Source organism: Corticium candelabrum, chromosome 4 (genome assembly GCF_963422355.1).
Source record: "Corticium candelabrum chromosome 4, ooCorCand1.1, whole genome shotgun sequence".
In the NCBI taxonomy this organism is placed as follows: domain Eukaryota; kingdom Metazoa; phylum Porifera; class Homoscleromorpha; order Homosclerophorida; family Plakinidae; genus Corticium; species Corticium candelabrum.
In genome coordinates, this window is record NC_085088.1 from 4,642,062 (window position 1) to 4,782,324 (window position 140,263).

General features: G+C 40.8%; 14 protein-coding genes and 4 long non-coding RNA genes across 20 annotated transcripts; 10 read left to right on the top strand and 8 right to left on the bottom strand.

Moving 5' to 3' along the window:
* The first annotated feature begins 5,221 nt into the window (after nt 1-5,221).
* LOC134178766 (uncharacterized) lies at nt 5,222-8,048 on the top strand. Its single transcript, XM_062645658.1, has one exon. It carries the CDS (start codon nt 6,445-6,447, stop codon nt 7,012-7,014), a length of 570 nt encoding a protein of 189 aa, XP_062501642.1. The 5' UTR covers nt 5,222-6,444; the 3' UTR covers nt 7,015-8,048.
* A 3,463-nt stretch (nt 8,049-11,511) lies between these two features.
* On the top strand, nt 11,512-14,146 carry LOC134178354 (uncharacterized). The gene is made up of 2 exons (XM_062645220.1): nt 11,512-12,081; nt 12,381-14,146. Exon 2 carries the CDS (start codon nt 12,392-12,394, stop codon nt 13,895-13,897), a length of 1,506 nt encoding a protein of 501 aa, XP_062501204.1. The 5' UTR covers nt 11,512-12,081; nt 12,381-12,391; the 3' UTR covers nt 13,898-14,146.
* Nucleotides 14,147-17,148: 3,002 nt separating this feature from the next.
* LOC134179075 (uncharacterized) lies at nt 17,149-19,175 on the bottom strand. The gene has a single exon (XM_062645978.1). It carries the CDS (start codon nt 19,156-19,158, stop codon nt 17,689-17,691), a length of 1,470 nt encoding a protein of 489 aa, XP_062501962.1. The 5' UTR covers nt 19,159-19,175; the 3' UTR covers nt 17,149-17,688.
* A 1,922-nt stretch (nt 19,176-21,097) lies between these two features.
* On the top strand, nt 21,098-29,973 carry LOC134178722 (multidrug and toxin extrusion protein 2-like). The gene is made up of 21 exons (XM_062645609.1): nt 21,098-21,323; nt 21,433-21,533; nt 22,308-22,409; nt 22,469-22,537; nt 22,592-22,640; nt 22,695-22,794; nt 23,921-23,963; nt 24,025-24,069; nt 24,568-24,665; nt 24,744-24,841; nt 24,910-25,023; nt 26,868-26,935; nt 27,013-27,121; nt 27,188-27,263; nt 27,325-27,394; nt 27,985-28,117; nt 28,190-28,227; nt 28,826-28,882; nt 28,953-29,037; nt 29,243-29,721; nt 29,783-29,973. Exons 1-21 carry the CDS (start codon nt 21,302-21,304, stop codon nt 29,894-29,896), a joined length of 2,070 nt encoding a protein of 689 aa, XP_062501593.1. The 5' UTR covers nt 21,098-21,301; the 3' UTR covers nt 29,897-29,973.
* Nucleotides 29,974-30,093: 120 nt separating this feature from the next.
* Nucleotides 30,094-31,977, bottom strand: LOC134178723 (uncharacterized). 2 transcript variants are annotated; one of them, XR_009969688.1, is made up of 3 exons: nt 31,644-31,977; nt 31,405-31,594; nt 30,094-31,339 (listed from the first exon to the last, which is right to left on the bottom strand). It is a non-coding gene; the product is annotated as an uncharacterized LOC134178723 (long non-coding RNA). The 2 variants fall into 2 exon arrangements; XR_009969687.1 differs by having other exon boundaries at nt 30,094-30,871; nt 31,079-31,339; nt 31,405-31,977.
* A 10,379-nt stretch (nt 31,978-42,356) lies between these two features.
* LOC134179032 (multidrug and toxin extrusion protein 2-like) lies at nt 42,357-55,318 on the top strand. Of its 2 annotated transcripts, none has more exons than XM_062645936.1 (21): nt 42,357-42,451; nt 44,061-44,161; nt 44,996-45,097; nt 45,157-45,225; nt 45,280-45,328; nt 45,386-45,485; nt 46,516-46,558; nt 46,620-46,664; nt 47,146-47,243; nt 47,322-47,419; nt 47,488-47,601; nt 52,052-52,119; nt 52,197-52,305; nt 52,375-52,450; nt 52,512-52,581; nt 53,407-53,539; nt 53,612-53,649; nt 54,251-54,307; nt 54,374-54,458; nt 54,637-55,118; nt 55,180-55,318. In XM_062645936.1, the coding sequence occupies exons 1-21, from the start codon at nt 42,430-42,432 to the stop codon at nt 55,279-55,281; spliced, it is 2,061 nt and encodes a 686-aa protein (XP_062501920.1). In that variant the 5' UTR covers nt 42,357-42,429; the 3' UTR covers nt 55,282-55,318. The 2 variants fall into 2 exon arrangements, with proteins under 2 accessions (XP_062501920.1, XP_062501921.1); XM_062645937.1 differs by lacking the exon at nt 42,357-42,451 and adding an exon at nt 43,961-43,995.
* Nucleotides 55,319-55,550: 232 nt separating this feature from the next.
* Nucleotides 55,551-56,545, bottom strand: LOC134178454 (bifunctional 3'-5' exonuclease/ATP-dependent helicase WRN-like). Its single transcript, XM_062645332.1, has one exon. The coding sequence runs from the start codon at nt 56,543-56,545 to the stop codon at nt 55,664-55,666; it is 882 nt and encodes a 293-aa protein (XP_062501316.1). The 3' UTR covers nt 55,551-55,663.
* A 2,907-nt stretch (nt 56,546-59,452) lies between these two features.
* Nucleotides 59,453-62,321, top strand: LOC134178110 (E-selectin-like). The gene is made up of 6 exons (XM_062644902.1): nt 59,453-59,570; nt 59,627-59,809; nt 59,878-60,045; nt 60,400-60,573; nt 61,118-62,017; nt 62,077-62,321. Exons 1-6 carry the CDS (start codon nt 59,498-59,500, stop codon nt 62,097-62,099), a joined length of 1,521 nt encoding a protein of 506 aa, XP_062500886.1. The 5' UTR covers nt 59,453-59,497; the 3' UTR covers nt 62,100-62,321.
* Nucleotides 62,322-63,646: 1,325 nt separating this feature from the next.
* LOC134178109 (short transient receptor potential channel 1-like) lies at nt 63,647-68,857 on the top strand. Its single transcript, XM_062644901.1, has 9 exons — nt 63,647-64,187; nt 64,252-64,424; nt 64,520-64,762; nt 64,843-65,373; nt 65,447-66,303; nt 66,363-66,564; nt 66,629-66,742; nt 68,142-68,318; nt 68,459-68,857. Exons 1-9 carry the CDS (start codon nt 63,842-63,844, stop codon nt 68,654-68,656), a joined length of 2,841 nt encoding a protein of 946 aa, XP_062500885.1. The 5' UTR covers nt 63,647-63,841; the 3' UTR covers nt 68,657-68,857.
* Nucleotides 68,858-68,893: 36 nt separating this feature from the next.
* Nucleotides 68,894-70,423, top strand: LOC134178111 (heparan-sulfate 6-O-sulfotransferase 1-B-like). The gene has a single exon (XM_062644903.1). The coding sequence runs from the start codon at nt 68,993-68,995 to the stop codon at nt 70,172-70,174; it is 1,182 nt and encodes a 393-aa protein (XP_062500887.1). The 5' UTR covers nt 68,894-68,992; the 3' UTR covers nt 70,175-70,423.
* Nucleotides 70,424-71,677: 1,254 nt separating this feature from the next.
* LOC134178455 (DNA-dependent protein kinase catalytic subunit-like) lies at nt 71,678-104,922 on the top strand. Its single transcript, XM_062645333.1, is given in 103 exon segments — nt 71,678-71,819; nt 71,897-71,970; nt 74,116-74,208; nt 74,279-74,353; nt 74,417-74,481; nt 75,556-75,599; nt 75,660-75,772; nt 77,089-77,199; nt 77,254-77,301; nt 77,361-77,391; nt 78,009-78,073; nt 78,135-78,227; nt 79,115-79,174; nt 79,231-79,326; nt 79,387-79,469; nt 79,701-79,785; nt 79,869-80,037; nt 80,095-80,141; nt 80,672-80,773; nt 80,833-80,964; nt 81,024-81,157; nt 81,212-81,295; nt 81,355-81,523; nt 81,602-81,619; nt 81,703-81,801; nt 81,875-81,994; nt 82,052-82,211; nt 82,276-82,394; nt 82,452-82,644; nt 82,721-82,779; nt 82,840-82,923; nt 82,990-83,058; nt 83,116-83,223; nt 83,283-83,381; nt 83,443-83,570; nt 84,321-84,518; nt 84,578-84,702; nt 84,765-84,834; nt 84,899-85,074; nt 85,136-85,295; nt 86,184-86,277; nt 86,336-86,473; nt 86,526-86,623; nt 86,910-87,000; nt 87,095-87,253; nt 87,313-87,370; nt 87,430-87,443; nt 87,626-87,772; nt 88,257-88,312; nt 88,377-88,512; nt 88,573-88,665; nt 88,723-88,787; nt 88,849-88,951; nt 89,018-89,145; nt 89,203-89,410; nt 91,018-91,020; nt 91,186-91,370; nt 92,388-92,556; nt 92,614-92,679; nt 92,736-92,823; nt 92,892-92,977; nt 93,041-93,100; nt 93,163-93,288; nt 93,342-93,461; nt 93,524-93,664; nt 93,724-93,863; nt 93,939-94,070; nt 94,135-94,243; nt 94,300-94,436; nt 94,502-94,651; nt 94,741-96,355; nt 96,410-96,487; nt 96,546-96,662; nt 96,767-96,892; nt 96,944-97,042; nt 97,104-97,212; nt 97,277-97,388; nt 97,441-97,500; nt 97,564-97,666; nt 97,725-97,787; nt 97,848-97,977; nt 98,042-98,152; nt 98,652-98,740; nt 98,804-98,963; nt 99,310-99,350; nt 99,423-99,557; nt 99,626-99,748; nt 99,809-99,897; nt 99,958-100,042; nt 100,096-100,284; nt 100,341-100,409; nt 100,472-100,610; nt 100,671-100,738; nt 101,079-101,201; nt 101,269-101,366; nt 101,441-101,530; nt 101,603-101,686; nt 102,085-102,156; nt 102,225-102,426; nt 102,491-102,679; nt 104,342-104,387; nt 104,452-104,539; nt 104,595-104,922. Coding segments are annotated over 103 exon segments (12,507 nt in total). The 3' UTR covers nt 104,800-104,922.
* Nucleotides 104,923-107,809: 2,887 nt separating this feature from the next.
* On the top strand, nt 107,810-109,048 carry LOC134179103 (uncharacterized). Its single transcript, XR_009969786.1, has 3 exons — nt 107,810-107,899; nt 108,558-108,631; nt 108,713-109,048. It is a non-coding gene; the product is annotated as an uncharacterized LOC134179103 (long non-coding RNA).
* An 8,583-nt stretch (nt 109,049-117,631) lies between these two features.
* Nucleotides 117,632-119,153, bottom strand: LOC134178395 (uncharacterized). The gene has a single exon (XM_062645273.1). It carries the CDS (start codon nt 118,778-118,780, stop codon nt 117,764-117,766), a length of 1,017 nt encoding a protein of 338 aa, XP_062501257.1. The 5' UTR covers nt 118,781-119,153; the 3' UTR covers nt 117,632-117,763.
* Nucleotides 119,154-122,234: 3,081 nt separating this feature from the next.
* LOC134178456 (zinc finger MYM-type protein 1-like) lies at nt 122,235-125,280 on the bottom strand. The gene is made up of 3 exons (XM_062645334.1): nt 125,222-125,280; nt 125,073-125,155; nt 122,235-124,900 (listed from the first exon to the last, which is right to left on the bottom strand). The coding sequence occupies exons 1-3, from the start codon at nt 125,278-125,280 to the stop codon at nt 122,568-122,570; spliced, it is 2,475 nt and encodes an 824-aa protein (XP_062501318.1). The 3' UTR covers nt 122,235-122,567.
* Nucleotides 125,281-125,664: 384 nt separating this feature from the next.
* Nucleotides 125,665-132,538, top strand: LOC134178906 (uncharacterized). The gene is made up of 3 exons (XM_062645821.1): nt 125,665-125,760; nt 131,629-132,172; nt 132,232-132,538. The coding sequence occupies exons 1-3, from the start codon at nt 125,726-125,728 to the stop codon at nt 132,451-132,453; spliced, it is 801 nt and encodes a 266-aa protein (XP_062501805.1). The 5' UTR covers nt 125,665-125,725; the 3' UTR covers nt 132,454-132,538.
* On the bottom strand, nt 127,432-127,767 carry LOC134177914 (uncharacterized). The gene is made up of 3 exons (XR_009969574.1): nt 127,717-127,767; nt 127,601-127,636; nt 127,432-127,528 (listed from the first exon to the last, which is right to left on the bottom strand). It is a non-coding gene; the product is annotated as an uncharacterized LOC134177914 (long non-coding RNA).
* Nucleotides 127,794-129,453, bottom strand: LOC134177923 (uncharacterized). The gene is made up of 7 exons (XM_062644700.1): nt 128,785-129,453; nt 128,610-128,716; nt 128,417-128,524; nt 128,221-128,338; nt 128,056-128,118; nt 127,938-128,003; nt 127,794-127,874 (listed from the first exon to the last, which is right to left on the bottom strand). The coding sequence occupies exons 1-7, from the start codon at nt 129,451-129,453 to the stop codon at nt 127,794-127,796; spliced, it is 1,212 nt and encodes a 403-aa protein (XP_062500684.1).
* Nucleotides 132,539-133,307: 769 nt separating the features above from the next.
* On the bottom strand, nt 133,308-135,036 carry LOC134178735 (uncharacterized). The gene is made up of 2 exons (XR_009969691.1): nt 133,859-135,036; nt 133,308-133,792 (listed from the first exon to the last, which is right to left on the bottom strand). It is a non-coding gene; the product is annotated as an uncharacterized LOC134178735 (long non-coding RNA).
* Between the last annotated feature and the right edge of the window lie 5,227 nt (nt 135,037-140,263).

A 140,263-nucleotide genomic window follows, 5' to 3' on the forward strand; every position in this document is an offset into this window, starting at 1 on the left:
AATAAATTTGGTGAAAATTACCCCTTTTCTATTGTACGACTGTGTACAGCGTTTCTACTGATTTGAAATGCACTAGTACTTTATGTACAGTGTATAGCTGCGTAGACGCAACTACATATTGTGCATAGGTGTATGAATGTTTGTATTATATATTATATATAAGTATATTATAATATATATTATATATAATATATATTACATACATAATATGTATATATATTATGTCAAGGAAGTTCTGAACCAGAGGTTTTTCCAAAATCGTCAAAAAATTGTGAAATGCACAATTATTGAAAGCATTAGAGGACCTAGTGGATCCTCTTGCTGGACACGAGCAGTTGTCAAAAGGCAAAAATTTCCAAAACAAAGCTCTCCAGCTGTGTGGTACGACCACTGTACCCATGAAAATAATTCAAGAAATGTTTTTTCAGACGAGATAAAAAGGGCAGACGACGACATTCATTAAAGCATTCTTGAAGACTACTTTCACACAACACATGCAAGTTTTCTCTGTCATGATTAACAGATATGGGGCTATAAGACCTTAGTGTATGAATTGTAGCTTCCATCCCGCAACGTATGCCAACTCCAACTTGACCATACGAAAGGAAAGTGCCTGGAAGATGAGACGGCACTTTTGTTGAAACACGGGAATCAGTCTCCGAACTACTACAGCCTCTTGTTGTAAACGGTCATACGTTTGGCCTTCATCTCAACTTGGATAAATGTGGCCAACAGGTGATCATTCTTTCCCAGAGTTACCAACGCAAATCAAGCGTGTCACAAGAGGGATTGAGCTATTAGGTTTTCCTGTTTAGGGTGAGGACGATTTTATAAAAAGCAACGGTGGCCAAACGCATCGAGAAGGCACTGGAGGCTCAATCACATCTTGGCGATTTAGACCACTCTCAGGATAAACTTCAACTGTTACGCAGCTGTTTAAATGTGTGCAAAATATACAATCTATTACGCACAGTTGTTCCTGGTTTGGTTCATAATGAACTCACAAAAATTTGATGCATCCCTTAGCCATTCACTTGAATTGATCACGTGCTCTTTCTTCTATCCAAGATTCTTCTTGGATTCAGTCGACTCTTCCAGTTCAAGATGGAGGTCTTGGTTTATATGAAGCGTTGAGCTCATCTGCAGCAGCTTTTGTAGGTAGCTGCAACTATAGTAGACATCTGCATGATGCCGTCATTTTTAAGTCAGTCTACCACGTCAACATCTACAATGAATCAAGTCCAGTTGGAGTCAGAGTCCAAGATTTTTGAGAAGATGAAGCACACTCTCGTCTCAAACAACTCGACGATCGCCCTCCGTAATTTAATCTCAGAACATCATCACAACGCGACATTAGATTTATTATCAACTCCATTTTAGCCTCATCCTTGAAAGAAGTTATTAGTCTTGGGGAAAGAGCAAGACCTTTGCCATTACTCATGCTGGTGCTTGGTTGCGGACATTACCAAACCCAAACCTAGGCCTCGCCATGTCACTACACAAATTCGTGATTGCAATACGGATTTGGCTAGGAATCTCTCTATTCCCGTTTTCACCATCGTCATTGAAATGTGTCTGTGGTCAAGTTCGTGACTCTTTTGGCGATCATATCGTTAGCTGCGGTCACCGTCCTCTCCGGATCAAACGCCACGACGCCCTTTGTGAAGTGATTTACCACGCTCTTTTAACGGACAATGAGCATGCGAAAAAGGAACAACGTTGTTCTGGCTGTGACAACAGTCGTCCTGGTGATATATTTCATCCTGGGTCACGCTTGCTTCTTCGATGTAACAGAGACCAACGGCCTGCAGCCTTCATTCATTATTAAATTAAAGCTGCCTGCACTGCAGAAGCTGCTGCAGAAGCTGCGGAAGCTTGCAAGACTTTCTTCACGCTGACAGAGTTACAGCAGCTGGTGGTATCTGTTATCCAGTTGCTGTACAAACCCTCGGTTTCTGGACACCATACATGCAGTCTCAAGATCCTACGCCCTACAGCTTCGAGAATTTCTGCAATGACTCACATGACGTTTCCAAAGTCTATAAACAATTATCTGTGAAATTATGGTTATATAACGCTACATTGGTTTTACAACGTTTGAGTTTAGAGATAGAGGATGTACGTAGTTGAAACATGCATACTTGAGTTGTTGGAGATGTTGGTGTGGGAAACGTTCATGTATTTGATGTGTGTGTGTGTGTGTGTGTGTGTGTGTGTGTGTGTGTGTGTGTGTGTGTGTGTGTGTGTGTGTGTGTGTGTGTGTGTGTGTGTGTGTGTGTGTGTACGTTGTGCTTTGGAGAACCGCTCACCCTACTATTATACTATGTGTGTAACAGAGTTACACATGGAGAGTAGCTTCAGTCTCGCTACTAATGTGTGATGTACTGTAAATGGTATGCATGAAGTGTATTGTGTAAAGTGAATAGATGGTAAAGCATTGCACCGTTGTAGTATCACCTAAATGATGAATCGCCATTTGTTCTTGAAGTCGATTTTATTTGGTTTCCTTCATCATCTCTTGCATTCTTTGCCAGCTTGTTCTAATACTTAACTGCTTGTTCCCCCAACTGCCAAAATGTTTAAAAACAAGAGGAATGACCATGGGCAGGACCCTTCTGGAAGCAGCTCAGAATTATGCTTTGCCTCTTTCTTCTACTCCCGTTTTATTGCTGCTACTTCTTCTTTTTTTGAGGCTGCCTTCACTAGCTGAGTCCAAACACTATGTACGAGCCAACGACACATCTAATTTAACGTCTGCACCTGAATCTGGGTTAAAATACAAGGATGTCCGACCTCTTGCCACTGTTGACATACCTGTATTGTGCATGGTCCTAGTTTGTGCAGCAATTTGAGTTGAAACAGGCAGTTAGAACACGCTAACAAAATTTAGTTGTGAGTGTGCACTGGAACCCCCAGTCTTACAAGTGATTAGATGGTATAATAATCGTAGGATATCTAGTTCTTTGCCACAATCACAACAACTGCTCGATGCAGAAATTTCACATCCCGACCTCATCATGCTTGCCAAACGAAAATCATTTGGTGAAAGTGCAACATGTGACGAAGACGAAATTGCTGACACTCAAGCTCCATATACATCCTCTACCAGACAATGAATGCAAACGAGCTCTGTCTCTGATTGTATTTGAGTTGTTGTTCAAAAGATAGTCAGCATCAGCCTTGAGATGTTGTTGAGTAAGCCTTTGCTGCAATTTTACATTATCTTTGATTAAGTCTGACAGTGACCGCCCCTCCGGCACCGCTTCATGAAGATCATGGCCTATAGATCTCATAAAATCAAGATCCAAAGCAGGTTGTTTACATGCAGATCTTTCAAGATCATGAAAACGCTCTGAGAGAGCATGCAGAGAGTGTGCCTAGCTAGAGACAAATGCTATAGGTGAAATTCTGGTTAATGGTGATAGAACAAACTTCTATGCACAACGGATTGGTAAGGTGGCTTGATACCATTGTTTGTCTGTTTGTCTGTCTGTCCGTCTGTTTGTCTGTCTGTGTGTCTGTCCGTCTGTTCTTCTGTCTGTCTGTCTGTCTGTCTGTCTGTCTGTCTGTCTGTCTGTCTGTCTGTCTGTCTGTCTGCCTGTCTGCCTGTCTGTCTGTTTGTCTGTCTGTCAATTACTTATATTTAAACTTTTATCTATGATACATTTTGCAATGCAGGGGATTATGTACTGTACAACTATTAGTAGTGTTCATCAACTAACCTAAGCTAAAAATTGAAACTCGTGTAAACGAAAGAGAACTACACTTAAAAGCAACAGTGTACAGGCAAAGCCTCCAGTACCAGCTAGTGGCTGAAGCTCTGTGTGGCAAAGATGTCACATCTATTGCCTTCAGACAGCGAAGATAGCTTTTTAGAGACGACTCTAGCATTACACTTCTGGAACTGAACAGAAAAGTGTTTGGACCAGAAGTCGATAAACCCCGCAGCGTTCTGTCGTCCCACTTTGTCTGATAACATTTTTGATAATTTGCACAGGAGTTTTCACTCATCGATCCCCAAGCTCCAAAATGCATTACCATCACCGGTGCGGTTACAACGGCTATTATGCCACCTGGTAATTGCTGTTTGCTGTATTTCTCTTTTTTTTCTGTCTGCTCTCCTCTCTGCAGCGGCACCACTAACACCAGCAGATGATGGAAAGATATGTCACTATACTCATGGGTGGGCGAGGGATATATTTAGGTTGACGTTGTTTCCAAGGTCCGAGTCAAGAAATACGATGTCCGGTTTGTTGTCTGTAGTTGTATAACGACTACTCGACTCCCTTCGGTGGTAGATATGCGACACACGAAACCAATCAGACCAGACGGACAAAATCGATTCGTGAACCATACCGGCCCGCCACCAGTCTGACAGGTCAGAAAATGGTATTTACTGTCATCTATAAGAGCTCCACAATTGCATGTCGTTGTCCAGCTGGAGAAGACTGTGGGCAAACCCAAACGAAGAAAGAAACCCAAGCAAAATTTGTAAGAATTGAGTGCAAACACTTCCGATGTAGGGATAGCGTTAAGCCAAGCCCCAGCGCCCTTACTTGTTGTTGAGTATAGGCGGGCTACACCTCTGGCAGTGGGGGCATTTTCGAGTAGATTCTGAGCGTTGGAAGAAGCAGTGACAGAATATAGCCTTTGTTGAACTTTTCCAGTACATTTCAGGTAGTCAGAGATATGTTTTTTTTTGTGTGGGACAGACCGTACTATAGTCTCACTGATTGAAGTGGTTGAAGAGCTCAAGAGACTGTCGATGATAGGTCGCAAAACAGGGAATCGGAATGGCAGCTTTGTAAAAGCATTGACCCAGGATGCAAGAAAGACTGGTTGTCTCAGTGACAGTATAGGAATCATTCCGAAACCGCCAATTCTGATGGGTAAAAAAGCCTGATGCCAAATCCTGTCATTAACCATGTCATAGCCTAAGAGGTAAGAGTAGGCTTCTTTGTTCTAAAGCCATGGATTTTAGAAGCATAAACTAGCAAATCAAAATGGACTGTCCGCGCCAAATGGTTAATTAAGGTTGGGAACGTAACAGCATCGTGATAACAGCATTGCACTCTGAACATCATCCAATTTGGTAAGCTGATCGCACAGTAAGAGCTTTGATTGGGCTATGGTCGCACACAGAGGACGTAACGAATGACATCAAACCAGTTGGAGAACTAAGGAAGAGTGCACCCTCACAAGACACAGGAATTCCATCAAACCCTTCAACAGCAGTCGAGAACGATGGAGAGAATATCTCCCACTTTTATCTGCTATAACCAGATTGATGGCTGAAAAGGTGTCCGTCAAGTCATGAAACGCAGCCAAACAGCTTTTTCCCCTCCCAGCAAAAATACATCATCCAGGTAGGCCAGTACGCGTACTTGAGAGTGGGAGTTTTGAATCTTAATTATTTATGACTGGATTAATAGCAGTGGCAAAGAAGAACAGGACTCAGAGTTAAAGTGCTAAAGTTAATATTAACAAGCTGAGAGGTCGCCAGAGCGGAGACGTGTGTTGCAGTAGAGTTTTAATAGATCGTTTGAGAATTGCAACGTCTCGTGACATATCTATAGTTGAAGTTGCGCAGTAGACTAGACCCACAAATTCGGTGAGTGTATTGTGCCTAGGTCGAGTTTTGCGTGTCGAGGAAGTCTACGAGGCTTTAGGAACGGCAGTTACAGCGATCACAGAGTATGTCTGAGCTGGGAGATGCCATAGCGACGTCGGGAAGCGACAGCGTTGCAGAGCAGGCGGCGTGACTGAACTATTGCGAGGAAACGTGGAAAGGGATGAGTTGGCAAGGAGATAGTGAGGAACGAGATCGGCGGCAAGACATCCAGTTTTCTCAGTTGATACAAGTTCTTTCTTTGTCAGAAAGAAGTTCCTAGTCAGTGGAGCAGCCACAGGGCGGAGGAAATCTACACGCGGAAGTGCATGAATTTCTCACGGAACCTGTCGAAGCGTCAAGAATGTCGGCACGCGAGGATGAACAAGTGGGAATGCCTCATGAACAAAGTCTAGTGGAAGAAGGATCTGAAGGACAAAAGCGTGAGTTCAGTGTTGGTGGTGAGTGGACAAGCCAGGTAGAGGAGGACAGAAAAAGCATTTCTCGAGACGGTCCGTGAGAATTGCTGGAGTTCAGTGAGTGGGATACAAGTTGTGCAGACGCCAGCTGCTGTCGTTAGGCGTGATCCCAAATACCGCAAATTGCAAGATGCTGATGATGTAGAACATAATCTGGCCGCGCTTGAGCGGTTTGCAACTACCTATCATGTATCTAACGAAGCTTGGGGAAAGCGGGTGGCACCCTGCCCTGCTGACTGAAAAAACACAGGCTGCTTACGCGTGTATGAATTTGGAGAAGATTGGTAATTACGACGAATTGAAGAAGGCCATTCTTCGTCGTTATGACATTACGAAGAGACATACAGGCAACGTTTCATGAGCTACCAAAAACTGCCAGAAGAGAGTTATGTCGAATCGGGCATCAAATTGAAAGATTTGTTCACCAAATGGATTCAACCTGGAGCAAAGGCAAAGAAAGAGGTGTGTGAGGTTATAATACTGGAGCAGTTGCTGGACGACATTCCTCCCGAGTTAAAGGTTTGGATGAAAAAAAAAGATCAGAAGACATTGAAAAAAGCATCTGAGATGGCAGACAACTACGTAGCTGCCGAAAAGGGCAACAAGGCTAGGAGAGTTTGCACTAACTGTGGCAAAGCAGGGCATATAGCTAGATTCTCTCGTGTATCGAAAGCAAAGACGGATCAGGAAACAGGTGGTGAGAAAGAAGAAGTGACAGAGGCAAAGACTGTGTCTGGAAAGAGCAAGAAAATCACGTGTTTCTCTTGTGGAGAGATAGGTCATTATGCTTCTAAGTACCCTCAGAAATTGAAGACAGACAAAAGTTCTAAGATTGAAAAGAAAGACTCTCTTTTTGCTCACTCAAGGAAGGCAAGCTACCGACTTTGCGAAAACCCAAGAAAATGGGCGGAGCCAATTCTTTCGTAGTTCGAGGTGATGTAGCCGGTTGGCCTGTTTCTATTTTATTTAATACGGGTTGCACACATACTACCTTGGTGAGGAGTGACTTTGTAAGTAGCAGCAAAATCAACCGCCGATCCCAAGTTCAAGTTAGCTGTTGTCATGGTGACGTGGGATTATATCCTACAGCCAACGTACGAGTGACCATTGATGGAAAGATTCATCATGTAAAGACGGGGGTTATGGCACATCTGCCACAGCCAGTACTACTAGGCCAGAATGTGTCAATATTACATAAGTTGGTTCAAGATAAAGTTAGACTCTGACGAGAACAAGAAGAAAAGGCCAAGCAAGAGAACAAACGAATGGTCAACAGTCAGGAAGAAGTGCTAGTCGTATAGTGTCAGATGACGAGTTTCAGAGACTAGTTATCGGTTTGGATGATAAAGTATTCCAAGCCGGCGGAAAGGTCAGAAAGAATCGTAAACAGAGGCAGTTAGCCAAGAGAAGGTTTACTTTGTTTGCGGATCAAGCCGATAGTGATACCCAAGCAGTCGAGCTTGAGTCGAGTGTGGGAGCATGGAAGACCAGCTCAGGGAAAGCTCAAGTCTCCATTGACGATTTAGTACAAGAATCGGAATCTGGTAAAGGAGATGCAAGTGATGATGGTGAGGGTCGTCCTAGTATTGTAGACACCAAGAAGCTCAAGCATCTACAGGCTAACGATCCAGCTCTCTCAAGGATCAGAGAGCAGGCTGAGAGTGACAAGGGAGATTGTGTCTGGCAGGATGGCGTACTGTATCGCCGGTGAAATCTTATGGGAAGCAAGGGAGTAGACGATATGGTGGTAAATAAATTAGTTCTTCCATTTCAGTGTCGGAAGTTACTGATGACGTTAGCATGTATTATTCCAGCCTCGGGTAACCTGGGACGCAGGAAAACTTTGAGTCGCATTCAACAACGGTTCTTCTGGCCAGCAATATCTCATGATGTTACAGAGTACTGCTGGTGCTGTCCAGCATGTCAGAAGTCGGTGAGTCGAAAAGCCAGGGACAAGGCACTAATGGTCTCAGTGCCTGTGGTTGACGAGCCTTTTAAACGAGTGGCTATGGATATAGTGGGTCCACTCAATCGCAGTCGCAGTGGGAATCGGTATATCCTGGTGCTGTGTGATTATGCAACCCAGTACTCAGAGGCAGTAGCGCTAAAAAGTATGGAAACAGTCCATGTGGCAGAGCAACTGTGGAAAATTTCCCCTAGAGTGGGAGTACCACAGGAGATAATGACAGATCAAGAATCTAACTTTACTTCTCAATTATTAAAGGAGGTCTACAGAATGGTAAGAGTAAAGCCCCTTTGCACAAGTACTTATCATTCGCTTACGTAAAGATGAACTTGTAGAGCGTTATAATGGTACATTGAAAAGGATGTTTAGGCGGTCAAAGAAAGAGCTAGGGAACTGGGACAAGATGTTGCCCTATCTTTTGATTGCATATCGGAAGGTGCCTCAAGCGAGTACCAGATTTTCGTCCTTTGAGTTGCTTTATGGTCGCAGAGTGAAAGTACCACTAGATATACTTAAGGAATCCTGGGAGGGAGACAAGAGATGCAGTGACAGTGTTGTTGAGTTTTTTTAAAGATGCGAGAGCGCATCGCAGCCATGAGGATCATAGTCATGAAAATCAGGTGGATTTACGGAGGAAGCATAAGTCATACTATGATCGTAGATCCAGAAACAGATCATTCAAAGAAGGGACAAGGTTTTGGTATTATTGCCATCATCTAGTAAAAAGCTTGCAGCAGAGTGCCAAGAACCGTATGCCATCAGTAGAAGAACGGATCCAGTAAACTATGAAGTAGACATGAAAGGTAAATGGAAGCGGTATCGAGTGCTTCACGTGAACATGTTAATGGCATGGCATAGCCCTGCGGGAAAAAACACAATGGACGTCTTGGAAGCCATTGTTCAAGATGAGGAAGATCTACCCGAAATCCCTACTAGTGACAGAGGACCAACTCACATAATAGCAGACGAATACCTCTCTGCTAAGCAACGTAGCAAGTTGAAGAATATTCTGGACAGATATTCAGCGGTCTTCAGCAATCTACCTGGTCATACAAGTGTTGTAGAACACCGACCTGACACTGGGTCCGCTAGACAAGTGAAGCAGAAACCCTATCGCACGCCCGGTCTCATAAGGGAGTGATCGAGAAGGAAATCCAAGGATGGTCTACCTGGATATTATTCAAGAATCTCAGAGTGACTGGTCTTTGCCTGTAATTTTTGTGCCAAAACGGGATGGCTCTATGCTATTCTGCGTAGACTCTATAGAATTGAACAAAGTGTCCAAATTTAACGCCTATCCTTTGCCTAGGATTGAGGATGTCATTGACCATCTAGAACCAGCAAGATACATATCCACACTGGATTTGACAAGAGGATACTTGCAGGTGCCTGTGAGTAAAGATTCGCTAGAGAAGACAGCGTTTGTCACCTCCAGTGGACTGTACGAATTCAAGAGGATGTCGTTCTAACTGCTTGGTGCCCCGGCAACGTTTCAAAGGCTGGTAAACAAGGTGTTGAGAAGCTGTCAGAGTTTTGCACTAGCGTATCTGGATGACATTGTCATATTTAGTGCTACATGGGAAGAACACTTGTTGCACCTGAAACAGATCCTCACACGCTTGTCAGGAGCGGGTATGACTGTCAAACGAGAAAAGTGCCAACTCGGGACACAACATGTTGTTTACCTGGGTTATGTGGTAGGAGGGGGTCAGGTTAGACCAACTGAAGACAAGGTGTGGCAATTAAAGATAGTACAAGGCCCTTCACTAAGAAGGATGTGCAGAGCTTTTGAAGTTTCACAGGATACTACCAAAGATTCATACCTAATTATGCTGTCATTGCAGCTCCTCTATCAGATTTGACGAAGAAGAGGCAACCAACATTGAAGGTCATGTGGTATGATGAAAGTGAGAAGGCATTCCCGAAACTAAAAGTAGCCCTATGCACTTATCCTGTTCTGACAAACCCAGTCTATGACTAATGCATTTTACGCAGAGATGCTTCAGAAAGAGGAATTGGAGCCGAATAACTGCAATATGTAGATGGGCAACGACGGACTATAGCATTTTTAAGCAGAAAGCTACAGCCAAGAGAACGCAACAATCTACCATCGAAAAAAGCGTTTGGCAATAGTCTGGGCGATCAAGAGTACCCATATTTGTGTCTATGGGAGAGAGTTTGACCTAAAGACGGACCATGCACCCTTGACGTAGCTGCACTGCATGAGGGACAGAAACCAAAAGTTGGCAATGTGGAATTTAGTGTTGCAGCAGTACCAGTTTCGGGTTACTCACTTTCCTGGGAAAGAGAATTTAGTGTGCAGATTGGCTGGCCAGAAGAGACTAAACTATTGTTTCATTTGCTTAGTTTAAACTCCTCGATAACGCGCAGTTTCTTAAGAAAGAAGGTATGTAAGGACAGATAGTGTTAGAGGTTAATATTAACGAGTTGAGAGATCGCAAGCGCGGGAGACGTATGTTGCAGTAGAATTTCAATAGATCGTTTGAGAATTGCAACGTCTCGTGACACCCTGCATGGAGACAATTAAGCTGGGTTTGCCATACATTTGAATTACATGGTTGTACAAGTAAGGAAAAGCAGGAGAAACTTGTTCCATGATCTGGTCACTGCTGACAGAATTGAACGGGTTTTTAACATTCGACTTCAAACTATCCAGTTGGGATTAGATTTCAAAGTGAGACTTATATGATGCACTGTCATCTCTGTACCACATTTCGTAGAACCACCATGCTGAATGGGACAGAAACTTTAGTAAACTCTTCCTTTTTGTGAACAAATAGTCCTGGCTGTAAGTCGGCGAATATATTCTCCGATGACAATGGGTCTCAAATCACAGTTTGGCTTGGGCAGAGCGATTAGTCTTGAAGAAGACAGAGGGTGGCAGCCACATCGGGCAATATTCCTTTAACAAAAGCCGAACAGGCAGAAAAAGACAATCCGAAGTATCCTCATTTTCCAGTAGCATTTTAAAATGCTCGAAACGCTAACTACTAGGATCAGCACCAGATCCACGTGAGCTTGTCTAATCGAATCGCAAAGTAACGATCTAGACAAAGTGATCGACTCACAACTAACATTGGGTAGGAGGGAAAGCGCTGGAGATAAGGGACGGTGTTTGGAGATCAACTTCCTTGCCGTATCCTCAGTGGACGGAGCCAGACCATTACTGGTTAGAATTCTAGACACACGTTACAACTGTCCACATCTCACTAGCCTCAGAGCATCTGCTTTTCTTGCGTTATCCCCAGTAGTGGATGACCTGCCAGGAGAGAGGCGCGCAGGCAAATAAGATCCGACCAATTCAAGCTGAGAAACTGGTGGTAAGCAGCGTTTACGTCACGTAAACCACGTTTTCCTCCCCTTGCCAGAGGAGTGAGAAGCATGCGAGGCAGTACTAGTAGAAACAGGAGTTTCCATGCTAACTCATCAGACGGATCATCACGAATCTTTCCAAGTGCTACGATACAGCAATCTTGGAAACGTGCTTTGACTGTAGGATGGATAGTTTGGACAACTCTGGAGGCGCAGCTTTCACAATGTCATCTACTGTAAGATCTCGGCTGTTCTTCCACGCAGTAGTTTCCGGATCCAGATTCACGTTCTGAGAAAGTGCGGAGTCCAGGAACGTCGTTGATGAAACGGGTGTGGGTGGAGTACCAGCGGAAGAAGCTTGAGAAGAGATGTTATCTTTCATATTCCCGGAGTAAGGTGTGAAAGAAACACGCTTCCTCTGTTCTTGATTAGACCGTTTATGCTGAGATCTGCATCGAGCCAGTTTCAAAAACCAGTTCCTGCAGAAAGAACATTGATGAAGACGCAAGTAAGCGATAAAATCAGCCGGAAGGAGATTAGGATTGTGAACTAGCAGAATATAGCAAAAAACGCGCTAGCTGAGCGGTGCCAGACACTCTGCAGGACTAGATTCAGAACGAAACATCGAGCGACAGAGGGAGAAACAGCAAAAGGAGCAGACGCAAAATTTGAATCTCACGCGGTCATTATCCGGGGTCTGTCTGCCGGTCTGTCTGTCTGTCTGTTTACATGGCTGTCTGTTTGTCTTTCTATTTGTCTGTCTGTCTGTCTTCTGTTCGTGGTCTGTCTGCCCGTTTGTCCGTCTGTCTGTCGGTACAGGTCTGATTTATTGTAAATAGTTAAATTTAATTATATAATTATTACTTACCAAAAGAAAACACTTAGAAACAAGCATTAGTATACACTACACGTATAAGATTAGACTTAAATCAACCTTATTTGTGCACTTTGTGGTAAACTCTTTGCTGTACTATTAACTATTTTTTCTAAACAGGCGCTTTTATTATGAGTGAGGTAGTTGTCACTAAATACTTTGGAAGCAAAAAGAGCAAAAGTTACAAATACGTCTTCATCTGTATCAGTGGGTACAACTTCGTCATGTGGGGACACAGCATTGCCGATGCGGCGTGTCGTTCCGACATCGATAACGCAGCCATTGTTGGTTATCAGGTTTGGGAATTCTTCGATCCTGTATTTGGATCAGCAATCGTATTTTTTAGGATCTTGTCAGGTTGTTTATTTATTTCTCTTGCTTTTCATTCAAATGATTCTCCAGAAGATGAGAACGCTGAACCACAATACGATCGTTTTCACACTCCCATTAATAGAAACGATGAAGAAAACATTGTGGGAATAATTAAGTTTATGACAAGCAATCGAAACGTCCGAAAACAAACTCTAACAATTTTCAATGATCCTGAAGCCACTACTACTGACCTTTATTTCTCTGCACAAACTGAACGCTTTCATCGCAACACTATTCGAAGCTATTACGGGTCTGTTTTCGTCGTCCTGTTTGCTGTCGTTCCTTTTGTTACTTACGACACACTCGCTCGTCATGTCGGAAAGCCACAAGATAGTAAACCGAAATATGCCGTGGAGCTTACCATAAACATATTGTTGATTGTTTTGAACGGATGGTATATCATTTCATGTGGATGGTGTCCGAAAAAAAAGAAAAATGGTGATAATACAATGAAGTCGAACACTGCTAACTACGCATGCAACTTTTGCAAAAATATTAAAGAGACATGGAAAAAGAAGTTCCACTTTAATGCAGAATTCTGGATATTTCTCGTTTTCACTGTTTCGGCTATTATCTTTAACATATTATTGGCTAAAGTTGAAGGCGGACAAGATCTTGCAACAGACATTACTGCCATTATCGCTGTTATTTTGCAGTCTGTGTTTGTCTTCTGGACAGCTCTCGTTCCTAGTACGTTGGAGTTAACGTTATTACGACGAGGACACCGCCATCATAGCTTCAGTTGTCTGTTATTATCCCTACTGTTTGCAATCACTGTGGGTGCACTAGCCGTTGACATAGAGAGAGAGCATTTCGGTTCTACTGTTCACCATTACTCGTTTCTTAGAGCTTTAGCACCCCTGATGGTTGACTTTCGAGTTCACGCTGCTATTCTAACGTACAGTGTGCTGTCAGAATTTTTTCAGCAACGATTTACGAAACGTGAAATTAAAGACAAGGGAATATTCGAACAAGTAAGTGGCTCGTTGACAGAAGAACCTGAATGTTTCAGGACTGGATGCAAACGAGACGACTGCAAAGTGTTCTGGAAATGCACAAACAACAAGTGTAATTCTGGGGCTTACTGCAACAAGTGCTTTACAAACTTTATCGTAAAACTCGGCTTTTGTCCCACTTGCTCTCTCAAAGTGGATTCGGACTCGTGTCAAACACCTCCGCCATTACGACCACCTTCGTCATCATCGCAAACATCTTTGCTGGATGATGTAGGTGAAGTGCCCCATTATGGAAGCGGCGTGATTTGACTCATACATGTATGACGTTGCTTTGCCGGTTTGAATTCGGACTGGACTGCTTTCTAGCCTAGATAAGCAACACGTTTTAATTACAAGCTGTTTATTTAGTTCGTGTTTTAGCTTGCTACGTGATGTTTATGCGCTGCTTTTAGTAAATGGTTATCAAACATTATTCGTCTGTAAATGTATGTATCATATACATGGCAAATACTAGCGTTTCTGTTCAGTTCGCGCGAAAAAGAGGACAATAAATCATAAGCGGACTAGCCTCGCCTCAGACATAGTGTGGATTGCAGCCCCGGATGCAATCCACACTGCGTAGGGGTTCTGGGTGTCAGGATCCTCCTATTCAACGACACACCCACCACAGCCGCATGTTGTATTTTGTGCTATATGCTAGGAATTTTACCCTAATAAAGATTGAAGGTTGATTGAAGTGAGTTTGCTAATTCCATAGTTCCTGGTTGCATTTAGCTCATATGGGGCGTGGCTAATTACACTTGGACTCTTCTTTAAAAATTCGGTATCCGTGCCTGATAAATTCAAAATCCAAGCAACATAACTCAATGGCATTGGCTGTGTTTCTACTGTAGCGCTTAATTGATCAAATAATTCAACCGGTTGAACAAGTGATGTAAGCTAAACTGGTTTACCTAAACGATTGACCTGTTTCCACCTGCGTCGTTAAGTCTTAAAATTAATACCCAATAGAATGTAAGAGTCGAGACCTCAAAGGAAACTTTCCAGACCCTCTTTCTGCCAAAAGGGAGGGGCTGGCTGCGCGAGATTGGCTAATCTAAATTGCGTAGTTTATCGTGGAGTTAGTGGAAAGACAGGCTAGCCTTTGTTATTTCATTAGCTACAATTTAAATTATTGTAGCTGCCGAAACAAATCGTGTCTAGAGATTGTTAAAAAATTGTAATTAAGTTGACACACAGTGTACTAGCATACTATAATTGCCGAGCGTAGGGAGACGCCTAATCCGGGTCCTATATGGCTATTTAAAAACAAAGTAGGGAAGGCTCCGTACTTTAAGCTAGTGCTTGAAGAAATAGGGGTCGAAACTTTTGCAAACAAGTACTCATACTTTACATCTGAAACTAGCCTAGCACAATTAGATCGCTACTATCCAAGCAGCCACCTTGAAGGCAAACAGAGTGAAGTAGGGATTTAATTGTGGAAGATTGGTTTCAGATGTATGAGTACTTGCCTGCGAAAGTTTTGACCCCTATTTCTTCAAGCACTAACTTAATGAAGGTGTCTGCTCACGATTCACCGCGCACGCGCAGACACACCCACGCAAATTTGAAATCGTGTCTTCAAGCACACATTTATTCATTTACCAGTTTGATATAACTTGCTGTTGAACGACAAAGCTATTCTCGATCTTTTTCCTTGTTGCACGTGAACCAAAAATGAGTGGCGCACAGAGCGAGCACTAGCGCGATGGCATCCTGACAGATATCTACCATATGAAGCTGTAGATTAGCTGATCAGTGTACCGACTCATACATCTGACTTGTAGGTGTGGCATAGGCTATTCCTCAATTCTAGCCAGCTGTTGCAGCTACCATGTAAAGATAGATGCACAATATGTGTTGCAGGCGGCGTCCAGCACCTCTCCATGGCTTAATTCAAGCTCGAAAAGCTCTGTGCTCCACCCATTTCCGGGTCCCGTGCAACTAGAAAACCGAGAAAGCGCTTTGTCGTTCAACAGCAAGCTATTTCAAGATGGTAAATGGTAAATGTGAACGTAACACACTTGTCGTTAGCTTTCCCGAAATGTCAAGTACGAGGAGCAAAACTGCGCCATGGCGGACAAGAACGCGATTCGCCTTTCTTTTTATACAAGGAATAAGGACTGTATATATGTCATAGAACGTAGTTCACCCTAAGATCTTCCCTTGTTTTGATTCGTTATGACACAACTTGAAATTGTGGTACGTTCAAGTTTGAGTAGGTGTATTTGCGCGTGCGCTGTGAATCGTGAGCGGGCACCTCAGCCATCCCTACGTAGACATTTTTTATTCTTGTGCATGCCTGCCTTTTTTTTATAGAAACATTGTTACAAATCCGAGAATTAATTGCCTAGACCGCTACGTTAATGCTGCTACTCTAATACTATCTAGAGAAGGTTCATTAGTACACATACACAGGCAATGTAAGTCTCGCGCAGCCAGCCCCTCCCCTTTTCGGCTTTCTCTAGAGTCACTTGATTATGATTTAGGGTAATCGCGTGTGTGTTTCAGTCCCAGGACTCGTACTTTCTCTTCTATGTACTGCATCAATTAGAAAGAACCCGGTCTCTATCACACGCACAATTACACGTATTCTTCGAATATCTTGTAAGGAATGCAGAGATCCTGTTTGCGGGCCCACGCAGGAAACGGAGAATATTCCGTGTTCTGGAAATGCAACGCTAGAGACGAATGTGATTGCGGTTACTGCGACAATTGCTCTAGAGAGTTTAGCGTTAAAGTCAACTTTTGTCCACTTCGGCTCCAAAGGAGTTTACGACGGAAAAACACAGACAAAACGAGACTACACCCTAGTGACGGTATGAGCGGACGCTAGCGAGTAAAATTTCTAATCTGTTTAATCTAGAGCTGCGACAATTAGCTCTTATGTAGATGACGTCACTTTGCCAGTTTGAATTTAGACTGCTTTTTAGCCTATATCTTTAAGCATCACGTTATAATTAATTATACAAACTTTAGTTTATATGATGTTTGGTAAATGCATGGTTAGCAAACATTTATCCGTCTGCGAATTGTCTAGGTAATACACGGCAAGTGCTCATGCACGTTTCAGTTTTGTTCCCGCGGCAGGTTACCGAGGTCATATGAGAACAATGACTTCGTTATTTTATTAGAAATCTGAATCTATAACAGTTGCAGTTGCCGAATTACGCACTAGTCTCGCGCAGCCAGCCTCTCCCCTTTTTGGCTTCCGATGGCAACAGAAGCCAAAAAGGGGGAGGGGCTGGCTGCACGAGACTAATTAGCACCTTCTATACACTCTACGTCGACTCTAGTACGTACAATTTTCTACAACGTTAATTTACGCGTGTCAGAGGCTTTCAGTTAATTATATGTCTGTCTCCTCTTGCATAACAAAAGAAAAACATACTTTGTTCGCAATTAATTTCGCACGTGAGATCGCGCAGTGCACGTGAGCACAGAGGAAGGCTTGGCTCGCGAGGCTAGCGTGGGAGTCAGAGCCATATATAGAGAGAGTTGCGACAACCCGTATCAGAGGCGCCATTTTGTTTCCATGCGCGCTACGTAAAAAATCTGTCTAAAATCATACTAAGCTACTACTATTTCTACATTAAAGTGAGTTTTATGTTGCTACTTGTTGCAACTATTGGACTATGATTTACTTCTTCAGAAGCTCGATTTGTGTCGTTTCCTGATCATCGTGGTTTCGAGTGAGAGCGCTACCGAAATACAGAGATTCCAAATGAGCCGTTTGCAAGATTTCAGTTGTTTCTGTCAATGTTTGCACTGCAGGAGAGACGTTGTATTGTTCAAACAACCGATCTGAACAGTTCTGACGCTTTTCAAGGAAAACCTCGCGCTTTGGCCTCGAAATTCCAACATTTATAACCGTGTTGTTCTGTACACGTTTCTTTCTGCAATGAAATGGTATAAATAAAACGATGGCTCATCATCAGAAGCTCAAGTTACAAAAGGTATAAATGCGATGCTTAATCACATGTTACACAAGCACACATGTATACTCATGCACACATTTGTTGACTGGCTAGAGTTGTGTTTCCATACAAGGGCATTCATTTTCATTTCAATTTTTTGACTAATTTTCTCATTGTCATGCTCTTGCTTCCTAGTTCACCTTGACTCTGATTCTTTACTTTCTCTAACTCCTGTTTTCTTTTACGTTTCATCTGTTTGCATAGAATGTGTAAGCGAACAGTCAAGTACTTTGATAGTAGCTTCTGCTTGATATTATGACAATTGAGGAACAAATCATGTACTGTTATTTCTTCAGCCTTGTCCAACAATAATCTTTTCACATTTTTTGATGTCATCAACACTGATTCATCGAAGTTTCTTAGCATGACTTCTACTTTGAGCATCATAGAGAATGCTTTCTCTGATACCTGAGTAAGGCATCCTTGCTTATACTCTTTTAGAATAGTGAACGTTGCTGAGTCTTGATCACTTAGATCACAGCTGGTCACTTCCACAAAACAACCTGTGCAGATTTCTTCATTTTTCTTTATGCTGTGTAGGCAGTATCCTACAAGGTAATATAAGCTGTTCAACTCAGCCTTCTGAATGTCATCTATGCAATTTGCTTCTGATATTTCCACTTCTAAATCTTTCAGATCCAGTTCAGTGCTTGGTAGCTTCAATGGCTGGTCAAGAAAGTCAATTGCTATGTCTCTATCATCTTCTTGGTAGTTTCCTTGATATGCATGAGGTTGTTTCAGGAACTGTGCAATGCAAATGACTTTTAATGCGTATTTAAATGCCAGTGGTGAAGGAATACGATTTTTTAGCCTGACCAAACTAAAAAGATTTTCAAGGCAATCTTGAGTAAGACGACTTGTCAAAAGGAACTTGTATCCCATTGAAAGCAACTCCTCTTGGATACCAAGAACACTGTTTGTAGACATTACAATCCCTGCTTGCACGGGTTTCCAGTCATTTTTATCTCCAATTTTCATGCTTTGTACTAAGTTGATAATAGACGTAAGAAATATTAGAGCTTCTTCATATTTATCACAATTCAATCTGCTTAGTGCAACTGCAGGGTACCTGCTTGTCATGAAATCAAACCACCGGTTAAACACATCCAGAAACCAAGCAGTAGAAAGATATTTGTTTCCTCGGCCTTCTTCTTTCACAAGGTATTGAAGTCCAGAGCTCACTGACTTACTAAACAGATGCAGTGCATGTGATACTTTCATTTTCTCAAAATGTGATGGAGAAATAGTGGCGTTAGTTAGCTTTGGTGCTAATTTTAAATCATGATGGTTTTCAAACTCTACTAGATCTTTTACAGGTGTAATGGACACAAAACTACAGTTCAAGTTGTTTGCTTTAACAACATCATCAGGTAGAGTGATGACTTTGCCACTAACCAAATCTGCCTTAAGATTCTTTATTAGGTGAGGAACATCAGCGAGAAAATATAACCATTTGGTTGGACTTTGAGGATGTACTACTTTGCTAACAGTATTGCAGTGTCTTCCAGTAATGAGGCCAGAGCTTCTCCACAGTGCTCGGTTTGCAGATCCCATGTCACTAGTCACAGCTATGACATGTAAGCCTATCTTTGCAGCACATTCAATAATTTCCAGCACAATTGGTTTCATTAGAGTTCTGTCAGTGGAGTTTCCTGTGAAATGGTATGCTACTGTCTGTTTCCACCGTGATGACAGTCCTTCCAACATAAACACAAGAGCATGCATGAGTGGCAGTACCACAATGACCAGGCAAAGTCACATTCCCAAGCAATTGTCCACTACTTGCATCATACTCAATACTAGGTGTAATGGACATTTCATCTAATGTGAGACAGCAGACTCTTTCCTCTTCACACAAATCATTTACCTTCACTGCTAAGTATTCAAAAACTTGGTTGAGTATGCCGGGCTCAAATAGAACTGTTTCCATTCGTCGTTGAAGAGTTCGAAGAGATGGTAAAGGAAACTGCTGTTTTAAAAGTAAGTTATATCCTGTGGCTCCACATGCAAATCGAAGTTGTAAGGCTTTTTTCACTGTGACAGATGACCACCGAATTCCTCGCATTCCTCGGGACAATGCTAGCAGCTGATCTTCAGCAAAAAGTTTTTTAATCTTTGATTCTTGACTTGCCATTTGCTTAGTAAGTGCATTATTTCTTCTTGTAATTTTATGCAGTTTGGCTCTTGAAATTTGTAATTTGGCTTTCAATTTTACGACTTCTCTAGCTGTTGTAGAGGAATCAATTGAAAGGGTATTAGATTCATCCACATCTATATCTAGATCTGCCACACTGGTTTCATATGCTACAGAGTCATGTCGAGTTGCCTCATCATCATTGGAATTATGTTCAGCTGTACATTAATCAATTGAGATAGATTAGTTAACTTGCATTAATTGTACTTGGTTCTTCATAGTAGTAATTTAAACAATTGAAAAATGAAAAACAATCCCAAGATTGAAGAAACTTCTACTAAACTTTGAAATTATGTCTACATGTGTGCCTGTTGTCATTATTGCGTGTGTGTGTTCTATCATGTGTAATTTGCAGTTTTCTTTGTAGTTTTATAAATATAGTACAGTTGATTGAGATGTTATTAATTAAGTGAAGAACAATTCATGCACTGATATAAACGTGCGAACTGTTGCATAGTGACTTACATTTTGAAAATGGTTCTGGTGAAACACCACTGATTGAGTACATGTGGTCTCTCAAGACCAGATTCACTTGCTTGGAAATGTCCACTGGATGTCTTGCTAATGGTGATTTTCTAATACGTTGATGTCGTTCCTTGTGAGGAAATGTGGTTGGAACAGCGTTCCACTTAAGTTTTCTTTTTCCATCAGCCCTTCTGCACTCAAATTGTGATTCATCAAAGTTTGCCTTCAAAATGATGAAAATTCCATGTACTTATGGAGGAGACTATCATCATTATTTAAAAAAATGTGCACAAGTGGACCAACTTAGCATGTAGCTGCCAGACATACCATCTAGGCAGTTCAAGATCTGAGTCTACTAGAACCAAATCCGCTTTGGCCGACATCACAACGCGTATCTACTGTACCTTAGTGTGTGAGAAACACGATAAACGTTACGGTATTTATGTACCTCGCACAGGAGCGCATATGGCGATGCTATCCAGTTCTTGCGACTTACTCTAGCCTCCCAAACATTTCTTCTGGCACGATCCTTAGGGAACCGAAACATTTTGAATCCATTTTCTGATCTATTACTACAGTTCCAAGCGCAGCAGTTAACCATAGTCTCGCTAGTGGGTCGAAACGCGCCTAATGCCGGATACTGTCTACACACGACTGGAACAAAACGGCGCCCATGCAATCACGTGATCACAAATTCCATAACGCCCATGTCGCAACTCTCTCTATATATGGCTCTGGTGGGAGTAACACCGTCACGTAACTAGTCATGTCAGCTGGCGAGAGTGATGACACGACGTTAGCAGATGACGCATTGCTAGACGTGGACATTCCAAACTGTTTTTTTCTGCTTCGTGACTGCCAGGGAAGTCAGTAGCTTTACATGTTATTGCGCATGCACCATTGACACGTGACTGCCGTACGCCTTCTCGTGACCAGACTTTGTAGCAGTGCAGAGCCATAACTGAAGAGCTTTGTAGCAGTGTCTCAAGATCGTTCGAAGTGAAAGTGATGGAAATCTAATCAGATTCTAAGTTAGAAATGAGTAGCTCTACATGTTCAGGTAACGAGCCTAGCTTGCACTTCTAAATGTAGTGAAGTCTTTTCCTAGATTGATCTCAGATCAAATAGCTAATTGTGCCATTTAAGTGATCCTATCAATTTTCTTCTAGGCTGTGACGTTGGAGGGGCTTTGATGAAATGCTGTGGTCATTGTATTTCAAAGTCTGTCAGAGATGAAGTTAAAGGTCTTCTGTGTCTAGCTTGGCCTGTGGTAATTGAACACAGTCTACGATCCAACAATATTTTGCACTGTTTATATTTACCAGGGTGGCTTTTCGTGTAACAATGATTAGAGTAGAAAAGTTGTAGCTACTAAGCTTACAAATGCTGGAATCCCAAGTAATCAATTAACTGCACCCTATAAATATAAATATGTGTTTTTCTAACATAATAGACATAAATTTTTTAAATGATGTCTGTACTTCATCAATTTGTTTGTACAGCAACTTCAACTTTTAATAAAACATGTGTTTGGTACTTTACTCGTTAGTTGTAGGGAAGGTTTATTGGAAATTGATTGTTTGAGACTCATTTTCTTCGGTTCTGTTTATTGTTACTAGTATATGTGGTTTACTGCAATGTTTAGTTCATGGCTGATGGCAAATCTTTTATTCTTGGCTTCTGTTGATACATAGGTGGCTTATATCTGTCAGTCTGTTAGTTAGTCTGTTTGTCTGTCCATCCGTTTGTTTGTTTGTCTGTATGTATGTCTGTCTGTCTGTCTGTCTGCATGCTTGCCTGTTTGTCTATATGTCTGTTTCTGCTTGTTTGTCAGTATTTTTTGTTTGTTTGTTTGTTTGTCAATTTGTTTGTTACCTACCACCTGTAACTTGATCATGTGGTGGTACAGAAGAACACTCTACTGCATCGTTAATTTGTTGACTAGCTAGCATACCTTCACTGCTAGTGCAAACTTTGTTAGTTAATTTCATGCCTGCATTTTCATGTATATAGGCAAGATGTGACAATGTGGGTATTTTTGCAGACTGTAACTGTATTTTTGCAATTTTTTCTTCCTGAAATGAATCTGTTGTTTTGTGGCCACATCGGAAAACTAGAACTAGATGCAGCAGGTTTAGCCCTCTCGGTATGTCTTTCTTGTGTCATCATTTTAATCACCAGTCTCACATTACTTATTTGCTACAGTTTACTAATGTTACCGGCCTTTCAGTAGGCATCGGCATGTCGGCTGCTTGTGACACTCTGATATCACAGGTAGCAATACGGATTGTAATGTTTGGTATTGTCAATGGTATTTTCTTATTTTAGGCGTGTGGTGCTAGAAAGTTTTACAAAGTTGGAATTATAATTCAGAAAGGTCTTGTTTGTGACTTTTGTTTAAGTATTTTGATAAATTTTTTTGAATTTTTAGGCATATTGATCTTGTCTTTGGTTATGCTTCCAATATCGGCTGTTTGGCTGAATGCTGGATCTCTTTTGCAAGTTTTGAATCAAGATCCTGAAATTGTCAAGTTAGTTGACGTTACTGAATAACATAAAACATTTGTAATTTGTTCGACAATTACAGCCAGGCATACAGAATGTATGGCTAGATGGACAAACTGAAAGACATGCAATAGGTTGGCAGACAGGTAGGGGTTGGCAGACAGGTAGGTATAGAGTGATGGTCATGTGACATGCATACTGGCAGTACTTGGTTTTGTAATATTATTTATGCTGCAACTGTGTTCTGTTTCGTGCAGACTGCAAGAGTAACTAGACAAATTGTGTTATGTAATCAGTTATCACTTTATGTTTTTACGATTATTTGTTTTTGTTTGTGACATCAGGGTTGTCCCCAGCATACAAAAGGCAGGGTGCTCCGCCCTGCCTTGGCTTCCACTTTGTACAGGCCCGCCATGCTTTGTTGCATGAGTAGGCAGTGATTAGCTATGAAGACAAAGGAATTGTGTTTGTATTTTAAAAGTGATAAGGTGTCTTGAGACTAACAAGTAGTTCCTGGGATGCTTGGTTTGAAGACAAGACCAATTAGGACTAAGACTGCCATATGTTATGAACTTAATTGTAATACACGTACACAAAGATCAACAGTGGTTGTCAGCACCGCCCACTATTTAGGTCAATATGTCTGGTAACAAACAAGATATCTGGCTCTTGCTATTATATTTTACTGTATGTACTCCTAGTAGGTTCTTGAGAACTGGAAATTTTCAATGGGCTATAAAGCTTAATATAACATTCCATTATAACGGTTTGGGGCATCTCAGTGTAAGCAAACCTGCATCAATGCACTAGTGGGGGAGGCACCATAAAAATTGGAATTGTGTGGCCAAAATTTAGGGTGGGCGTGTGTCAATTTTTGCTGCATGTTACAAAATCTTGGGGACACTCCTGTGTGTGCACAACTAATGCACTTGTTGATGATTTTATTAATTTCATTAATGATGCATGGTATCCGAATTTATTTAATACCATTCTGATAATAGTGCTTGACTGAAATCGGCAATCTTCTAACTTTGTTTGCACACACACACACACACACACACACACACACACACACACACACACGCGCTTATGTTAATAGTTTAGTTTTGAAGCATTTCTTATTAATTGTTGATTAATTCTTGTTTATATTAGACAAGCAGCTGTGGTTTGCAAGATACTTATTATCGGCTTGCCAGTATGTACACTTGCAAGCTGTCATTACAGACATCTTGTAACTGTCCTGTTTGTTGCTACAGGGCAATTTTTTGTACACAATATTACGCAAGTATCTCCAAAATCAAGTGAGTATCTCTCTGTATTAGCGTATTCATATTGTCAACTACGGATGCTTTACTTGCTTGATTATTACCCACCCCAATGGTTGGCCAGATTCAAAGGTCAAGTATGGGACGAGGTCTTTCTCAAACATTGACACCTAAATTTGTTAATTAACGGAAGAGACTTAAACAGCATGCTTCTACACTGTAGTCGAGCTTCAAACCACTGCCACTACCTAAATCTGATTCACCGATTCCTTCATGGTTGACAGGCTAGTGGAACAAAAAAAGCACAAGGAGTGAGTGCCAGGAGAAGATTGGGTAGAAGTCTAGTCAACAGGCATATAAGAGTTGAAGAATGTCAGCATTTCTTCAGGCACAAATATAGCACCAATTAGCATTAGTTAAATAATTAACAGGTGTGAAAATCTTAGAGCCTTGGCAAAAGTAGTGGCTGGGGGCTTACTTGAGGCCTGGGGTAATAATCAAGCGAGTATACGGTAATTACTTTTTTGTGTTTAGGGAGTTGTGAAACCTGTTGCTGTAGTTGGATTCATCATCATACTCATTTCAGCTTTAACTCATTTTATCACTGTTATTTTATTGGATTTGGGATTATTGTTAGTCTTACAGTTTGTTGACTGAGAGGCTTGAATGCAAGTGCAATATGTTTTTTGTTTTTGAATGTCGATCATTAGGGGTGCTGCTGGATCACTGGTATTTTGTCAGTTACTACAACCAGTGATTTGCCTTGCTATAATACGATACAAGAAATTAGGCAGGAACACATGGAATGGTAGATAGTCATGAATTGATAGCCATTTGGTTTGTTGACATGATGTGTTGTGTTGTGTATTAATGTAGGTTGGTCGTGGGAATGTGTGGTTGATTGGTGGATGTTCTTACGATTAGGACTTCCCAGTGTTGTCATGGTGTGTATGGACTGGTGGACCTTTGAAATAGTTGTACTAGTTGCAGGTACTTTTATAGACTCTTGTTTGTAGTGTGCAGACTGACAGACAAACAGACAGACAGACAGACCTACAGAGTATGCACCAGCAACAGCCTCTTTGGCATTTGAATATTATGTTATATGGAGTGATGAGGCTCAACAGTTTTTAAAGACTCTTTTCTCTTATGTCTTATGATGAGGACGGTTTTCAGAATGCATGAAATTTTATAACATATTGAGAAATGCTTATCAGTCCAGTTAGAATGATGTAATATATGCTAGTGTGATTTCCAGGAAGACATCACTTACAAGGAAGTCAAGAGACTAAACAGCTAGTATACATAATTATCAATAATGTGCTTTACTGTACAGCCTTATATCGGGCATAGGGCTGGTTTCTGTAGGTTTTTAGTTTGATAGAGGTTTACCTTTTTGTACGATTGGGACAGTAGACTTGCTTAGTTGTGTTGTATGTAGATTTCAATGTTGAAAATATATGTATTGAACAGACAGAGTAACAGACAGACAGACTGCCTGTAGTTTGAAGATTTCAGGAGCTTGTAATTGTTGTGTAGACAGACAGACAGACAGACAGACAGACAGACAGACAGACAGACAGACAGACAGGTAGACAGCTAAGACATTTTAAAGCAGGCAGCTTTAGAGGAAGGTTTTGCCGCAGCAAGAAGGGAGGAAAGGAAGATGATCAAATACGAAAAACAACAACTGGCTGGCAATACATCAAGCCTCAATTTCACTCCTCTGGTATTTGAACATTTTGGAACTCGGATATCAGAAGCTACCAACTATTTAAACAAACTAGCCAGAAGATCAAGAGACATTGAAGGCTATACAAATGAAGCTGACTTTAGAGGTTTTTGAAGGAAAAATTCTTAATAATATTACAACGATGTAACACTAAAGTCATCCTCCACAAGCTGACACGTGTCTTCCTTGGATAAGTAGATGAGAACATACACAATAGAGACTATTAAAGTAGTTTGCATCAAACTAAAGCTGAACTCAGTAGATTGCTTGTATTTAGTGTTAGAAATGTAACGTAGAGTTTGTGTTTCAATAGATGAGACAGACAGACAGACAGACAGACAGACAGACAGACAGACAGACAGACAGACAGACAGACAGACAGTAAACCATGACTTTTTGCCGTGGCGCATTTTATATAGGTGCATTGTAGTTTAACCAGTTTTCATGTATGTACTAGATGTAATGGACACGTAGATTAGCTATTGCTTTGGTGCTACAGTTTATTTATGAAAATATATGTATTGACAGACAGACAGACAGACAGACAGACAGACAGACAGACAGACAGACAGTAAACCATGACTTTTTGCCGTGGCGCATTTTATATAGGTGCATTGTAGTTTAACCAGTTTTCATGTATGTACTAGATGTAATGGACACGTAGATTAGCTATTGCTTTGGTGCTACAGTTTATTTATGAAAATATATGTATTGACAGACAGACAGACAGACAGACAGACAGACAGACAGACAGACAGACAGACAGACAGAGACATTCAGAACATTATTCATTAGAGTTTTAGTAGTATTCGATCTGTATGTCTCAGTAGATGGACATTTAGGTAGCAGTTTTTACCTATAGTGTTCTTGTAAAATTTGATTTTTTTTTGAGTTCAATAGTGAAATAAGACAGACAGACAGACAGACAGACAGACAGACAGACAGACAGACAGACAATAGCCTGTAATAATAGCATTGATTTATTCAATACATGTATGGACAGACAGACAAACTGACAGACTGAGGGACAGACAGACAGGCAGAGTTAATAATAAAGGTACTCCAAGGTTTAATTAATAAACGTTTCCTGTTTGTGATTTAGGAATGGTGAGCAAAGTAGATCTGGGTGCTAGTGTTGTAACATTTCAAGTTATCGCTACAGTCTTCATGGTTTGTTTCCAGCACTCAGTATATTGACACTGGTGTAGTGTTTCTCAAAGTGTTGCATTGTGGTTTATGTTGGAAAGGTTCCGTTTGGTATAGTACTAGCAGCAGCAGTCAGAGTTGGTACATTCCTTGGAGCCAATCAGCCAACAAAAGCAAAGAGAACGGCATGGGTGTCAATATCTTTAGTTGGTACAACTAAGATTATATGTGAAGACCAAGTTTTACGTCTAAATTATTAGTGGTTATGTTTTGTAGGGTCGTTCGCTGTTCTTGTTTCGATGCTGTTGCTATCTCTACGTTCAAGCATCAGCTACATCTTTACTTCAGACAAGTATATCTCGGAAAGTAGACATAACTAATATCAACTAACTTTGACTTTTGAAATCTTTTAGAGATGTTGTCACTTTAGCGGCAAAGGCTATGCTGGTAGTTGCACCAATAGTAATTGTGGATGGCTTGCAGGTACTGTATAAACGTTCTTGCAAGAATTTGGTGTGGCTTTTTCTTTATCTAAATTAAGATAACACTTAATATTTCTAAGTACTGTACTTTACGTGCAGAAGGTGTTGATAGAATTGAAGTAACTTGGATACTTCACACAAACTCTCGGAAGTTTTGTACACCAAATCTGTGCCTCAATCATCTTACCAAAATTAGATTACACCGCAAGGTATTTTCTTCTGAAATACTGAAATTTAAAACACCAAATCTAACATGTTATGCAGTAGATATCTGGTCATACCAAATGTTGATAATAATGTGGTTAAATTGTCAGATTTATTGGTGGAGAGACTGCACACAGGATGTAGACTCATGTATGACTTAATTGTTATCACTACTAATTAACTTATTTATTAAAAATATTTAACACACAATGCATCCACAACTAAAAGTATGACTAAAGCATGTCTCATCAATCATGATACTTATGTTAATGGTTTTACATTATACTAATGATTTCTATATACTGTCTGTATATTTCTTATTGATGCTAAGAATGAAGATCTAAGTACATCTTTGTAAACCTGATGGTTGATTAACTTGATGTGTAGGGATCAATCCAAGGCGTCTACCGTGGTGCTGGTCGTCAGAAAACAGGAGCAGCGTTAAACTTGATTGGCAACTATTTTGTCGGCTTGCCAATTGGTGTTCCTCTTGCATTGATCGGAAAGAAGGGTGTAGTAGGTATGGAAACTATCTATTGAAAGTATAATATAACTGCTGCTTACAAGCTGTATGGTGATTGCGTTTGTTTAGGATTGTGGATTGGAGTGTTGTGTGGCTTGGTAGTGATGGTATGTGGAACTAACTGTAATTTGCTTTGTATCATAGACTGGGTTTAATACAGTAAGGCTTGAAGAAATTACTGCTAACAGTAAATATTGTATGATTTAAGTTAAGTTTGCCAACAACTCAGTTACTGTGAGTTTGTATACTGCCATTTATGGGTGTCCTCAGTCTCATTCCTTTTGTCAGTTTGGTTCTTTATTGATCCCTTTTTGCCTCTATTCTTTGCTGATGGAATCACAGTTTATTGATTGTGACAGTAGGATTCATTTTGTATAATGTTGTTTAGAAACTATTCAAGATGAGAAACATTTATAGCGTTTTATGCATTTTTACTCAATATTATCAGCTGATTAATTGATCAATTAAGTTAACTAATTAATTAATACTGTGTGTGATGCGATTGAAATAAATATTAGTATTATTATTATTATTATATTTATATATGTACAGCTGTATGTATTGATTATTATTGATTTGATAACTTTGAGTAGGGTTACACAATGTAAAATATTTAATGTTGTGAGAGTCTTGAAATAGAATTAGCAATTTGCAATGTCAATAGCTTTGTAACATTTTAATATTAATATCTATTTGTTTATATAGGCTTTAGGAGGTTTAATTGTTGTTCTCAGACTGGACTGGATAGATGAAGCAATGAAGGTGTTCTTGTTATGTAGCAATTCTGGTCATTATCTTGAGGTTGTATATGTTTTTGCTTTAATTAATTAAGGCTCAGAAACGAATGGGAGTCGTATCTGATTCGTTGGAAAATTTGTCTGAAGACAACTGTGAACAAACAGAGACCTGCCTGCAAGGTATGATTATGAATACACACAAATGTGTGTGTGTGTGTGTGTGTGTGTGTGTGTGTGTGTGTGTGTGTGTGTGTTTGTGTTTGGGTTAGTGTGAAGAAGATTTTAGTAATATGCTCCAACTGCTCTTGTAGTCACAACGTTTTGTATAGCAGCTACATGTACTTGTTTTATTCTGTTGTGCATGTACTCTTGTTGTCTGTTTCAGTTAAAGATATTGTTGACCAGAACGAAGACGATGAGAATTCATGTCGTGATTCATTGGCTTTACTGGTTGATGAACCATCTGACGTGAACAAGGACCAACGTTGTCTTAATATAACAACAATTGAAGATGCCAGCTTCAAATGTGCAACACAGAATTTCGAATTTGAAATGGAACCTAAGTCGATGATGTCACCATCACAGAAGAGGACAGCACTCTGTCAAAAACTGTTACTCTTCTTGGCTGGTGCGATGATCGTCATTGGAGCTGGAATTACCAGCAATTTCTTTTCGTATCAAGATCCCAATCTTTATAATTCCACCTGCAATGCTTCCTCGTTTTATATCAATTCCACTGGCACTGAGTTTCCCTTTGTAACCACCGCAGTGGCACTAAACGTTACAAGCGCAGCTGGAGCTTTGCCTGTGACATCACCGAAATACTCTTGTACAGCATCACCTGCATGTAGTGCAAATATTCCGGTGAGTACTCTTCCTTCCTTTCCATCTATTACCCTAGAATAGTTCGTGTTGATTTATGCAGGCACTATCAGTGTATCGAGGCACTGTTCATCCTCGACCTTCAAAAGTGTTGAAATTGCATTCGTCAAGCTATGCGATTTCTTTGTTTTCAAAACCGCCACGAACAGCTGAATAGTTGATAGTGATAGTTTGACAATGAAAGATTGTTGACATTTTTTCTATTTTGAAATTGTTCTACACACACAAGTCAAACTAGTAAAGTGTATTGTGTTCACAGCGCTGCATGCAACTAGCTATAAGGGGGTAACGACAGATCTTGTTGAATAGGCTGCAATTACCAGTTGATTGTGATATTTTACAATATGGAAGAAAATGCATGTACACCTGACTACTTCATATCTGGTTTACATCATAGTAGACAAATAAATCATTAAAAAGTATGAAGAATTGCCTATTACAATAAGCTATCAAGCATTCAAGCAATAAAACTCTTTGAAAAAATACATTTGGCAATCAAAGACAATCTCCGTAATCACATCAAACCAGACGAATCAGTTTGAATGTATTTCGTTCTCTATCTTAATAGATTGCAGTTTTTGATAAATTAATAAACCAGCATACGCATCCGTGGCAGCATAAACTTGCTGATCAGGACAGAGTGCCACCTCCCAGTTACTCAACCAAACACGATTTTCCTTCGAAAGCTCCAAGTGAAACAGATGCAAACAAGATCTTTCAGACTCCACGTTTCAAATGACCGTAAAATTTTAGTTGCCACACAAGAGAGATCAATCACTCCTTGACAATGAATGTCATAGTCTTGACAAGCTTCAAGCTGTCGCCACCAATACCAACGCCCAGTTTCAATATATCTGGGCTTTCGAGTATTTCCTTGAGCTTGCAAGAAAACGCTTTCATTCGTCTCACTTGAAACAGACAGCATCATGTCGACGAGAGACACAACTGCACGAGAGCAGTCGGACATTGCAATGGCGCTTGTCCACGAGTAAACGTTACTTTCCATTCAATGTCAAATCCCAGCTGTGCGGGTTGTCGCCCAAGAATAGTCTCACATACGAAATCAGCTTCTGCAGCATTGTGTATATATTCAATGGCTCCATTGAACGTCAGTGGCGATCTTGATTGTGACCTACATGCGGGACACACAGGGCTACCACCACAGTGACTGCTATCGTATGTTTTAGGTTTCTTTTTAGACTAGATATATATGGACTACCATATATGTATATCTATGAATTAATACATGATGATCATGCAGTATACGCATGCAGTGTTGATCGTTACGTAAAGGTTACTCAGGGCCAGGCAGACATCATATAATGTAAGTAGTAGAGACTTGCGTGTTCCACAGATTGACATGCAGTGTCAGAAGTGAAGTCTGCAACCATGCTGCTTCCGTTCATATTACTCCAATCACAACGTGGTCTCTTCCTGGTTGCTACTGTATGTGTTCACCAAAGCAAAGCACAAAACACATGAAACGATTACCCAAACACAGAAAGACGACTCATCTTGTTTCGATGACGTCATGCAGCTCCAAGCCCTTCCAGATATCGCTCACTCTGGACTGTCTGCAGTCGCTTTAGACGTCAAAAAACTGCAAACAACAAACAGCACCTAGTACGTTCGCATCCGTCCATTACGTTCGCATCCGTCCATTACGTTCGCATTCAGTCTCCGTTGACAACTTGTGACACGAGCGCGCACAACGTTAAATCGTACGACATCGATCATGTCTGCATGAAATCGAAGCCTGTCGACGTCAACGTTCCCGCGGCCGCGTTTAATCGCTGCCGAGACAAGCAGATTTCACAAACAGCAATGACTCTAGCTGTAGTCTTCGAGTTGTTCTCTACGAAACAAGAGAAGGTAATTGAGATAGGATTGCACTGCGTGCATACCAGTCTGGTCTTTAGTGAATCGTTTTAAGAAACAAAATCCGGTCTCTAGATAGCCGATTTCCTGCTACGTGCCACACAGCGACATCAAAGGCCGTTCACCAGACCCCATTTCGTTGGGGAGAACGTGGCCGAAAGGGGTCTGGCTACGCGAGACTACGCTAGGCTATACTCTAACTGTTCTGCTTTCGCCGTTACCAAACCTTGCGTGTGTAACGAGAAACCGGAAGTGTGGTGACGACATGTCACGCTACATACGGGACACCTGATTCAAGATGGTAACGACGACCGTGCCTTTGGAAAGATCGCTAGCACTTTTGTTGTGTGTTTTTTATTGTTTACACTTGCAGTTGTCATTGACTGCAACAGATACCGGGGCTACTGTGCTAAGCGAGAGTTCAATGATTCGATTGGGCCGCTATCACAACATGGTGATCGCAACTGTTGCAAAGTGGACAACATAAGCGCGAGACCCATCACACCAGGAAGACTCTCTGGACGTATCTTCAAATGCCTAGAGCGGAGCCCACCTGCTTGGGTTTTTTATGTCATCTTGAATGTTATCGTGTCTGTCATCAATTTGGTGTTTATCTATTGTCAGCCCAAGGAAACAAGCAACGAGAACACGGAAAGAAAGTTTAGTCATCATCAAAGCGAGTACAGTCGAATCAGCAGGATCATTTCCGTCTGCATGGCAATCAGCCTAGTTCACCAAGGTATCAACGTGATCAAGATAGCACACTGCCGGAGCGATTACGAGCGAGTCCTAGAGATGTTCCACACAGTCATGCTAGCAGTGGAAGTACTAATACAAGGCAAGTGCTACGTCGTACATCATAGACAGTCGATTGCAATTTTGGAATTGTTATAAGTTACATAATTGTTAGCAGCGGCTAGGCTAGACGGCCAGTAACAGCATGCGGTCTGGCCCTACGCATGCAATCTCCTAGTGACCTTTGCCCACTGTAATACGCCCACAATCTTTCCCATCAGACATCGTCTATAACTAATCTATATTACCGCATCGTCCACGAATGTGCAGTACTTCTGATGCGTTAGTGAACTTCTCAGAGCACGGAACAACCCCGTAGCTTATCTTTCAAAAGTACCCGGATAATCCTAAAGCGCAATACATCAGCCAAAACGATCGGTTGTCTTGACTTTATAGCTGTTAGCGAATGTGAATGCTCACGGTGGGTTACTTGCATTGCCATGGCAAGATTTCACGACAAGGACCCCTTTAGGTATTCGACGTTCTCTTCCCGACGTAAGAACGTTTAGCTACAGGTACTATACAGTAAATGTGCTTGTACAACGTTGTAAAACTTGTCAGAGTGCTTGTACAACGTTTACTGACTGAAATACACGGAGCCATGAGTACAGGTAATAGTTACCGTATGCATCTGGCAAAGGTCAAAGGCCTAAGTCCCGCCTACTACCGTCAGCCACGCCTGCTGTGTCACAAGAGCTGACCCGAGTCGACGAAACTCGTATTTCATGCAACCGATAGACACCCTCACGAGCAACGGTTTGGTGCTGCTCTTGCAAAGTGAAAAGAAACACATCAATGCAATAGCATGAGGGAAACAAATTGCCTTCTAGCGATGGAGCTAAATGTACAGGAGGTTCAAAAGATGGCGCCGGACCAGCAAGGCGCAAAACCATTTAGACAAAAATCGTCTTGCCTGTATCCAAAACGACAATAAACGGCCTCCAAAAGAATCAACGAACACCCGAAAGCCTGAATATTCGTACAAAAGCGTCCGTACTTCGTACTGAATGTACTTATTGCACACCGTGCATTTCAAGATCAGCCATTTCCGCCCGTTTCATCTTCCTCTCCTGTGCAAAGAAATCACGAGACCAACGCAGACTGCTGTTAGCAGTCGACTAGGATACACAGCATCGTATGCTGATCGAAACAGGGTAGCTGGTCGTCTCGTTTTCTGGGACGAAATTCACGAAGTGAGGCGCCATGGCGGTGGCAGCATCAAAGCGCGTCCACTTCCGTCCGTCTCCTACGAAAACTCGTACTCTGTTGCATCCTACTTATCATCGAATTTATGCTCCAAACCTTCTTTTTACTACACGTTGCGACAATGGAGAAGAAAAAGCTCTGGTGGCTACACAGATTATCAGTAAAGTAGTTGACATAGCAAGCACCCGAATACGGGACATTGTAACACAACGTGATGCAGATAATCCGGGTCTTGTTTTGAAAGATAACGCGCGGGCTGTTTCCGTCTGAAACGTTTCTACGTAGACTTAGGTCAAAGGTCAACGATACGCCTGCTTGCTTCAAGAAGTCACTTCCACGCGTCAGCCTTGAAATCTTGGGTTCAGGAGCCTCACTGTCAGTGTCCTGCTAATTATCAGTTCATCTTTCGGTTCTATTGATTGTATTGGAACGTCACCACTAGCCTCACATCCGAACAGGCGCGTTGGCGTCGTTGGCACATTTTGCAGACACGTGTCTAGCGAAACACGTGATAGCCTCGGTGTACGGTGAGCATCATGCAGTACGGCAATGTACTAGTTAACCTGCTAACGAACTAACGACCTAGAAGTACATATTTGAACATCCACTGTTTGGGTCTCGATCTACAGTTATATAGTACGATGAACATGTTGAAAGGGCAACGCCCAGAAAACAAGAGGTTTCCGGGCAACGCGGAAACATGCCTGGCTACGCCACTGCATCGTTACAAGTAAGGAAAACGCACGGGAGCGATTTTGCAATCTCGTTGTTGAAGCAGAGTTCGGGTCGCGCGTAAACGAACTTGTCAGGTCGAAGGCACCAAATAGGTTATGTTACACAAAACCAGGTTTAGACATGCGAGCACTACATATTAGCGTGAAAACAGAGCGCATACGATGATCACGTGGTAAGCAATAGTTAGATCACGTGATAAGTGCAAGCGCACAAATGCAATGCAGTTGGTCTCTTCAGCCTTGTATGCGCATCCATGTCCGTTTCATAACCCACGGGCACATTTTCTCGACGTCTCGCAAGTGTCTTGCATTGTCTAAGGTAGCGAGGCTCCAAGCGTTAACGCGCGTTGAAGAAATGTTTCTCACGTGACTATCGTATGCTCTCTGCTTTCAGGCTATTTGCTGCTAATATCTAGCGCTCTCATATCCAGCTTTGCCTGTAGTTCAGACCAACCTTCTATCTTGATTGCGTAGCTATGCAATCAAGTTTGCGTGTGCGTAACGCTAGACGACGACGGAGTGTATCTTTTAATTTGATTTGACTTTGTTGTTTGCATTCCTAACATAGGTGTACGTGTATGTACTGAGACTAGATATGAGAATATAGTATCTATCTGCCTATCCGTCCGTCCGCCTGCCTGCGTGCTTGCTTCACACATTGAAGTAATTGAACTTAATTCACGAAGTAGTTCTCTATTAATGAAAACCTGTGTGTGTGTGTGTGTGTGTGTGTGTGTGTGTGTGTGTGTGTGTGTGTGCGTGCGCGCGCGCGCGCGTGTGTGTGTGTGTGTGTGTGTGTGTGTGTGTGTGTGTGTGTGTGTGTGTATTTAGACAGGCAGGCAGGTCTAGTAGAATACAACATCTCTACATGTGTGTGTGTGTGTGTGTGTGTGTGTGTGTGTGTGTGTGTGTGTGTGTGTGTGTGTGTGTGTGTGTGTGTGTGTATGTGTGTGTGTATTTAGACAGGCAGGCAGGTCTAGTAGAATACAACATCTCTACATGTGTGTGTGTGTGTGTGTGTGTGTGTGTGTGTGTGTGTGTGTGTGTGTGTGTGTGTGTGTGTGTGTGTGTGTGTGTATAATCTCTTAATATATAATCACTTAATACTTTCTAAAAAGAAGATTTACAAACAAGCTTTAGTATAAACTAGAAGATTAATTTCTTCTAAATTAACATTTAATAGTTGTGCACTTTTTGATAAATTCTTGCTATATTACTAACTACATATATTTTCTAACCAGGTACTTTCGTTCTGAGTGAGGTAGTTGTCACTAAACACTTTGGAAGCTCAAACAGCAAATTTCGCGCAAGCTTCCTGTTTGTTGTCGGTGTGTACAACTTCGTCATGTGGGGACACAGTATTGCCGATACGGTTTGTCGTTCCGAAGTCGATAACGCAGCCATTGTTGGTAACCAGGTTTGGGAATTGTTTGATCCCATATTTGGATCAGCAATCGTATTCTTTAGGATCTTGTCAGGTTGTTTATATATTTCCCTGGCTCTCCTTTCGATTTTAAAGAACCATACAGAAGACGACAGTTCTAGGAACGTTGATGAGAGAAACGGTGATGAGGGAAACGGTGATGAGAGAAACGGTGATGAGAGAAACGGTGATGAGAGAAACGGTGATGAGAGAAACGGTGATGAGGGAAACGGTGATGAGAGAAACGGTGATGAGAGAAACGGTGATGAGGGAAACGGTGATGAGAGCAGCGATGAAGCAAACTTTATGGGTGTAGCTAAGTTTATGTACAGCAATCGAAACAAAGTCTGGAAGCAAACTTTAACAATTTCGAATACGCCTGGAGCCAATACTATTACAATCTCTTACTCTGCACGAGATACCCGTTTTTATCGCAACACTGTTCGAAGCTATTATGGGACGATCGTAGCCGTTGTGTTTGCTGTTGCTCCTGTTGTTGCTTACGACACACTCGCTCGTCAGGTCGGAAAGACACAGAAAAGCGAACGGAAACATTTCGTGGAGCTTGTTCTAAATGGTTTACTGATTTTTCTCAGCGGATTATTTATTATTTGTCGTGGAAGGTGTTGTATTTGCGAGTGGAAAAAAGAATTATTTGATTGTCTAAGAAATCGTCAACAGATATCAAGATGTTGTAGCAGTGACCACGAGTGTCACGTCTGCAAATGTGACGTCTCCGAATGCATTAAACAGTTTTTGCGTAACATAGAAATTCCGGTCTTTTTTATTTTTACTATTTTTTCTGGTATCTTTTACATAGCGTTGGCTGGATCTGAACAAGGAGTAGATCTAGCAACAGACATTGTTGGCCTTTTCGCAGTCATTTTGCAGTCTGTGTTTGTCTTTTGGACAGCTCTTATTCCTAATCCTTTGAACTTATTACTACGAGGACACACGCATCACAGCTGGAATTCCTTCTTCTTATCTCTATTGATGGCCACTACTTTGGGATCTCTAGCTGTTGACATAGAGAGAGAGCATTGGGGTCCAACTGTTCACGATAAACCTTATCTTAGAGCGTTGGCACCTCTGCTGGTTGACTTCCGAGTTCATGCTGCTATTCTAACGTATAGCGTGCGGTCAGAATTTAATGAGCAACGATTTACGACACGTGAAATTGAAGAGAAGGGAATATTCAAACGAGTGCCTAGAGAACCCGAATGTTTCAGGCCTGGATGCAAACAGGTTTGCGGAAACGACAGCGACGGGTTCTGGAAATGCACAAAACCCGAGTGTACTTCTAGGGCTTACTGCAACAGCTGCTTTACAGACTTGATGGTAAAAGTCGGCTTTTGTCCCACTTGCGCTCCCGAAGTGGTTTCGAACGCGTGTCAGACAGCTCCGCCACCACAAACACCTCCGTCGTTACAAACAGGTCAGTCATCACAAACACTTTCGCCATCAGAAACTCCTCCGTCATCACCGTCGTCACGATTGCCGCGTGGTGAAATGCCTAATTATCATAGCTGCGACCAAATTCGACTCATACATGTATGACGTTGCTTTGCTGGTTTGAATTCGGACTGGACTGCTTTCTAGCCTAGATAAGCAACACGTTTTAATTACAAGCTGTTTATATAATTAGATGTTTTAGCTTGCTACGTAGTGTTTATGCGCTAGTTTTTAGTAATTGGCTATCAAACATTGTTCTTCTGTGAATGTACGTATCATATAACATGGCAGATGCTATAGCGTTTCTGTTCAGTTCGCGCGAACAAGAGGACAGGAGACGGATAGAGGGGAGGGCCCTGGGCGGACAAGACCCTTCCTCTTCAACAACACGTCCACCACAGCCGCAATGTCGTTTTATTGTGTTATTATTTAATTAAGCTTTTGATGGATGGTTAACTCGTTCAATTCTAAACTTACATATGCCTATAATTATCTAGTAATTAAGCTAGGAAATTAACCCTAATAGAGATTGAGGTTTGATTGAAGTGAGTTTGCTGGTTTCATAGTTCCGGGGGGATTTAGCTCCTATGGGGCGTGGCTAATTACACTTGAACCCCTCTTTTAAAAATTCTGTATCCGCGCCTGGTGAATTCAAAACCCAAACAACATAACTCAATGGATTTGGCTGTGTTTCTACTGTAGCATTTTAATTAATTAAATAATTCAACCGGTTAAACAAGTGGTGTAAGCTAAACTGGTTTAACTTAAGGATTGACCTGTTTTTACCTGCGTCGTTAAGTCTTAATTAACACCCAATGCAATGTAGAAGTCGAGACATCAAAGGAACCTTTTCAGACCCTCTCCCTGCCAACGTAAGTTGAAAGGGGGAGGGGCTGGCTGCGCGAGATTAGCTGATCTAAATTGCGTAGTTTATCGTGAAGCTAATGGAAAACAGCCTAGCCTTTGTTATTTCATTAGCTACAATTTAAATTGTTGCAGCTGCCGAAACAAGTCGTGTCTAGAGGTTGTTGAAAAAATTGTATTAAAGTTGACATACAGAGTACTAACACTATAGTAATTGCCGAGCGTAGCGAGACGTCTAATCCGGGTCCTATATGGCTATCTACAAAACAAAGTAGGGAAGGCTGTGTACTTTAAGCTAGTGCTTGAAGAAATAGGGGTCAAAACTTTCGCAAACAAGTACTCATACTTTACATCTGAAACCAACCTAGCACAATTAGATCGCTACTATCCAAGCAGCCACCTTGAAAGCAAACAGAGTGAAGTAGGGATTTGATTGTGGGAGATTGGTTTGAGATGTAAAGTATGAGTACTTGTCTGCGAAAGTTTCAATCTCTATTTCTTCAAGCACTAACTCAATTAAGGTGTCCGCTCACGATTCACCGCGCACGCGCAGACACACCCACGCAAATTTGAAATCGTGTCTTCAAGCACACATTTATCCATTTACCAGTTTGAGATAATTTGCTGTTAAAGCTATTCTCGATCTTTTCCTTGTTGCACGTGACCCAAGAATGGGTGGAGCACAGATCGAGCACTAACGCGATGGCATCCTGACAGATGTCTACCCTATGAAGTTTTAGACTAACTGATCAGTGTACCTAGTCATACATCTGACTTGTAGCTGTGGTATAGGCTATTCCTCAATTCTAGCCAGCTGTTGCAGCTACCATGTAAAGATAGATGCACAATCTATGTTGCCGGCGGCGTCCAGGACCTCTCCATGGCTTAGTTCGCTCTCCGAGAAGCTCTGTGCTCCACCCATTTTCGGGTCACGTGCAACTAGAAAACGACCGAGAAAGCGCTTTGTCGTTCAACAGCAAGATATTTCAAGATGTAAATGTGAACGTAACACACTTGTCGTTAGCTTTCCCGAAATGTCAAGTACGAGGAGCGAAACTGCGCCTTGGCGGACAAGAACGCGATTCGCCTTTCTCTAGACCAGAAATAAAGACTGTATGTCATAGAACGTTGTTCACCCTAAGATGTTCCCTTGTTTTGCTTCGTTAAGACACAACTTGAAATCTTGGCACATTCCAGTTTGAGTAGGTGTATTTGCGCGTGCACTGTGAATCGTGAGCGCGCACCCTAGAGTACGCAGCCATCCCTACGTAAATATTTTTTTATTCTTGTGCATGCCTATTCCTTTTTTATGAAAACATTGTTACAAATCCGAGAATTAATTGCCTAGACCGCTACACGCACACAGGCAATGTAAGTTTCGTGCAAGCAGCCCCTCCCCCTTTTCGACTTTCCTACATAGAATCACAAGATAATTTGATTATGATATAAGGTAATCGCGTGTGTGTGTTTCAGTCCCCAGACTCGTACTTTCTCTTCTATATACTGTACCAGTTAGAAAGTACCCGGTCTCTATCACACGCACAATTACACATATTCTTCGAATATCTTGTGAGGAATGCGGAGATCCTGTTTGTGGGCCCACGCAGAGAACGGAGAAATTCTGTGTTTTGAAAATGCAACACTAGAGGCGAATGTGATTGCGGTTACTGCGACAATTGCTCTATAGAGTTTAGGGTAAAAGTCGGCTTTAGTCCACTTCTGCTCCAAAGGAGTTTACGGCGGAAAGAATGCAGACAAAACGAGACAACACTTTAGTGAGGGTATGAGCGAACGCTAGCGAGTTAATTTCTAATCTGTTAATCTAGTGCTGCGACAATTAACTCATACATAGATGACGTCGCTTTGCCAGTTTGAATTTAGACTGCTGTTTAGCCTATATCTATAAGCATCACGTTATAATTAATTATACAAACTTTTAGTCTACGTGATGTTTGGTAAATACATGGTTAGCAAACATTTATCCGTCTGTGAATTGTATACGTAATACATGGCAAGTGCTCAAGAACACTTCAGTTTTGTTCCCGCGGCAGGTTAACGAGGTCATATGAGGACAATGAATTTGTTATTTTATTAGAAATCTGAATCTATAACAGTTGAGGGCAGTTGCCAAATTACGCATGTTATAAACACTGTATGTCGACTTGATTACGTACAGTTTTTTACAACGTTGATTTACGCGTGTCAAACAATCAAGAGGCTTTTAGTTAATTATATGTCTGTCTTCTCTTGCATAACAATAGAAAAAGCATACTTTTTTACAATTAATTTCTATCTACAGCAGGCGAACAACACGTGAGCTCGCGCAGTGCACGTGGGCACGGAGCAGGGCTTGGCTCGCGAGGCTAGCGTGGGTAGAGCCATATATATATATATATATATATATATATATATATGTGTGTGTGTGTGTGTGTGTATATATATATATATATATATATATATATATATATATATATATATACATACATATATGGCTCTGAGCGTGGGAGTAGCCTCTTACCCAGGCCCTCTTGCGCGTCCGGAGAAAACGGCCTTTAGCATCATACTTTCGTTACATAGAGCTTTTCTAGGGCCTTAAAACACAAGATCCTTCTATAGTTATCATTCCCGTCTAATTAGTTGTCGTGTAGTGTATTGGCAAGCTAACTGAGCTACGGAGACAATTTGTTTAGTGTAGGCGGAGCTTAGTGCCAAAGATGTAACAGCTTGGCGCATGCTCCGTACATAACCCGCGTTTTCTCCTCTACCAAAGCGATGGCTGGGCTGAAAGTAGCCCAGCACGAAGTTCACAATAAAGCATACATTTTGGAGTTTCTCTTTAATTAACCAATAGGTAAATTTGTTATAATATCTGTTTTAAATCTCTACGCTTTTGTACATCCTTCGATTGACTTTTAATTAACAAACATTTAAAAAATTTTAGTTGTTTACATGATTTTATTTTTTCAAATGTCCATGTCTACAATGAATTAAAAATTATAAGTAGACAGCGGTACAGTGACCAAGAAAGAGTGCTATTAAAATTGACTTTAAGTTTATCAAAAGGCTGGCATGTGCAAAGAAGCTAGAATGCCTATAGTCCTTGAAGTTTATAAGTTGCAAAAATTTGCGGTAACCATAATTGTAAACCTATGTTTGATACCGTACTCACAGTTAATTATTAATAGCTAAATATCGTTTGTTTATGACGAACTTTTGAGCTGTAGAGCTGAAGAAATTAAACTAAGCAACGCAGTCTAGACTAACCCTACGTACCTAAAACTCAAACGAAACAATATAACGCAATGGCTTTGTTATTTCACTAGCAATCGAAGCTGTGTTTACGCCGTCGCTTCTACAGCTATGAGCCTTCAAAGTCCCGAACACCACGTACGCTAGCTAGCTAGGAGGAATAATTTTCGCGAAGAATTACGAATATACACGCTATTATGTTTCTAGATGTGCTACCTGTAAAATTTATTAATCATTTAAAATCCTACATAGCGACTGTCGTTTCGCGTGACCGCGAAGTCCGTAAATAGTCTGTAGTCGTCAAAGTAGAGTCACCGCATACGGGACATAAAATCGCTCATGGCTCCGTAATGTTAAATTCCCGTATAAATATCGCAAAACCAAGAAAGCGATCGATTTCGGGTCAGCTGTTGCAGACAGGTAAGTTCTGTAGTTTAGTTTTGACAGATCCTAGCAATCGTAAACATGAATTACACTGTTCTGGTAGTAGAACTCTCTCAAGGAAGTTTCGCATATACGATTGGCTGTTCGTCAATTGCCTTTTTGGTGCAACATAAAGAAATTAATGTTTCGTGATTGGGCCACACAAAGAAGGCGTGGCACATTCCTGCAGCGTGCCGCCAGTAGCATAGTTCGCAGACCGGAAGTCGGTTCAGCCCTAAACTACTCGCCAAGTCTCGTGACTTTTACAGAGTCCCTTTCCTTATAGGCTCATAGCTGAATTAGAATATAGACAGTTGCAACCGCCGACTTTACAATTGTTTTAAACCTAAAAACTTGTCATTGAAACAAACCTAGACTCTAAAAAAACAAATCTTACACTCTAGAAGAAACAAATCTAAAATAGACTGTAATAACAATTGCTTGTCAATGACAAAACGCGTCTTTTTGTCCTCGCGGTCATTTGAAACGCGAAAGGTCAGAGGTCGCCAATTGATCAATAAAGGGGAGGAGTTTGGCTAACGTGCCAGCAGTCGACTGTGCAGGAGCCAGCCAGTCGTCTAGACAGAGCTCTGTAGCAGTGTCTCAAGATTGTTCGAAGTGAAAGTGGTGGAAACCTAACCAGATTCTCACCTATCTACGTCAGAAATGAGTAGCACTACACGTTCAGGTAACAAGCCTACCACGTAGAGTCCCGTATCTAGTTTTGGATAACGGTTAGTTTCGGACGCGAGATCTTGGTCCAACGCAATTGTCTAGGTATGAAATATAGGGCAACGTAGAAGCGTTAGGTAACTGATCTTGATCCATGACAATCAATGGATTTGGCTCGTTCTAGCGAGAACGAGACTCGACTAAACGTTTACCACGCCCTACATCTAGACCCAGACAAATACCTCTAGTTTCAGATGGCCTCTCGCGTAGAGCTACCAAAGCACAGACACAAACCAAATTTATTTGTTGCAGTAGCCTAACATCTCATCTTCCAAACAATCGTATGGGCAGCGTCGTCGTACGCGTGTTTTGTGCGTAGCCGTGTTAGTCGTCAGAGTTGAGTGAAGTCACGCCCTCTAAGTTTCGGATGCCATCTCCAAACAAATTGAAGCACTGTAAAGATTTTGAGCATAGAATCTCGACGTGTAGTGCCAAAATCAACTTTTAAGACGTGTTTCTACGTATTTCTAGCCAATTTCTCATCACTCTCTGCAGCGTAAGAACAAAATTTCTCTATGCAGCAGCAGTATCTTACTGGCTTGCTACGCAATCTAGAGTTCGACTTGCACAATCAAAAGTAGGGTATTCCCCTCTGATAGTGGATTCCTTATCTCATGAGATAAGATTAATTTGTTCCACTTTTCATACGGCATTGCCTCTAAACAAGCGCTCCTGACCTCTCTTTTGCTTCAGTAACAAACAGGAGTAAATGCGGCTGGTCTAAGCCGATTTGTAATTGGCGCTACATTGGTCTGAAAATCCGAGGCTAGGTTTCGCTACAGTCTAGACCAGCCGCATGTTACTCCTCTTTGTTACTGAAGCAAAAGAGAGGCAGGAACGCTTATTTATAGGAAATGCCGTATGAAAAGTGGAACAAATTAGTCCTACCATCTCACGAGAAGAGGAAACTAGATATCCGCTAGAAGGGGAATACCCTACTTTTGATTGCGCAAGTCGAACCTTTTTACTCTAGATTGCGTAACAAGCCAGTAAGATACTGCTAAATAAAGAAATTTTGTTCACTAGATGTTCAAACAGCACCGTACGATCTCTATGCTGCAGAGAATGATGAGAAAATTGGCTAGAAATACGTAGAAACATGTCGTAGAAGTCGATTTTAGCACTAGACGTCGAGATTCTATGCTCAAAATCTTTACAGAGTGTCTAAATTTGCTCGGAAAATGACAATCTAGCTTGTTTCGGGAATCCGAAACTAGACGGCGTGAATTCACTCAACTCTGACGGCTACGCACCACGCTGCCCATACGATTGTTTGGAAGATGAGATGTTAGACTACTGCAACAAATAGATTCGGTTTGTGTCTGTGCTTTGGTAGCGCTACACGAGAGGCTATCCGGGTCTAGAGGTAGGGCGTGGTTACAACAAGCCAAATTCATTGATTGTCACGGATCAAGATCAGTTACCTAACGTTTCTACGTTGCCCTATATTTCATACCTAGACAATTGCGTTGGACCAAGATCTTGCATTCGAATCTAGCGGTTATCCGAAACTAGATACGGGACCTAAATTCTAGTTCATTGATCTTTGTGCCGATTCGTTTTAGGCTGTAGCGTTGGAGAGACGTTGATGAAATGCTGTGGTCACTGTATTTCAAAGTCTGTCAAAGATGAAGTTAAAGCTCTCTTGTGTCTAGCTTGGCCTGTGGTAAATTGAACAGTACACTCTATAAAATTACGTAGAGTAGAAAACTCGTAACAATTAAAAGTTTACCAATACCCGGAATTAATCCCAAGTAATCAATTATTTAAAATTTATAGATATAAACGTGTTTCTAACATAATAGACATAAATTCTTTCAACGATCTCTGTTTGCTTCATTAATTTTAATTTGCTTTTATATCAACTTCAATTTTAGGTGTTTGGTACTTAACTTTTTACTTGTAAGTAACTGTTTATTGGGAATTGATTGTGGAGACTCAGTCCGAGTCATTTGCTCTGGTTCTGTTTATTGTTATTTCCATCGTCAGCAGGAAACATTGAAGAGGGATATGTATGTGGTGTATTGCAATAGTTCATGGCTGATGGCAAATCTTGTATATACCGTTTTACTTGGCCTCCTGTTGATGCCTAGGTGTCTCTTTCAGTCTGTTAGTCAGTCAGTTTGTCTGTCTGTGTCTGTCTGTCTGTCTGTCTGTCTGTCTGTCTGTCTGTCTGTCTGTCTGTTGGTCTGTTTGTGTCTGTCTGTCTGTCTGTCTATCTGCTCTCTTTCTCTTTCTGTTTATATGTCTGTTTTTGCTTGTCTGTCAGTATAAGTCCTGTTTATTTGTCTAAATCTTGCTTTGTTTGCTTGCTTGCATGGCTATAGTATACATAACCACCTGTGACTTGATCATGTGGTGGTACAAAAGAACATGGTCAATTTAGTGACTTGCATACCTCATTACTAGTGAACACTTTATTATTAATTAATTGCGTGCATGCATTTGCACATATGCAATGAACCATAAGAGCAAGGTGACAATTTGGGTGCTTTTGCAGACTCTAACGGTGTTTTTGCAATTTTTTCTTTCTGAAATGAATCTGTTGTTCTGTGGCCACATTGGAAAACTAGAACTAGATGCAGCAGGCTTAGCCCTCTCGGTAAGTCTTTCTTATGTCACCATTTTAATCACCAGTCTCACATTACTTATTTGCTACAGTTTACTAATGTTACCGGCCTTTCAGTAGGTATGGGCATGTCGGCTGCTTGTGACACTCTGATATCACAGGTAGCAATACAGATTGTAATGTTTGGTATTGTCAATGGTATTTTCTCATTTTAGGCATTTGGTGCTAAAAAGTTTTACAAAATTGGAATTATAATTCAGAAAGGTCTTGTTTGTAGTTTTTGTTCTAAGTAATTTGGATTAAATTGTGAATTTCTATTAGGCATATTGATCTTGTCTTTGGTTATGCTTCCAATCTGGGCTGTTTGGCTGAATGCTGGATCTCTTTTGCAAGTTTTGAATCAAGATCCTGAAGTTGTCAAGTTAGTTGACATTACTGAATAACACAAGACATTTGTAATTTGTTCGACAATTACAGCCAGGCATACAGACTGTAATGTATGGCTAGAGGGACGAACCGAAAGACATGCAATAGGTTGGCAGACAGACAGTATACAAGGGTGGCCAACTGGTCTTAGGTGCCAAGCAAGTAAAGATTTGGCACCAAGGCTTGAAGTCACTCAATCAGATAGTGACGTCACACTGTGACTGAACAGCTGAACACAAAGCATCTGATTACAATTAACACCAATGTAAATCACAGTCACGCCTTTTCTTAGCCTACTACACGTACTGTACTGTAGCTATAATTTCTCGGGTATAGACGGGACTTGACTAACAATGTGAGATAATACTGACTATCTGCCTGCTTAGCTGTCTGTTTGCATGCATACGTGTATGTATCATGATGAGTATGTATGTATAAATGTATGTACGTACGGCGTGTGTATGTACTCTGTAGATAGGTCTATACGTAGGTAGCCTGAAACTAGTCTCGCGCAGGTGTGTCCATGTGGGCATGTCATTTTTGTTTGCACCAGGATGCGTTCTTATCCAAACTTGGCCACCCCTGGGTATAGAGTGATGGACATGTGGCATGCATACAGACACAGGACTAGGTTTTGTAATATTATTTATGCTGCAACAGTGTTCTGGTTCGTGCAGACTGAGAGAGTGAATAGGCAAATTGTATTATGTACATTACGTATAATCAGTTATCACTTTATGATTTTTTTACAATTGTTTGTTTGTTTTTGGTTTCTGTGCGCAACTGAATTCACTTGTTTAAAGTGTAGTAAATTTTTATTAAACGCATGGTATCCGAATTACATTTAATACCATCTTGATAGTAGTGTACTCGAATCGGCAATATTCTAACTTCATTTGCACACAGACACACACAGACACACACACACACACACACACACACACACACACACACACACGCTTATGTTAATAGTTTAGTTTTGAAGCATTTCTTATTAATTGTTGATTAATTCTTGTTTATATTAGACAAGCAGCTGTGGTTTGCAAGATACTTATTATCGGCTTGCCAGTATGTACACTCACAAGCTGTCATTACAGACATCTTGTAACTGTCCTGTTTGTTGCTACAGGGCAATTTTTTGTACACATTATTGCGCAAGTATCTCCAAAATCAAGTGAGTATCTCTCTGTACTGACGTATTCATATTGTCAACCACGGATGCTTTACTTGCTTGATTATTACCCACCCCAATGGTTGGCCAGAGTCAAAGGTCAAGTATGGGATGGTGTCTTCCTCAAACATTGACACCTAAAATTGTTAATTGACGGAAGAGACTTAAACAGCATGCTTCTACACTGTGGTAGAGCTTCAAACCACTGCCGCTACCTAAATTGGAGTCACCGATTCTTTCATGGTTGACAGGCTAGAGGAACAAAAAGCACGAGGAGTGAGTGCCAGGAGAGTTTAGTCAACGGGCATATAGAAGTTGAAGAATGTCAGCATTTCTTCAGACACAAATCTAGCACAAATTAGCATTAATTAAAGGACTAAGAGGTGTGAAAATCTTAGAGCCTTGGCAAAGTAGTGACTGGCGGCTTACTTGAGGCCTGGGGTAATAATCAAGCGAGTGTACGGTAATTACTTTTTGTGTTTAGGGAATTGTGAAGCCTGTTGCTGTAATTGGATTCATCATCATACTCATTTCAGCTTTAACTCATTTTATCACTGTTATTTTATTGGATTTGGGATTATTGTTAGTCTCACAGTTTGTTGACTGAGAGGCTTTAATGCAAGTGCAATATGGTGTTTGTTTTTGAATGTCGATCATTAGGGGTGCTGCTGGATCACTGGTATTTTGTCAGTTACTACAACCAGTGATTTGCCTTGCTATAATACGATACAAGAAATTAGGCAGGAACACATGGAATGGTAGATAGTTATGAATTGATAGCCATTTGGTTTGTTGACATGATGTGTTGTGTTGTGTGTTGATGTAGGTTGGTCGTGGGAATGTGTGGTTGATTGGTGGATGTTCTTACGATTAGGACTTCCCAGTGTTGCCATGGTGTGTACGGACTGGTGGACCTTTGAAATAGTTGTACTAGTTGCAGGTACTTTTATAGACTCTTGTTTGTAGTGTGCAGACTGACAGACAAACAGACAGACAGACAGACAAATGCAAGCAGACAGACAGACAGACAGACAGACAGACCACTATTCCTATTAACTATGGTGGTTCAACAATTCTAAGCATCTCAATTGGAAAGGTTCAGTTTATACAAGAATACTCTGTTGAGACAGCAAAATCAGGAGACAACCTTTGCAAGCAGCTGACTGAGCTGGACGATATTCGAAGTGCCATGCTATTACTAAGATTGTCACATTCCTCGAATTAATCACTTAGCTCGTTGAGTGACACCAGAACTTCTCAAGGCAGCAGCTGATCTTCACGATCTTTCAATCAAGGTCAGCATTTACCACTTTGCTTGGTTGCAACTCAATAGATGACACTGCATGGCACCAAGCAACCCAACCAATCAAGTATGGTGGTTTTGGTTTAATCGGTTGCTTCATTGGCCTTCCTTGCTTCGTGGGCTCATTCTTTGAATGAATTGCCCATTTGTTTTCCAGCTATAAAACCTGAAATAGACAAAGTTGTCATGTCAACACCCTCCTTTGGCTGTGTAGGTCAGACACTAAATTCAATTGTACCACCATCCCAGTCCTTATTGGAGATGTTGTCTGAGTCAAAGAGGCTTCAACAGAAGCTCTCAAAAGAAAATGCTAAAATGCAAGCTACTTGCTTAATTGAGAATGCAACTTCACTTTGAGATGGTGCTAGACTTTGCTCTCTGCAAGGCATAGGTGCAGGCTCTTGGTTGTCTGCTATTCCAACTTTAGGGAAGCTCGCACTTAAACCCTCTGAATTTTGGTTGGCGGCTTACCTGAGACCTGGACTTTCCTTGCCTTTGTGTGATAATATTGAGACTTGTGACTGTGGACAAGCAGCTGGTGACTCAAGCGGATATCATCAGATTACATGCAAAACAGGGGGTGGTTCTGTGTGGTCACATGACTTGATCATGTCTGTGTGGTCAGAGTGTCTAAACGGTCTCAAAATTCAACATGAAAAGAGCCAAAAGATGGATATGCAACATCTGACAGCTGCCCAGACACTGTTGTTTTGATACTGGTATTGGTTTCAACGTAGAGCTAGATATAGCACTTGCTCATCCATAGAGTTCAGACATATTTCCAACGTCAGCCACTATGGAGGGAGCAGCTGCTGCTAGAAGGGAAGACAGGAAGTTGGATCGCTATGAGAAAGAAAAACATCTGGTGGGTTGTCTGTGAGAGTGATTCCACTAGTCTTGGAACATTTTGGAAGATGGGGCAAGAAGGCAGAGACCTATTTAGATGATTTGTCAAAACAATCAAAAGATGACTTGGAAAATCAAACAGGGCAGAGTTTAAAGACTATTGGCGTCAAAGAATTGCCATTCATTGCAACGTTGCAATGCCAATGTACTTCTGAAGAAAATCAGTAATGCCTTGTTGGGACAAGCCAAGTGCCCAGACTCGTAGATGTTCTGTAGAAAAGGGATCACATGATTCCTTTTAACCAATTAATAGTTAAATATATATTGTATTTAGTTGTTAGTTGTTTTCTCTTGTTTTATTATCATAGGACAAACGTAATTAGCCATTTGCTATTGCATCTTAATTCAAATATGAAAATATATGTATTGACAGACAGACAGGCAAATTAAAAGAACAGTCGTGATTTTAAGACATTCTGGTGTAGATGCATGTCGGTAGCTTTGCAAAGATGTAATGCTAGCGTCATTAGCAGAAAGTTAGCAAGGCTAGGACATTCTAAGATCTTTACAGTTGACAGTTCATTTGCACGTAGTTAAATTATGGCGTCGGCCGTTTGGACCAGACTAGAATGTAATAGTGTTGTTCTTTGAAAATATATGTATTGACAGACAGACAGACAGACAGACAGACAGACAGACAGACAGGACATCAAGTGTGATATTTACCACCCTTCATCTGTTGAGATCGAGTCACATACATCTATTCCTATCACAACAAAAGGAATATCTATTCTGGGAATTCTTGTTGGAAAGGAAGATTTCATGTTACAGGGATGTATTGCTATTGCAAAACATGGAGAAAATTATGCCATCAATTACTCACTTTAGGAACTCAGGAAGCTATGTTATTGCTAAGATTCTGTCACTTTCCAAGAATGTTTTACTTATCTCAAAGTGTCAAACCCAAAAGCATACAAGCTGCTGCAGTTCTTCATGATAATCTATCTCACTCCACGTTTTCAAATTTGTTACAAATCTCTGCCCTTACTGATGAAAGTGGAAGCAAGCAACCGTGCCTATCAGATATGGTGGTTTTGGCTTGACATCATTACAAGAAATATCAAACTTGATTTTGTGTCCTTGTGGGCTCATTCTGTGCATGAGCTGCCAAAACGTTACGCAGCTTTACAACCTCAGATTGATGTTTGATTATCCTCGAAGAGTCCTGAAAATTCTGTAGGGCACATTCTTCATGAATGTTTAGATCCTGATCAATCAATGCATGATCTATTGTCTGATAGTAAGCGTCTGCAGCATCATCTGATAGATAAGGTCACGAAAGCTCAAGTTAATATTTTATTGGATAAAGAACCTGGAAAGGATTCAGCACAATTACGTTCCTTGCAAGGAAAAGGTGCAGCCTCTTAGCTAAATGCCATTCCATTAACCCAGAATCTCGCAATCTTACCTGGAAATTTTTGCTTGCGGCATTCATGAGGTTGGGGATGACGATGCCCTTGCCCTTGTTGGCAGATGAGTGTGAATGTGAACGTGGAAAAACGATTGATAGAGAAGGGTATCATCTGTTTACTTGTAGAGTTGGAAGTGGACCAGTGTGGTCTCACAACTGTATGGTTTCTGTGTGGGGAGATTGTCTCAGCCAGCTACATGTACTGTACGACATTGAGCCTATAGATCGCTACACCACTTCCAGTGGAAGGCCAGACATCTGTATGATGCGAGGTCATTCTGCATGCCAGCAACAGAATTAGACATAGCTCTATCACATCCATTCAGCAAAGATATCCTATCTACAGCTGCTTATATTGATGGGGCTGCGGCATCCAGAAGAGAAAAGATTAAACACACAAAGTGTGACTCGATCCCAACTGCTACCAGGAGGGTATGCACCAACAGCAATCCCTTTGGTATTTAAACATTATGGCAGATGGGTTGATGAGGCTCAACAGTTTTTAATTAACACTGTGTCTCATGTCTTATGATGAGGACGGTCGTCAGAATGCATCCAATTTTACAACATATTGGAGACAACGTTTATCAGTTCAATTACAACAATGTAACGCTAGAGTGATTTTCAGGAAGACATCCCACTTACTGGAACATACAAGGAAAGTCAAGAGAATGAACAATATACACAATTCTTAATGTGCTTTACTGTACAGCCGTATATAGGGCTGGTTTCTGTAGGTTTTAGTTTGATAGAGGTTTACCATTATGTGCGATTGGGACAGCAGAGTTGCTTAGTTGTATTGTATGTAGACTTCAATGTTGAAATGTATGTATTAGACAGACAGACAGACAGCCTGTAGTTTGAAGATTTTAGAAGCTTGTAATTGCTGTGTAGACAGACAGACAGACAGACAGACAGACAGACTAATTGATGTTTTTGAACTCTTACTCTACTGATAACAATCGCTAACTTTAGGTATGCATAACAATAACAGTCAATGAACAAATGTTGAACGTCTTTATCATACAGAAAATAATCAAAATTGCACTTAGACAACTTTAACAACTTTTTAAAATTACACGAGACTTGCAAGACTGTACAACTACAGACAGTTCCTTTCTCCATCTATCTCTAAAGTCTGTTTTGCTGCTTTTTCTATTTGCATCTTTTGAAATTTTGGAGATCTTATTGAGATAGTCTTCAGCCATAGGGCCCCAAAAACCAAAGTGTTCAAAAACCAGTGTAATACATGTTGTATCAGATCCTGCTATAGACTACTGCTGACCTTATTTTGTCATTTTGCGTTTTCTCTCAACTCAGCTGGATAACCTGATACTTTGGCAGCTGATTGTATGGTGTCACAAGAATGTGGATGAGCAAGTGAAATATCCAGGTCTTTTGTTGAGTGTCCAGTGGGATCATATTTTGTTATATTTGGCCTGTTCTCAGAGTCAGTATACCTACTTCTTGGTTCAACTTGATGAGGAGTATTTAACTCGTCTAAACATTTAGCCCAAGTTGACACGATTGTATTGTGTTGCCATACTGGACCACCGCCAAACTTGCAGGTCAATAGATGATCACCATGTTCATCAAGGCTTAATTGTACCACAATCACAGACAGACAGACTGACAGACAGACAGACAGACAGACAGACAGACAGGCGGACAGACAAACAAACTGACAGACAGAGGAACAGACAGACAGGCAGGGTTAATAATAAAGGCACTCCAAGGGTAATTAATAAGCATTTCCTGTTTGTGATTTAGGAATGGTGAGCATAGTAGATCTGGGTGCTAGTGTTGTAACATTTCAAGTTATCGCTACAGTCTTCATGGTTTGTTTCCAGCACTCAGTATATTGACACTGGTGTAGTGTTTCTTAAAGTGTTGCATTGTGGTTTATGTTGGAAAGGTTCCGTTAGGTTTAGCACTAGCAGCAGCAGTCAGAGTTGGTACATTCCTTGGAGCCAATCAGCCAACAAAAGCAAAGAGAACGGCATGGGTGTCAATATCTTTAGTTGGTACAACTAAGATTATATGTGAAGCCCAAGTTTTACGTCTAAAGTTATTAGTACTTATATGTTTTGTAGGGTTGTTCACTGTTTTTATATCGGTGCTGTTGCTATCTCTACGTTCAAGCATCAGCTACATCTTTACTTCAGACAAGTATATCTCGGAAAGTAGACATAACTAATATCAACTAACTTTGACTTTTGAAATCTTTTAGAGATGTTGTCACTTTAGTGGCAAAGGCTATGCTGGTAGTTGCACCAATACTAATTGTGGATGGCTTGCAGGTACTGTATAAACGTTCTTGCAAGAATTTGGTGTGACTTTTTCTTTATCTAAATTAAGATAACATCTAATATTTCTAAGTACTGTACTTTACGTGCAGAAGGTGTTGATAGAATGGATGTAACCTCGAATACTTCACACAAAAGTCTCGGAAGTTTTGTACACCAAATCTGTGCCTCGATCGTCTTATCAAAATTAGATTACACCGCAAGGTATTTTCTTCTGAAATACTGAAAGTTAAAACACCAAATCTAACACGTTATGCAGTAGATATCTGGTCGGACATACCAAATGTTGATAATAATGTGGTTAAATTGTCAGATTTATTGGTGGAGAGACTGCATGCAGGATGTACACTCGTGTATGACTTAATTGTTATCACTACTAATTAATTAATTAATTAAAATATTTAAATTATTGAAACCAGCTCTCTGATGCTTTTGAAGGTGTTTGTGTCCAAACTGATAAACTCATGTTTTGGGTAGTGAAAATTTATCATTAATTTACAGCTCGTCAGATGAAACATATTTGAACTTTTACTCTATTTTGCACACAATGCATGCACAACTAAAAGTATGACTAAAGCATGTCTCATCAATCATGATACTTATGTTAATGGTTTTTACATTATACTAATGATTTCTATATACTGTCTGTATATTTCTTATTGATGCTAAGAATGAAGATCTAAGTACATCTTTGTAAATCTGATGGTTGATTATATATGTATATGTGTATGTATGTATGTATGTATGTATGTATATATATATATATATATATATATATATATATATATATATATATATATATATATACTTTATGTGTAGGGATCAATCCAAGGCGTCTATCGTGGTGCTGGTCGTCAGAAAACAGGAGCAGCTTTTAACTTGATTGGCAGCTATTTTGTCGGCTTGCCAATTGGTGTTCCTCTTGCATTGATCGGAAAGAAGGGTATAATAGGTATGGAAACTATCTATTGAAAGTATAATATAAGTGCTGCTTACGAGCTGCATGGTGATTGCTTTTGTTTAGGATTGTGGATTGGAGTGTTGTGTGGCTTGGTAGTGATGGTATGTGGAACTAACTGTAATTGCTTTGTATCATAGACTGGGTTTAATACAGTAAAGCTTGAAGAAATTACTGCTAACAGTAAATATTGTATGATTTAAGTTAAGTTTGCCAACAACTCAGTTACTGTGAGTATTGTATACTGCCATTTATGGGTGTTCTCAGTCTTATTCCTTTTGTCAGTTTGGTTCTTTATCGATCCCTTTTTGCCTCTATTCTTTGCTGATGGAATCACAATTTATTGATTGTGACAGTAGGATTCATTTCGTATCATGTTGTTTAGAAACTATTCAAGATGAGAAACATTTATAGCGTTTTATGCATTTCTACAAGATAGCAGCTGATTAATTGATTAATTAAGTTAACTAATTAATTAATACTGTGTGTGATGTGATAGAAATAAATATTATTATTATTATTATTATTATTATTATATTTATATATGTACAGCTGTATGTATTGATTATTATTGATTTGATAACTTTGAGTAGGGTTACACAATGTAAAATATTTAATGTTGTGAGAGTCCTAAAATAGAATTAGCAATTTGCAATGTCAATAGCTTTGTAACATTTTAATATTAATATCTATTTGTTTATATAGGCTTTAGGAGGTTTAATTGTTGTTCTCAGACTGGACTGGATAGATGAAGCAATGAAGGTGTTTTTGTTATGTAGCAATTCTGGTCATTATGTTGAGGTTGTATATGTTTTTGCTTTAATTAAGGCTCAGAAACGAATGGGAGTCGTATCTGATTCGTTGGAAAATTTGTCTGAAGACAACTGTGAACAAACAGAGACATGCCTGCAAGGTATGATTATGAATACACACAAATTGTGTGTGTGTGTGTGTGTGTGTTTGTGTTTGGGTTTGTGTGAAGAAGATTTTAGTAATATGCTCCAACTGCTCTTGTAGTCACAACGTTTTGTATAGCAGCTACATGTACTTGTTTTATTCTGTTGTGCATGTACTCTTGTTGTCTGTTTCAGTTAAAGATATTGTTGACCAGAACGAAGACGATGAGAATTCATGTCATGATTCATTGGCTTTACTGGTTGATGAACCATCTGACGTGAACAAAGACCAACGTTGTCTCAATAAAACAACAATTGAAGATGCCAGCTTCAAATGTGCAACACAGAATTTCAAATTTGAAATGGAACCTAAGTCGATGATGTCACCATCACAGAAGAGGACAGCACTCGGTCAAAAACTGTTGCTCTTCTTGGCTGGTGCAATGATAGTTATTGGAGCTGGAATTACCAGCAATTTCTTTTCATATCAAGATCCCAATCTTTATAATTCCACCTGCAATGCTTCCTCGTTCCATATCTATTCCACTGGCACTGGGTTACCCTTTGTAACCACTGCAGTAGTGACACTAAGCGTTACAAGTGCAGCTGGAGCTTTGCCTGTGACATCGCCGAAATACTCTTGTACAACATCATGTGCATTTAGTACAAATACTCCGGTGAGTACCCTACCTTCCTTTCCATCTATTACCCTAGAATAGTTCGTGTTGATTTATGCAGGCACTACCTGTTTCTCGAGGCACTGTTCATCCTCGACCTTCAAAAGTGTTGAAATTGTATTCGTCTAGCTATGCAATTTCTTTGTTTTCAAGACAGCCATGAATTGCTGAATAGTTGAGTGGTAGTTTGACAATGAAAGATTGTTCACATTTTTTCTATTTTGAAATTGGTTTACACACACAAGTCGAACTAAAGTGTATTGGGTTGACAGCATTGCATGCAACTAGCTATAGGGGGTAACGACAGATCTTGTTGAATAGGCTGCAATTACCAGTTGATTGTGATATCTTACAATATGGAAGAAAATGCATGTACACCTGACTACTTCATATCTGGTTTACATCATAGTAGACAAATAAATCACTAAAAAGTATGAAGAACTACCTATTACAATAAGCTATCAAGCATTCAAGCAATAAAACTCTTTGAAAAAATACATTTGGCAATCAAAGACAATCTCCATAATCACATCAAACCAGACGAATCAGTTTGAATGTATTTCTCTCTCTGTCCTAATACTTTGCAGTTTTTGATAAATTAATAAACCAGCATACGCATCCGTAGCAGCATAAACTTGCTGATCAGGACAGAGTGCCACCTCCCAGTTACTCAACCGAACACGATTTTCCTTCGAAAGCTCCAAGTGAAACAGATGCAAAACAAGATCTTTCAGACTCCACGTTTCAAATGACCTTAAAATTTTATTTGCCACACAAGAGAGATCAATCACTCCTTGACAATGAATGTCGTAGTCTCGATGAAGCTTGAAGCTGTCCCCACGAATACCAACACCCAATTTCAATATATCCGGGCTTTCAAGTATTTCCTTGAGCTTGTAAGGAAACGCTTTCATTCGTCTCACTTGAAATAGATAGCATCGTGTCGACGAAAGACACAACTGCACGAGAGCAGTCGGACATTGCAATGGCGCTTGTCCACGAGTAAACGTTACTTTCCATTCAATGTCAAATCCCAGCTGTGCGGGTTGTCGGCCAAGAATAGTCTCACATACGAAATCAGCTTCTGCAGCATTGTGTATATATTCAATGGCTCCATTGAACGTCAGTGGCGGTCTTGATTGTGACGTACATACGGGACACACAGAGCCACCACCACAGTGACTGCTATCGTATGTTTTAGACTTCTTTTTAGGGTCGTCTTCGCACGACATCCACGCAGGAAGTCTGCGCGTTTGCAATGTTTTACTAGATATCCGTTCGAACAATCCACCGCTCGCGTTGTCACTATCAGTTGTACTTGTACAGTTAGCAGCAATATCGACGTCTTTCGTTTGAATCTTGTCTAGTCCTGTTGTCGTCTCCCACCTGTGACTCTCGACTAGACCAGAGTTTGAGTTTGCCGCCATGATAACGGTTTGCAAAAACCCCGTATAATTATCCGGGGTAACTCCGTGACCGGGGCAACTCCGTGGATATCCTAACCTGTTGGAGCGTGAGGCGTCTTACCTCCAGTTTAGGATTTAAATCTTTTCTACCATTAGTAAACTACTTGACGTAGGATTATGATTTTTAAAGCAAGTCGATTGCTAAGCAATATGCGGAGTTACCCCAAATTACCATATGTGGCTTAGTTAATATTAACTAAATGTTTGGATTTTTAAAATTCTTGTCTTCATAAAATCATATGCAAGTGGTACAGTGTCTATCTGTAAATGTCTTTCTAGTTTTTGACACCAGCGCTAGCTGCAGACTGACCAGATCGATGGACAAAAATTGAGCAATAGTAGCCGTGTGACGTCATCATTTATATAGCTGCAATGCATCGTTCCTAACAGAACACACTGATAAATAAATAATAAAGGTATTCGACATTCTGCTGTGTTGAATTATCGTTTACGTGTTTTGTTTCTCTAAGTAATCGCTAAAGTCCGTTCCCGAATAGGAGAATACGTGGGAAAAAACCCGTATCTTCTTTAGCGGACGTCTTTGGAAAGCTCACAAGGAGGCGGTTCCAGATCAGTTAATGAATACTGTAGGACACGCGCTTGGCCCTACCCTGCTCCTTCATTTACACCAGATGTCAGATAACTTCAAAGTCACCGCTACAACGCCCACTACTTGAAAGCTGACGCGGACGTACTTTGAATTGTGGATTGATAAGAAAACAGCTGTAGCTAGCAAGCTTATGTAGTTGAAGTATTGACTTAACCTTTGAACGTAAGTTCATAGCGAAACGTGTCTATTCTGAAACCGTTTAAGTAATTAACTACGCCCATCTCAGCTCTTCAATTCTTTATCCACTAACCTCAGTTCTCACGTATTCTCCTATTCGGAAACGGACTCTATACTTCTTGCTGTACGCCACATTGCTGCAAATATTGCGGTCTGTACAGACTGCATGTATGCAGCTCGAACTCCAGGAGAGCTTTAAATGTACAAGATCTACAGATAAAGTATGACGAAAAGTGTAAATGTACGTGTCTGTATCTAAGCTATCAAAAAGCACCTGTACAGATACAGTATATTTTGTAGATCATCTTGCATGTTTCTTAGTGCTCAGCATTCATCTCTAATTTTGTTCTACATGTATATGTCTATACACCTAGAAACTATCTTTGATTGAACACTGTTTTTAGCGAAAATATGAGAAATTAAAATGTTTGATACGACAAATTCAGTCTTAGAAAATTTAGGTAGAGTACACTATGTGTGTGTGTCTGGAAATCCTCACAATAGGCGCAGCCATTTTGAATCTTTTGTTGCCTCTGTGCTCGCAAACCGCCTCCTTTCCGCTTCTCCTCTAGCATGCGACCGTCTCTACTGTCGAGGAGCGACTGGTGTTCTTCGCGGTGACCGATACCCTGTGCTTCGCTTTGTGCTTGCGTTTTGTTGGTAGATCGATCGTGACGTCACCAAAAAGTTTGTTCTCTACACGCTCACAAACCGCTGCACTTCTGCGCTCAATTTTTGGCACGCGGTCTTTTCTCACTGTGGATAGCAACAGATGCCGTTCGTGGTGCTTTGTGCTCTGTAGCTATGCGCCGCTGGCGTTCTCTGTAGTTTGCATGCTTTCTAACTACGTATACAGCTGGATTTACAATATGCTATAACGCTTGAGCGTCGCGTCGCGTGCGTCGCGTCGTACTAACCTCAAATTGTAAATGGCTCGACGCAACGCGTCCAAATAGAACCGAATTTTATTTGAGCGTCGAACCGGAAGCTGAGCACGTCTCGTTGGATGATTTCGACCAATTACAACCAATTAAAAATGCATAGCAACTGCGACAGCAAAACGCTTGCATGATCAAATGCAAGCAAATCTTATTTGAATTTCATGCAAGAAGCGTACATACATAAACGCTGCAATTTGACCTCGAAGAAACAGAAACAATAGCGTGAACTTCATCGAACGTAAGGGCACTAAATCCGCGAGTTGTTAGCCAAATCTAGCGCATTTGGCCCGGGGGACTCTGTACTCGAGGGACAAATCCGCTGCTACACCGGCGCAGCGAATCTTCACCAAATTTAACTAAACTGCCCATTCCTGACCTCGAACGGTACACACGGAGAATTAATTATAGGGTACGCCGAGTACATCCTGTTTTTTTAGAGAAGTCATCGGAAAGGAGTTTGGAACGATCAAGCTAGTAGTCGTAACCAAAGAAGCATAGAGATATAGTGGCAAAGGGTTGTTGCATGGTGTGAAATATCAGCAATCCAAAGATTTGTGCAGTCTAGCATTCTAGGCTCTCCATCAAATCCAAGGGTGTCTGCATGTCAACAGAAGCAATACAAAAACGGAAGAGTTTAGCTATCCTGGATACAAATCCTTGCCTAGCTATCACTAGTGAATTATGATAATTAAGTTTATACCGTTGCGTGAAAACGGGTAGTACACTCAGTCTGGGTCTATAGAGAACTTTCCAAACATGCTTTCAGACACGACGTAATATTTGGTGTCTTTTTTTTCACATCAATGAGATTATGACGCAACAAGACAGTTCAGTTTGGATTTCGAGGTCAAAGTTTATTCTGTGTATGTTTCTGCAAAATCAGGACAATGTCACATCCTGTTAGGCGTCTGTTTGTAGACACTGCGTGCAGTAACGCATTCTTTGTGAACTGCATCAGAAGGTTGTTGTTTGTGTAAATAGATAATATTTAGATATCTAATATTATGAAAAACAAGGTAGAAATTCCTGACCAATGAGGAAACGACATCAAAGATAATTACAGTTTATTAGTTACGACAATTGTGGCTTGGTCCGGAAGATGGTAGTGAGGGTCCGAAGCTGCTATTAGATTGCTAACTCATCAACGCTCATCATCATTACCACTTACACAACACCAGCGACAAGATGCTGTCTGAACACGGACAGTTTACGGCGATTGTTCTGTGTTTCACTCTGACTCTCTGTCATGCATGGACAAGTGAGTCTGCGCACATGCTATATCGCCTCCTCCACTCTGACATATTTTCTGCTCAGCCTGTCCCACTCTCAAGCCACCGTTGAGAGGCTCGGTGCGGATCGACCATCGCTCTATCGGCGGGACAAGCTCTAGAGCCACATATTCTTGTCAACCGGGCTACTACGTGAGCACTACGTTCGACACCCGCGTCTGCTTGGCGAGCAGGTGGCTGGGACCCAACCCCACGTGTGAGAAATCACGTAAGTAAAGGAAGTTCTAACGACCGACAACAAAATTCGCGAATATAATCGTCCGCCTTCCGTTTCAGTTTGTCCAACTCTGTCTGCTCCGTCTCCCGGTGGTCTGGTGACAACCGACGTGCGCAAGAGTTCAGGCCAAGCCACCTACAGTTGCCGCGGCAATTACCACCTTGTCGGTCAACATGTGAGAGAGTGTAAAGACGGCAGATGGCAAGGCAACGCACCTCTCTGCGTGGGTGAGGAAGCCGTTTGGTAGCCTCGTCCTCCAGACTCGTGTAGCGCCAATTAGAATCGGGTCTGGGAGGTCGAGGCTACACATTTTGTTGCATGCAGAAGTGGGACTAACATTAGTGAACGTCCTACATTTTGATTCAAGTGTGCACTGCACGTTCCTCCCTCCATGATCTTATCTACTTTAATTAATTGCAATTGTACGCACGTAATAAATAAGTTAATTAATTAATTAGTACCGCAGAGAAAATTTTGATTTGTACTAATTGACTAGACTGCGTGCCAGGCTAATCACGTGACGTTGTGTAGAACATGGACAATTTGCACTAACTGAAATGTTGTATGTTATGTTGCCATAGCGTGCCGATTTCCTTCTCCTCCTGAATTTGGTTTGGGACCTCAGATTGTCAACATTGCAGATCAGCTACAAATTGCTACCTACAAATGTGAAGTAGGTTACAAGCTGGTCGGTGAAGCTAATCTTGTCTGCCGTAATGGCTTGATAATTGGGAAACTACCAACTTGCCAATTGGGTAAGTGAGTGGCAATAGCCTATTCATAGTATTTCTCATCTGTGGTTACTTGGCTACACGTTTGTTAGAGACATTATGTTTGTTCTTTGTCTGAGGTCATTGTAATTGGTGTCATTGTGTCACTGTGTTTGTTCTTTGTCTGTGGCTATTGTAATTGGTGTTATTAAAGTCTGTTGTAAAATTGAAGAAGCCGTGGGAATTTGTGGCAAGGATTAGAGAGACTGAGGGTCACTTGTGTGGATGCTAAATGGTCTCATTTGTATCTCTTCTGCACAAAGTATATTTTTCTATATTGCATGTTGTGATAGCTTAAAAACATGGACAAGAGAAGGTTTCGAAAAACAAGATTCTTGTTGAATTCTTTGTCACCAACTACTCTGATGTTGATAAGCAACATTAAAAGATCTTGTTATTAGGGGTGACCCTGCAACAATAATTTAATTGCACATGTGTGCACAACTGATCTAGACAAAGGGTTTTGAGTGTTTTTACAAAATGTCTTTCATTTTTTAACAGACTTGAGCGAGTGCTGTATCTGTTGTAGATGTGTTTGGAGGTGACAATGGAATCTGTGACTTCTCGGACGTCTCAGAGCAGTGTCAATACGTCAATGATGCAAACGCTCCATACCAGTGGGAAATTAAAGACACAATTTGTCCTTCACCTCTTGTCAGCCCAGGTTCTAAAACACCGACCAATACTTCTCAACCAACACTTCCAAGCATATCTTTGAGACCATTGCCCGCTTTCCTGCAGAGTTTAGTGGATGACATCAACTCGGTTGTCTCACAACTAAAGCAAGTTACCAGTAATGACGACGACGACGACGACGACGACGACGACGATGATGGTGATGATGACGACGATGATACACAGAAGAAACCAATTGCTTTGCCACTGTGTTCTGAGTCACCTAAACCCACTACAACACTGGTAGTGTATTTTCCCAAGTCTCAATCACCTAAATCTTTCACATCTATGCAGAAAGCGTCTGATGATGACGACGACGACGACGACGACAAAAAGAGTGATGACTTAGTTCCTGTGGCTAGTCCTCTTGTAGGGAAAGCAGTCGCACCAGTTATTGACCATGCTTCATTCGAGGTTGGGCTAATGTCAATATCTCATGCCAAGTACATCAAGTTCACTTTGGATGTACCTGTTGAGGCATTGCATCACGTGATCATAGTTTCTGGACATTGCTTTCCAGATCCCCCTGGTTCGCAATACCCTGTTCACGTGACACCTACTCTGTCCGGTCCTCAACCATACAACCACAATTTCTGTTTGAATATTGACAGCAAAGTCAGATGTGATTCGTCTCAGTCTTTCACCTTTGGTATCCGTGTTACCATATACTTTATTTATGTCAGTAACACGCCTGCACAGATCACGTTCCAACCCAAGGGTGCTTATCGAACCTTTTCTGAAGCTCAATGTCTGGGTCAGATACTTGCATGTGTGCACTTGTGCTGTTGTCTTTTTCAACTGATTTTTTTGCAGGAACTAAGGGTGACAACGAGTGATCAAGGTTTATTGTGAAAGGTAAACTGATTGATATTGACTGAGACTGATTGCTGATTTCAATGAGTAGTTATTGACTGTTTTTGTAGAAGAAAGTTATGTTAGAGGACGTTTAAATAAGAATAGTAGTAGGGTAGTGGGTTGATGCGATTCTGTGTTTGCTTTGTTTTGTTGTTAGGTTAGCTACTAGAGACACACAAGCCAATGATATTTGGCTTCAGAAATTTCTATTTGTTTGTTCGCCTACTACTTCCTCACGCTTGACTCATTGTTGCTCGAATTCTCCAGACATGCTTACCGAATGAAGACGAACGTAACGATAACAGTCTCAATAGGTGGGCTCCCTTTCTGTGGTCGATCCTTGAGCGATAAAGCTCTCTAGTGCGTCCGACATCGATCGGATTGCTAAGCACGATATTCAAGAGCATAGCGCGCAAGGGAATATACAGTTTTTCGCTTTCGAATAGTCGAAATAGAGCGTATAATATAGGCGATGTCACAATAGGTGACGTCACAATTAATGCAAGGCTACAGTACGTGGATTACTTGATGGTTTCTTTTAGAGTTCAAGAGACGACGTACAGGTAAACTGTTCAGTCTGATGACTGATCTATTCCAGAGTCTTGTGCCACTATATTACAACTCGTACAGTACTAATTTATGCTAACACGAAACTAACACACTAAACTAAGCAACTCACAAGTTCAAGGTTTATTCAAAAATAAGCATTTATAAGTTAGTTTATCTAGTATTTATAAGTTAGTTTATCTAGTATTTATAAGTTAGTTTATCTAGTATTTGTAAGTTAGTTTATCTAGTATTTGTAAGTTAGTTTATCTAGTATTTATAAGTTAGTTTATCTAGTATCTGGTATGTTCTCCTTTCGCTTGCGATTACGTCAAGTAGTCTGTGTTTGTAGACTCTGGCTTTGGCATTGCTCCATGGTAATTTAGCTCATTCCTCTACACAAAAAAGCCTTCATGCAGTTCTATTAGATTTTTGAGATGACGAGAATGAACAGGTTTTTATTAATTAAATCAATTAGTTTGTTGAAATCATTCTAAGACTTAATTAATTAATGAATAATCTGTAACGGTTGTAACCACATGCACTCTCAACGACTCTAGAGACTAATTCCAGAAAACTTACGTTTACTTTCGCCTCCTCTTAGCTCTAAAGCTAAGCACAGCATTATCTAGCGACTAGACGGGACATATATAGTCGCGTGTTACTTGTCCGACCCCCTTGGGACAGGACCCCTGTTGGATAAGTGGAAATGTTGGCTAACTGCAGCTGTTACGAACTCAACTATTGTTCATATTATATAGCATTTTTTTCCGCATTAGGTGTACATGTACACTGAATGTAGATGTGAATTTAAACGAACCAAATGTCTTATTGATCTAGAGATAAAAATTTTACATGATTGATTGTAACTTTATATGTATGTACAGTAATATGCAGGATGCGTTATTGTCACATCATCTGAAGAACTAAATTTCTAGTCAGTTCGGGGATGCAAAACTTCTCAACGAAATACCAAATTCTCTCTAGCTAGTAAATAAGCATGGCTCGGAGATACCAAATTCCGTGGGATGCCAAATTCCAAAGGACACGGCCTCGCAAGCCAAGCCTTCCTCCGCGCTCACTGTGACAGTAACACCGGTCTAGTGACCGCGTGTCGACACCCCTCCACACATGCACTTTGTAACCCGGATTGTAACATTTGCAACTGTTGTGCTCGATGGAACTTGATGATCTTCTGTCGCGCAAAGTCAGTTCCAACGACCAAGCGACTAATTCGACCGAAGCCGAAACGGCATTCACAAACGCATTGTACTCTGAACTGACGAGAAACTTTCAAAGTGAAACGGTAAACGAAGAAGAAGATGAGTTGACAAAGTCTCTGCTGCGTGCAGTGACGTCACAAAACAGCAATCGAGCCGAGGCGGTAAAAGAGATACTCGAGAAAGGTGCCGATCCCAACAAACGGTACGGCGGCAAGAAGAGGACTGCAATGCATGAGGTACTACGTCGCTATCAGCCAGACAGTCCGGTCGACGACGAAAACGTCGCCGAAGATTTGCAGGGCGAGTCTCTAGAGTGTCGGTCGATGTTAACGTTTGGCGAAAGTCACGTGATTTTGTTCCGCAGTCATGCAGTTGCTCCTCTTGTACGGCGGTAACGTGAATGTGAAAGACTGGCAAGGAAACACATCTGTACATCAGGCTATTGTATCTAACGTACCGACCGACATTTGTCGCGTTTTGTTTGCAAAGTCGTCTGAAGATGTGTTTGCAGATGAAGAGTTCAAGCGTCTGTATTTGGTACGTCAAACAAACCACGCATGCACCTTATTAATTAACGTGCATGGAATTATTAATTTACTTAAAATTATGAAAGAGTTTGATTCTGTTTGTAGAATCATGCTATAAAGGACGTCAATCTAGAGACGTATCGCCGAAATCTGGTGGAGAGACGAGTCTGGTCTTGGCCACCGGACAACCGATGGTTCTGTACCATCTTGTGTCACGTGATAGCGACCCGACCCGATTGGGCCGCTTTCTTGCAGAGCACCATAGAAGAGACACCGCTGGACTTTTCTGGCATCGTCGACAATTTGCTGGCATTTGCAGCGACTTACGGAAGTTCAGAATCGGTGAAGGTATCTACGGATTCTATTAATTAATTAATATTGACTATCAATCAATTTTATTGCAAATTTGTTTGTGTTTGCATGTAAAGTTTTTGCTCGACAATGGTGCAAATCCGAACGCTGACGTCAAATGTCCTGTTTTGTTGGAGGCTGCTATTTGTGCGAGAGACGCTAAAGCAAAAATCAAGCTCTTGCTAAATAGAGGGGCGGTTCCTCTTGCAGGATCGTTCAGCAATAGTGATCCGTCGAGCTCATTGTGCGGTGCTCCATCTAGAAACTCGGCCGACGACGCTAGAATTATAGCGATGAGTTTCGCAGGAAGCAACACTGTCGATGCTCAGCTTTTCCATAGGGATTACGAATTTTTATCTCCACTGGCTGCGGAAGGAACCAAGTTGATCATGGCGTCGGCAAGACCGTTGCAAATGGCTCTTCGCTTGAGTCGCTTGTATAAGAAAATGACTGACATCGATTACTTCAATCGAGAAGAGTGTCAGGAAATGGCAGACAAATTTGAGACAGTAGCTGTGGACATGATGGAGAACGCATCACTCACCGATGCTCGTACGGCTCTAGAAAAGGATATACTTGAAGGAAGCGTAAGAAATCAGCAGAAAATAGTAAGTGTGGAATGGGTAATCACTTTTATTGTCTAACCGTTCTGACTGTTGTCTGTGTTTCTGCATGGTGCAGTTCATTTCTAACTCTGTAGTGCAGAGAGCAGTTACGGACGTCTGGTATGGTTCTAGGCAGCATTTCAGTTGGCTAGAGTTGTTAAAATCGTTACTGCTGTTTGTGGTTCACGTTCTGATGTACTCCCTAGCCGCTCCATTCGTTTGGGTATTAACTCCTCTGCACAGGAACAATACGTCTGGGACTGCAAGTTCTTTTGTAAGGGTACTGAAAAGGTTGTTCATCTCGTTTCCTACGACACCGATGGCTATCCTACCGTATATTGCTCATAGTATATCATTGATTCTTTTTGTTGTACTCATGGTCGTCGTCATTCACAAAGGAAGCTCCATGTCACACTTTACTTCTACAGAAGCAATTATGTGTCTCTTTCTTTTTGGATCAGTCGAGACAGAGATTTGTCAGCTGAGACGTCTAAAACGAAAGCGTTACTTTAATTTTGATAGCTTTAAAAAGTGGATGGACATTGCAGTCGTCAATTTACTGACAATCTACTTTCTTCTTCGACTTGTCGTCGTCGCATCCGACGGTCATCATCAGTACCGGTCTCATTTGCAGCGAGCAGCGGTTCATCTTCTAGGATTTATCGGTCTCATCGCATGTGTTCGCATTATGACGTTTTGGCAAGCTCACTCCATACTCGGTCCGATTCAGATATCGTTCCGTCGCGTCGCTATCGACGTCGCGAAGTTTCTCGTCATTCTCGCCGTGTTCTTGTTCGGTTTTTCAGTTTGTGTTGCAGCTATTTATTCGTCTTACAACTTCTACGCTCACGACACTTTGAATTCGGCTGAAACCAACAGTTCCGGCGAAGTCAATGAAACGATGAAAGGACAGGTACCTCCATCCGTCGATGGGTATCAAACGTCCCGTATATTGCTCATGCTCACTTAAATTGACACTATTTTTCTCCTAGGGTATTTAATTGTCTTCAGTCGTTGTTTTGGGGTTTGTTTGGCGTAATCGATCTCGAAGAGTTCGAAATAACGGGAACGCAAACGACTCCAGCTGAGACAATAATTGGCACGTTTATGTTAGCTATATGGATGGTCGCGGCAGTCATTGCACTAACAAATCTGTTGATTGCTCTTATATCTACGTCATTTGAAAACGTACAGGTAAGTTTATCTGATTTAATTATGTGATGTTGTTTTACTGAGTAGGAATTTGTTTACTTCTCAGGAAAATGCCGATCAAGAATGGAAGTATGCACGAGCGAATATTGTATTTGCTGGATTTGTTCAACTTATTCCTGTGCCGTTCAACATATTGTCTATACCGAGACGATACGCTTGTGTAAGTGATCGAATGCTTAGTGTAGTGGTGTGTGTGTGTGTGTGTGTGTGTGTGTGTGTGTGTGTGTGTGTGTGTGTGTGTGTGTGTGTGTGTGTGTGTGTGTGTGTGTGTGTATGTGTGTGTGCGCGCGCGCGCGCGTGTACATACACAAACAAAGCAGCAAAATAGAGACAATTCCACTAACGTTTCACGCTAACAGGAGACTTGCCTGTAACTAAATTTTAAGTAAAGTGCCCGGTTTAATGTAACATAGACAAAAACGTGTATCAAGAAAAATTTGACAAGAGCTACATGTACATAGTGATTGTCTAGCTCACAGATGTAAGTAGGAAACGACAACGAACTGCTCTTGAACGTCTTGACACGTGCACAGTACTAGTGACGGTATTAGTTCACACCAGACTTTTCGCTTCTAATCATAATTAGTCTAATACCATTTATACAAGGCTTCACTACTCCAGTCGAAGCACGTGACACCTGCGCGTGATGGGAAGTCTGAAGGTTTTGTTTTTGGTACACCGTTTCTCTGCTCTACGTTGCACGTCCTCTACGTTTGCTACCTTTGTAGCAAGAACGATTCCCGCTGTCGTGGGCTTCCGGCATCAGGGGCGTACCGTGGCATGGGCTAAATGGGCTATAGCCCCCCCAGTTTTTGTGGGCGTTTCCCATTTTGTCAGGTGAAAACTAGCGTTACGTAGCTTTTTGTAAGAGTTCTGTGCAAGAGGAAACCGCAGGATGATTTTTCAGTAAATAGGTGCTTGTTTAGTCTGCTCCATACTGTATATATGTATACGAGTAAACGTAATACTTTGTGGTCTGCATTGTTGCTACTAATACAATTTTTGTCAAAGGGGCGTGTCAGTGTTCGGGTATTTCAGCCCCCCCAATTCCAATGGCCACGGTACGCCCCTGCCGGCATTCTCCATTTGGGACAAAATCAGATAAAAAATCATACTTTTCTCGCACATCCAGTCTTTTTTCCGTGTTACATGTAGTCATGATGTTCAATTAAATATTACATATATATATATATATATATATATATATATATATATATAGATGTTTGTAGGACATTAAAAGTGCAGTTTCCTTAAAGATTACCTGCGTTAATCACTATGATTAGCATATATTATATTATATATTTCTAGAATTATATTATTAGGATAAACTATTGTATTATCACTAACTATGATTAGCCTAGACTAGTGGCGGTGTAATTAGACACGCACATGAGATTTTAATTAACGAGACTCATCTCAAACTTATCAAAATGTCTGAGCTACATGTCAGTGCATGCATGATGCTGCAACGCAGTGAACCACCATGCATAGTCATACTAATTAATTAACTAATTTGCATTTGCTACACTGACTGGTTTACTTGATCATTTGCTGTTTAGTCTCCGTCAAAGAGTAAACATCAACATGTTTGCAACTTCGATGTCAATTTTCTTACAAAGATCACGTGGGCAAATAACCAACTAGTTGAACAACTTCAACGCCATTATCGGAAACAAATATCGGAAGATACAGCTAAGAAAGGCGATGTCGAAGAGCTAACCTCTACTATAAACAATGTAAGTTGTAAGTTTTCTGTTAATTAACTTGTCATGTACCATAAATAATAATGATAATAATTATATATTTATTTTGTATCATACCCGTATGGCTAACAAAACTGTTTTTACTACATTTAATTAATCGTTTTTATTATCAGGTCGTGTCAGGAATAAACACGAGCAAAGAATGTTGTCAAGTAGACAGGAAGTCGATTGATAACGACTTGATGTTGACGATGCAATGCATCAGAGAAGATTTCCGTCGACTAGAGAAGCATTTGAGCGATCGCCTGACGGATCTCGAGTGTCAACTGGCTGCATTGGTTACAAGAATTTCTACTGACAAACCAGACTAACGTACATTGTGTCTGTCATTAAAGTATATAATTCTTGCTAATGAGTTTGTACTTTAAAATCTCATTGAATGCAATGACGAGACGCTTAGATTTTTGTGTTAGTTAAAAAATCGATAATTTCTTGCAAGACTATGAAGTAGCAAAAGAGCCAGTCTACTAGCTGTCAAACTTTTACTAATATATTAATTTAGTGGCTCTCTGTGCTTGCTCGTTTCGATCGTCACTAATTACGCGCATGCGCGAGTGGGGGCAGACGTGTCTCAACGAGGTTGCGTTTTCACAGTTTACGTCCGGCGTCTCACACCTATTTGTGACGGTGCTGTTGATGGAGAACATATGCCAGTGTGCCGCGAGGAAATGAGGTTCCCCCGCAATCGATCTAATTGTGGCACTACAATCTTCGCCGGCGTGTCGCTCTGCATTCTGGTCGTTATTTACGTTTACGCGTCACCTCGTCGTGCTACAACAAGCACAGAATTACTAGTGGAAAAACCAAACCCGAAACCCGATTACAGAGCCGCAAGAGTGGATATCGAAGTGGAAAACTCGGGCGTCATGGTGTTTCTTCATATTCAGAAGACTGGGGGAACAGAGTTCGGTCGTCATCTTTTGTTTTTGGACGTCGGGAGACCTTGTCAAGTTCCTAGAAAGGGAAGTGGTAGGGCAATGAAGGCTCCTAAAGGCTCAAAATGTTTTCGACCAGGGAAGTCACCTGGAGAGTCTAAGTCTGAGAAGGAGATGTGGCTCTTTTCTCGCTTTACAAGAGGTTGGCCCTGTGGTCTTCATGCTGATTGGACTGAATTGCATGAGTGTGTTGAAAAAACTATAAATAGAAAGGAAGGACCGAAAGAGCGTCAATTCTTTTATGTGACGATTCTGAGGGAGCCAGTGGCTCGTTTCCTTAGTGAATTTGCTCATGTGAAACGTGGTGCAACATGGGCTTCACAGCATCACTGCAACAAGAAACCAGTAACGCAGAAGCAGCTGCCGGATTGCTATCCAGGATTTTCGAAGAGAAAGAGATGGCCAAATGTATCACTCGATAACTTTTTAAGCTGCAAGTCGAATCTTGGAATTAATCGCCAGACACGGATGCTGGCCAATCTGAGTCTAGTTGATTGTTATAACACAAATACTTACCCACAAAAGGAGAGAGATGAAATGATGCTCAACAGTGCTATGATTAATCTTCGAACTCTTGCCTATTTTGGGCTCAACGAATACCAGACTGAGACCAAGGAGTTGTTTGAGTACACGTTTGGTTTGAAATTCATGGATCAGTTTAGTATGAGAAATGAGAGCAAGGTGAACGCAAGAGCAGAACAAGAAGTATTGACAGACGACGACATAGCAAAGATCGAGGAAACAAACGATTTAGATATTCAATTGTACAGCTATGCCAAGAAGTTGTTTCTTGAAAGGGTCAAGGCAATGAAAAACAATTCTACATTTCGTTGGACCAAATATCAGCAATACTTGTTGCTGGTCAATGATGATACCATTGATGATGAGACATGATCTCTAGGGTCTAATAAGGATATCACTATTTCTGAATTATTTTGATGATTAATCATTGGAGTACTTTTTGTGTATTGAAGTTAGTTATCTTGATACTTGCAGTTGATATTGTTTTTAGGTAGACTGCTTTTCTAGTCTATTCTCTAGATTCTTTATTACTGACATTGACATTTGTGTTATTTGTCAGGAATTTTAAATTATATAGTTAAACTATAATGTGAAGGAATTAATTAGAGCAACTGGGAAAATTCGGAATTCAATTGGAATCAATATGTGTAGATGTTGCCATGCATGACGAAAGAGCATGTAATAAATACAAAGTTTAACAATAAAGTAAACTGTTGAACACATTGGAGTTGCCTAACACTCCCTACTTCAGTTTCTGTTATGTAACAATGGTGTCTCTGGCCACCTTTCACTAGCAAGTCACAGGTTCACGTAGAACTCATAGCTACGCAAGACAAATGCTGTATTGCATGTCTAGTAGAAGACATTGCTAGTATGCATGATAAAAAATGGAACAAGACATGCAATGTAATCCATGTCCATTGATCGAGACTGTACCGAGCTTTGTATGTACTGTACAAGAGCACTCGATCATATGTACACGAGATTCCAGGGGCAAAGATGTCTTTCTCATTTGTGTTGACACTTAGTTAGAGATAGACAGGTAAGCATGTGTCAAATGGTCTAGGCGCCTGTGATTAGTGGCAGTATTTCCTCACACTCTCAAGATGTGGTAATCTACCGTGAGTGTGCAGGCAAGACAATATTTATTAGTAAAAATGTGGATCATGCTGCAGTAGGCTGTACGGTAGGTATATCACTTCCTAAAACGGGCCAGAGCCAGTGCCTGGATATTATAATTATTTTGGGCTAGTACTCTAACATGCAGTCACGGCTTCACCATCGTAGATGTACAGTTTTAGGCCTGCCTTTGCTTTCGGTGGTCCTTCCGTGCGAGGATTAGCAACGGGACTGTATCACGTGATGTTGCCTTTCTAGTGACTTGGTTCTGTTTCACCTCTCAACACTCTAATATTTTAGTAGGTACTAGTAGAGTGTCTCTAGGTGCCTGTTATTTCAAATGTTGCCATCTATTCACTGCTACTCTAGAGAGGTCTATACTGAAAACGTTAATTAATTAATTTGTTTGATAAGTAGATATTAATTTATAAGTAGATATTAATTTATTAATTAATTAGTCAAGTTTAATTTTATCTTGTTCCTGTCTTTTGTCAAAGACTATACGCTACATGTATTGCTTTGGGCAGTCATAAGAGATCAATTTGTACATAATTAATTAATTAAACAATTATTTAATTAGACAATACACAAATATACAAAGTTTAAAGCTTCCCTGCTTGTCGTGTACGTTGTTGTGAGTTATTAATAGTTATCGTTAGGAGCACGTTGTAGCGTTCAACCCATATATAAACATATTAATTGATTTTAATTGTAATTCGCGCGTCCAAAGAGTCTGGGTCCGAGGAAACGCGCGCAATGGCGGACCGCCTGCACTCTCTTCTCCGCGAGCTCAACGGCCTTTTGCAGTCTACGTCTGCACAGAGAGCGAACGAAGGGAACAACGTTGCAGAAGACATTTTTCTAATGTGTATGTCAAGTTTGTCAGAATCAGAACTCGGTCAGTTGGTTTTGCTCACCTGTTGGTTGACACAAATGAGTTTACAATTGCTTTATGTGATTTCCTTTTTTGTGCAGCGTACTACTCGTCTCTTTTGTTCAAGGAAGGAGGTCTATTTACTTTTTTAAGAAACGCTGCTGGAGCGGATGAGGTTGACTAGTCTGATTTTAATAATTAATTTTAATACTTAATTTTAATACTTACTTTTAATACTTACTTTTAATAATTAATTTTATAATTAATTTTAATACTTAATTTTAATACTTACTTTTAATACTTACTTTTAATAATTAATTTTATAATTAATTTTAATAATTAATTTTAATACTTAATTTTAATACTTAATTTTAATACTTACTTTTAATAATTAATTTTATAATTAATTTTAATACTTAATTTTAATACCTAATTTTAATACTTAATTTTAATAATTAATTTAATAATTAATTTTAATAATTAATTTTAATAACTAATTTTAATAATTAATTTTAATAACTAATTTTAATAACTAATTTTAATAACTAATTTTAATAATTAATTTTAATACTTAATGTTAATAATTAATTTTAATAATTAATTTTAATAATTAATTTTAATAATTAATTTAATTTATGAACCTGTTAATACTACACACGACTGCTTGGCGTTTCAGCAATGTTAAGATTAGCTGATATGATAAAGTGAATGTATTCTGTTAGGTTTGTATGCGTAGCCAGGATTGCAAACCAAGGGCTCTTGGGTACAATAAACAATATATTATGTACATTCATTTAACTTGTAAAGTGTTGCTGGCATGTGAAGAAAGTCAAGCTCATTGCAGTACACTTAGTATACAGTAATCGCAACAAGCATAGTTTACTACACACATGTGCATACAGTACAACCTCGATTATCCGGACTACTCTGGAGACAGGTTAGAAGTCCGGATAATCGAGTGTCCAATAATCAAAAGTTGATAAATATCAACTAATTTTTCTCTACTGTACAAGACCACACTCTTTCCACACTTACTGTACATTCAGGTCACTAGAAGGGTCATCAACAGCTATCTTTTTATTACATTATTATTACATTCTCTGTTATGTATTTGCTCATTTATGAAAGGCTGTACCTACAGCATATTCCTAGAGTACAAAGTGAAATATATTATAGTGCCTTTATCCGGAACGCAAAAAGTCGGGGACACAGAATTTGCCTGGATAATCGAAAGTCTGAATAATTGAGGTCTGGATAATCAAGGTTGTACTGTACCTGCCTTGGAGTACGGACTGTCTGTGTCAGCACTAATTTGAACTTTGCAGTGATGACGGAACATTTCCTACCAGTGATTCAAGACAGAAGGCACGGGGTGCTCGAGCACTCTGAGCACCCCCTCTGGCTGCGCCACTGCTGACACATGCTAGCAAATATTGAGTTTAAAGTTTGCTATAATTGTCAAGATATAGGGTGCTACCTAGCCTTTGTTTGTAAATATTATCTAGTTGAAGAATGAAGCTTAAATACGAGACGAGAGTCTTGTGTTTGAGAACACACGTCGTTACTGTGATCTTTCTGATGGGAAGTGGTGCACGAGACTCAACAGACATAATGATTCTCACTTTTTGTATCAGACGACGTTGAATACAAAACATTGGCCAATGCAAGGCAAAAGAAAGAATAGTCACGGAGTGCCAAATACACAATATTTGTTATGTAGCATTTGTATTAATTTGTACTCTTTAAAATTGAGCAAATTGTACGATAGAAGTATTTGTACATTGCTAAATTAATGGACACAGCAGTGATTGATGGCTGAGGCAATTTTTGAGTTCTTCACGTGGAGGCTTATCTGAGCATGTTGCTAATTGTTAATTCTGTTTACTATTGTTTTCAGACTCTGCTGAGGGAGGGCTTTTGTTTGTGTTGTCGTTTAGTTGTTGTTGATTGCTTGCTTAGTGCTATATTGATTTGTTGTGTTACTTGGGTGGGTAGTCACAATCACGTTTGCTGGAAAGCGAAAAAGCTATCTAACCGTTAGGGACTGTTTCTTGTGATGCCTTGTGTATCATTGCCCCTATACTCTCATTAGTGTATCAAATACTAATTGATAATAGTAAAATTTGATTAGATTAAATACAAATTAAATTGTAGTGAAAGTTTATAAATATGGAAGTCAGTACTACAGCAGCAGCTTTCGATCTTTCTTTCTTTGTTGTTGGTTAACACAAATGCTTTTCGTTTGCCTTTGTTGTTTGTTTGATGATGAGTGTAGTGATTTCTGTCTTATCAGTGTGTGAGTGATGATATTGATGTTCAGTTTGCAGCTTGCAAGGAGGAACTTCTACGTCTAGTTGAGAATTATGTCGGTAAGATGGGCAAAAAGTTTCTACCTTACGTCGTTTCAGCCAAGGTATAATGCATTATAGTACACCTTGTTTAATTACATAATTTGGTTGTGTTAAAGTACATTGATGCTGTAGGATGTTTGTGTATCTTTGTTTACAAGAGAGAAAGCCAGTCGTGTGAAAGCAGCCACTTTTGGTCCATTTATTGCTGTGAGGAGCTACGGTATAATTACTGTCATACATGTATGCTAACTGTATGGTACCTTATCACAGGTTATTCAGTTGTGTCGTCATTCTACTCAGAAAGAAGCTCTGAAAATTGAAAAAGTTGTTGAAAAGTAAGTCGTTTCTGTTAGTTTAATGACATTACTGCAATGGTATGAAGTTCAATTTATATCAAGTCACAAAATTGTCGATTTGGAATAACGTCAATCATGTTTTTGTCAAATGCGTTGTTGCCATTTTAAATAGAATTTATTGGTGCACCTGTGACTTAGATGTGATGCCAATGTGGTGCAGCAAAATGCATGTTTATTTGGATATCTCAGAGCTGTGACTTACATCATTCTATTTGTTTATGAAATTTGTGGCATTAATGTATTCACTACTGTATGTACATGATGAGAGTCAGTGTACGACAAATCGGTTTGTCCGGGTGCCCACAACAACCAATGACCGGACACCTGAAATGAGAGGCTACAGTAGGGTTGCTCAGGGACAACCAGCTGACAGCTACTTTATCGTTCAGTTTGACATTTTCTTTCTGAACAAGCCTACACATGCGAGATGGAAGCTGTGGTTGACATGTCATCGTTTGAGAGTCACAAGTGTTGAAGGGACCACTTCAAATGCTACCACCCAATTGACCAGTTTCCAGCTGTCATGGCAGTATAAACTAACAGCTACATTTTGGTATTAAGTTAGCATGCACTAAAATATTTACCCCTTGTGGATGTGCTGAGAGGTAAAGTAATTGGTTCCATTGTTGTTCGATTTATTGTATTTGCAACAGGAGTAATGAATGTGCCATTAAAATTTGGCATATGGTTGCCCCAGGACACTTAGAGGTGGGATGATTGTCGTACACTAAGAGTTATTACACAGAAGTTTGTGAAAGAAATGGTTCTAAAATGGCAAGCAGCAAGTGGACTAATCTTGTTTACAATTTACAAATTGTTATAGCAAAGGGTAGGCTTGATTGGTTTTGTGTATTGCTCGCTGTGAGCACAGTCTAGTGAGAGAGCTGTTGTACAGCTATGTAGCTCTGTGAAATGATACCGTCAAATTGAGGATAATGTTGTTTGTACTGAATGCAGGCGTTTAATGTCAATGTAGTAGAGAATTATGACTGTCACCAGTCTGATATGTTGAGATGAACTCTTGTGTATAATTTTATTTATTTTGTTTTAAAGATACTTTCTGGCTTGCACTCAACCAACAAAGCACACTGCAACTGGTAAAGAGTTCAGCCGTGTCTATACGTTTTAGTGTCCTAGGTAATACTGTTGTGTTTCAGTGAGGTGTGGAATATATCAATTATTGGGAACAATTGGTGAAGTGTTTCCGGAAAAGATGGAGCCTTTTGCTTCCAGACTGCTCACCATTTATCTCAGCAACCTCAAGGAAGAGGTACGTTTGGGTAAAACTTTCTGATATTGCCATTTCAATTTATAACATTTTATTCCCTTGTTTATGTATGTTGGTCTGTTGTCAATTTTTTCTGTTAGCACAGTCAGTGCATGTTGAATTCTGAACACGCTTTGCATATTTTTCTCAGCAGCAATTTGTCAGTTGACTTGTTTGGTCAATGTATTATGCAAAAGTTGATAGACAGAAGAGGCATTAGAATTGTTTGTTTGTGTGTGTTTAAAACATTTTTTAGTTTTGAGCAATTTGAAGTACTTGAATTTAGGGTTTATTGGTAATGATTTGAATTTTCAAAATCTGTCTGAAACTTATGAAAATAGAGAAGCACTATAGTACGTACTAAACTCCTGGCTTTTAGCTTACTAACGTAGTAGGTGTACGAGGATGCAAATATGTCATGAGATACAAGGTCGCGTGGACGTCACTAGACACCTCATGCCAAGACATATCTAATTAACTAAACAAATTGTGGTTGACATAGTAACACTAATGTTTTGTGAGCCCTTGCAACACGTACATAACTGGTGGCATCTGTTCTTGTGACAATGAACGCATGTGCTGTAGGCATGGCAACGTTGTCGAGTTTTTATTCATCACGTGACTGCTGGCGTTACTGTACCTTAGCACTTCTGCGCCTCGGGTAATAACATATATTATTAATTGTAAAGGTTTTAATAATTAAGGTGAACCACTTCATGTATAGTTACATGCACAGTGTTCCACATGACTACCTGATTGCTCTATTACATGTATTGCAATTGTGACTGTTCGAATTAGCGGCAGTTCTAGGATTGCCACTGTGAAAGTCTTGAAAGGAGATACGTACAACACAGTTTTGTAGAGCTAATCATTGCTTCTTTTTGTACTCGGAGAGAATTTGGGAAAGATGTTCAATATTATCTGGCTCTTTGGCATTACTTACAAATTTAGCATAGTTGCTATTTCAACATTTGACGAAAACGTGATAGTTGCTGGTGATTCCCAGTTCTATAGACATGTACAATTATGTTTTGGTTATTGAGTCATGTCATGTTATGTATTGTTGGTTAACATTGCTTGATAAACACAATTAATTGGGTTCAAACATCTAGACATTGGGAAGGTATATGCATTAGTTTTATTCGGTGCACCTATCACAATTTGGATTCATGGCTAAATATTCATTACTCAGAGAAACAAAACTGTCAATTATCAGGAAACTGCTACTTGATTATGTCATCATGTTGTCACTGCATTATCTATTGATGCATGATTTGTAGTAATTGTTTGTTATCTTGTGCTGCATTTTATATCACCAGATGGTTTCTAAGAAGTCAAAGAAGCCAGAAATGCTTGTCATATCTGGGTGCTTGAAAGGTCTTACTGCTTTGCTAGTGAACTTTCCACCAACGGGTGATTAGATACATCAAGTTTTCTAAGTGTTACAAATGTGACGTACAACTTGTTTGCTAACAGATTCTAAGGTTCTTGCAGAACTTTTTAGTTACACCAGGAAAGCAATTGATCCTCAGGTATAGGGACTTAAAGTCGTAAGTTGATTGTAGTGTGTAGATCGTGTTGTTATGTGTAGGTCAGATTAGCACGATATGATGTGCCCAAAGGTGCGTACTTATGATATTAATGAATGCTAATATTTCATGCTGTGTCAGTGACACTACTAGTGGCTTGTGACAGAGATGTTTTGATTTAAAATCGAGTGTTACTGTGCTCTGTGAAAGTCTAACTTGGCAGTGTATAAATTTGCATGGTTTTCTTTCTTTTCGGATACTTGGATGTGGTGGAACTATGCAAACAATGACGTTTTTGATGTTGGTGCAAATTTGGGGCAAAATGGCATGTGCCTGTGCCTGAGTGCACACACACACACACACACACACACACACACACACACACACACACGCGCACACACACACACACACACACACACACACACACGGACACACACGAACACACACACACACACACACACACACACACACACACACACACACATGAACACACCCACACCCACGCACACACACACACACACACACACACACACACACACACACAACTGTTTCAATAGTCACACCAATACATAATATGGTAAACAGCTTATTGTTCTATATTGGTATGTTAGATTAGGCATTTGTCTTTACATTAGAAGTGTCTATGGTTATTCTCTGTTACTGCTATGAAGGTTCTTTCTGGTTATGAAGAGTTGCGTTATGCTTTCTAGGAGGTCTTGCCTTGCTAGCACGACATGCTGGCTTGTTTCCTGAATATCTCACAAAAGACCATCAGGTGGTGGTATCTTAGATTCTGATTTTTGGCAATTGTGTGTATGGCATGTCCTGCTTTGTAGGGCGTGTATGCTGTCATGTTCAAATGGTGTAATCATGTTAACAAAGACATGAAATTTGCTGCTTTTGATGCATTGGAAGCATTCCTACAACAGGTGAGACGTCTAATTATAAAGATGGTTTCTATGATTTTTTGTTTAATTAAGTTGTTTGCATGATGTTACGCGGTGCTTTATACGTGCCGGGATCGTTCTAGGTGATTTGGTCGTTTTGTGCAAAGTGTACGTTTGCTAGGCTGTTGTGTGCAGATTTCCAGTCTTATGTTGTATACCGTAATGTCATGTGTAAAGCCAATCTCAAATGAAAGCCGCAAAATTGAAGACCTCGTGCTGTGTACAAGCCGGTCGTGTGTAGAAGCCGAGCTTTTGTTCAAGACACTCAGCATGTCTACGTGCATGTGCACATGCGCATGTGTAATAGTGTGCTGTCAATATCTTAACAAATCTTGCTTTTTCAAATGGTATATGTTTGTCATGTCTGCAGTAATAATACACCTGGTACATCTTGCTTGTTCAAATGGCACATAACCTTGTTGTGAATATAACCGTTTTTGAGTGCCTTAAATATTAGCCTGAATTTCAATTTGGCTTATATACAGAAATATGCAAGGTTTTTGTATGCGACATTACGATATGTATCTGATAGAAGAAGTAGTCTGCAAAATATTTTGGGCTTGCAATTACATCTGCATTTCAGTTAATTTTTGTTATATATGCATTAGTGCATTTTTATGTTTGTGCGGCTCTTTAGTTAATTAAGTATACTTCTCATCTATGTGTTGTGTGGTTTTGTATTCAAATCTCCTGTCACATTAGTATCACACTTTGCAAGGTTTTAAAAAGACAACTAGGGTGAATTTGGAAATAAGCTGCTGGCACTTCCGTACTTTATGTGCATGGTCAATTGAAAGAGTTTATGTACTGTACTGTTGTTTATGGCCACTAACACATTTGTATTTACTTTTGTGGATACGCTTGCCCAGGTTTCTCAGCAAATAGTTGATGGAGGTCAAGCAAATGAAGCGAGCATTTCAGTCTTCAAGGTTTGTACAGTGTCAATATACTCCTATTGCACTCTTTCTTACTTTTGAGTTTTCAGACTTTTATTCGGATATTTCAAGATCTCATTGAGTCTACTACAACAGGAACAAGGGAAATGTCTATAGCAGTCAGAGGTTATGGATATTTTGCTGCAGTGAGTTGATATCGTAAAATTTAGAAAGAAAATGAAGGAAGGAACATTTGTTATTGCTAGCCTTGTAAAATGTTGATGAAAGATGAAGATGTCAAATTCATGTTTGATCAGATGATCAGAAGAAGTGAACACCTGTTTACAAGGTATGTATTTTGCTTTCTTGGTGACTTTGGTGGTGGTGGTGGTGTGTGTGTGTGTGTGTGTGTGTGTGTGTGTGTGTGTGTGTGTGTGTGTGTGTGCGTGTGTGTGTGCGTGTGTGTGTGCATTTGGATGCTCATATGCGTCAGCAAGTGCACATGCAGCTTGCGTGAGTACGCAATTGTATTTAGGACGTTTTGCCATTGCCCTGGTGTAAATGTCTGTTTCTGTACTAGTGAAGGTGAAGTTTTGGAAGAAAAAATCTATCATCTTCCCAACTTCCTGACATCATTAGCAAGCATAATCAAGGAAATACACAATGTAAGGAGACTTTACAAGTTTCTATACTATAATAGCACTAAATGTGTGTTGTTATTTACTTTTAATGATAACCTGGTTGTTAGGTTACTGGTGACTTTCTGGGATCTCTGGAACGACTTGTTGTGTTGCTGTTTGAACATTTTCCAAGACTAAGTCCTTCTATTCGTGTTGCTGCATACCGGGCAGTCAATAGACTTTTTGCTATTATTGCACAACGAGGTGGCCTATTGAAGACGTTTGTGTCAAGCATTGGTACACATAGTGCTTGTATTGTTGTGTATGCTGTTCTGTGACTTCTTGTCTGTGTAGTTTACCAAGGCTTACTCAGGACATTTTCTCATCCAGTATCACTTCAAGTATGTTAGTTAGAAGACTGAAATTAGTAATTTTGTATTTAATTTTTTTTTGAAATTTAAATATATATTAAAATTCTATGTTTGTATTGACAACTCACATAGCACAGTGGAGCGAGTTTGTAATGTTTTCAGAAGTGTTGTGTTTGTGTGTGTGTGTGTGTGTGTGTGTGTGTGTGTGTGTGTGTGTGTGTGTGTGTGTGTGTGCGCGCACGTGCGTGGTGTGTGGATGTATATTTGCCAATGTGCTATCTCTTGTACAGCTTAACATATCGATATGAAATTTTCAGAATATGAAGATCATGCCAAATTTTGAACGGGTTCCAAAATGGGCGCAATTTGATTAATATATTAATAAACTCATTTAGTAATACATACATTGGTGCGTGGGTTGTGTGATCCCCTCATAGATGGCTTCTGGTTTTTAAGTTTTTCTTTGGAAGATAGGCACGAGACCACAAAATGGTTAATAGACTTTATGTGCTGCAACATCTGATTTGTCTCACGAACTTCTCTTGATGTACTATCTACAGGGTGTCACCACTTTTGCAGAAGGAAGTGCCACAAAGAATTCAACTTCCTACAATGATTATGTTGATTTCTGGTTTCATATCATGGTACCTAAACGACATGAGGTACACATAGGGACTCTATGTAAGTTTGAACTTAGTAATGTTTATTAATGATTTTGTAGGAAGCAGCTGTTAGTCATCTGTCTCCTACAGAGCGTCAATATCTTTACACAACCTTATATGATAGTCTGATTGAGTCTGTGTTGAGAATTGTTCGCAAGCTTGACCTATCAGCAACTAAAACATCAGATGAGGTTTGCCTTTTAGTTTAGAATTTACGGACAAAGTGCTTATTCTGCTCTCATGCTGTAAGGTGGATTCTGAGGACAGCAAAGAGTCAGACTCTACTTTTGTTTCTCCACTGGCTGTGTCAGATCTAACGGCCAACCTCCAAGCAAATGTAGTAAAGGACTTTTATGTGTTTCTCAACTTGGTAGATTTCTGCAGGTTTGTTTCTGTTTTTGTTTACTGGCATTAGATGTAAAAATGTTGTGTTTCCAGAGCTGTCTTGCCTGTGGTAGAGCCTCATCGGTTTAGAAGATGGGTGTATGTGTTTAGTCGTGAACTCATCTCAATGTCGGCGAAGTGAGAGCAAGTCTGTGTTGCAACGTTGTAGTTTAGTTATGCTGCTTTCTTGATGACAGACGACCACTTGTAAGTGGTTTCTACAAACTATTGGCAACCGGTCTGACAATTTGTGCAAAGATTAGATACTTTGAATCGCAGGTCAGTTATGATAGAGTATTAATTGAATTCTGCTCCAATAGTCTATGTATATTCTGTTACTATAGTCAGGCAGTTATTTGCTCTAATGTATCTGTTTGAAACGTGAAGTGTTGTTATGCAGTTGCACATGAAATGTAACTGCACAACAACATTACTATTGTGCAGATTGCACAAGGGGCATCGGTTAGCACTTTGATGGCAGTTGTTAACTAAAGTTAAACTATTAGTTTATGTAAGCTTTCAGTTATGATTTGTCGTTGTTGTAGGACTTGTCATTAATAGAGAGTGAATCTATGGAAACAGATGCTGTTGAAGTTACGGAAAAGAGCTTTTGTTTCACTTTGTTTCGCAAGTTCCTGAAAGAAGTTTGTGTAGTCTCATTCACTGGTTTATATGTAACATGCTTCATGGGCAAGTCTGTGGGTATTTGATTGTCAGGTTTTAGAAAGACTCAAGCAATACAAACATGATCTCCAGCTGTCATGTTTGAATCTCATTCTTTCAGCTCCTAAAGAGTTTGTAGAGACTGATATTCATGCAGTAGTCTCTGCAGTGCAGGTGTTGTGATGATACATCACAGCAGGCCTTTTTGTGTTATTGTTCTGTGTATAATAGATTGCATTAGAGTTGGGTGTGAGCTACATCGCTCTTGCCGAGTCAGCAATCATTGCTCTTGAGTCATGGACAAGAGAGCTGCCATTAGCTCTGTTTAAACCACATCTTCCACATATCTTGCCGTGTCTGGATGCGTATCTTCAGAGTGCAGCTGAGACAGGTAAGTATCCTTTACGAGTTGGTAATTCCTGGTTTATTAGAACTTTTATATCTTTGCACAATAGATTCATTCGCTGAAGAAAATAGGGACGTTGTTACTTTGTGTTCTCGAGGATCATCTAGTTCTCGTGGTAAAGGTAAATTTCCTGTGAAAGTTCTAAAGGCTCTGAAGGAAGGCATGGCAGTAAGTTGTTGGCTATCTATCTGCTGATGTCTTGCCATCAGTTGCATGTCTATATAGAGCAATGAGACACCACTACGCAAGTTGCGTTTGCGTATTGCTCAATTTCTTGGTTCTCTCGGTGGAGAGCACAATGTCAGTCTTGTGGACACGACCGACAAAGAGTCACTCAAATCAGCAATTGCATGGGACCCCGAGAAACGACTAGACTTTGCTATACCTTTTCATGACATGAAGCCAACTATCTATCTCGGTGAGCCTTCTGGTTATGAATTGCACTGCATTTTAGTATTCATAGACTTTATACAATTGTGTTCGTAATTATTTAGATCCATTCTTGCCCAGAGTTACTGAATTGGCATTGACTGCTACTGATCGACAAACAAAGGTTACATTAATGGTGCAAGGTATTACTCTTGAAGTTTCTGATGTTGTTTTTTACTTGTAGGTGGCAGCATGCGAGCTTCTGCACAGTATGATGGTATTTCTAATTGGTAAAGGAGCAATTCAGCCCGAGACCACCAAGGGCAAGGTGTGTTGTTTGTTCGTGTTGTTTCTTACTTTTATTGTACGTAGCTGCCGTAATGTGTGTCTATAGTCTCTGATGATTGCTTTATACAAACGCATTTTTCCAGTCATTATGGGATTGTCATGTGATGTGGAAAAGGTTGTTTATTATTTTCATTTATCATCTTTCTGGCAATATTGTCTTCCATTGTAATAGGTTGCAGTACAGCTCTTTAGACCGCTAACGTTTCAGCTCATTCACTGGTTTACAGGCAACAAGATGTACGAAAGCCCAGAAACTGTGATTCTACTGGAGGTGATCATGGTAAGTCGATGCCAGTAAGATTACTGGGGAGACGGAAAGAGTGCGAGTGGATCTTTTAGGACTGTGTTGTTGACTCAAAGAATACCTCTGTTCGTGATTTTGGCTCGGAGTGCATCAGAGAGTTTCTGCACTGGTCAATCAAACAGACAACACCAAAGGTAGGTGTTGGTTAATTCCAAGGTTTTGTTAGCTGATTATTTGTTTTTGTCATTTTTTAAGCAATTAGAGAAAAGGCCTTACAATGTGAAATCTTTGTTACTCAGACTCCAGAGTCTTTCTCAACATCCAAATCCATTCAAGAGACTAGGCGCTTCCATTGCCTTTAACAACATCTACACGATCTTTAGGTAATTTGACTTGCTTCTTGGATCTGCATGTTACAGCTGTCAAGTTTTGTCGTATTTTACACAAGAAAGTGGTTTTCAAAAAATATATGATTTTGAGCCCTTCCATGAACGGTTGTGATTTTTGCAGCTTTTGACATATAGTTGTGTTGGTCATGTAGGCGTATGTACATTCTCACTGTTTGAGATTTCTGACCATAGTTTGAGTAACGCGTATTCAGGTAACTGTAGATGTCATCAACATTTTTAATGCTTGTAAGTAGCTGTAATACAGATGGCAAGACAGTTGGTGCGAAGATTAAAGCTTGAGACCAAACTCAATATGGCAATTGGAGTAAATGCTTGTTTGTGGCTGTACAGTGGCTTTACACCTCAGCCGCATAGGAACTTAGGTTTGGTTGAGGGGCACACATTTGCCTAGGGGGCGTGGCTCGGCAAACAAGGCTAAATGTGTTATTAATTATTCACATATATGTGTAGTACACAGCAAAAAAACCAGTAAACCAACATTAACACTATAGTGTTAGTTCAATATATTATGTCAATGTTTCTACGTCTGTCATTCCTAAATGTTAGCAGGTCACTTGACAGGTACACGGCTAAAGTTGAAAACATCTTGGCCAAAATCAAACTTAGCCAAAATAGTGGAGAGGCATGTGCCCCTCAGGCCCCCCCTGCTTCCTACGCCTATGCATCCTGTCATGGCAGTGTCATGAAATGCTTATTTTCTTTTCTGTTTTTGATTTGTGATAGAGAGGAGGAGAGGCTTGTTGATTTGTTTGTGCTGGATTTGCTTGTCGCATATGTGTACAGTTTACGAATGGCTCACAAGGACGACAAGTCACTTGGAACTCAAGAGCAGTGCACGCACGTGATCATACACTTGGAAAGAATGATCAAAGCTAAATCTGCACTTCTACTGAAAGGCAACAAGGATCGACGAAAACCTCGGTCAGCTATTACATTTAGGGTTTGTTGTTATTTATCATGATTGAGTTGAGTTGTTGCAGAGGATTTCGTGAAGCGAATATTGGATATCTTATTGAGTGGCTCTTATCACAGTGTGGTAGACCAGAAACTGAAGCCAGACATGTTTGCATGAGACTCTTTTGCTCGTTGGTGCCACATGCATCCAGTAACCCATATATATTTGCATTACATTCAGTTAAGTTGTCAACATCACTTGTGATTTTATAGATCGGGAAACTCCAAAGAGCTGGATGCTGAAGGGACTGCAGCAGTTTTCAGCTTCATACTTCAACAAGAAGTAAGTTTTCAGACATCGGTTTTATGGCTGCTGGAACGTTGTGTTGATGTTCTCAATTTGTCAGATTTGAGTCAGCTGGAAGTCGTGGTGGCATTTGGACGTATCCAGATTGTCTTACCATTTGTAGTAGCTTCTCACTGGATCAGCTCGTCTCATGGTTGGAGGACTTCTTGGCTGCTTTAGATTGCTACACTTGGGTGCTTGGTGAAAGACTTCTAAGTCTCACGCAGATACTTCCTGGTATGGCTTGGGCTCTAATTCTAGAGATTCCTTTCTGTTACTGTATATTGTTTGGGATTAGGTGGACAGACTGAAAATAAGTCCCGCTTATTTCATGCATTGAGCTGGTTTGTAAACAACCTTGCACTGAGCGATATCAGTGGTGCACAGAAGTTGTTTGAACAGTCAAGTGTGCTAAATCAACAAGTGTTTACACCAATGGAAGTGGATTGTTACAACAAGTCAGTGCACCATATATTGCAGATATGAGCATCTGGTTACATGTATTTCTCTTCTTTTGTCATTTGAATTTTTGTGTTTTCATGTGCTCGGTTTCCGGCCTGCTGGCTGCCTGACTTGGGAATTTTTTCAAGAAGATTTAAATGTCTTGAACACTATGCATAATATGCCGACATTACTTTATCACAGCATTGTATTGCAAAGAAATGCTTGCCCTTTTATGTGTTTGCTTCTGTTTTTGTTGGTCGATTGTCAACTTTCTAGGTTTTACAAACCTTTAGAAATTTTGGATTGAGACTTACTTAAAGACCTGTGTTTTCAAATGTAGGGTCTAAAGATGGTTCTAAGTATCCAAAGTAGTGGTTATACAGTTGCTTGGAAACTATAGTTGCAAAATTGTTTCAAACAGCAATTAGTGTGTTCAGTTTGTACAAGACGAGATGCACAAGCAAACTTACACATACAACATTCATGTACATTAGAGGAAACTCTAAAGAGGTTTGGTTTTAGTTCAGTTGGTGATTAGAGAATTGATTACTGCAGCTGGTTGTTCTTTGTTATGGTTTGATATCACATCGTTATTTGTCTGTTTGTGTAATCTGTTTGTCTGTCTGTCTGTCTGTCTGTCTGTGTCTTTAGCAGTCGGTCTGTGTGCTGGTCTTTATGGTTGCTAGTCTGTGTATGTTTGTTTGTTAACTTTGTTTGTTTCCTTTTTTGCTGGTCATTATTTGCTCTTATGTTTCACTGTATATGCAAACTGAAGGCTAATAAGAAGGCTTCTATGCGTATTGTTTAGTGTGCTGTTTAATTAACTGTTGCATAGACATCATGATTGATTTGACGTGTTAGTGTGTCTTAAAGTTGATCGTAGTTTCAGTCATCTCATTTAGGCTCTCGTGTTGTAGAACAAAATGTACTGTTGTTATTCGGCTGTTTGACTTTATCACTGTTTGCTTGGTTTCTCATGGTTCTGATGTAATGAAGGTTAGTTATGTGTTTGTTTGTTTAGCATATTTACTAATTGATGTCTTTATGCCTGCAGTCGTTTCCAGACTCTTTTTGGAGTGAAAAACTGATTGAATTAATTGCCACTTGCGTACTCAATTCGACAACTTTGGGATTTGATGTAACTGATGTGGAGGTGGCAGAAAATCTGCCACTGAAAGTGTGTTCATTTGCTGTAACATTAGACAGTTGTTCCATGTTAATAAACTATGTTTAACTTTATTCAGATGGTGCAACTTTGCTCTTCTCTTTCTCACTTTCTGAAGAAATCAGATCGCCTGCACTTGCTAACTAATTGCTTGTTTGCCCAACTGAAGAGTGACAAGTTAGTCCAATTCTACTTATTGAGGTTGCGTCAGTATTTCGCTTTGATATGAAAGGAATATTTGTAATTCACACAGCAGGACATTGTAGTAAATTTCAAAATTGCCTTTACAGATATGAATTAATTATGGTATATGTACTACTTTGATATACAAATTTGAATACGTGACTGACAATTATAAATGATGCTTAGTTGTTACATATTTTCTTTGCATTGCCCCCTAAAGAGAGGATTCATATCAATGCTGATTTAACCTTTATTAATGGCATTTGTTGCTTTTATTTAGACTGCTCGACCTTTTGCCACATGTTCTTCTGACTGAAGGTGTTAGTTGGGAAGTACATCAAGCTGTGTCAGGATGCAGACAACTTCATAGGGTTGGACTTCTTCAGTCTGTCTGGAATGACGAGGTTGTATTGTCTGTGCATCTGAACATTGCATGGATTGACCTTTTTTGAGTGTGATTTTCAGAGTCGTGTACCTTTCTCACAATTAAGTGATTGTCTTCTTGACACTGTGGCATTGTCAGTGAAGCCAGAAGCCGGCTCATGCTCACACACCATTTTATCTCCATCAGCTCTAGGAACCTATAGAGAGTTGCTGCAGTTGGCGTTAGAGGTTGGAGTAGAGGTATGTAACAATGATGCGTATAGTAATGACATTTGTTGTACTTTAATTCTTGATTGTAGCCAGGAAAGCTGATAGCATGTCTTGATGAAAAATTTCAGGTGTTGTCTAGGGGAGAAGGTAATGTAATAGTTGTCTTGCACACAGGGCTGTGTTAAATGATAATTGAATTTGTGTAGTCTACACAATATGTGTGTGTGTGTGTGTGTGTGTGTGTGTGTGTGTGTGTGTGTGTGTGTGTGTGTGTGCACGTGCGTTTGTCTGTGCATGCATGTGTGTGTGTGTGTGTGTGTGTGTGTGTGTGTGTGTGTGTGTGTGTGTGTGTGTGTGTGTGTGTGTGTGTGTCAGCTTGTATCTATTTTGAAAACAATACAGTTGTTCTCTCCAGTTCACACTGAGCCCATCTCAGTGGGACTAGTATTCTACTGGACGTTTCAGAATGAACTCAACCAGTACATAGCACAGGAGTCTTCAACAATACTACCTCTGATGCTTGAACAAGCAGCCAGCAACTTTCAGTTGGTATGTTGTGTGAACATCGTGAGCAACTAGAGACATGCAGTTGATTTTTGATACTCAACGAATTGATAGATTAATCAAAGGTTTACGCAAGTTAGATGTGGTAAATGGATTCTGACAGACAAATCTTACAAATCAATTTGCAACTTGCCTTTTGCATTAAATTTACTTTAAAAACGGACAACAGACATTTGTTACATTTAGAGGTTTGCTACTGGTCTGTGATATGTGTGCCTACTTTGAGGTTTACAGTAATGCAGTAATGCACTACAATTGGCATCTGGTACCAGGCTGTACGAGATGTTAACTGTTGGAGGAAGCTGTGGGCTATAGAAACTAAGGATGTAGCATGTACTAGATGCAAACATTGATTTTTGAAGCAATAAGGACAGTTGCTCAACTAATTAGTTTGCAGCGGTTAATTTATGCATTTAATAGCTACTACAGTATTGGTAAAATTTGATCAGGTGCTTTGGTGCATGTGTAGGTTTCTGCTGTTATTGGAGATGTTCTAGACTGCAAAGACAAGGAAATGCGCAAGAAGTCAGTTATGTTGGAAAATTCTACTTATGGCTCTTTATCACGCACTGTTTTGTTGTGTGAACAGGCATGGCAGAAATGTTGTGACATCTCTAGTTGCTAATTGGTCAAAATTGAGCTCCTGGTGGAGTGACAGTAGGACAACTGACACCAAGAGACTTGTTGTCAGTCTGTTAAAGAAAGCAATTTTACTGGACAAGAAAGTGATAATTTACCGTTTTCATTGGTTGGCATTGAAGAAGATGACGTGCGTTGTTGTGTAGTTTTTGTTGGACTCTACTGTAGTGGGATTTGCGAATGTGTTTAAGACATACTTGCTGCTGCTTCAAGATTCTACTACAAGTTTAGGTTTCAAGGTATGAAGCTTGGCAGAATTGTTTTGTTATATGCACTACCATGCACTGCTGTTGCAGGTGACAGTGTTGGAGCTTCTGTCATCATTTGCGATTGTATCAGAACCTTATCTCTCTGACCTACAGTAATCAATTGCTCACGTAATGGTTGAATATTTATATGACACGTTACTCTGTGTGGGACAGGAAAAGTCTTCAACATTTTGTTGCGAACAACTTTCCACTGAATTCAGCTGAGTTTGATGTTGGAACAACTACTTATCGTGATTATGTGTCTGCGATTGATAAGGTGGCGATTACTTACTGCATTGTTTCAACTAGACTGCAGTGGCTGTATGTGCTTGTGGACTTGTAGATTCTGATGGCATTGGTGCTGTCTGGAAGTGTAATGATTTTGAAGATATTGATCTCGTTTATGTGTCGTGAAAGACGGCACATTTATGAAGATCAGATACAAGATTGTCTTGTGAAGTTTGCAAAGAGGTTAAAGTGTTTGTTTAGAGGTGTTGTTTGTCTTTGACCAGAATTTGGTTTTGCTAGGGTTACTGGTGAGAAAGCAAGGAGGGCTATTGACGTTTGTTATGAACACTTTATTGCTGAAACTATTCATCAGGATGAAGTTCGACGAGCTGTTGTTGAACGAGTTTTGATTCCTGTGCTGAAGCATGTTGACAAGATCACTGTCATCAACTTCTTTGTAGCTCACATTGGAGACATGATGGAAGCCATGACACGGCAATTAGGCAAAGTATGCATATTGATCGATGCTTTGTGTGACAATTTATTTGTTGGTATTTTTACTTGTTTAACTTACGGTTTTTCTTGTTTTCTTGTTGTTTGTTTCTCTGTTTGTGTGGCTGGGTGTTTGCATGTTTGTCAGTTTATGTGTCTCATTGTCAGTTTATCTGTCTATCTGTTTGTCGTTCGTCTGTTGGTTAGTCTTCAGTCATTTAGTCAGTTTAACTGATGAGACAATATGTGGAATATCATTTTAGCATTTAGTATAACACGCACACACACACACACACACACACACACACACACACACACACACACACACACACACACACACACACACACACACACACACACACACGAACACACCTTTCAAGAGGCACAAATGAAAAACTTTGTTTCAATTCTTTGACCAGGGGTGTTCAATGATCATCAAGTCAGCTTGCTTGTATGGAACTTCTCAGATGAATTCAAATATAAATTTATTAGATGTTGGTTTGTGCATTGCAAAAAATATTAAACAAACTGAGAGCTACGCACTGTTCTTTAGTTTTAGACTGTTACATGTGTGTGTCGTGCTCAACCAGATCAGTCTGGTTTGTAAAGTTTATTGCAAGTACCAGAAGCAAACCCTGCTTCAGAAGTACTTAGACCATCACGGTTGTCTAGAAAGAAGACATGACTTTACGAAGGATCCGAGTAGATCCCAGAAGCACTGTTTTCTGTAAGTGCTGCAGGTTGTGATGATCTGGAATAATGTCTAGCCACCGTGCAATACCTGCGTGCACTGTGCCCAAAGCTCCCAAGACCACCAGAACCACCAGTGTTCGACAACACCACATGCGGCTTATCTCCACTCGCAAGTCGCTGTACTTCGCCAATTTCTCATCATGTTTCTTCCCAATGTTGCCATCAGCAGGACAGCTGATATCAATAAGAAGACAAGTGTTTGTCTTCCTATTTCTGAGACAGATGTCTGGACGATTGGCTTTGATCTTCCTGGCAGTGGGGATGGTGATATCCCACATCATAGTAATGTCATCCGTCTCCACAAGCCTATCAGGATGATGCCGGTACCATCTGCTCTCCACTGGAACCCCAAAATGACGACAGACATCCCAGTGAATGATGGATGCCTCCTGATTGTGTCGATCACTGTAGTCCATTGGTGCCAAAGCACTACAGCCTGCCACAATGTGGTCGACTGTTTCCAGGCCTACACTACACATGTGTAACATTCCTATTGTATTTTTGTCTTGTTTCTTCATTGACCTTTAGCTATTTTTATGTAGATGTTTCTGTTTAGTATAGTCACTCATCCAATAAGAGTCATTCCGTTGTTGTCGACTAAAGTAGTGAATTTAGATCTCCAAGACATATTTGCATTAGCTATCTTAGAGATATGGTATGGCATAACTGTAAATTTAGCTAGTTTAACCTGTGTCAGAATGTATAGACTTGTAGTGACCACAAATACCTTCTATGTTTAGCATATGTGTATGTAGAGAGTTGTCAGAATTTACTTAACAAATTATCTTTTGTCGTTCTAGTCGTTCATCTATTCAGTCTCAGTCAGTTTTAGTTTTTTTTTGTGTTTCATTTTCTATGTCTTTTTGTTAGCATGTAAGCGTTTGTTAGAGTTTATGATTATCGTTTGGCTTCTCTCTTGGTGTCAGGGTTTTGTTTTTACTGTCAGTGCGTGTATCATCTCTTTCTAGCTTAAATGACTAAATTGTTATCTTGCTTTGTGACTCAATGCATAGTGTTCAGTGTGTTTTACTTTTATAGGCTGCTGCTGATTTGACTTCCCAGTTGACTAGTCGTTTGTGCACATGTGAAATGTTGTCACTTCTGTATGAACGACTTCCTGCTGCAGAACTCTCATCTCCTGAAAGTCGTGTCAACATTGCATTCTGTCAGAAGTTTGGACGAACTGTAGAACAGGGCAAGGAACTTACACGAGAAATTACAAGGTAAGTTTGTTTGTGTTTAATTAAATGCTTTGTGAACGACTACTTGAGATTGTAGAAAATATGACATTTTGAGATGCAGTCACTGTTATATTGTTAGTGAAGTGTTCCAATTGCTGCTCCGCATTAAGTAAGCACTAGTTTCAAATAATTACAAGTTGATGTTACATAAAGTAAAAGGTCACTAGGTTGATTGCACAGGAAACACTGCTAGTTGTGAGGAAATTATTGTGTCGTATTTATAGTACCTTGAATGCACTATAAAAGGATTTGCTTCAGGCTATCTTGATTAAGCAATGTAAAGTTAAGACTACTGAATAACACAAAAAAGTCGGTGATGAAAATTTTGGAGGTTAGTTCTTCTTGGTGGCACAAGAATTTTGCGTGGTAACTGGTTGGTGTAGAGGAGTCCTTGGCAAGTCAAAGTAAACGTACTCAGCACTTGCTGGATGATGACAATCTCGCTGTTTAGTGTACATACGAGCACTACTGTGGTCCTGGATTAATTAATTAATTGTCTTGCAAAAGGCATGCATACAGAAAATGGTTATTATCAGGAACTTGTTTTTTTTTATAACATAATTGTTCTATTTCTGACATTGGCACTACAATACAACCACTGAATCAGGGAAGTGCTCATGTGTTACCATTAATCTATTATTTATTAAATATATTTTTTGGCACATAAAAGTCTTTGGTATTTAGGCTATTTAGCATTGTCATTGAATGCATTGAATTAATTGAGTGCTACGAACCTTATCGTTTAGGTGTGCATTATTTATTTTTTAAGTTTCTAATTTGTCTGTAAATTAGTAGAACTGGCAGTCTATAAATTTAAAGATCTCACAAGTCAAAGTATTAAAACAATGTCAGAAACCATTATTTTCAAGTTAACGCTTTGTAAGAAATATTGCACTTGAGATGGGTTTTGCGGTTTGAGCTTGTGTGGTACAGTGGAAGGTTATACAATTTAGCAAGCACTCTGATTGTCTATTGCTGTTGATGTAGTGTTTTGTGTAGAGTGTGCAATGCTGTAAAGGCTGAAGACTTTTGTGGTGAAACTGACCACAGAGAACTTAGACGTCAATACAGATGTGCTGCTTACAATACACTTGTTGCACTCATTTGTTGCACTCAGACAGAGCAGAAGTTTTACACTGGATTTCTATTCAAAGAAGATGTTGTCAAAGTAACAGTAACCGTGTAGTCATCACAAGCTTAATTAGACATTTGGTTTGTTGCATAGCATCAATTGCTTTGGGACAATCTCATTGATGCAGAAAAGAAGTATAAGTTTGCAGCGGAACTGGAGGTTTTTATTGTGTTGTTTAGCCTGTAAGCGTTCAAAAAAATTTGATGTTGTGCTAGTCTCCTATGCTTCACAGAAGGAAGCTGAGCGCAATCCACCAGCAGGCTAGAGATGAAGAGGACGAATCTTCTCAAGAGCAACGACATAGTACGTGGTCGGCTTGGTGTATTTAGAATGGAATTTTAGGAGTAATCTGTTGTCATTTGTTTTTGAAGTTCCACATTATCTGTCGTCACAGTTTTTAGCAGACAGCAGTTTGCGAGAGGAAGTGAATCAATTTGATTTTTCAAGTATCTCACAGGTTGGAAATGTGTAGCGTCTATTCAATGCAACCATAATATTTGGAAGCTGGATTTTGTATTAGATGTCTCTTAGTCAACAGTCACATTCATTGTCTGACACAGCCAATGAAGAATCAACTAAGGTTATCCAATCTAGTCTTTTTTGGTTTGTAATGGATTGAATATGACTGGGGTCTTGTGTTAGTCTCAGTTTCTTATCACTCAGGAACTCATTGAGGAGGATGAGCTAAATCGACATGAATGTATGCCCGTCATCTTACATCTGATAGATCACATGGTCTACAACAAAATTACTCCATCTTATGATGAGGTTTGTAACTAAACTTTCTATTAATTTTTAGTTGTTCATAAATTAGAATTTAGGCTAAGCAAGCTTCAGAGATGCCACAATGGATGAGTTGCCTTCAGAAGAAAATGACTGATCGTGGAACAACAACAAATGTTCGCCTGTTTCTTGCCAGAGTTGTCATCAATCGTCCAAAGGCCTGTGTTACATACACTAATTATGTGCGTCAAATGACACAATTTCTTGTTTTTGTTTTTAGGTGTTCCAGCCATATGCCAAGTTTTGGCTTATACCGATGGTGGAGTTCATTATTTCAGGATCACTTGGTACTTCAGGATTGAATAGTTTTGTCATCGACTTGGTTGTTACTCTTCTCTCTTGGTCTCCTGCCAAACTTGAAGTAGCCTAAACATTACCACATTGTTTTGTTGTCTTGATGTAGCATACGTTTGGGTGTAGGATCGATATCTTGCTAGCCGGCTTGTCGAGTTTCTTATGACTCACTGCCATCATGAAACTCGAGCCGTACTAAGGAATAATCTTGAAGTGCTCAAGTCTCTAGTAGAAAGCTGGAAGGAATACGTTACAGTTCCAACAAGGTTAGAATTGTAGTCTTTGGTGTAGGTTCTGGGACAGGATAAATTATATTGTATGTGATGTTATGTTTGGGCTAGGGTAATCTATGACAACTTGAGTGGAGCTGACTTCAATGAAATGAGAAACCGCACAGGAATTCAACTGTTGGGAGTTGTTCTTGCAAACGGATTGTGTCCGTTTGATGACTCCATCAATGTGGACAAAGAAACGTGTGATTGCTTTTGATCTTGTTTACTTATTGTAGGAAGCTGTCATTTCAAATTTGCTGTGCAGGTTCTTCAAAGCCTTAGCAGCGAATTTAATGTTTAAGTTCAAGGATGTGTATGGTGGAGCTTCAGCCGTCATTGGCATGACTATGAGTCATTTGAGTGATCATGAAAATGTTTGTTGTAGTGAGTGCCATTTTTTGTTTCTGCTCTGATAGCGTTTTTTTTGCAGACAAGTGATACTGCTCTACACGATGAAGTTGCGAAAAGGTTGTCAGCTCTTGCAGCAACAAACCAAGCTGCTGATACTGATCGTTTTATCACATGCTTACATTTGATTCAAGAGCACTGTCCAGAATTTGCTGATCGGTCTCTTGCTTTTGTTTGTATATTTAACAAATTGTTTCATTTGATTTTGTTGTTTGTTGTTTTAGGTTTATCAGTAAAGTGTTGTTTTTGTTGCGGAATGTTCATGGAGATTTCAAGACAAAATGTCTAGAAATTGTCTGCTCTAGGGCAACAGAAATCCCAAACCTTTTTGTAGAGCTAAAAGCAAAAGGACTGTCAAGCATGCTACAGCACAGGTTCGAATCTGAATGAGTCGCATTTTGTGCATTTATTTGAAGGTTGTAGTTAATATCCAGTATAATTTAAAATATGGATGTTTTTTTAGAGATGACAATGCTCAGCAGGTTTCACTTTCTATTGTCCATCGTATTCTTCCAAACTTGTCTCTGTCTGAACTGAAGTCTGTTGTCCCAGACGTTCTTGCATCATCAACACATACCAGTGTAGCATGTAGAGAGAAAGTCTACCAGATTCTCATCTGGTTGTTTGACTCTTTCCATGGGCAAGAAGATTTTGAGAACGACGATCAAGGAAAGAGTATGCTTGCATCAGTGAAAACGCAACTTCTCAAGGGTCTTGTGGATGAGAATGAAGCGTTGAGGCTTGAAATATATGCATTTTGGAACCAAGAGACTAGGCTATCATCAGACACTGTCAATCGTTTGACACAACTGTTAGCTGTTTTGTATTCTCCCAAGACAGAAGCATCGTTCTTGAGCTACTCCACAAATCTCATACTTGAGCTAACATCTCGAAGTCCAGATTACTCACGAAGCATGTTTGACTATCCCTTGTCTGAGTGCAAGTTTGAGGACAAGAGCATTGATTTGTCATGGCAGACACGGCACATGCTAATGGTACCATTGTTTGCTGCCACGCAAAGCCAAGGCGACTTGTCGCAATCTGTAATGAGTGGAATTCGAGCCACACAACAGGCAATGGATTTTACTCCAACTCAACAAGGAGGGAGTTACAATTGGCTTCAACCTGCTACTCAAAGCCAAAATATTTCATTTACTGTTGGTTCTAGCACTGAGCAGCAAAGTCAGTCAGCTCTTCTTTTCAGTGCTTTGCCTAGGCGTCGTCCTGGTAGACCTCTGGGAGAAGGTTTTGGTACTACTCGTCTTCAGCAGGCTGACACTGTAGATGGTGCAACTCAGCCACTTAGCTCTCAGAGCACTGATGTTTTGAAGTTGAAGAGGCGTTTTGTGAAGGACAAGACAGCTTCATCAGCATACTATTCTAGGCTTGAAGAGAGGAAAAAGAAGGATAGACTTGAAAGGTTGAAAAGACAAAAGGCGGCTCGTAACTCCCTTGTGGTCATGTATCGCAAATATCGTGATGGTGACTTGCCGGACATACAAATTAAACATTCAGAGCTAATACGGCCATTGCAGGTATTGGCTCAAAACGACAGTCACATGGCTCGGTTGCTTTTTGTTGCTGTATTTCGGGCAATTTATGGTGGAATTGACACATCACTCACAGAAGCAGATGCTGAGGGGACTCGACAGGCACTGCAAAAACAACTGAACACAGTGTTAGATATGTCAACTCAGTACTTTCCACCATTTATTGGTGCAGTCCAGGATGTCTGTGTTTACATCCAGGAGTTGACGCTTCAGCCTGCAAGTGTTGGTGTTTCTTCACTTGCAAGCCTTCAGCAAGGAGTTGGTATTCAACTGTTGGAAAATCAATTGCTGAAAGGTTTGTCAACAACAATTGAACGTCCAGCAAAACGAGCACGAGCAGAGGTGGCAACATCTCCTGAGACAACAGGAGCGTGGATTGAGCTTGCTAAGCTGTACAAGTCGATCAATGATTATGATGCTGTGAGAGGCATTTTCCAGTCAGAAGTTGGAACTAAAGATCTGACAAAGGAGGCACTAGAGGCTGAGGGCAGAGGCGACTACGTTGCTGCATACATGAAACTAAAAGAGGTATAGTATGTACGATTTGTTAAAAGGCAAAATTCATGTCTTTAGTTTGTTTAGGCTTGTCAAGTAGAGGATTGGCCTGATGGGGCTCCAATCCAAGAAGAACAGGATTTGTGGGATTTGTCCATAATGTCTGTAAGGCAAAAGTATAATGGATTTCATAGAGTGCACAGGTTTATTTATGAATTTACAGAGTTACAGCAAATTGTTGAGGTGGCCAGATCTTGAGCAGTTTGCCTTGCAATTATGCCATGAGAGTGAGAGTGAGAATCTAACCATGGAGGCTGTCTGGAATGATGTTTACCATCAGGTACTAATGCAGGCAATAATAAGTGTTTAGACTTGTTACTCAATGTTCACTTGCTCATTTTCTGATTAATTATCATTTGTAAGTTTAGTTTCCTGTATTGACAGGAAACGACTCTACCATATCTCCTCCGATGCAAGTTGAAGCAGGCATGTGCAAGACATCATGACCCCGATCTTCTTAGATTTGTAAATAATGCATTGCAAGATCAGCAGTGCAGAGCACTGTTGGAGGTGGGACCTGATATGCTTAATGTTTATAAAAAATTCTAGACTTGTGTTTAGGGTCGTCATCACGAGGAGTTGTGTTTACTTTTTATTTTGCAAGATGATTTGGATCGTGCACGTTACTATGCATATCAGTGCTTGAATTCCTTCTTACAAGTGAGTTTGTTATGAAACTGATTATTGCTTAGTGCTGATGCAGGATTTTGTTGTATAATAGGAATGGGCTGCTATAAGCAGATTGGTTACATCTAGTCGCTCAGTTAGGCTGCAGTCACTGCAAAAGATCACTGAAATGATGGAATTCTTGGACTTTATGCAAGATGAAGGTATCACCGATTGTTAGTGAGTGATTTTAAGACTAGTTTTGTTGGATTATGTGCTACATGCTAGGCCACTTTGACTCGGGCAGGGACTTTGAACATCTTTTGAGCACATGGCGTGGTCGTTTGCCTCATCCTGTTATCGACTCGGTTGAGATATGGGACGATGTCATTGTTAATAGGTGAATTAATTTAGTTTATTTTTACAACAATGATAGTGATCTGTTTACACAGGTTATTAATGATGGATAAAGTGATTGCAAGGTTTGAACAAACTTCTGGTGCTTCCTTGGAGTGAGATTTGGCTACTTCATTATTGAATGTGTGTGACGTACTTAACGTTTTTGTTCGTTCTAGCATGTCAGGAGATGGAGAGCTTGGTTTAGCTGGGCTTCAGACTTTGGTGTGGAAAGACAGCATTCAGTTGTATCTCAGAGGTGCTGATTGTGCTTCTCTTCAGGTATTTTTATTATCATTAAGTTTTAGTTTGTGGTAATGTAGTAGTTTATTATTTCTAGCTTAATTACACGGCTGCTAAACGTTACCTTCTACAGACAAAGAAGCTCATCAGTGAGAAAGAGGTACATTGTTAGTACTGATCATGACTCTGCATGTCATAGCCTTTTGTGCACTGTTGGTAGAGAACTAGCAGTCATAAGGAATTTGGTGTCTTGTGGATACACGGAGTCACTAAAATGCATTGCCAACGAACGTTTCTGGACCCAACACCCGAGAACATTGGCTCTTTAATGGCTACACTTCCAGAGTTGGGTAAGAGCGAGGATGTTTGATAATACTATACATGTTTTGTAGCATGTGTTTGACACTCATGTAGATAAGTTTGGTCAGGATCAAGTTTTGTTGGATCGACATCATCTGCGGCTGCAGCATTGTATGCTAAAGTCCAAGCTGTTTGAGCACGTAGCCTCATCATTGGCAGCAGAAGGCATGTTTGAAATAAATGAAAATTTTAATTTAGTTATGAGTGTAAATTGAAGGATTGAAGGTCACCATCCAGAGTGCACACAGTGTGATGTCCATATATTGAGTCAGATGAATAGCCTTGTGAAGACTGATAATATGTTTAGAACCTTGTACTTCAAGGTTACGAGGATATTGTTTAGGCATCAATCATCAACAAATTAAGTTACACAGCTTTGCAGGCAGACCAGCAGTGAGGGTTCCCTGCGTGCATGCGCTTATGTGTTGTGGGCTGTGATAAAGTTAGTTCACGTGACACTGTGCATTTGGTGTCGCTATCTTGTTTTTATCTGTATGCTCATGTAACCTGAGGTAAAGTACTTGTTTAAAGTTTTCAACTAAAATTAAACATGTTGTTTTACGTTATTGTTCTAAGTTAGTCTTGGATGCATAACAGCACATAAATGTGTCGTCACCCCGTGTGTGCAATTTTTACAGTGATTCTTTAATTGAAACGGTTACAGGTGAATTGCTATTGGAGAGTTTGGGTGACTCAAAAATTAACCTGTTAATTTCATCTGTTGGTGGCACAAAGGATATGTCTATAGAACAGGTTTTAATTATTGTTGGACTGTGTTAGTGTTTGCTGTGTATTTGTTTTTACCTTGTCTGGTAGCTACGCCAGAAGGTATTTTGTGCAGCATATGATTTATTGATTAAAAGTAAAGAGGCAGCAATGGCAGAACGAGCAGAGTCTCATTCTCAAAGAATGCAGGAAGCTCTTCTTGCATTGGCCATCTTCTGTGATAGAGCACTGAGGAGGCAAGAGGATGAAGGTGTGTGTGTGTGTGTGTGTGTGTGTGTGTGTGTGTGTGTGTGTGTGTGTGTGTGTGTGTGTGTGTGTGTGTGTGTGTGGGCACGTGTGTGCGTGCCTGGTGTGTGTGTGCATGCATGCGTGCTTGTGTGCTCATGCATGTGGTGTGTGCGTGCGTGCGTTTGTGCGTGTGTGTGTGTGTGTGTGTGTGTGTGTGTGTGTGTGTGTGTGTGTGTGTGTGTGTGTGTGTGTGTGTGTGTGTGTGTGTGTGTGTGTGTGTGTGTGTGATCACGTGCCATGTCTTTGACTACTGTATGTTCTCTGTATTTACAATGATCTTGAGCGATGTATGACTGACTGTTCTTCAGATTCTGTTGATGAAGATTCATCACAAGGATTAAACATACAAGTACCTTGTGGCTGTCACAGTGCCTGCTATCTGTTATACATTACTAAATCTCAGTGATCTTGGTTTGTGCAGGAATATCCCGGTCTTGTTGTTGACTGTCTTCTTGATGCTATGCATTATGGGTCAGTGGAAGCTCAGCAGCAATTTCCACGAATTCTTCAGCTTGTAGAGATATATTCAGCGACTCAGTCTCAACTTTCTGCCAAAGTACATTGTAGTCATTAGTCCAATCAGTATCTCAGTTGCAATTATTTGTAATTGATAATATTCTTCAGGCAGTACACGTTCCTTCTTGGATGTTCATAGCATGGATCAATCAGATGGTTGCTCTTCTTGATAAACCTGAAGGTCTAGCAGTTGTGGAGATCCTAACTCGCATTGCAAAGGAATACCCTCAGGTTTGTTGTCTGCGAAGTTGTATAGCTGGTGTATGATAAGGTTGGTAAATGAAATCGTAGGCTCTCTGTTATGCATTTAAGACTAGTAAGCCTAGTTTCCAGTTTGTTGAGACTGAGATTGGAGCAAAATGTCATGATGCTGTTAGAAAGTTAGTTATGTTTTCACTCATTGATTGTCTGTTGAGTGTATAGTGCAATGTTTTGTGCAGTCTGGAGGCTTTACTAAATACACAACTAATTGATAGCTTTGTGACTGCCTTGGAGCGTCTGACAGAGCCAGAATTTATGTTGAAGGTATTGCTAAATACTGGTTGACAATACTCAGCTAACTATTTTATTTTACGTAGTTCTGGCAAGAAAATGAAGTTAGGCCTTTGATGCAAGGGTCGGTCAAGTCTCGAAACTCTTCAGCAATACGTCAGTGCTTTAAGCAATTCTATGCACAGTGTCTTGATGTCGACTCTTGGAGTCTACAAGTGTCACAAGGCACGGATGAGTCAATGGAAGCTGGTCATCTGCATATTGATTTTGCTAAGGTTTTTGCTTAGTTAGTGTAATGGAGTATAAATGTAAATGTTATTTGCTTTGCAAGAACTATCGTTCAAACATTGAAAAGAAATTTGGTAAGGACGGGGCTAGGCTGACTTCTATGAGCATGAAGGTTGTCCGTGTATATCTTTTTGTGGTTTATACGTGATTTTTATAATTTTAATTTTAATGTAGGATTTTATGGGATTTTGCAACGGAGTGGTTGAAGAAGCCAAGAAGGTTCGACGCACTGGAGCAAATCAGCTAAAGACATACTCGCCTTGGTTGAGTCAATTCAAAGGTGACAGGTATTTGCTTAAGTTGGAGATACCTGGTATGTCTTTGTATTAGAAATATTTGTGGATCGTCATCAAAGAGTTTGTGCATTTATTAGGTCAGTATCAAGGAAGAGCAAAACCACTGCCAGATTACCATGTGAAAATTGCAGGATTCGATCCTACAGTAAGCTTTTTGGTTGTAAAATTTATGTGTGAGGCATGTTTACATACATCGTAACTTTACTATTCTTGCGTCATTCTGCTGTTTTTGATCTACTGCTACATGTCTGTTTGTCTGCTTACTATTGACGTTGTTATGGATTTGTATGTAACTGTTAAAACCACATTGTGTGATTGGTTGGCACTACAAGTATTTATACTTTTTATTTATTATTTTGTTGTTCTTTGTTTACACTTTCATGTCATTGCTTGTCATTGTATTTGTCTCTGTGTTGACTATTGACAGACTTTTTTTGAGAAAGACATGTACTCTTCTCCTATTTAATATAATGGTATGTTGATAGGTAAGAATTATGCCATCTTTGAGAAAACCCAAAAGAATAACAATACTTGGAGATGATGGAAAAGAATATCGGTATCTGGTGAAAGGAGGTGAAGATCTCCGTTTGGACCAAAGAATAGAGCAGGTTGAATCTTACTTTGTGGCATCAATGGCATTGGCTCATGATATGATTGACTCTGTTTTAAATGTAGCTGTTTAAAATCATGAATGGAATTCTTGCTGCTGACTCTGGCTGCTCACAGCGTCAATTGTCTTTGAGAACATACGAAGTCATTCCCATCTCCAACAGGTTGATTTTAATTAATATACAATCACAACAACTTTGTTTTATGTCTATATTAACTGTTTCTTTTTGTTGAGCAGAATGGGAATCATTGAGTGGATGGACAACACTATTCCTCTGAAGGAGTTTCTTGAAAGTGCAATGAATGTTCATGAACAGCAGAACAAAAAGTATTTTTGATATCATTGCTCTCTTTTATGCAGACATGGTTTTTGAAGGCATTATGTTTGCGTCTTGTTCAGACTTCCAAAGGAGAAGCACATGAAATGGCTTGAAAAATTTAGTCCAGCTCAACCTCTAGTTCTTCAGTACAGAGCAATGTACAAGTAAGTGGCAAAAGAATCATGTTTTTGACTATACAATGCAATGATGTTGATAGCTTGGAGTCTAGCCTTCTTGGTCATTGCTTAGTGCATAAGACAGCTGAAAACTTGTAGTCTTGTAGAGAGAATTTGTGTACTAATTTTGCTGTAACTGCACAGAAATTTATTATGAAACTTTAACTTAAGTTATAATGTTCTGTTCAGGTTGTTGTTTGGTAGTAACATCTGATCATATATTTGTGTTGTGTCTAAGGTAATTCTAGTTGCCTTTAATTTCCTGCAATTTTAACTTTAATGAAGCAATGTGCTCACTGTGATTATTCTAAATTTTATGACAAAGTGTTAACACGCCTAGGTTGTTGTTATCCATGAACTAATTTAATACTTTCTTTCTTAAATAGGAAAGCGACTAGAGACAATGTGAAGACAATGTTTGATTCAGTGCAGGCTGCTGTACCTTTTGATCTTTTAAAGTACATCTTATTACATTTCATGTGTAAGTGGGCACTTATAATTGAACTATTCTGCTGCATTGTGGTAGACGAGGCTTCTTAAACATGGTTGCATCACCCGAGGCATTTTTAGCTGTTCGTTCATTGTTCGTTCGAAGTCATGCTTGTCTCAGTATTTGCAACTATGTCTTGGGAATCGGTGATCGGCACTTGTCCAATTTCATGATAGATCAGAGCACAGGAGGAATGATTGGCATTGACTTTGGTCATGCTTTTGGATCTGCCACTCATGTAAATTTGGTTCTAAGTAACGATTGATATGCAAGTGCTGTAGTTTTATTTGTGTCTCCATTAGATCTTGCCTTTGCCTGAACTAATGCCATTCCGTCTTACAAGACAATTTTTGTCACTGTTGCAACCCCTAAAAGAGGAAGGGCAGATGAGAAACGCAATGGTTGCTACTATGCGTGCATTGAGCAAAGATCCATACTTGCTGTTGAATACTGCTGATGTGTTTATTAAGGAACCTCTTCTCGACTGGAAGGTAAGCGGTGATAATGGTGCTGGTGAAGGTGGGGATGGTATGTGCAGATGGGTGGAGGTGTTGCTGATGCTAAGAGTATAAATACATGTCTGTTCACACACACACACACACACACACACACACACAGACACAGACACAGACACAGACAGACAGACACAGACAGACAGACAGACAAACACACACACACACACACACACACACACACACACACACACACACACACACACACACACACACACACACACACACACAGACACACACAGACACACAAACACACACACATACACACACACACACACACACACACACACACACACACACACACACACACACACACATGCACGCACAAACACACACACACACACACACACACACACACACACACACACACACACACACACACACACACACACACACACACAATGGCAATGGCAAATGGATAAGGAGCTGCAGTTTGTTATGGTTATGCCCCCAGGCAGATGGCTGGGTTCCTGTGCTCTACCCAGGAGCTATGGGCCGTGCTAAGCGATCTCCTGGAGCCTGGCCAGGTACTTGCAGGATGCACTGACTGCGACGCCAACTCTGGTGTGGGCACTCGAAGTCCCACCAAGACCCCAGTGGCTGATGGACTTTGTTGCAGTCGGGGGCCTTTGCCATCCCAGTCAGTGACCAGGTACTCATTTATACTCTTGAGTCGAGAGAGGCAATTGTTTATGTGAGTTTCTTGCCCAAGGAAATTATTCCATAGCTTGTCATCACTGTAACTTGAACCTGCAACCCTGCAAGGTCCCGGATGTAATGAATCCATAAGATGACTCTCTAACCAACTGAAGTACACACACACACACACACACACACACACACACACACACACACACACACACACACACACACACACACACACACACACACACACACACACACATGCACACGCACATACACACACGCTGGTAAATGGATAAGGAGCTGCTGTTATGTGGTCACACCCCCAGCCAGTTGGCTGGGTTTCTGTGCACTACGCAGGATCTATGGGCTGAGCTAAGCAATCCTGGACCTTGGCCAGGTACTCACAGGAGCACTAACCTTGACGTCAACTGTGGTGTGTGCACCTGAAGTTCCACTTGGACCCCAGTGGCTGATGGACATTGTCACATTCGGGGACTTTGCTACCTCCAGTCAGTGACCAGGTACTCATTTACACTGCTGAGTTGAGAGAGGCAATTGTGTGTGGGTTTCAGCAAGGAAGTTATGCCATTGCTCGCCATCACTGCAACTTGAACTACCAACTCTGATGGGTCCCAGATGTAATCACTCTAAGATAACTTTCTAACTAACTGAGCTATTGCATCCCACTCACACACACACACACACACACACACACACACACACACACACACACACACACACACACACACACACACACACACACACACACCTGTCATATGCTTGTTTTTCGAAGTTTAAAGCAACTTTGTTAGCATCTCTTGTGCTGACTGGAGGGAGTACAGTACTTTATACTCTTTATACTAACATTTGTATTATTGAAAGTGGTTTCCAATGGAATGTAATTGGGCTTACTATTGAAGTTCAGACCATTTCTATTGCGCAGTAGCTGTAGTATTTGTGATTTAATGGTAACCTCTAGTTTGTCTTCTATTTTAGTCGGCTGCTCGGCGTCATGAACAGCATGGCCACGTAAATAAAAGAGGTAGGTTGATGGCTATTTGTCTTCGCTTCTCCCTAACGTGTGTAGCTACTATTCTTCTGTACAGAGTCTAGTGATGAGTCATGGTTTCCTCGTCAGAAAGTTGCTCAACTTCGGAAGAAATTGAGTCGATACAATCCATCTCATCTGACAAGGTAATCTAAGCCTTGACTTGTTTTGTGTCTTTCTACTCTTAAAGTTTAATGTCAGAGATGACTTGAAACTGGGACACAGCTCTTCAGAGGAATACAAGAGTCTTGAGAAGATCCTTCTAGGCGATCAAATGTACAACCTCCGCGCTCGATGTGGTTCTCAGTGTCGAGACATAGAAGAACAAGTTGCTTGTCTGGTTGATCAGGCCACTGATCCTAACATCTTAGGTCGAACATACTTGGGATGGGAGCCATGGATGTAGCATGTTGGTCACACAGTTTGTGAGTATAAGTCTGCTTTTGAAACATTTGGACTGCACGTGTGTGATTGGTAGTGTAAACACGTGCAAACACTATTACTAAGTTGTGTTTTGGTTTTGACTGATCGTTGGTCACGTGATTTGAAGTTTGCATACAACTGGTTTTTGTATAATAAAATAGTAACATTATCGTTTGTGTGAGATCACCCACCCATTGAAACTAAATTGTCTAGTTTGTGAAGGTAGGGGTCAACTGCATGGTGACCGTTATGGTACAAACTGTTAACACATTTACTCTTTATGCTCTAATGTAAGATAGTTTTATGTGCAAGAATTCTTTAATAATTTTTATAATTAACAAAGTGTTGTGTGTAAATTTTGGTAAATATTTTGGTAGTTTATATTTCAAGCAGAAAGCTGCAGACTCACATACTATATTTTTATGAATTGTTTGTTGTCATTTGTTCTGCTGTGGTTTTCGGTACAATGTTTTGCTTATTTCCCGCATCACGTCGCTAGCAGTAAACGAACCAAAGTTTGTCTAGTCGAAAGAACAAGAACTTACATTTTGTAAAGTTGTGGTCAAGGCTACTAGACATTGTATACAGCGCCTGTCATGCTGAATGACAACTGAAACGTGATTATCCGATATACGAATGGCAGGACGTCGGAACTATTACGTTATTCAGTATACAACAATACTCGCACTGTTTATATCGTCTCTAGATGCGTATATACTCGCATAGAGCAAGGAATCGGTCTAGAATTTCTGTCGACTGGTTTTGTGGGCTGAACATGCGGTTGCGCACGTGTTTGTATACCGACCGACAAAGGATCCCGATGCCACCGGAGACCATGCGAGCCCTTTCATTAATCGGCTGGTTGAATAACAAAATGCCCGACTTAGTTCGTTTTGCAAGAAGAGACGACTGCGCAGACGCAGACGGTTAGCAGGCGGTGCATCCAGCTAAGTGTGCTATATTTGAACCAGCAGCTGGAGCGCACGTGGTTGTAAGGGGCCTCTTGGGGTAATACGTTATGTGTATAAATATCGGACGAGCGGTGCTCTGGCTGGTTCGCTTCGGCTTTTTCATTGACGCTTCATTCACTCTCTACTACTGACAGAGGTTGGTTGGTACTGATCTGTCGACTTGCGAGCTAGCTTTCGTTTTGAAAGTAGGCTGAAGTGTTTGGAGCTTATGTGCGTCATCGGGAATTTTTACACTATCATCCTTGTGTGTTGGAGGCTCGTCGCGAGTGTGCCAGTGTACTAATCAGGTAGAATCGGAATTTGGAAGCAAGCTAGCGCATGTGATAGTGCTTTCGTTGAATGCTTGACTATGGGTCTGCGTTGTCTGCATTAGGAATTTTAAATGGCGAGAAATTTTGGTTTAGAAGTCCAGGGCGAAGAACAAATCGTCGGTGAGTACTCGTGGCTAAATGTACTCGTACTTCGTTATTAGTGCTTTCTATATAGATGTGAATCTTTGTGCATGTTTGTAGAACCGAACTACAAACTACAATCACTGTCCTTACCTTTACTATCCTCTGTCTCTGAGACTTACAAAGTGCCATCTGCTCTCAAACTTCCTTTGCCGTTTAAAGCTTCTAAAAAATTCGGAATGGAACGAGTCGTGGCTGCTAGTCGACGTGTCGTTGAACTGCGCGAACAGTTGCATTCGGTACGATTAGAAGGAAGTCCGACGAGAGTGAATCGCATCAAGAGACCGCGAAATGCTTTCATTCTCTACTGTCTCGATCAACGGCCTATTTTGCAACAGTTTGAAACATTTAAATCTCGACTTGACGTAGTAATTGTTGCTCAATTCCACATGTATATGGTAGGAGTTTTCAAGGAGCGGATAACCGTGTACTTAGCAAGTTGTTGGGAATCATGTGGAAGGACCTTTCAAGCGTCGATAAGTCTCAATACATGTAACGGTCGTTTTCAAACTTTATTGATTGCTCTAGCTAGACAATGCACGATGCTTAGGTACCGTGCAGCAGAAGAACGCGCTCGTGTTAATGCCGATTATCCAGACTGTAAGTTTCCAATCGATAAATTGAAAAAGTTGAAAAAACGACTGAAAAAGGCGGAAGACGATCTAGCCGAAATTAGCAGTTCGTGTTCTAAGTGTAGGACCGAGGTGATTGCGCAAGAACTGCAGCACGTCGACGACTGCCCTGGAATCCCCAACAGTCTTTCTTGCTCGGATTCTCCGGCCGCCGAATGGGCGACTTTGAATGAAAGTTTGGCTGCAAACGAGAATGGCACAGATGACTTGTTGTTCAGCGAGTTGGTCGAATGGCCGATGTGGAACAGGTAGGACGGAACGATGAACGTGTATGTACTCGTGATTGTCGAGTCGTTGCGTTTGTAGCTCGACCGATTTTGCAATGGCCGATGCTGACTCGTCAGGTCTTTTGTTAGACTCGTGTTTTATAGATGACATCAAGACTGAGTTGTAAGTGTCTCAGCTCATGCGCACTTGTATGTCTTATTTCCTTTGACCGTACGTTCTCTTGGCTTATATGTAGTCCAGTCTGAAAACTTTGTGCTTTTACTTAGACCACATCTTTCTCTCTGCATGTCTTTCTGTCAGTTGGCACGTTTTTCTGTTTCTTGCTAGTCTGTTCCTCCTTTCCTACCAGTACCTGTTATAAATGTTGGTAACTGTTTACATGTATGTATGCATGCTACTACGTTGGTCTTTCATTCTTGCTACGTTTCTTTATTTCTAGATCTGACAACAAGGAAGAACCGACAGTCAATGTGCACGTGACAGGTTCGTCTCAGTATCGTAGACTCGGCGAATTCTCACTAGATCTTGTTCATTTGAATTTAGTTGATTCGGGAAGTGTGACGGTCTCAGAGGACACAACTACTATTCTGTTGGAAAAGGATTGCATCGTATCTTGTCCCGACAGTTTGATGTGGTCGGTCACGAGCAATTAGCGTCGACCGACTTGCGAAACGCTGACGAAACTGACTGTGTGTGTTTATTTCTACAGCGCGGACAACTTGGAGCAAGAACCCGAAGGAGAAAGTAACAAAAGATGTGAAGAGGCAACTACGAAACACAGTAAACGACGACGAAAGAAGGTACGCGAGCAGCCGATTTTGTGCCCAAATGTATAGCAGGAGTGTGTTGGGCTAGTGTGCATTATCGCTGTCTTGTAATTGACCAGTTTCCAGTCATGCTGACCGCCGCCTTTCGGTAGTATAGCAGTATATGGCTCATACTTAGCGCAAGCTATAAGGGACGTTGAAGTCTTGCAACGACTCTGTAATGTCAAACTTGCTTTGCTCAACATTCCTGCGACTAAATTAGCCATCATTCTATTGAAAGTGCAGCAAGGCTTCAAAGCTTCTTATGTAGCTGTATGTCGCGGGGTCCATTCGGGTGTAAGGGTAGCATACATCGCGGAACGGTACTTAGCTAACGCAAGTCAAGATATGTTATACTTATTGTTTAATTAACGAAATAGTTCGACAGCCACAAACACACAAGTGGTCACCACCAAAGAACTAAAAAGCGCGTGACACAAACACATACTTGGATGGTTGTCGGGCACGCGAGCAAGGGCGTATTTTACAACCAAAATACCCGGATCTGTGTAACGGTCAGTTGCTACCGGCGTTTCTTCAGTCCGTGTTTGTCATTGACTGTTACTCAGATTTGATAGCTTCATTGGTTACTGCTGCCTTATAATCTTTTGTATTTCCTTTGTATGTGACTAATATTGGATGAAATTTTCAGTCTTCTCCGCACTCGTTCGGATGTCGCAGATATTACGGCATTCGGGACCAGGACCGTTGGTGCTCTGGATGCAGGTCGCTATTACATCAAACCTCTACTAAAAAGGGCTCTATGCAACGGTTTTGTGTTTGCGCGTGTTTGTTTGCGTACTGTAGGAACAAGAAGCGTTGCAAAAGAAATATCGAGCAACTGCGGTGACGTCACGTGTAGTCGTAGCGACTGTAACAAATGCCGGCACAGAGTTCGACGTAATTTTTGTGCCTGTAGAGCCTTCGTCATAGTGTTATTACCGAAGCTCTCGACAGTGAGGGACTTCGTTGCACAACCCTCTTGTAACGTTCCGTATTTGGTTGTTGTTTATTGACAAAATTAACTGTATACTTTGGCTAACGTTGTTGTTTGTGAAATGTGTTGTTGCGCGATTTGAATTTGTTTAGCCTTTATGATTAGTTTATAAGCAATTAATTAAAGAGTGCTGGTAGTATACGTATGGTACCGACAATGAGTACTGTAGAACGGTATCGACGGCACCTGTCTGTAGTGCGAGGCAACATTGGGTTTCTCATTATGTAGAGGACGCACGGAACTTTGAGTGTCGGCTAGTGTCGGCAGTTTTTTGCTTTCGGTTGTTGAGCGAGCATCTGTGTGTGTGTGTGTGTGTGTGTGTGTGTGTGTGTGTGTGTGTGTGTGTGTGTGTGTGTGTGTGTGTGTGTGTGTGTGTCTGTGTGTGTGTCTGTGTGTGTGTGTGTGTGTGTGTGTGTGTGTGTGTCTGTGTGTGTGTGTGTGTGTGTGTGTGTGTGTGTGTGTGTGTGTGTGTGTGTGTGTGTGTGTGTGTGTGTGTGTGTGTGTGTGTGTGTGTGTGTGTGTGTGTGTGTGTGGCGAGAGATGCTGCATCATGCACATAGACCAAGAGTCAAAGACAGTCTTGACTGGCGAGCCGCCATGATTTGGAAGCTACCAGCGATCGTAACCGAACGTGCCAGCTTGTCTCATGTTACGGGCAGCCGGTGTCTACTCGTCATCGGACGGAAGCGATTCAATTGTTTCCATAAGCGCAGAAGGAGTTGAAGTGGCTGTTACGATATGCGCGAGGAGCACGCGATTATTGTACGTGCTAGAACAGTTTTGGTTTGCGATTGTGATGGCGTACATTTGTCGCACAATTGAATCACTGACGCGTTTGTATACACTCTGATGTTTATCAAAATCAGACAAACTTTAGCGCCTGTAAATTGATTGCCACTGTCGAAAGCTGTGCAGTAGATTGAAACAATACTGTCATTATCCATGCTGGGCCGCGGTATTTTCGGTAGACAACGAATCTGTAAGTGATAGTCTGCGACGGGTAAACTACTAATCAAATGTACTTTACTACGTGGTTCAACTGAGTATAGGCATAGTATAGCCTCGCGAGCCAAGCCTTCCTCCGAGCTCACTGTGCGACCTCACGTGCTGTTCGCCTGCTTGCACGTGAGAGGAGGTGCTCGAGCAGTTTCGTGCACGTGAGAGGAGGTGTTCGAGCAGGTTCGGAACTGCTCGAGCACCTCCTCTCACGTGCAAGCAGGCGAACAGCACGTGAGGTCGCACAGTGAGCACGTAGGAAGGCTTGGCTGGCGAGGCTAGGCATAGTACACATTTGCATCGATCGTGTTGTAGTGGCATCACTTTCGTTTAATTGAATATTAACTCTAGGCAACTTAGCAAAAGCAGCCTCAATGACATGCATCAGTATACAAACAAATGTCAGCGTGACACAATACGAAGCAACAGCACCCTGCTAGGTGTTTCACGTTCAGCTTACAGAATCAGCAAGACACACACAAAAGCAGCTAACATAAACGTGAGTAGCATAGCAACCTCACATGAACGTCCTGGATGGTGAGATCCTGCAGTAGGAGCTGTGATTTGACAGAAAGAAGTCACTCTTTGTGTTTCCAAAATGGCAGTGCACTTGTAAGAGGTGGAATTTAGACAATTGCACGCCAGTAGCTCGCTTGCATGTGGAATAATAGACATTACAGCTTTCAATTTGGCTACACAAGACGCAGGACAAGTAAGAGAGTTTTGATTGTCTTGGAAATCATTACCGCATTGACTCTCTGCAAGGACGACGTAGCTTCCACACGAACCAAACTTGTCGAGAAAGCAGTTATCAAAAATTTTTCGCAGAGACCAACTGGATTCACTGTTGGTACATCCGTTACTGGAGGCAGAACGGGAGGGTTATCACCATAGCAGGTTGATAGCACCTTGGTCAGTGAAAATTGACACACAATGTCGTCGCCACAATCGCAGCTTGAGAACTTGTTACCGATTGGATTCCGAAGTAGATTGTAGAACGACTCGTTGCACTGTTGTGTACAACTGGACTGCCCCAGGGAAGACGTGCAGCCGCTCACATACGCGAGGTATCGAGGTAGGCACGTGGAGCTAGTCGAGCACGACTTCGATAAGTCAGAACAAATGAGCTGTCCAGTGTGATTGAAGGCGGAAGCCGGAGGAGTCGGTCTGACATCTCCAAAGCATTTCGTCATGACGGAGTTCGCAAGGGTCGTGCATATGTCTCCCAGAACTCCTGTTCCGCAGTCGCATTTGTGCCATAGACTTCCCACCGAGTTGGAAATCAGATTGATGTAGCTGTTTTTGCATTCTTGTGAGCACGCTGACGAAGTAACCGTCGAGCACGCGGTCACGTACTCGATGAACGAAGGTCTGCACACTATGTCTCTATCGCACTTGCTTCGTACGTCTGTGCACGTGAGGCGCTGAGTGTCACCGTTTGTCTGACCGACGACAAACAGCACAACGAATACACCGACAGGCAACATCATCCTCGATCGGATACCGAATGACGGTCACGTGGTCTTACTCTCATAGACATAAAAGTGTACTGTGTTTATCGGTGACGTCATTTCCCTTCTCGCTGTGTAGATAGATACATTGCATTCATCTGTGTGGCTATGTGTGTGATGCACACTGATTGTTTGCTTGTCGTCAACGTGTTTGATGTTGCTTGCATGTCTGTAATAGGATGAAAACTCGTAACAAGGAATGGCTTACGGCACGAGAAATTGTAAGGCGTTCCCTAATTAGAAAGACTGCTCATGTTTATCTAAAGATCTACTATTGCGGAAGTTCACCGAACCTGACACTGCGTAGGGAGGGGCTGCAAAGTGACAATGTTTCTTACAATAAATAATTTACTAGGTGTTGTGAGATACTGTGAGAGTACGCAGGGCGGGTTTAGAAATAGGCACGACTTTGGTGTTCTCTTCTCTAGCGGCCTCTAGATCTGCAATATTAGATGCAGTAAACTTCCACTCTGTTTCCGGCGTAGACCCCCCCTAACGTCGGACTTATTCGCGAAGCGAGAAACACTATAAAACGTACTCCAACACATCTACTAACATATTTAGCAGTAGAATGACACGTTTCGCAAACAATCTGCATCTATCTTGTATGCTGGTTTTGAAGCTAAACGATTGCGAAGCCAAACGTCACACTAACTAGCAAGGACATACTCTTCGAAACATCAAACGCATTAGAATGTACCTGAACTATACTTTGGCCGAGTTTGGCACCGGTCCGACGCCGTTCAAGCGAGTTTTTGATGTGTTCATTAGCTAGCGCTCTGCTGGAAAAGCAACGCCCACTAGGTCAGGTCACGTTTTTGCCAAAATCAGCACTATAACGAAGACGAAACTGGGCTATGACACGCACAACGCAATTCGACATATGCAATTACTTTGTCTTACGACTTTGGGTTGGCTCTGTGTAGTAATGGCGACTCCGCGAGCAAAAGCGGTTGCCGCGGGCGTGACTAACATGAGCGTTGGAATGCAGTTGAAATCGCTACTAAACGACCAAGTGCATATGTTTAATTTCTTACGTCATAGAACTATTTGGATGATGTTAGTGTTATAAATATATTTCCATATATCTGTGATCACGTGTCAAGTCAAAGTTTGAGGCATGCGCGTTGAAAATCTAGCGACGGTTAAAACTTCCCGTATATCACGATTTGGTACCGTATATATAATCACCATTGCTCTCGCAAAGCGAGTCCCAGCAGAAATAGGCTTACAAGAGAGACCCGTGCGCATGCTCAAGGATGCGCCGAACGCTGGCGCACTCAAATACATACTATGGCAACTAAACAGCTATGCAACTGCTTCAATCAGACACTGTTTCTCTTGCTTTGAAGCTTGCTATCGTCAAGGCGAATTCATTGCAAGCTATTGCGAATGAACCGTGTCGATTACGCGTTCAGCCATGCAGTGCAGTAGCCAGACTAAAATTTTTAGGGCCAAATTAGTGTTAATAAATAATATTAATATTAACTAAAAATACAGTCAATATTGATTTACACAAGTCGCCATTATTAAAATTTACCGCTAGTTTAGGTTTATATGGACGCATTACATACATGAAGAGTACCGTGCTGGTATCTTGGATAATTATCTCACGAGCCAGAAAAGCAGTCGGTCTATCAGAAAAAATATTAATGCAGCCAATAGAGTTAGTTCGTTTGACGTCACAATCACGTGATATCCCAAAAGTCGCCATCTTAGGGGGCAAGCATATTAGCATGGCTAGAGTTGCTGTGTTTTCGGCTGCCACGATCGTAGAATTCAGGGCGCAACATACGTTTTTAGTCTATACCGGCTATGCTAACCAGTCAGGGACCAGAAACGCGTCATTTGAGCAACAGACGACGGGCAGCGTGGATCTCCAGCCTAGAGAGAAAGGACTGGAAGCCGTCGCAGCATTCGCGTGTTTGCTCTGAGCACTTTCTGTCTGGTAGAGCTGTCATTTCTAGTATGTTCTATAATAAAAGAGTAATCTATGCTACTCTGAACAATTCTAGGAAAGCCATCCTTTGTGTATGACTCAACTAACCCTGACTGGGTACTGTACCATCTGCAGGATGGGTTATGTTGCTACGAGCACTTTCAGTAGAGAGAGATTTGTTTGTCTCAAGAGAAGGTCTAGTACACCTAACAGCATACAATCTTATACAACATCAGGTTACTCCAATTCATGTTGGGAATGACTTCTGGTTCCTCCGTCGACAGTTGAGCCTCCGTTCTACCTGTTTTTAAGCCCGCAGATACAACTTTCTCCTCGTATCGCTTGCTTCTGCGATTCAACGGAGAGACTTTTAGACTTCTGTTTCATGATCTCTATTCTAAGAATTAGCTTTATCGCACTCGACCATGAGACTAAGAAATCACGTCAAACTCGCGAATTCACTGATAAAATTTGGTTTAAATCTTTCGCAATTAGTATACTGTCGCCGTACTATCTAACACACAGTCGAACGTCCTTGAAATGTTGTACAAGCAGCCGTCGCAGAGAGAGATACCTGCGGAGGACAGAAGCTTGCCCCCTAAAATGGCGGCAAATACGGGTACTACAGGGAACGCCTACTCCCCGCCCCCGCACGCACTATCTCTAGAATAATATTATGTCATATGGTCAAATTTCGATTGTATATGACTTCTACACGCCCAAAGTGAAGAGAACTAAAAATTTATTTCAGTTTTATCCTTTACTTTTTTCTACTGCAGCAAATTTGTCTAAGTTAACCAGTCACAAGGCAGAGCTTTCAAATTTCAATCAATTATAACATTGATCCTTATTCGATGATCAGTTCAAGTTACGCTAGACATTCACTGAATCAAATCAGTTTTAGTTCCTGGAATCCAAGCTGAGTGTGGACTGTTCAGATGGGTCATGCTCTAAAATTTTGGAAGAGCCTGATCCCGTCATTGCTACACGCCACTGGTTCGATCGATCAGCACGCGTTACAGAGGCGAGGAACCACGGGGCCATGGTCTCCCACTAAGCAGGCTATGGTCACCCTAGATCAAATAGGTCATCGTAGAAACGAGCTACAAGTGGAACGAAACGAGTAGCTCCAATATGCGCGTATGCAAAAGACCACACTTGTGCGCAGACGTCCTGGGTACACGTGGCTACACTGCGCAAACGCTCTAAGTTCCAAATGCTTAATGTGGAACAGGTTCCGGCTGCGAAGAAACTCAAACAGAGTATGCTGACAGCGTTTGGTATGATTTCAGTTGTTTCGCATACCTCTAATGTTTGTCATAGGCTAGCTAGATGCTGCAGGCCCTGACGTTTACTCTGTAACGTGGCAGAGCAGTCTTTGACTGAACAGTAGTTCACTGGGTAATTACAACAGTAACACGTGGCAGAGGCGTAGGAATGGCATCCAGGTTGTGGTCAACTTTAATTCCCCTGTAACGGCATTGTCTAACTTGAATGTACCTCCGTCCGACCGACTCAGCGAGTGTCGCACATGCACCGCCACGGAAAAATTTTGGGAGATCAACAGTAATACTAAGTTGTTAGAATTAATATTAATTTTTTTAAAATTAATATTAAATTTTATAAATTCGCACGCTAGGTATTTCATTCGCTCACCAGAAAGATAAAAGACGCTCCCGGGACATAATTCATATCAACTAGCTTTAATAAGTAATATTCCCATTGTAACACAAAGAACAGTCTCAACTGCATACGTAGATTTACTAATTAATTAAAGAGACATTTCGAAGATTTGCGTTAACGCAACATTTCAGAGACGCGCGCTAAAGTACATTTGCAATGGCCGCATGCGCTGACGGAAATGACAAGAACTGCAACGCGAAGTTACAGTTGAGTCCAGCTATTACCCCCTTCGGTGTGTGCTAGAAAAGCAGCTGTTCATGCGTGGTCTGTCGCACATTAACACTAGCAAAAGTCTAGGGAGGCGAGCGATAGCGTCGCCGTCCGGATCTGTTTCGGCGCGTCCACCGCCTCTGATCTCCTAACAAGTTGGTCGTGACGCTTGTGTCTACAAAGTGCGATAAACGAAAACTAATTCCTGACTGGTTGGCTCCTGGCAATGCGTATGAAGCTTCCGCTGAATCAAAGATTGTTGTCGATGTCACGTGAAGTTACACGTGACGGCGAGAAAATCGTCCGCTTGATAAGTATGAGTAGGTTGTGCATAAGTGTTCCAGCTCCTGAACCGAACAGCACGCTTGCAAACTGCGATGTAGGGTAGATATTCTACAAGTCAGAGTCCCGATCGAAAAAGATACAAACGCGTCCGACAGAATTTATTAGTTAAAAGCATATCTCGTTCTGCAAATGCGTCAAATGTCTTAATTTGAGTGTTGGTAACTACCAATCAAAGGTATATGCGGGGCGCAATGTACTAGCGCATGAGGCCGAAATGTTCCTCTAACAACGTATTATCTTGGAACGGTATAATTATGTACCTAAAATCACTCTATTAGACTAGACAAAAATAGATAAGCAACCACGCCCATACATTTTGTGGGTACGTACCGACTTAATTAGCCCTCAAGAACCCTCAAAGCTTGCACTGGTTATTGTGAGTAAATGAGTGAGTTGGAAAGCGCGTCAAAAACAGTGCTGCTTTTACCATTTCAGCAAAATACTTTGCTAGTGATTTACGTAAGTAGTTGTATGGTGTTCGTGTGGTTTCTAGGGTGTAGTCATGTAGTAGAGTTATTGTCATTTCAATTTGCTTGTTTTACATGTTTCCTTGTATGTTATAATTATTCTAGTATTACTCTATGCTGATTGAGCTTACTAAATTAACTACTAACACTTGTAATTACCTTTTTCTGAGTTGAAGTAAAAGTAAGTTAGTGAGTGAGTGAGTGAGTGAGGGAGTGAGTGATTTTCTATAGCTTCTATAGCTACGCCCATCTTTTGAAATTTTTGGGCAACCAGGAAACATGCTTAGCTACGTCCCTGTACGTGGTCTGATCGATAGAAGGGATTTTGTCCGATCCAACCGGAAGCAGGTGGACTACTGTAACTGATGAATACGGTCACCCAATCAGCGGCGCGCAAAATGGCGTAACCCGCAAAGCAAGCAAACTATAGCTTTGATACTACTCGAAGCTTTCCTTTGCTTTCTGTGGTCCTTGGACGCGAGGATAGTAACGGTATTGTGTCACGCAATCTCCTAACTTTGTTGCTCCACAACAAACACATTCAATGTATGGCCGTGGCCTAACGTTATAAGTAGACGGTGTGTAATACATTAGAATAACCAATGACGTCACAAAACTCGTCACGTAATTTTTTAAATTTTTTAATGTATGCATAAAGTTTTTAAAAATTATAGATCAACAACTTTGATAGAGTCAAAGGCAAGAGCTAAACTTAGTGCAAGAGATCAAGTCTAGCTCTATAGCTGTAGCCTGCAAGAATGAATTTGACGATGAGCAAAGCAGTACACTACATAATTAATCTGTCTAGATCCACTTCTGCAAAAGTATTGATGTGAAGGAGTCCAAGATGGAACAATCGACTTTGGATCGAAAACAGACCTTCATGCACAGCTACAAGCAGGTGGTTTTGTCTGACCCCCGACTTCCAGCTTATACGGGCTTGTTTTACTGCATACAGACGTCCAGTAACGTAGCTAGGGCGTCTTGGCACAAGCCCCAATTTTAGTTATTGACTTTAGTGTTAGCATTCTAACACTAACCAAAAATTGTCAATTTTGCCTTTTCTTAATTAAATTTTTAAAATGTAACAGTTTGGTAATTGATTAATTGATGAAATTCAATCTGCTATTTCTCATCAAAAGTTTTCTCTAGCGTTTACTTTACATCCTACCATGTCTGTCCCTCAAAAGTCACTTGCAACCGCATCTAGATTTTTCTTTCTGACAGGTTTATTTGGACGGCTAATCTTTTATCTTTATGCACACTAGGCTGTAACTATAGATCTTGTGCACCTCTTACTATATCTTGCGAGTTCTTAATTAATTGTTTCTAATAGATAACATAAAAATTCTAACTTTCCGTCTCTCACCATAAATATTGTTTTAGGAAAGTTTAGGTAATAATTATTACAAAGACATGCAGTCATGCACCGATCCATGCATTTATGTATTTTATAAAAGTGCGAACAACTGAGGCTTTTGCAACTATAGCATAGCAACTAAAGGTATGAATTTATGGTGGCATGATGAGCAGCAGATTTATTGACTTTAAACTGGCACCAGTACAGTACACACTGCATGGTTTAGTCGTTCTAATTGCATGAATTTCAAATTTACGCAACTTAGCAAAAGCAGCCTCAACGGCATTAGTAGAAACGAAATGCAAGTATATCTACTAAACAACTCGAAGTAACAGTTTTTCATGTCCAGCCTACAGCATCCATAAGACACACCCAATAGCAGCTAACAATGATGTGAAGACTAGATTACCCAATGCACTTCTATATATTCCAGCCGCCGCAGAAGGTGTGCTTCCACACCAAGAATTCAGTATTTGTATTTTCTTAATGACAATGCATACGGTAGACGTAGAATTTACACAATTGCACGTCGTCAGCTCACTTGCATATGGAATGGTAGACATTACAGCTTTCATTGCGTCTGCACATGACGCAGGACAAGGAGAGTCTGAATAATTACCGCAATGACTCTGTTCAAGGAGGAAGTAGCTTCCACACGAACCAAACTTGTCGAGAAAGCAGTTATCATAAACGTTCTCGCAGGAGCCAACCGGATTCGCTGTTGGTACATCCACTGTGGGAGGCGGAACGGGTGAGTTACCACCATAGCAGGTTGATAGCACATTGCCCAGTGATAATTGACACCAAACGTCATCGCCACATTCGCAGCTTGACAACTTGTTACCGATTGGATGCCGAAGTAGATTGTAGAACGACTCGTTGCACTGTTGTGCACAAGTGAGTCGCGGTACAAAAGGTGTACAGATGTTCAAGTACGCGAGGTATCGAGATTGGCACGTGGTGCTAATTGAGCAAAACTTCAACAAGTCGGAACAAGTGAGCTGTCCAGTGTGATTGAAGGCGGAAGCCGGAGGGGTCGGTCTGACATCTCCAAAGCATTTCGTCATGACGGAGTTCGCAAAAGACGTGCATATGTCTCCCAAAACTCCTGTTCCGCAGTCGCATTCGTGCCAGAGACTTCCCACTGAGTTCGAAATCAGATCGATGTAGCTGTCTTTGCATTCTTGTGAGCACGTGTTCGCAGTGACCGTCGAGCACGTGGTCAAGTAGTAGAGGAGCAAATATCTGCATGTCATGTCGCTGTCGCACTTGCTTCTTACGTCTGTGCACGTGAGGCGCTGAGTGTCACCGTTTGTCTGGCCGACGACAGAAAGCACAACGAAGACACTGACAGACAACAACATCATCCTCGGTCGGATCCCCAATGACGTTCACGCGGTCTTACTCGCACTCTAGTTTACCAGACAGTAATTCGGTCCTTCCTGTCTGCTCCGCTTCCGCTAACCTAGCTAGCCACTAATTAGAAAACCGCCCTACGGCAGCCAGATTGATAGAACTGATTCTATTCTATTTTGTCCGGTCCAAGCTGGACTGCTACAGATGCAAACGAGTCCATATCTTTGTTAGCCACAAATCGCCGACGCCCATTCTAGTCACGTGACGACAATGGTGGCGTACATATAAGCCCGTATATTTACGCTAGCGCTCGGGAACGCGCACATCCGTCTGTCCATCTGACACATCTGTCTGTCTGTAACTCGCCGATCGACACGACGCCGGTCTCGGATCGTCGCGAAACGCGGTGGGCCGGTCGAGATCGCGAGTCCGAGACGAACGGTCGACTGCCTCCGACGGCCCTGTGCATCTTTTATTCTATGGCGTGTAATCAGTGTCAAAATTACTCCGGTAGTACTACTATTTACTTGGGGTCGGTCGCACCCTCAATGAGGTCGGTTACTACGTCAATGAGGTCGGTCCTAAACGTCATGAGGTCGGTCCGAGACGTCATGAGGTCGGTCGCTAAGTCAATGCGGTCGGTCCTAGCTAGACGTCATGTGAGGTCGGTCGTAGACTTACTCAATGAGGTCGGTCGTAGACATACTCAGTGAGGTCGGTCCTACACTCAATGAGGTCGGTCCTACACTCAATGAGGTCGGTCCTACACTCAATGAGGTCGGTCCTACACTCAATACGTGAGGTCGAGGAAAATATGTTTCATACGTACATACCCAACTAAAAGTCTAGCCTTTACCACGCACGTGCGCGAAGGTCACGTGATCTATCGTCGCTTGTTTCAGGACCACCGAAAGCAAGTCGAGGCTACACATCTGACTATGACGTCGAATCGGCATGTGATTCAACATGCAAAGTTTGAATCGACAACGATGACATCATGTCTAGGCATCAACGTCTGTCCCTGTAGCTAGAGATCTAGGGACCTCGAGAACATCTTGTTTACGTGGTTTACTCACGGTTCTAATCTCTAGCTAAAAACATTTAAAATTTGAAATTTGAACAAATCAAGCAAATGAATCTGCAAACGAACAATATTAATTAATTAATTAATAAACATCTACATAATTCACTGATGTCTCTTATACTTGCATTTGAACTAATTTTTTATAACTACATTATAACTATTTAATAAATGATTGCGTTTTCCAAGCAGCAAAGCAACATGTAATTAATTAGACAATTAATTGCTATGTTTAGTATGACAGGAAGCTATTGACATACATGGAGACACCTCTGTGACCTCATATTCTCACACATCAACACGTCCCAGATGTTAATGAATTTTCAATTGTCGATTTTTTAAAATTGTTCCTGACAATTTATATTCAATATTTAATTTTCAAATTTTCATTTTACTTAAGAAATTGATTAGATATATAATAAGCAGAACGTCCGCCCACTACACTGTGTCATACAGTATGATATCTGACCATTGCAAATGTACAGTTTAATTAACAATTTTCTATTGATTGTGGTAATTAATGTTCTAGACTGTTTCAATAATTGCTATTAATAACTACATTTAATTAATACATTTATTTTGATCTAATAGCTGTGAAGAGACAATAATGTATCTATGGTTGGTTATATTCTAGTTATATTTCTATTGATTGTTTGCGTTGGGCAAGATATTTACTAAGTTTGAATTGAATTGAAAGTTGTCTTTCCCCCATACTAGTCATTCAAATTTAGAAATCTGTCGATAGGTGTCGACCTATTCGACCACCACTTTGGCAAATATGTAGTTTCAGAAGTAAAACTTTGCGTACAAACTTCTATTTACTGTATTAATATTTTGAGAAAGTTTTAATGATTGATATTAATGTCTACATATTACAATTATTTTGATTCAACTCTGGCTGTGGAGTAACAACGTACAGTAAGACTTGCATGTAGCTATAGTGTAATATAAAATGGTTGAATATTGTAAATACACATTCTTTACATTCTAATTATATTTCTATTGATGGTTTGAATTGGGTAAAATATCTACTAAGTTTGAATTCAATTGAAAGTTGTCTTCCCTCAATACAAGTCATTCGAATTTTTGAAATCTGTCGACTAATGTTGACATATCTGACCACCACTTTGGCAAATATGTAGTTTCAGAAGTAAAACTTTGCATACAAACTTCTATTTACTCTATTAATATTTTGAGAAAGTTTTAATGATTGGTATTGATATCTACATATTACAATTATTTTGATTCAACTCTGGCTGTGTACAGCAAGACCTGCATGTAGCTATAGTATAATATAAAATGGTTGAATATTGTAATTACGCATTCTTTACATTCTAGTTATATTTCTATCGATGGTTTGAATTGGGTAAGATATCTACTAAGTTTGAATTCAATTAAAAGTTGTCTTTCCTCAATACAAGTCATTGGAATTTTTTGAAATCTGTCGACTAATGTTGACATATCTGACCACCACTTCGGCGAATATGTAGTTTCAGAAGTAAAACTTTGCATACAAACTTCTATTTACTGTACCAATATTTTGAAAGAGTTTTAATGATTGATATCAATATCAACATCTACCTTTAGTACAATTACTTTGATCCAACTGACCGTCAAATCAAGAAAGCAGAACAGCAAAATCTTGATGTAGCTATGTTATATGGTTGAGTATAGATTGATACACACACTTTCCATTCTACTTATATTTGTACCAATTAAGTTCACATGCAGCATGGTCTCTATGATTACAGATCTACTTCAATATCATTGAGAGTTTCAACAATTTACATGTCTCCCCTTACAATTAAGTATTGATGCACACTTGCAAAGTAATCTAATTACATAAAGTAGCTCAAGATATTCTAGCTTTTGCGCTAACTACAGGTCATGGCCAGTTTGTGATCACATCGTCTTGCATAGCTGCTTCAACAAGAACATAAGGACCAACATTTCTCAGTGGATGAACAACTGATGCTGTTAGTTCATGTTCAAACTTCTCATCCTTCCAGCTAGGTTCCAACAGACAGAAATATGTGCAATATTTCAGCATATGCATCATTGTCTCTTGTAAACTTGTATAATTGTTTCTCCTACATTGTGTGTCATACTTCAATGAAGAATATTGACCATTTCCTATACAACCAATCTTGTGAATGTGAGAACATCTATCTCAACAGAGATGCTGGCATCAAACAAACCCTTCAAATCATCTGGAACTCTATGTGACATCTTCAAGTCTCAATGATGTTTGCTTTCTAAAAAGACACAGGTGAAAGAGCAATTGTGTGTGTGTGTGTGTGTGTGTGTGTGTGTGTGTGTGTGTGTGTGTGTGTGTGTGTGTGTGTGTGTGTGTGTGTGTGTGTGTGTGTGTGTGTGTGTGTGTGTGTTACTTTCTCCGTTGTGTTAGCGCTGGTTCGATTCTTCTATCCGGGAGAGTCCGCTTTCCATGAGTACGAGCTTTGGTGAGCTGTGAACAAAGTGTCTAGAAACAAGCACAAGCGTAGATAGATCAAAGAGTAACCTTACTAGCTAGAGTACCACTATAGTTGATGAATAAATATAACTGTTAAAAGTAAATTACCGAGCAGGGGCGTAACTAGCATTAAAATTTTACCGAGGCAAGTTTTATATCAATAAGGCAATATATTTAGCCTCAAACTACTAGTAGTCTACTACATATATACTTTAATTAATTAATCAAAGTGAACATGGAGCCTCTATAACGACAATTGCCCCAATCGGCGGTGTCCTGTACAATCAAATCTTTGTAAGACATTCTCTCTGCTTACAGCCACGTCTCTATGAATATATAAAAGAGCTAAGCCACACAGTCTTTCTTGCGTCATTGTTGATCTCGACCACTCCTTCAATCTCCGGAGAGCCGAAAACGATCTTTCGCACGGCACGGAACCAACAGGAGATGTTAGAATAAGTTTGAAAATCTCATGAATATTGGGGAAATATTGACTGTCTGCCATCTTTGCGGCATCCGTTAATGTTACTCTCCTGTCTTTCTCAGGAAGTTGAAAACATTTGGTTTTCCAAACTTCTACTTCAGGCTCGAATGTAGCTCCATTTGGTAAGTCTGGACCATAGAAGAGCTTAATTGAATTCACCTCAGATCTTGTTATACTGCTAACACTGCTAGGAAGAAGTCTATACCCAATGAGCATTGATTCAGATGTATCAGGGAAGCGATTGTTGAGCTCTGTCACAGCGTGATCAATGAAAGGGTAGTACACGTTTCTTCTGAAGTATGCCACAGCGCTGTCCTGTTCCGCAGTCTGCATGCCAGCATTGCTTCTGTAGGTGCTTCTTATTGCGGTTCTAGGTTTATCAATTTGGGCATCCACCTCGCCTGCAACTGTTTGAACTCTTTCCCATAATTCTTTAAACTTGTCTTCACGTCGTTGCGCAGAAATCGTTGTGCGAAGCAGCTTGGCTGTTTGATAAGCCTTCAGAACGTCACAGTTTGGAGATTGCAAAGACTTCGTCAGAGGATCACAAAAGCTCAGAATGTACTGACTAACGACCAAGCAAACAATAAAACTAGAGGACTGTAAAAGTCTGAGGTAAGATGAAGCTTTCGCCCTCGAATCAGTGCCAGAGCTCTCTGCAACAATATCTTGCAGTGCAAGGTATATGGCTTTGTATTTGGCCAAGACACTGGACAGTGTTGCCAATCGAGCCGACCACCTTGTCTCACACAGTGCTGGGACTTGCCTTGATGACGATTTACAAATAAGCGTATCACTTAGTTTCGAAGTTTCCTCCTGTTCTAAGTTTTCTTCTAGTTCTTCTTCTGGTTCTTCTTCTTCCTTGTCTTCTGCTGTAATCAATTCAGCTATGTCTCCTGCTATCAAATGCCTACAAAGGATAACTTTTCTTTTTGGACTGCCTCCTAGAAACCACGTCAGTGTTCCTAACGAGTTAAACAAGTCCTGAATTAAAGGGACTTGCCTACAAGAAGATGCAATAACCAAATTCAGTCTATGTGACCGACAATGCTGGTATATAGCCTTTGGTTGTAACTGAAGAATTCGAGCAGAGACACCGGAAACTTTTCCTGACATAACTGCAGCACCGTCGTAGCCCTGGCCACGAAGATAACGAATATCCAAATTGCACTCTTTCATAAAATTGACAATAGCATTGAAAATAGACAGAGCATCTGCACAATCCAATTTGACGAATCCTAAGAACTCTTCTCTCACTTGAACCTGACCGGGTACAGAGTCGTCAACAAACCTGATACAGACTGACATCTGCTCTACGTTAGCTGTATCTGTGCACTCATCCGCCATCAACGAAAACCATTTAGCGGCATGAGCATCTTCCAGTATTTTGTCTCTCACCTCAACACCGGCTAACTCTATCAGCTCATTTTGTATTTTCGGGCTCTTGTAACAGGCGTTCTTCTTTCCGTGCTCTAGATGACTTTTCAGAGTAGGATTGAACTGAGACTGCCAATGGAGGAAGTATTCAAAGTTACTGGATTCTTTTCTCAGAACTTTGCCCCAACTGTGACCCCGAAAGGGAACATTTCGCTGACCGAGAGCAATAACGACATCTATTACAGCTAGAATAATTGCTCGATTACGTTTGACTCTCTCTTCATATTCTTTAGATCTGCTGGTACAAATATCATTTTTCTTTCCTTCGACCACATTCTTGAAAGATAATGCTTTTATGCAAGCATTCTTGTGAATTTCACTTTTCTCATGACAAAGCAGTACACCACGCTTTACTCCAACTGCGTTCTTCCAGTCACAAAAGCCAGTTGTCTTGAAAGCAGTAGCAGACAGTGACTCATCACCAAACAGCACACAGTAGCAACAAAAGCAGGCGTCAGTACTAGGAGAATATCTCAGCCATCTGTATTGACTCTCCCACTCTGGATTGTAACGACGGCCGCCCGTGCTCTGAAATTTACAACCGGTGGGTGGACACCATTTATTTTGCAGCAGGCATATCTTGTCAACGTCGGAAACGACTCTGCCTACGTAGTAGATCGGATCATTCACTGACACTTCTTTGTCATGAGCAGTATCTACAAAGAAAGTGTTTACAAGCGCTACGGTATTACCACCTGTTTCAGTAGAATATGTATAATATTATATGAACCTTATTACATATTCTTAGCATCTATGACGATAACACATTGTTCGATATCGCTCAGTAATTCGCGTCTACTAGGATCACATTTAGCATTGGTACTATACCTTCTGCAGAATTCACTACAGTCTCAAACGGGGACGCAGAATGTACAGTTTCAGGCAGATCGCTTAAATCACCGGAAGATGTCCTGATGAGAAGAACAAGTCACGTACCCCAAAGGGGACCCCATACTTCTGCAGAACAACTTTCTTACCCAAGACATTGCAAAAGAGATAGTTGCTTCTTTTTCTTTCTCTTAGATGGTGGCTCCATCTTACTTGGCAGTCAGCTGTAGGTTTCTCGAGCCACGTGTCTTGCAAGTGCTTCACGTGCCAAGAACGTGCGCTAAAGTTGAGTATCAGAGAGTTTACGCACGCGGTTTCAAATTTGAAAAGAACACGATAGCAGATTTTGTTAGTGCAGAATGTCATATCTTCTGCTCCTAACCTACATGCAGCAAAATTTTTGCAACGCCACACCCTTTTTTTTTACCGAGGCAACTGCCTCGGTTGCCTCATGCCTAGTTACGCCTCTGCCGAGAAAACAGCGACGACTTCACTCCATACACTAATCTGCACAGCGACACCGCCTATTTCCCTTAGCACGCATGCGTAAATAACCTACATTGTCTGGACAGCGAGCGGTCGTCTCTCGAGCGTGATCTCATGAGGCTCATGAGAAAAGATCAAGAGCTTCATGAGGCAAGATCAGGAGGCTCATGAGAAAATTCAGGGTCGAGGCTCATGAGAAAAGGTCAGATCTCATGATCTCGTACGCATGAACTACGGCTCATGAGCCATAATTCTCATGAGGATTGTCCCAATTTCCTCATGAGAAAGGGGCGTAGGACGCGCATCTAGATAGTTGCATGATTGCAGTGACCTACAACAGAAATAGCTCAGACTCCAGTAAAGGTCATTACTGCTGCATATATGTCATATGTGGCACGATTTGCGACGCACCAATTTCGCACCTGTTCTGGGGTCACAGTGATTCCAATGTGACTCCCATATTTTGCGTGATTCCCGTAAATGTATGTCGATTTGTGATGCAAAAATATATCAAGCGTTTTTTAGCTACAGTCACAGTGATTCCATCGTGACTTCTCTAAATTTCGCGTGGACTCATAGTCATTTCTTGTGATTCCTTGTGTTTCCCGTGACTCCCAGTGATTCCGATGTGTTTCCCGTGACTCCCAGTCATCTCTTGTGATTCCGCTGTGATTCCCGTGACTCCCAGTCATTTCTTGTCATTCCGCTGTGACTCCCGTGACTCCCAGTCATTTCTTGTCATTCCGCTGTGACTCCCGTGACTCCCAGTCATTTCTTGTCATTCCGCTGTGACTCCCGTGACTCCCAGTCATTTCTCGTGATTCTACTATGACTCCTGGCCGTGACTCCCAGTCATTTCTTGTGATTCCTCTGCGATTCCCATTTCCTGTGATTCTCCACAATTCTTTATGATTCCTCTTCGATTCCATTGATGTGTTTCAGGTGGCTTTTTGTGCTTCCATGTGATTTTCTGTGATTACGTGTGGCTCGATCGCTGTGATTACTCGAATTATATTTCACTGTTTGCTTTACTACTGTCTTCGTTGTTTCCAGAGTGTTGCTAGATTTCCCTGACATGGTACGTACCGTTTATTTCTTTATTTTAAAATATATTTATTTTTTGAGGTTTTCTAAAACAACGTATAGACTTGAAGTCTATCACAGCAAGTCCTACAACAATATCACTTAATTTTTCTAGGTTGTAATCCCCGCATCACGGTAGAGTGTATAGATGTCCCAGCTGTACAGTAGTCAGAGTAAACTATCTCATCAGGCCAGCGGCTCACGGTCTGTTGCAAGATCAAAGAACTGCAGGTGAATTAAACGTCGTCAATTCCAGTACGGTTGTTGTATTCAATCATCTGGAGCTAGATATTTAGCAAAGCACAAAGCCAAACTTCCAAAAAATGGAAAATAGCTAAAAGGCCAGGCAGCGCCACTGTTCACCTATGGGACAACTGTCAGAGGCGTAGGAGTGCCATCCAGGACTGAGGTGGGGAGAAATCTGCGACTATTGGAACTCCTACCTCATTTTCTTCCACTGGTAGCTTGCTTAAATTTCAGTATGACCTTTTTCTCTATAGTGATTATAGGCTGCTGATTGGGGGTCCATGGTTCCCGTGTCCGTCATCGTTGAAGATGCATGCTCCTATACGCTTACGACTCTCTAAAGATGTTGAGTTCCCGTACACTATCATTGAACATCCGAAGACTTGGTGACTCAAAGCATGTTTTCCCCGAGGTACTGTAAAATATAATCATTATAATTCATGACATAGCTGTTAAATTTAAAATATTAGTTAGAACATGCCAAAATTTACCACATGTTAATGTTAGTAGAGTTTCAACCGTCTCTGTTTCTGTGTGGTAGAGTCCGGAAGTAGCAACTTGACACAAACTCCATTGTATACTGACTCATCTGGTTCTGGCTCAACCAAAGCCTTGAGTGCATGCCGTATACGGTGACTGTGCTAGATGGAAAATCCCAACAAACACTATGATTTCACTAAAAGATGCCATGGACAATAAAGATAGAACAACACCAGTTCCTCTATGGCTTCACGCTGTTTGATCATTTCCTGTTAATTAAAACAGAGCATTGCTTGCTATGTTGTAAAACGCTAGTACAGTAACATTGACAAACGTAGGACTTCAGTACCTTTTCCTGGTCACTACGCAGACTTTCAGCATACTCCCTATCTTGTTCTTCTCGAATTCTCCTGAACTGCAAAGATGTCAGAATTGAAGTAACAAATGACAACTAGTGTTTGCTGATTTACGTACCTCTTCCAGGTCAGCTTCCTTCTCAGCCTCCATCTGGATTCATGCAATAAGACTGTCAGATACTTATCTTAGTAAATATTATTGAATTTTCTATACCCTATAAAAATCTTCTTTATCTGACTCCTCCGCATACCCAATGTCTGACGTAATTTGCATATCAGACTGCCAAACAAAAGTAGTAAATAGCCACATACAGAATCTTTACTCCTTTTACCTTCTGCGACTCCTCTTCTTTGCTGCCACTGTCAAGATCAGTTGTGAGGTCAATTGACTCAATCTACAAAGTAGCGTGAGAAGTAGTTAGCACAAAGTCAGCATATAATGTGCTAGTGTGTATATGGGTAGACTGAATTCACAGTATACCTCTATCATCTTCTACCCGATCCCTAGCCTTGCAGCCCGTAAATCCTGCAACAGCAGGTAACTCTTCTTCTGAGTCAGTTTGGTCCAAACGAGCACACTTTGCCAAAGTCTGAGTGGGTATAATCTCAGGGGATCTAAAAGAGATAATTGACACAATAAAAGTCTGTGAAATTAATGTGTTATTCATGGCAAGTTGTATTAGTGACACATACCTAGATGTTTCAGTTGTATATTGCCACTCGGTTGTTACAAAATCACAAGGAGATGAGGCATTAGGACTTTGAGTGTCTTGATCCAAAGTACTGGTGCTTTTCTCTGATCTAGACGCAGTCATGCATGGAGTATAACATTCACACACTATAGTCCGCCTTAATTCACAGCAAGCTTTGTTGACTGCTGTCTTACCGTCTGCGTTTTCCTTTTCTCTTACAAGTTGGTATGTGTTTTCTCAATTGAGAAAGGGGAAGGAGTGACTTGCAGTTTTGGCAAACTTCAGACGGCTCACTGACACTCTAACAATTTGATCAATCATTAACCAAACCTATACCTATTCATGCTTGATGCATGCAGATAGTCTTACTGTCCGTATAGAGTACTTTTTCATGTCCTCCTTTGTAATTTCCCTTTGCAGTGGCCGTATATACAACTTTGCTTGGTTCACAACGTCCTTAAGAAAAGGCACCGTCATCCCACTATCAGGCTCTTCTATTTCAACCATATGGTGGGAGTTTTCAGCAAGACGCAAAAGCGTATACCCTCCACAAGCTTCAAGCACTGGGAACTTTTCCAGTAAGACACGGTGAATGTGCTCCGCATCGCCATCTCCATCGAATAGCGCTTCTCCCAAACCCAATCCCATCTTTGCTAGCTCAATCTTCTCTTCGGATGAAGGTTTCAGCGACTGTTCTTTATCGCAAAGGCAAATGCAATCCTTCTTCCACGTGCTGATGCTGCACCTACGTCGGGCACCACGAACGTTCTTGCTCCTCTTGCCTTTACCCTTTGCCGGACGGTAGCCAAAAAGACGTCGGTGCTCTTCCATGCTAGCGCTTGCACCTTGACTAATTGCTTCTTCACGTGTAGGTGTTTCAGCGCTTCTTCCCGATTCGAAGGTAGCAAAGTTTGGACGTCTGATCGCTGAGGAGCTGCACGGCTCTCGCAAAGATTCTTGTTTCGCTTGATCGGCAAGCGATAAAACGGCATCTACGGCCCCGATCAATAGCTTCTTCGCTTTGTCAAAATCAGACATACTTGCACAAGTGCACGCGCACTCTAACTAATCAGAGACGTGCATTTCAGACTTATATAGGTATGGCGTGATTTGATCCATTATTCCCATCCCAGTTTGCTGATTAGGGCCATCAACAAACAGTTTAACGTGCCAATTGTATGACCGCATCCGTCGGCAAAGACCACACCTAACCAGCACCTTCTGTGTTGCCTCATCAGCAAACAATTTAACATGCCACTAACATATGGTTGCAAGCGTCGAGGAAGACAACACGAAAACCAGCGTCCTAGCATGTAGCGACATCAACAACAGTTTAACGTGCCAATAGCATGACTGCATCCATCGGCAAAGACCACACTGACCAGCGCCTAGCGTTTAGCGACATCAACAAACAATTTAGCGTCCAGTAGCATATGGTTGCAAGACAAACACGAAAACCAGCGCCCAGAGCCTAGCGTCTAAACGGCATCAACAAATGACTGCCAAAACCACACGAAAACCAGCGCTAAGCATGTAGAGACATCAGCAATAAATTTAAATGCCAACATGCCACTCTACTAATTAATTAAGGTTGCATGCGTCGACGAAGACAAGACGAAACCTAGCGCTCTAGACACCGACATTAATTAACAAACAATTGTAACGTGTCAATAGCTTTAGGACTGCAGGTGTCAAAGCACATAAAATCAACGCCTAGCATATACGTACTAGTGCTATAACCCCAAGCAGAACCTTCAAAACAGAAATGAAATCAGTAACGTTTATCAATCTAAACGCATGACTACTGGCGGCGACTGTCTAGGGTATTCAGATGTGTGAAACGAGTGTTAGCACGTTCCACTAGCCCACTGCACTCTCTGTTAGCGTTGATTGCACACTTTGAAAATCGATAACTCCCGCATTTTTGGGCTTACAACAACGATGTTGGTATTAGTCGAAACCTTCTTTTAGTTATCTATATGGTAGGAATCATAGAGACAGAAACGTCAGGATAAGGTTTCTGCATATCAAATCTGATTCTATACAGCTATTAAAGATAACGACGTCGCTTTTTCTCAACCAGACGCGCTTGATCACACCACCTGCTTCACCTATCCTCGGCGCTAAAAACACTAGGTAGAAATTGTAGTAGAGTCGCAGACCACTACTCCTTTCGTTATTGGTCTGTTTTAGCTCTGGTCGTGACATGGCCGTTCAACTTTCAAGTGACCAGACAGAATTACTCGGAGTGGTAGCTGATGTATGCCGTCGGGTGCAGCGACTTGTTACATGCTACGAGGAAGGTAGAGAGTCTGGCACACTAGATTGTCTGGTCTTCCACGTCGACAGACTTCATCGTCTTTTGGTAGCAGTTGACGACGTTTACAACACCAGTAGCAGTGACGTGTTAGAAGGAGTCGGTATGGCTCTAAGTTTTCTGGAAGAGTTGAATCATGGACGGAATGAATCAGGGTATGTGTCTCAAATTCTTTATGAAAATGTCAGAGGACGACCAAGGCTAGAGGTCAAGCAGGACCAGCTGGAGTATCTGTTACACTTGGGATTCAAGTGTCCCAAAATAGAGGAGGTTCTTGGTGTTAGTTTGAGCACCATAAGGCGAAGAATGAGTGAGTTTGGTCTAAGTGTAAGTGCCTTATACTCCTTCATCACAGACCGGGAACTAGATGAACTAGTGTCTCAAATCAAGTGTGAATTTCCAAATTGTGGCTATTGGTTATTGCATGGACATTTTGATGTCTCGAGGTCAACGCGTCTCCCAAGCACGTATTAGGGAATCTCTGCACCGAGTAGACCTAGAAGGAGTTGCTGTACGGTGGTCTTCAGCAATTCAGCGACGGAAGTATGCTGTGCTTGCACCATTGTCATTGTGGCATCTTGATGGAAACCACAAACTGATTAGGTATACACATCCATCCATCCATCCATCCATACATCCATACATCCATACATACATACATACATACAATTGTTTTGTTTATAAGGGTCCGTAAGGCCCAGGTTAGATACTGCAATCACTATTCTGCAATCTAACACTGCAATGTAACACACACACATATATACATACATATATACATACATACATACATACATACATACATACATACATACATATATACATATATACATATATAATAACATATATAATTTTCATTATATGTATCCATTTTAAATACTTGGGACACTTTGTAATAGATGGAGACTTGTCATTCATGGTGGAGTAGATGGATACTCAAGACTTCCTGTTTACCTGCACTGTTCAAGTGACAATTGTGCAGACACAGTCTTGAGGCTGTTCCAGGAAGGTGTCACTAAGTATGGCCTGCCATCTCGCATTCGTATTGATAAGGGTGGTGAAAATGTTGATGTTGCTATGTATCTCCTTATGCATCCACTCCGTGGCCCTGGAAGAAGTACACTTATTGTAGGGAAGAGTGTGCACAATCAAAGGATTGAACGTATGTGGAGAGATGTGTATGAAGGAGTTGTCTATTTCTACCATAGTCTATTTTATCACCTGGAATCTATTGGTATGCTTGATCCTAGCAATGAACTCGACCTTTTCTGCCTCCACTTTGTTTATATTTCGCGTATTAACTCTCACTTGACATCCTGGCAAAAGGCATGGATTAAACATCCCATGAGATCTGAGCACAACCTTACTCCAGAGCAGCTGTGGACAATGGGTTTGCAAAGAATTGCCACTTCTAATAATCACATTGCAAGTGAAGTCTTTGAGGTAAGGTTTAATTGTTTCTCGTGTATGTCTTGCATGACTTTATGTCAAGGTATTTCCAGGATGGAGATCAGCAATTTGGTATTGACTGGGGAGGACCTGTGTCTCATGAAGACACTTATGAAGTGGTTCACGTGCCTGAGACGCCTACTCCTCTTAGCATTACTGATATAGAAGAACTTCAAGCAACTGTTTCACCTCTGGAACCTAGTATACATTATGGTATAGATTTGTATGAAAGGGCATTACTATTTGTATCTCAGAAAGTTGGTTGTGTAGTTTAGAATGTTGCATATTATTTGTTGTTGCCTGTGTTTTATAAACCAAGATATGAATGTTACAAATGGCACTGTACAATAAATTTTATGACATGCAAACTTGAAGCAGAGATCAATTATACTATGTAAGTAGATGACAAGGGAAATTCTGTTGGGAATAGAAATTAAGTTATGATCGCATATCCAGACATATCCAGACTTATCCAGACATATCTGGACAAAATTTGATAGATTTGTCAATGGACCAGTGAATATACAGATCTTGCCTGTTGGTAGGTAACAAATAAGGTTGGTGTTGTCAGTCAGCAGAAAGATTAACTTAATTAATTAAATAGAAAATATTGTACCATATTCCATGTGTTCGGCATTTTGATAATTGCAATATGTTTGAAGGTCACTTGCTGAATGTCAGTATCCGAAATCAAATTTTCATTAATTTGCTTTTGTATTTATATCACAGGAATTACTAGTTGAAGAAGAAATCTGTGATGCCTATTCCTATTTGTGCATATACGTCATAAGCATGCATGCAGTGCAATCAACAACTACAAAAACACCTGCTAATTTTGCTCACAACTTACTACATTACTAGTTGAAGTTTTGCTACAAGTAAGTTGGATGCATGTAGTAGCTAAAAGTTGGCCAGCTACTGTATTTCTCTGAATTATTTGGTCTGGCTATGTGAGACTAGCGTATGGTTACAGGTGAGGTGAGGGGGAATACAGTATCTTATTTGAACAGTCTGCTCATGCTGACGTTTCTGGTCATGTCTTTGTATGAGCTCACCAGCAGGTTACTGCGTTTTCACTACATCATGTATTAAATGGTACTTAGTATGGATGCTGAACTACCTGTGTCCATTGTGAGAAAAATTCTACAACTGTAGTTTTACATACAAAATGCATGCCATCTATTACAAGTCAACAATTGATAGACCTGGCTCACAATGTCGAGAAGCTATTCTAACAAAACGTCATTATATGTAGGTATCAACTCATGAAATATCAACTGACAAACAGTTTCATCACTAAAAGCAGTGTAACTCTTTCTCAAAGTACAGCTATCTAAGTTGTACAGTAGCCATCATTACTGTAGCTATAATTAGTAATAATAGATAACCAGTAGCTATCATTACTGTCATCGCCTCTGCTTTTAGTAGTGCAGGTTTCAGTGATCATGGCTCCTTTGTTCTGGTTAAGGCACGGCCTCGGTTTAGTTCAGGATCGAATTGAGTCAGGTCATGTTCACAGTCTATCGAGGAGCAGATCGACACAGCAACTGATTGTTTTAAAACTTTCAGCCAAAGGCTGTCAACTGGCTGGCAACAAATCATTTGGAATAATTGCTAAGAACAAAGCAGAACAACAATTGTGCTTAATTCCACCATTTCTCGTATAGCCATTTGCCTCACCCACGTTGAGTTTGCTATAGTTGTTACACAAATACATCATGTCACTCACAGTCATCAAAGGTATCGTAAAAAAGAAATACATATATTCAAGGTAGGTAAATGGTTGTTAGGTTTGTTAGACATCAATTTAATTAATGTAACAACAGATAACTAACAGAAACGTTATGCTTGCATCCCTGTGATTACATTTCACTACCAGGCTTAGCTTGATGGCTCAAGTAATGTTCGATTTCATTTTCAAACACAAATAGACATGTTCAATGTCATTGTTGTCAAAGTGAGTTTCTGCTACAACTTGCAACATCATAATGCAGACAAGAATATTAGTAACAGTCACAAGACTTACAACGCAGCAAGCCAGACAGTTCAGGTTAACTACAACAGTCACAAGTCTGCCCCAATTAAATACCAGTTACTTAAGATACACAATCAGTTGAGTGGCAAAGACAAGGGAGTTTCTTGCTCAAGAAAATTACAGTATTCTCAATCTCACCATCGCTCGAACTAAAAGCATGTAATACTAATGAGTGTGTACTGACTGTACAATTTACATGAAATGACACTGCCAATGAGTGCCAGCAGTCACACACACACACACACACACACACACACACACACACACACACACACACACACACACACACACACACACACACACACACACACACACACACACACACACACACACTGTTGACTTACTGCCACACAACAATTTTAATAGAGGTTACAATACTAATCAAATAGATGGATCTTATTTGCAATGCTACAATTTACCATATATCTCATTCAACATATTTTAGAGGGCAGTTTGTAATCATCGTGTATCTAACAATCCAGATGCATCAGGAAGAAAGTGGGTGGAGTGAGTCCAACAGTCCAGTATGTAATCCTCATCTTGCCATCTCATTGAACACATGTGTAGTAACGACAGTTGCACAGAACAAGTGTGATATTAATTTATAATAATTACGTACCTTGTGCCGGAACCTCGTAGGAATGAAGTGTTTGGCTGGTGCGGTCTGATCCTACTGATTCAAGATCCAGCTTTAGCACTTCAATCACTGATCAACTCTTTGGTACAGCGTTTCTACATTCCAAACCTAGATCTAGAATAACTTATACACGTACGGGGGTGGATATTGATATAAATTTGCCTACAAGACTGTTACATATCAATGAGTCATGACGGACCTCATGTACAGACCGACGTCTAGGGCTAGCAGACCGATATCATGAAGTAGGAGACCTCATCGACCTCATAGACTTAGCGACCGACCTCATTGACTTATCGATCGACCTCATTGTTTGCCTAACGACCGACCTCATTGACGTAGTAACCGACCTCATTGAGTGTGCGACCGACCTCATTGAGTGTGCGACCGACCTAAGTAAATAGTAGTACTACCGGCGTAATGTTGACACTGATTACACGCCATACTCTGGGAGGTGTAAGCACATTTTTTTTGCGAACTCTGTCACGACGAAATGCTTTGGAGATGTCAGACCGGCCCTCCGGCTTTCGCCGTCAATCACACAGGACAGCTCATTTGTTCCGACTTGGTGTTGCCGTGCTCGATTAGCAGCAAGTGCCAATCTCAATATCTCGCGTACGTGGGCGTCTGTCTGTACGTCTTCCTTCCCGCTACACACTTGTACACAACAGTGCAACGACTCGTTCTACAATCTACTGCGGGATCCAATCGGTAACAAGTTCTCAAGTTGCGATCGTGGCGTCGATTTTGTGTGTCAACTGACATTATCAATCTGCTAGTATGATAACTGGCTAGTTCCGCCTCCTGTAGTAGATGTACCAACAGTGAATCCGGTTGGTTTCTACGAGATCGTTTAGGATAACTGCTATTCGCTTTGATGAGTTTCAAGATAATCAAAAGTCTCTTAATTGTCCTGCGTCTTGTGTAGCCAAACTAACAGCCGTCTAGGGATGATTTATGTATATGTTGTCTAATTAGGGTTGATACTTGAGATCTTACCTACGCAGTTCGCGTGCAGACATAAGCGCTACTTAACAAAGAATGACTGCACTCTGCCTAGTCTCTGCCCTAGACACCTGACATGTAGCGACTAAAAAAGACTTGACCGCTATTTCCACCGGGTGCACACCGGAAATGTTTCAATAATAATTATTATGTCCGCAACTGTCGTACAAACATGGCGACATGCATCTATAAATAGCACAGTGAAGCAGTACAAAATGAATCCACGAGTTCTCTAGTAGATGCGAGCTTTCAATTTTTAAATTTTGAAGGTGCCAGCTCACGTTTCACCGCGCACGCGCAGACACACTCACGCAAACTTGAAAACGTGCCACGATATCAAGTTGTGTTCTAACGAAACAGAGCAAGCGAATATCTTTTAGGGTGCACCAAGTTTTATGACATACAGTCTTTTCCTAGCACAAAGAGAAATACCAATCGCGTCCTTGTCCGCCACGGCAGTTTCGCTCTTCGTTCTCTAGCATTTCGAGAAAGCTAGCGGTAAGTGTGTTAAGTTCTTTATCCACACATTTACCATTTTACCGTTTTGATATAGCTTGCTTGCTGTTGAACAACATGCGAAGCGTTTTGTCGATGGTTTTCTTGTTGCACGTGACCCAGGGTCTGTGCCCCTTTTGACCATTCCAATTTTGCATTTCAATGTTGTTCAAAAATTGCAAATATCTCATGTTTTAACGTACATTTGATATTTTTACAAAGCATAAAGCAAAAATTTGCAATTTTGGTTGAGCAGTGATTCTATTGTTTGATAATTATAGACATTGTTCAACTGTTGAAAATGTGTCTTATTGTCAATTGTTAGATTTTAATGTTTACACAAATTGAAAATTGCAACAGTGGCGGTGGTACCATTTGATTATTCTAAATTTTGTAACCTAACCCAAGGCCAACATATAAAGTGAGAAAATATGCTGCATCCGCCGTTGCCTGAAATGTTTCACACTACGGATGTACTGCAGTACCGGCTGTAGGTGCTGATTGTATTAGTAAAGTTGTCTTAGGACGTCTTCAGACACACTGTTGATAACCATGCAGCTGTATGGCAGACCAATTTATGAATTTGCGAAACAAACAATTGCCTATCTAAATAAAAGAAGGCTAGACGTCCCTGACAATAACAGTGAGTGTTCTGTACCTTGATAGACTACCTTGGAAACAATATGTGCATTTATTGGGGATTGCTTATCAAACAAAACTTGAATTATACAGACTCTACTTTTTATCGACACTAGATTATATATATGGAAATTACACATCAAGTGCACTCGAAATACTGCATTGTCTATTTCTAAATATGAGGACATGCATTTAATAGGTAACAAATATGATTATAATATTACAGTGCAAGTCACATGTATAGCCGTCATTGACATGCTTGGTTTTATTTCTATAGCATGGAACGGCTGCTCTTTTAACGAGAACTCAAATATCAATTTTAAAAAGAACTCAATTCTTAAGAAGAAAGACAAAATAACGACGGGTTGGTTTAAATAATGGTATGATAAGTTATAGGATGATAAGCAGCAAATTGATTTACTTGAGAGAGATGTGGTGCAATGTACTCTTGATAGTGTACAACTGAGTAGGAGGGCTCCAATAGAATTCCAAATTTAGGCATCTTAGCAAAAGCAGCCTCAACTACATTATGTAATATATATATATATATATATATATATATATATATATATATATATATATATATATATAACTGCCAAGTTTTTCATGTCCAGCTTAGAGCATCAGCAAGACACACCCAATGCAATAACAGCTAACGCTAATGTGAGTAGTAGATTACCCAATGCACTTCTATATTCTCCAGCCGTGGGAGAGGGGATGACAGGAGTCACACGACAATGGTTGAAGACTGTCCGATATCTCATTACATTCTGGCAAACAACGGAGTTATTGTTTCACAAGAACATGTCGAAATAAAGCGACTGGATGGATCTGCAGCTAATTTTTGCAGACTTGACTGGCACTCGTCAGAACACGACAGCGACAAGTTAGCAGCAGCTTGACTATTTGAATAGAAATAACTGCATTTCCTTGAAACACTTGCAGCTGTGAATTTTCACACTGTTTGCCAAGCTGCAGATAGCATTTCATGCTAAGAGTCTCCCATGAATCTCTTGGGTGGTAAGATACTGCAGACTTAGCAGCAGCTGTAGGAGCTGTGATTTGACACAAAGAAGTCATTGCTTGTATTTCCAAAATGACAATGCACTTGTAAGAGGTAGAATTTAAACAATTGCACGTCAACAGCTCACTTGCAAACGGAACGCTAGACATTACAGCTTTTAGTTTGGCTGCACAAGACGCAGGACAAGTAAGAAAGGCTTGATTACGTTGAGAATAATTACCGCATTGACTCTGTGCAATGACGACGTAGCTTCCACACAAACCAAACTTGTCGAAAAAGCAGTTATCGAAAACGTCCTCGCAGAAGCCAATCGGATTCACTGTTGGTACATCTACTGGAGGTGGAACCCGTGAGTTGCCACCATAGCAGGTTGTTATCATATTGTTCCGTTCAAATTGACACACTCTGTCGTCGCCACAATCGTAGTTTGAGAACTTGTTACCGACTGGATCCCGAAGTAGATTGTAGAACGACTCGTTGCACTGTTGTGTACAAGTTAACTGCCCGGAAGACTTGCAGTCACCCGAGTACGCAAGATATCGAGATGCGCACGTGGTGCTAAATGAGCACGGCAGAAACAAGTCGGAACAAAGGGTCTGGCCAGTGTGATTAAAGGCTGAAGCCGGAGGGGTCGGTCTGACATCTCCAAAGCATTTCGTCATGACGGAGTCTGCAAAAAACGTGCATATGTCTCCCAGAACTCCTTTTCCGCAGTCGCATTCGTTCCAGGAGCTTCCCACCGAGTTGGAAATCAGCTTGATGTAGCTGTCTTTGCATTCCTGTGAGCACGGGTTTGCAGGCGAAGTGACCGTCGAGCACACGTACACGTATTTGGTGAACAAATATCTGCATATCACATCTTTATCGCACTTGCTTCTTACGCTTGTGCAAGTGAGTCGCTGAGTATCACCGTTTGTCTGACCGACGACAGAAAGCACAACGAAGACAAGACAGACAACATCATCATCCTCGGTCAGATACGTATCGAGTGACGGTCACACGGTCTTACTTACTCACACAGCCTTAGTTAGCTATATATCTCTATAGTTTACATAAATCTGCCGGAACCCATCTCGGCCGGTCCGCTCTAGTTCCCTCCAGTCCAGCCAGCTAGCCACTTCAAAGTCGTATGCGGCAGCTGGATTGCTAGAACTGATCTTATCTTGTCTGGTTCAGACGTGTCGTGTGACGCGGGCACATTTTAATTTGTCACGTGACGAAACGATTGCGTTCAGTACAGCGCGGAAGAGCTACACTTTTTGTGAACACCGCTGGGGTCCGGACAGGGCTAGACAGCTACTAGCACGGATATTTAAACCAGGCTTTACTTTAGCCTTGCTTCATATATAAAAATTAGCTAACTACGTGTTGTGAGATGGTACTGTGAGAGTGGTTGCGAGCTTCGAGCCACGTCAGAGTTAATTAATAGAATCCGAACTCGATCCGGGTCTTGCCAGTATACAGGAATTATGCTGTCAATGGTTTGTGCGAAACTACACGGAAGATGACGAGCGTATCGTTGCAGCACATGGTTGTGGAAAGTTCTGGTCTACGTATGTGGCCGTGGGTTCAAATCTCACTTCTGATACCATGTATGTACTATCGGCTTTTTGATTAGCGAATGGCATTATATATACCCGACACAACGTAACTGCGTGTATAATCCTTACACAGGCGAGGATCCAGAGCCTCAAAATGGCAATTTCTCAAGATGGGGTGCACGATTAATATCAACAAATAATAAGAATATTAACAAAAAATTATCTTACTTAACCTCGGTCGTTATTAAACGGCACTACGCACTAGGCTTCCAATTAGTTATCTGAGTCTAGTATATGTACATACGGATAATTGCATCCTTCGGGGATGTTTTCTAGCAAAATTATAAATGAATTAATCGTATAATCTATTTTTATGTCGTAGTTAAATTATAGTTATAGGCGAGGCTGAGGCGAGATGAGATTCACACACACACACACACACACACACACACACACACACACACACACAAACAAACACACACACACAAACACCACACACACACACACACACACACACACACACACACACACACACACACACACACACACAAACACACACACACACACACACACACACACACACAAACACGCACGCACGCACGCACGCACGCACGCACGCACGCACACACAACTATTGTCTTTACTATTCATTTTTATACCCAGCGGTATTCCTATTCTCAGGTTGCCCAAAGCGAGCTTCTGTGGGCGT

What these genes read in the sequence shown, in the direction of transcription:
- LOC134178766 (XM_062645658.1), top strand. Translation starts at nt 6,445, where the DNA reads ATGAGCTACCAAAAACTGCCAGAAGAGAGTTATGTCGAATCGGGCATC.
- LOC134178354 (XM_062645220.1), top strand. Translation starts at nt 12,392, where the DNA reads ATGAGTGAGGTAGTTGTCACTAAATACTTTGGAAGCAAAAAGAGCAAA.
- LOC134179075 (XM_062645978.1), bottom strand. Translation starts at nt 19,158, where the DNA reads ATGGGATCTGCAAACCGAGCACTGTGGAGAAGCTCTGGCCTCATTACT.
- LOC134178722 (XM_062645609.1), top strand. Translation starts at nt 21,302, where the DNA reads ATGAGTAGCTCTACATGTTCAG. An exon ending in CGGAAAGAAGGGTGTAGTAG is followed by an intron (nt 28,118 to 28,189) that starts GTATGGAAACTA and finishes GCGTTTGTTTAG; the next exon opens with GATTGTGGATTGGAGTGTTG. An exon ending in GGATAGATGAAGCAATGAAG is followed by an intron (nt 28,883 to 28,952) that starts GTGTTCTTGTTA and finishes TAATTAATTAAG; the next exon opens with GCTCAGAAACGAATGGGAGT.
- LOC134179032 (XM_062645936.1), top strand. Translation starts at nt 42,430, where the DNA reads ATGAGTAGCACTACACGTTCAG. An exon ending in TGTGTCTAGCTTGGCCTGTG is followed by an intron (nt 44,162 to 44,995) that starts GTAAATTGAACA and finishes GTGCTTTTGCAG; the next exon opens with ACTCTAACGGTGTTTTTGCA. An exon ending in CAAGATCCTGAAGTTGTCAA is followed by an intron (nt 45,486 to 46,515) that starts GTTAGTTGACAT and finishes TGTTTATATTAG; the next exon opens with ACAAGCAGCTGTGGTTTGCA.
- LOC134178454 (XM_062645332.1), bottom strand. Translation starts at nt 56,545, where the DNA reads ATGGCGGCAAACTCAAACTCTGGTCTAGTCGAGAGTCACAGGTGGGAG.
- LOC134178110 (XM_062644902.1), top strand. Translation starts at nt 59,498, where the DNA reads ATGCTGTCTGAACACGGACAGTTTACGGCGATTGTTCTGTGTTTCACT. An exon ending in TCTCTGTCATGCATGGACAA is followed by an intron (nt 59,571 to 59,626) that starts GTGAGTCTGCGC and finishes TTTTCTGCTCAG; the next exon opens with CCTGTCCCACTCTCAAGCCA. An exon ending in ACTACCAACTTGCCAATTGG is followed by an intron (nt 60,574 to 61,117) that starts GTAAGTGAGTGG and finishes TATCTGTTGTAG; the next exon opens with ATGTGTTTGGAGGTGACAAT.
- LOC134178109 (XM_062644901.1), top strand. Translation starts at nt 63,842, where the DNA reads ATGGAACTTGATGATCTTCTGTCGCGCAAAGTCAGTTCCAACGACCAA. An exon ending in GAAGTTCAGAATCGGTGAAG is followed by an intron (nt 64,763 to 64,842) that starts GTATCTACGGAT and finishes TTGCATGTAAAG; the next exon opens with TTTTTGCTCGACAATGGTGC. An exon ending in GTACCTCCATCCGTCGATGG is followed by an intron (nt 66,304 to 66,362) that starts GTATCAAACGTC and finishes TTTTTCTCCTAG; the next exon opens with GGTATTTAATTGTCTTCAGT.
- LOC134178111 (XM_062644903.1), top strand. Translation starts at nt 68,993, where the DNA reads ATGCCAGTGTGCCGCGAGGAAATGAGGTTCCCCCGCAATCGATCTAAT.
- LOC134178395 (XM_062645273.1), bottom strand. Translation starts at nt 118,780, where the DNA reads ATGATGTTGTTGTCTGTCAGTGTCTTCGTTGTGCTTTCTGTCGTCGGC.
- LOC134178456 (XM_062645334.1), bottom strand. Translation starts at nt 125,280, where the DNA reads ATGGAGCCACCATCTAAGAGAAAGAAAAAGAAGCAACTATCTCTTTTG. An exon ending in TCTCTTTTGCAATGTCTTGG is followed by an intron (nt 125,156 to 125,221) that starts GTAAGAAAGTTG and finishes TCTTCTCATCAG; the next exon opens with GACATCTTCCGGTGATTTAA. An exon ending in TGTAGTGAATTCTGCAGAAG is followed by an intron (nt 124,901 to 125,072) that starts GTATAGTACCAA and finishes CTTTCTTTGTAG; the next exon opens with ATACTGCTCATGACAAAGAA.
- LOC134178906 (XM_062645821.1), top strand. Translation starts at nt 125,726, where the DNA reads ATGAGAAAATTCAGGGTCGAGGCTCATGAGAAAAG. An exon ending in GTCGAGGCTCATGAGAAAAG is followed by an intron (nt 125,761 to 131,628) that starts GTCAGATCTCAT and finishes ACTTTGTAATAG; the next exon opens with ATGGAGACTTGTCATTCATG. An exon ending in TTGCAAGTGAAGTCTTTGAG is followed by an intron (nt 132,173 to 132,231) that starts GTAAGGTTTAAT and finishes AGGTATTTCCAG; the next exon opens with GATGGAGATCAGCAATTTGG.
- LOC134177923 (XM_062644700.1), bottom strand. Translation starts at nt 129,453, where the DNA reads ATGTCTGATTTTGACAAAGCGAAGAAGCTATTGATCGGGGCCGTAGAT. An exon ending in GCTGCAAGGCTAGGGATCGG is followed by an intron (nt 128,119 to 128,220) that starts GTAGAAGATGAT and finishes GCTACTTTGTAG; the next exon opens with ATTGAGTCAATTGACCTCAC. An exon ending in ATAAAGAAGATTTTTATAGG is followed by an intron (nt 127,875 to 127,937) that starts GTATAGAAAATT and finishes GCATGAATCCAG; the next exon opens with ATGGAGGCTGAGAAGGAAGC.